The 124013-nt window shown below is 32.6% G+C and overlaps 15 protein-coding genes and 1 pseudogene across 20 annotated transcripts; 4 read left to right on the top strand and 12 right to left on the bottom strand.

Annotated features, from left to right (window-relative positions):
* Window positions 1–7822: 7822 nt before the first annotated feature.
* Window positions 7823–10040, top strand: LOC114392321. Its single transcript, XM_028353399.1, has one exon. It carries the CDS (start codon window positions 8142–8144, stop codon window positions 9474–9476), a length of 1335 nt encoding a protein of 444 aa, XP_028209200.1. The 5' UTR covers window positions 7823–8141; the 3' UTR covers window positions 9477–10040.
* A 4643-nt stretch (window positions 10041–14683) lies between these two features.
* On the bottom strand, window positions 14684–15545 carry LOC114392682 (late embryogenesis abundant protein Lea5-like). Its single transcript, XM_028353894.1, has 2 exons — window positions 15328–15545; window positions 14684–15142 (listed from the first exon to the last, which is right to left on the bottom strand). The coding sequence occupies exons 1-2, from the start codon at window positions 15402–15404 to the stop codon at window positions 14878–14880; spliced, it is 342 nt and encodes a 113-aa protein (XP_028209695.1). The 5' UTR covers window positions 15405–15545; the 3' UTR covers window positions 14684–14877.
* Window positions 15546–17996: 2451 nt separating this feature from the next.
* LOC114392489 (UDP-glucuronic acid decarboxylase 2-like) lies at window positions 17997–20741 on the bottom strand. Its single transcript, XM_028353645.1, has 7 exons — window positions 20149–20741; window positions 19923–20070; window positions 19685–19764; window positions 19504–19587; window positions 19292–19366; window positions 18636–18728; window positions 17997–18498 (listed from the first exon to the last, which is right to left on the bottom strand). Exons 1-7 carry the CDS (start codon window positions 20626–20628, stop codon window positions 18271–18273), a joined length of 1188 nt encoding a protein of 395 aa, XP_028209446.1. The 5' UTR covers window positions 20629–20741; the 3' UTR covers window positions 17997–18270.
* Window positions 20742–25993: 5252 nt separating this feature from the next.
* LOC114391800 (kinesin-like protein KIN-13A) lies at window positions 25994–34063 on the bottom strand. 2 transcript variants are annotated; one of them, XM_028352773.1, is made up of 13 exons: window positions 33765–34063; window positions 33413–33665; window positions 32587–32802; window positions 31429–31620; window positions 30735–30839; window positions 30491–30568; window positions 30203–30284; window positions 29629–29791; window positions 28529–28861; window positions 27358–27576; window positions 26651–27248; window positions 26498–26563; window positions 25994–26415 (listed from the first exon to the last, which is right to left on the bottom strand). In XM_028352773.1, exons 2-13 carry the CDS (start codon window positions 33623–33625, stop codon window positions 26233–26235), a joined length of 2448 nt encoding a protein of 815 aa, XP_028208574.1. In that variant the 5' UTR covers window positions 33626–33665; window positions 33765–34063; the 3' UTR covers window positions 25994–26232. The 2 variants fall into 2 exon arrangements, with proteins under 2 accessions (XP_028208574.1, XP_028208573.1); XM_028352772.1 differs by having other exon boundaries at window positions 33413–33678; window positions 33765–34062.
* Window positions 34064–38981: 4918 nt separating this feature from the next.
* LOC114393860 (ubiquitin-like-specific protease ESD4) lies at window positions 38982–44883 on the bottom strand. The gene is made up of 9 exons (XM_028355323.1): window positions 43882–44883; window positions 43604–43680; window positions 43430–43523; window positions 43196–43294; window positions 42254–42346; window positions 42035–42154; window positions 40217–40320; window positions 39922–39994; window positions 38982–39539 (listed from the first exon to the last, which is right to left on the bottom strand). Exons 1-9 carry the CDS (start codon window positions 44659–44661, stop codon window positions 39477–39479), a joined length of 1503 nt encoding a protein of 500 aa, XP_028211124.1. The 5' UTR covers window positions 44662–44883; the 3' UTR covers window positions 38982–39476.
* Window positions 44884–47313: 2430 nt separating this feature from the next.
* On the bottom strand, window positions 47314–48607 carry LOC114393472 (annotated as a pseudogene).
* Window positions 48608–49967: 1360 nt separating this feature from the next.
* On the bottom strand, window positions 49968–55628 carry LOC114393450. Its single transcript, XM_028354809.1, has 12 exons — window positions 55122–55628; window positions 54568–54751; window positions 54384–54452; window positions 54186–54284; window positions 53976–54055; window positions 53058–53889; window positions 52025–52719; window positions 51298–51382; window positions 51156–51207; window positions 50997–51046; window positions 50715–50762; window positions 49968–50612 (listed from the first exon to the last, which is right to left on the bottom strand). Exons 1-12 carry the CDS (start codon window positions 55364–55366, stop codon window positions 50436–50438), a joined length of 2616 nt encoding a protein of 871 aa, XP_028210610.1. The 5' UTR covers window positions 55367–55628; the 3' UTR covers window positions 49968–50435.
* Window positions 55629–57196: 1568 nt separating this feature from the next.
* Window positions 57197–59913, bottom strand: LOC114391844. Its single transcript, XM_028352834.1, has 3 exons — window positions 58543–59913; window positions 58015–58227; window positions 57197–57833 (listed from the first exon to the last, which is right to left on the bottom strand). Exons 1-3 carry the CDS (start codon window positions 59797–59799, stop codon window positions 57690–57692), a joined length of 1614 nt encoding a protein of 537 aa, XP_028208635.1. The 5' UTR covers window positions 59800–59913; the 3' UTR covers window positions 57197–57689.
* Window positions 59914–62708: 2795 nt separating this feature from the next.
* On the top strand, window positions 62709–65583 carry LOC114392278. Its single transcript, XM_028353345.1, has one exon. It carries the CDS (start codon window positions 62781–62783, stop codon window positions 65361–65363), a length of 2583 nt encoding a protein of 860 aa, XP_028209146.1. The 5' UTR covers window positions 62709–62780; the 3' UTR covers window positions 65364–65583.
* A 1923-nt stretch (window positions 65584–67506) lies between these two features.
* LOC114393157 (isoleucine--tRNA ligase, chloroplastic/mitochondrial) lies at window positions 67507–78904 on the top strand. The gene is made up of 22 exons (XM_028354418.1): window positions 67507–67755; window positions 68315–68510; window positions 68592–68746; window positions 68827–68928; window positions 69092–69161; window positions 71021–71133; window positions 71282–71350; window positions 71659–71766; window positions 71989–72136; window positions 73173–73404; window positions 73935–74221; window positions 74308–74444; window positions 74574–74721; window positions 74973–75104; window positions 75454–75582; window positions 76164–76291; window positions 76403–76567; window positions 76722–76847; window positions 77145–77218; window positions 77341–77590; window positions 78033–78212; window positions 78437–78904. The coding sequence occupies exons 1-22, from the start codon at window positions 67666–67668 to the stop codon at window positions 78677–78679; spliced, it is 3282 nt and encodes a 1093-aa protein (XP_028210219.1). The 5' UTR covers window positions 67507–67665; the 3' UTR covers window positions 78680–78904.
* Window positions 78905–80140: 1236 nt separating this feature from the next.
* On the bottom strand, window positions 80141–88423 carry LOC114393688 (probable histone-arginine methyltransferase 1.3). 3 transcript variants are annotated; one of them, XM_028355083.1, is made up of 15 exons: window positions 88002–88423; window positions 87653–87715; window positions 87343–87445; window positions 85278–85421; window positions 85081–85184; window positions 84832–84930; window positions 84671–84740; window positions 84386–84482; window positions 83620–83674; window positions 82791–82874; window positions 82243–82320; window positions 81686–81789; window positions 81409–81581; window positions 81175–81326; window positions 80141–80599 (listed from the first exon to the last, which is right to left on the bottom strand). In XM_028355083.1, the coding sequence occupies exons 1-15, from the start codon at window positions 88179–88181 to the stop codon at window positions 80498–80500; spliced, it is 1608 nt and encodes a 535-aa protein (XP_028210884.1). In that variant the 5' UTR covers window positions 88182–88423; the 3' UTR covers window positions 80141–80497. The 3 variants fall into 3 exon arrangements, with proteins under 3 accessions (XP_028210884.1, XP_028210886.1, XP_028210885.1); XM_028355085.1 differs by having other exon boundaries at window positions 80141–80578; XM_028355084.1 differs by having other exon boundaries at window positions 85278–85418.
* Window positions 88424–96427: 8004 nt separating this feature from the next.
* LOC114392531 (protein RALF-like 33) lies at window positions 96428–97107 on the bottom strand. Its single transcript, XM_028353700.1, has one exon. It carries the CDS (start codon window positions 97020–97022, stop codon window positions 96660–96662), a length of 363 nt encoding a protein of 120 aa, XP_028209501.1. The 5' UTR covers window positions 97023–97107; the 3' UTR covers window positions 96428–96659.
* A 5923-nt stretch (window positions 97108–103030) lies between these two features.
* LOC114393471 (F-box protein At2g35280-like) lies at window positions 103031–105549 on the bottom strand. The gene is made up of 2 exons (XM_028354824.1): window positions 105525–105549; window positions 103031–103755 (listed from the first exon to the last, which is right to left on the bottom strand). Exons 1-2 carry the CDS (start codon window positions 105547–105549, stop codon window positions 103031–103033), a joined length of 750 nt encoding a protein of 249 aa, XP_028210625.1.
* A 95-nt stretch (window positions 105550–105644) lies between these two features.
* LOC114392443 (putative F-box protein At1g67623) lies at window positions 105645–106643 on the bottom strand. Its single transcript, XM_028353586.1, has one exon. The coding sequence runs from the start codon at window positions 106598–106600 to the stop codon at window positions 105965–105967; it is 636 nt and encodes a 211-aa protein (XP_028209387.1). The 5' UTR covers window positions 106601–106643; the 3' UTR covers window positions 105645–105964.
* A 6262-nt stretch (window positions 106644–112905) lies between these two features.
* On the top strand, window positions 112906–116447 carry LOC114393924 (probable protein phosphatase 2C 40). 2 transcript variants are annotated; one of them, XM_028355428.1, is made up of 4 exons: window positions 112906–113027; window positions 114280–115468; window positions 115672–115936; window positions 116041–116447. In XM_028355428.1, exons 2-4 carry the CDS (start codon window positions 114287–114289, stop codon window positions 116166–116168), a joined length of 1575 nt encoding a protein of 524 aa, XP_028211229.1. In that variant the 5' UTR covers window positions 112906–113027; window positions 114280–114286; the 3' UTR covers window positions 116169–116447. The 2 variants fall into 2 exon arrangements, with proteins under 2 accessions (XP_028211229.1, XP_028211228.1); XM_028355427.1 differs by lacking the exon at window positions 112906–113027 and adding an exon at window positions 113034–113991.
* Window positions 116448–118801: 2354 nt separating this feature from the next.
* LOC114392923 (heavy metal-associated isoprenylated plant protein 36-like) lies at window positions 118802–120793 on the bottom strand. Of its 2 annotated transcripts, XR_003662421.1 has the most exons (4): window positions 120543–120793; window positions 120371–120446; window positions 119254–120063; window positions 118802–119050 (listed from the first exon to the last, which is right to left on the bottom strand). XR_003662421.1 is itself a non-coding variant. In XM_028354180.1 (3 exons), the coding sequence occupies exons 1-3, from the start codon at window positions 120594–120596 to the stop codon at window positions 119306–119308; spliced, it is 888 nt and encodes a 295-aa protein (XP_028209981.1). In that variant the 5' UTR covers window positions 120597–120793; the 3' UTR covers window positions 119087–119305. The 2 variants fall into 2 exon arrangements, 1 of the variants encoding a protein (XP_028209981.1); XM_028354180.1 differs by lacking the exon at window positions 118802–119050 and having other exon boundaries at window positions 119087–120063.
* Window positions 120794–124013: the final 3220 nt, after the last annotated feature.

Genomic DNA, 124013 nt, shown 5'->3' with positions numbered 1-124013 from the left:
TTTGAAAAAAAATAGTACACAAAATTTAGATTTACCAGTAATTTAGATATATTTGTCTTTGAAAAAAGGATACATGCAGAAAAAAATAGAAAGTACAGAAATTTAGATTTGACTCGTCAAAATAATTGAGTTTAACTTTAAACTTAAAGTGTGTTTGGATACGTGATAGAACATTAGAACATCAAAGAAAGTAAACTCAAATAGGTGATCGTTTAACTTATTTAGATCCGCAGGTGAAATCTACTTGGCGACCAAGAAGCATATCCAAGTGAAATGCACGTTTCTTTCGTTGCATTTATCGGTAAAGTTTTAAAACCATTGTTCCCCAAAGGTGCAACTGGTCCCTATTCTTGCGGCTTTAGCCACCCCATACTTAATTTTCAGACACTCAATTTAATAACTCATCGCCAAACTCTGTCATTGCGCTTTCAGCATGCTTTTTTTCTCTTTTCGCCAATTGTTTTTCTTTTTCTTATTCTTACTTTCCATTGATGTTATTTTTTTTTTTAATTCACTGGTAACGTTTTTCCTTTTATGATCAACCATAATACAATTATATACTACTGTATCACCAAATAACTCAAATTTGACCATTTATCATTGTGACTGAAAAGGTTGTATTATAAGTATAGAATAAATTGAGAAATAATAGTGTATTTATAAGCAGCAATATTCTTATGCATTTGATATGGGTGTTTATTAGTCAAATTTGATAACAAAACGATCAAAACAAATTAAATTGATTTGGTTTGATGTTTTTGATTTTGTTTCAATATAATAAAAATATCTCACATTTTTCTATCTTAACTTATTAAAATTTCTTTTAAAGACAAAGTCACGAGAGTTGTATCAGGTAAAACAAATAATATCTTAAATGCAACAAATCTAATGATATGATGAACTTAAGGTCAACACAATGATATTAGAATGAGGGTTAGACCATACACACAAACTATAAGGCTCTCTAATTCTTTAACCTTGATTGAGATAATTATTTTGGTACACAAAAAATAAGTTTCACATCACTTATATGTGGACACTAATGATAGTTTATAAGAAATGTTTTTCCTTAAACTATAAAAGTGTTTTTTAAGGATAAATTTGAAATCTATATGAGTTAAAATGAAGAATATTTTAGATATGGCAATAAACTTAATGATACAATAGTCTTTAAAAAAGGCAAAGACATCAAAATAGGAAGACACATCTCAACCAAGAGTCCAATAACTTGTCTTAGTAGATTATTATATATACACAATTGATCTAGGACAATATCTTATTCGCAGTTTTTCTTAATTTTTTGAAGCTTTTTTTGGTACACACTAGTGACGATTGAATTGATACAAATTCATATTTATTAAAAGATAATAAACGAAATAAACATAGAATTAATTTTAAAATAAATGATTAATATATGTGTCTACACACACACACACACACACACACACATATATATATATATATATATATATATATATATATATATATATATATATATATATATATATAATTTTTCATGTTCTTCCATCGTTACATGATTTTTCCTCATACGAGAAAAGTTATATCTACAAGTCTTTAGTGAATATACCAGTTAGTAATATTTTATACGATATACAATTTGTGTAATTAACTAATACGGACCAATAATTGTTTTGGACGTGTACTAAGCATTCCTGATAAACATTTAGGTGGTTCTAATCATGTGATCTGAGACATATATGTTCCCCTAATCTGTTCTTTTGCACTTGTTTATTGTACTCAAGAAATGTCAAAATCACTATAGAACAACAGTATACTTCTTCCTTTGGAATAACATATAATGCTGGCTTTCATAGTACCTTAATAATTCTTTGCATTATAAAGGAAAGAAAATTTTCCTCCTTTCTTTCTCTTAGGGTAGACAAGCTTTGTGTGATCTGTCCGCTCAACCAACATCTTGATCCATATTAGTAATATCCAGGACCTGTAAAGACCCAAAATGAACGTGCAAAATTATTAATCATTTTTTGTCCTTAAGGATGATCGTTATCTTAAACTTTCAGGTATATTATCCAATGTTTGAGGAAAAGTAATGTTCAGTAGAAAAATTACATGTACATGTACCCGATACAATTACTTTTAAAAACAAACGTGCAAAATCTTGGATAAAATTAAATGTCTCTTTGACTGTACATTAGATGCCTTTGTAATTAAAGTTGCTAGAACCATTCATTTTTATAAGCATGGTAGGATCAAGTGGCCCAGTGACTTTATTTGCTAACTTCTAAGCATTTGGAACTGGAATGAGAAGAGAATGGTAGGGACTTGGAAGTGAAGGAGATCGATGAAAGATTGAATTGAAGAGAAGAGAGAAAAATCCATAGATGGGGACACATCGCGGTGACATACGTGAGAGTAACCTTTCAATCAAATATCATGTGGATTTGGGAAGACATGCAACATCAGAATCAAATAAAGGGAAAAGAAGAGAGTCCAAACTGCCCAACCTTGCATTTGGTTGAACAGATAAAAAATGGCTCATCTGGCCACATTTCCACTTGGCTTCACGGGGGATCCTCACAACAGACAACAAACTGCGTGGATCTCCACGATAACCTTTTACTATCTTATTAACCAATTCATTCATTATTTTACCATTTTTATTTTAAGATCAAATTATTGATTAGTGTTTTCTAACCTTTTTCTATATGTCTGTAACGCGAGAGTTAATGTAATAAAAGATACTATAATTAGTACTCTTAATTTTATTGAAATTATTATATAATTTTAACTATATTTTAGAATGCTTTATTGATTAATTCCCTGGTATTATTTTTCATTTCTCTCTCTATAATTCCATGGTACATATGTAAAATAATTAATTTTTAGATGAATATAAAAATATATTTGACCAAATAATATAATCTTGTAGTTTTTAAAATTATAATTATAAAGAAAATAATTCTGAAAAATTGACCTTTAGAAAACAAAGACGTACGTAGGTTGTAAATTAGTAATCTAGCGGTTGCCACTTGCTAATCAGAAGATTCAATACAATAATCTTACGGTTGTTACTCGCCAACCAGAATATTCCTCTCTTAGGATACCTCTTAAACGACAGGTAGCCATTTTGACCAAAAATCATAAACATGATAATATATACTGGTACCGTTTTTTTAAAAAAAATGTTGAAACAAAGTTTTGTAAAATGAATTAAATTACAAAATGATTATTACATGAATGAGAGATTAATATAAACACTTAATGTTATTATCAAGATATATAAACAAGACAGAATGTCCAGAGGAAATGAAAGAAAAATCTATATAAGTTTACTGGTCCATTTTTTTTCTTCCTTTTAAGAAAAAAACTATTACTTTTTATTTTTAATTTTTAAAAAAATTCAGTATTATTTCCATTTTACCCTGTTTTAATAAACGAGAAAATTTCAAAAAGTAATAATAATATTTTAATTTTTGAATATTTCAATAAAAGGAAATTTAGTCAAATAAAAATATTTTTACATATAATCATATTATTTAATAGTCTTCAAGCGACAAAGCTTAGATGTTTGTTTCTCACATGTTTTTTATTTTATTTTCTAATCAAAATTATAATTTTACCTTGATAGTTTATACTAACATTTAATAAAAACAATCATTATAGTTTTTTTTATGAGTAAAACAATTATTAATTATATAATTTCCGAAATAAAATTCTGATCTCCATTGAAAAACAACAGTGAAAATTCTTTAAAAACTATACCAAGTTATATTGTTCATGCAACTGCCTCAAAATGTAGTTATTATATTTGTCTTTTAATTAGATCCTACATTTAAAAGTGACAAATAGTTCTAAGATTTAATTAAAAAAATTATCAACATTTGCAGGTAATATTCTTATTCTCACTTCTGCATGTTCTAAACTCAATATTTTCTTAGATTCTTCAACTAGTTTAGAGCCTACAAATGTGACATAGATTAACAAATTTTTTAATTAGATATATATGAATTATTTGTATTTTTAAATAAGTTTTAAAACTCTCTTTTTTTCAGTTATGTTTTTGAATTTGTATTTGTTTTTGAATTAGGTTCTTACAAAATAAATACAAGTTGAAGAAACCAATTAAAATAATAAAAAATTGAGGAGCAACCAATTAAAATAATAAAAAATTGAGGAGCTCGCATGGTGAGTTCTTTTAAAATACATGTTCAGTTTAATTAATGAATGAACTCACTGATCGAATAATGAATGCACAACATGGGGCTTATTTATAAATGTATCGTAATGATGAATTATGATAAGCCTGTTGAACTAGCTTCTAAATTCTGTGTTTGATTTGATGCGTGGTTTTCCTAGAAAAAAAATATGATTAATAATATGAAATTTTGACGGTAGAAGAGTTATTCTGCCCATAATGGTTTTGCCACGAGTTATAATTATAATAAAATGAAAGCTTACCACTCATCCATACTTATCAATACATGCAATTAAATGGTGGAAATCAATAGTTCAAAACTGAAGCAATGAATCTCCCCTGGCTCCCCCTCGATTAAGAACAAAGAAATAGTAGTAACTTTTGGAGGATAAAGAAATAGTAACTTGAAAGGTGTGCCTCAACCAATATTTCATATATCATATAGCATGCAATGTTTTTTGAACTATGCTAAGTTTAATATGCTTAGCTAGCACAATCTTTTTTTTTTGTCCCCTTATGCCTATGATGAATTGAAATGCCGCATCTATGTGCAACCTATATATCTTTTAAACAAAATTTTGTGGTCATCCTTTTTTACTTCCGTAGATGGATTTGTCTACTTTATGAAGCTAACTTTCCGAACATTGCTCGATCACGTAGAATAGCTGTTCTTCCTTAAAGAATTATTGAGACATTAGATATTGTTTTTCTGTCTAAACTTTTAGAAGCCAATTGATCATTTTCTTCCCAATAACACCCACATTTCGAGTTTGTGGTGGATGAAGCATGTGTCTGAAATAGCCTTGGAGAATCTTAGAATTCGGTTAAGAGGCACAAGCATGGTTGATCATATAGGGTGGGGGCGAACACAGGTAATCAATCTTCTCTCACTTGTTAAATAGATAGTATATGTATTTTATGAATATTTGTGGATATTTATAAGTATTCATGAATATTTGTTAAAATATAAATATAAATAAAATCAAAATAAAATAATAATAATTTTAAATATATAATATTATATCTTAAATAAATTCTTTGATTATAATTATTAAAATAAATTTAAGTAATTTTTAAATTACAGTTACTTGTAGATGCAAGTATCTTATTATATACCCTCGTTTTGTTAGTTAATAAGATAGAAAAAAAAATTTCTCTTTATTCGAGTGCTCATTAAATATTCAAATATAATTTGTAACATGTTTTACCTGCCACTATGTACATGTATGGATTTTCTTATAATTTTTCTTCAAATCCACTAAATTATATAAAATTATAATTATAATTACTCGTTCAAATAGACACAAAATGTATATAGCATCTCAATTGCCTTGGAGCATTTCATCACTAGGTTGATTTGATCGTATTTGATTTCTTCCTTCATATCTATAAATCTAGTGAGACCTACAAGATCGAAAACAATTCAATAAAAAAAACACTCGATTTGGTTAACCAAAAATAAAGAGGAGGAGGAGGAGAGAAAAGTTATTATCGTGGGTCTCACACTTCTTATACATTATTTTTATTTACATATCTCTCTTATATTTTTATTTATTCTATTTTTCTCATCTTTACCCAAATAGAGCATAAGTGATTATTTAAAAATAATCTCGACTAATTTGAGTAGTGGACATTTTCGATCTGTTATGTTAGCAACAGTGTTCATGATCATGAGACTCATAATTTAATATAGATGTCGTATCAGTGTAAACAGAATTATGGAAGTCCCGAGTCGATTGGTGGAGGAGTTAATCTTCTTGCAATTAAGATTTCCTATTGTCCCTTACTTTTTCATCAGGCTTAAATAATGCGAAATTTATTATGGAACATAACTTCAAAGTAGGGTCGTGATTTATCTTCTCATAATTATCAACATCTTGATTTATACACCACCAATAAAAGTAAAAACTCTTTATTTTGATCATTATATAATGACGATGATGCCCTTGCCTTTGTCTCTGGCTTTTGGTTTTTTGTTGAAATTTCAAGGAGGTTGGACAGTGACTGTGCTTGGTACTTTATAAAGTTTGGATGATTATTTGTCCTTTGAATGGAAAGGAAATATAGAAAAAAAAAATTAAAATTTTATTTCCCGAATTTTATTAATATGAACACATTTTTATTTTGTATTTTTTTACGATTAAATTTACGAAACATGGTGATGTCTTAATCAAAGATTAGAAAAGTTTTCGAATTAAAAAAATATTAGACTAATTTAATACATATATTCTTTATCATACACCTTTCACCCCATAGTTTTACCTTCTTTAGTCTCCTTCTCTCTCCGGTGGCTCCTCCGCTGTCACCGGCGGTCAGTCACCACCCACCACCGCCACAAACGCCCCCCCCCCCCCGGTCACCACCAACTCTCCTCCACTCCCCTCTCCCCCTTCTTCCCCAAATCTCCTTTCCTCCTCACTTGAATCCGACGTGGGTGTCCATTTCCCTAAAGGGAGAATACGGCAACTATGGCACCTGAGGGTCAGCAACATCGCCTCTGCGCATGGTGCTCTGTGAAATCTGCGAGCAAACCCGACACCACCGCGCATGTCACCGTCAAGGTCGTTGCCGCCACGCTCTGCCTCGCCTGCGACCGCGAATCCAATTTGCCAACCCCTCGCCTGAAGCGTTTTATTTTTTAAAAAGTGTATGACTAAGAGCTGAATGTTTGGAGCTTTTCTGGTTCGATAAGGTGTTTGTTTGTTGTGGGTTAATTCTGATCTGGGTATTTGCTAATTTCATGATTTTCTCTGTGCGTCATTTTTTTCATATTCAATTTCATGGTTTCGATTTTTGCTGTGGTGAGCTTTGTATTTCAAATTTGTGATTCTTGCTGGAATCTTTAATGTGTTGTGTGTTAATCCAGTTTGGGATTCTTGCTGTTATGTTAAGATTTCTTATTTGTTGAAATGGAGAAGAGATTTGGCCGTGGAAGAAGGAGAAGGGAATGGAGGAGGTTTTGGTGGGTGAAGGTAGTAGCGTTTGTCGCCGGTAACAATGGAGGACGTCAGAGAGGGATGGAGACTAGACTAAACAGTGGTATGGAGGATGTATGATAAGAATATATATATGCCTTAGATTAATTTAAGGAGTCTTAAACATGATGCATGATGCATGATGCATCACTTATGATGATGGTCCACCCTAGACACTGTGTATAAAAATACTTAAATTTAATTGATTCTAAACAAAACAGTGAAGACTGGAACGTTTTTTATTTTATCTTTTTTTCTTTAACTAAACATAATGTTAGATTTTTTCGATTAATATTACGTAGAATTAAATTTTTTAAACGTTCTTTTCCGATTCTTTTTATGTTTTTTAATTTTCCATAAAGAACTAGATAAATTTTTATTTTAATCATGAAAGTTATAATTGTAAACCACAATCAAAATATTTTTGTTTAAGATTTATAAATGAAAAAAAGAAAATCCATTAAAAAGATGAGAAAAGTTATCAACAAAAATTAGTTAATGAGAAGGTTTATGTTTTGTTTGTAGATAGAAATATTACCAATGATATGCATTTCAATGCAAATGTAATAAATAGAAGTAAAAATAGACAAATAATATAGTTGAAGACAAATAAAATTGAATGTAAAAGCAAGGTAAATTAGTTATGTGTCAAGCACAGTGGATAAAGACAAATAATATTTGGCAAATATACATGTTGAAAAGAAGAAGAAGAAAGAAAACGTAGTGGGTAATGTGTATATAAATAAAGTAGAAAAGGGTAGGAGGTGCAATGCAAAGAGGGGGGGAGAAGGAATCTGGGAAGAGAGAAGGTTTTGTTCTAAGAATTTGTTAGGGAAAAGGAAGAAAATAGGTCTGCAAATTCTGGAGGCAGCGGTGTCGTGTATAGAGATACTTTGTGTTTGGGCAGAAAGTGAAACAATAATAATAATAATAATAATAGGAGTAGTAGGGGGTTTCCCTTGGGTTGTCTCTTTCAGTCTTTTTAATACATGAGCCAAGTCAGTGTTCCACGTGCTCCTGGGGAGTCTCCCCTTTTGAATGGTACTAGTACTAGTTATTTGACTTGTTCTCTGCGCATGGAAGCCATGAAAGGAGCAAGAGTTGGCGTGGGCGAGGACCACGACATGGGTGACGGAATGCAATGCAGTGACCACCCTTACAGAAACAACCCTGGCGGTATCTGCGCCTTCTGCCTTCAAGACAAACTCGGCAAGCTTGTTTCCTCTTCTTTCCCTCTCCCTCTCCTTCCTCCTTCTTCCCCTTCTTCCTCCTCCACTCTCCCTTCCATCTCCTCCCTTCCTCCCTCCTCAGCCCCCGCTCCTTCCTCCTCCACCGCCGTTTCTCACTTCAATCATCCATACTACCCTCGTAGAACGCGCCTCCCTTTTCTCTTGCCCAAGAAGAAGAGCAAGAAACCCACGTCAGCACCCACCTCTGATAATATCCTTCTCAAGCGCAGCAAATCCACTGCCACTCCCCGAAGAAACCGCTCCTTGGTCGACGACGACGACAACGACGACGACTTAGTCATTGGGCCTTTTAGTCCCAGGAAGAGAAACGGCTTCTGGTCCTTTCTCTATCTCTCTTCCAAATCATCCAAGAAACTCAACTCCAAAAGCTTCAGAGACAACAACATCAACAACACTCCGAGGATCTCCTCCATTAACTTAGCACCGGCAAGTACTAGTTCTGCAAAGCTTAAAGAAAAGTGTTGCTCTGGTTCTTCTCTCAAGACTGACATTGTTGTTGAACAAGATAACAATAACAGTAACAGTCCCAACACTGCTTCTGCTTCTTCTTTCGAGCGCAAGGTTTCGAGATCTAAATCTGTTGGGTGTGGTAGCAGAAGCTTCTCTGGGGACTTCTTCGAGAGAATCTCTACTGGCTTTGGAGATTGCACTCTCAGGAGAGTGGAGTCTCAGCGTGAAGGTAAGCCGAAGGGGACTGGTGGTGGCGCCTCCGCCGCCGTGAGCCGTGCCGGCGAACAACACCACCACCATTGCATTAAAGAGAGGGTCCGGTGCGGAGGCTTGTTTAGTGGGTTCATGATGACTTCGTCTTCTTCGTCCTCGTCTTCTTCCTCGTATTGGGTTTCTTCTTCTGCTGATGATGCTGCTGCTGTGAATGGGAAATCAGCGACTGTGGCACTCTCTCATAACAGAGGTAGGAGTTGGGGTTGGGCTTTTGCGAGTCCCATGAGAGCTTTTAGCGGTAAACCTTCTTCTAAAGAGAGTAACCGAAGGGATATTATAAGAGATGCCAATGATAAGAATGCCACGCCTAACTTATCTGCTATACCTTCCTTGCTTGCTGTCAGAGGCTGAGAACTGAGAAGAGCACAAGGAGCAAAGAAAAAAAAAGCAAAAAAGAAAAACCATTCGAGGGCTTTAACTTGGTCTATTATACACATTAGTACTATGATGTTAATTACTGTTTATTACTACTTTGTTTATCTTGTGGATGGGTGTTAATTTAATTTCCTTCATTAGTAATCTAATACTTTCAAGTTCATTCCTTTCATTCTCTATTATACTGCTTTGTGAATTATGTGACCAGCTATGGGCAAATCTCTGGAAATCAGAATCCTTGCTGGTGGCAGTGAATAGAGTGTGTTCGAAAAGAGGGAAATTGGAGAAGAAAATCTCGATGCATTGCATTCTCTGTCATCACGTGGCTTGTTTGAACTATTACACTGGTTTGTAATTTTTGTAGTGTCCTTCTTGTAATTTCCACACTGTGATGCTACGCCAAAGATGTGTAATTTTTATTTATTTGCGAAAATCACTATTCACATGCATACACATGTTTGGGGATGGTGTAGCCACAATAGGGAATATCTTTAGAACCACTCTGAGCTATATGTTATGTGTTAAGATGCAATTTAATAAGTTGTTAATCAATAATGATGTACTATAATTTTTTTTTCCTTAATGAATAACTTATGATTATTAATCTGTTGCATTTAGTTTCCGAAAATTTCTCCTCATTTAATTTATAAGATAAGAGTTCCATAACTGGTCAAATGCAACATGGCAGATGTGGTCCCTGTTCGGGAATTGGTAGTATTGAAATTGAAGTAGATCTTGTTAGTCATTTATTCAAAAGTGTTAAAGTAATTGTTAACGCATTTATCTCTCTAGTATTCCATTTGCATAGCTGTATGGAAAGCCAGCGGTTTCTCATGTGCCTGAGAAAGTGCATGAAGCAGCATAGCTCTAACTCTGAACAGAATAAAGGGTTACAGGGTGATTTAAGTAATGCATTTTAATATTTAAGTCTGACGATAAACTACTGATGTGCTACTTAATTAAGTATATTTATCGACATGGACCCGAAAAATTTATGGGAAAAGAGTTTTAGTACTTTATTAACAGGTACGCAACCTGAATAAACAACGCCCCGTATTCACGTAAAATGTCTAGGAATCCCCTATCCGCACCATATAGCATTTCCGTAAGTCATTTAAACATACATCAGTTTTTGTACAATAAATATACTAATACAATTTATGTGAATAAGAGAGATAGGAAAAAATAGAGAAAAATGTAAAATAAGTACCATGACGGAAAAAAAGAAAAAGTAAAATGTATAATTTTACTGCATGGATATAAAATAGTAGTAAATAATTATTTTCTTATGTTAGTCGTTAGTGTACATAAATAAAACTCAAATAATGGAGATGTCAGTATACCTTTACCGGAACACGGGAGTAAGGATAATTAAGTTTAACACGAGACGACCGTTGTAGTCTTGGTAGATACTAAAAATATAGGGGGTGCAGTTTTATGAAATAAAAAAAAAGTTTTTATTGAAAATTCAATTTCAGTTATATTAAAAAATTGAGTTTGATTTTGATGTTTTATTAGTAAAAAAAAATAATCCTGTGAATCAATTAAAAATTATCTTGAATATATTTTTTAAAGAAATTATTATAAAAGTTAATTTTGTATTTTATCTCAAGTTAAATTTTAAAAATTAAGATAAAAATGTATTGGTAACTCTTTAGTAAAAAAATGTATTTTTATTCCTTAATAGATATTTTTAAGTCCTAACGACACTGATTACAACTTACCAAAAATAATCTCATTCCAGATAATTTTTTTTTAAAAAAAGGGTTTGGTTAACAAATATGTTAACGATTTAATAAATATTTTTTAATTAAAATATACTAGAAATGAATTAGAAAACATGGTAAAAATGCGTTAGTAATAGTTTTTAATAAAATCTTTTCATTTTTAATTTCATAATCAATATCCTTAATATGAAAAATATATCAATTAATGTTGTGGAATTAACATAAACTATAATTATTTAGAAGTATAGGAGATGGAAAACAAAGGGAATAAGAGAATAGAGAATTCCTGATATGTTTCCACGAATAAGATATTATATGTATAACTATAAAACTATAATTCAAAGGTTATGTATGATTTAACATATGAAGGTCCTTTCAAAAAAGAAAACAATATGAAGTTGTTGCCGTAAAAAAAAAATATAATGGTGAACCATAAATAGTTAGTTATAACATATATACAAGGAGGGAATATGAACAACCATTAATAAATATATTCATAATATTTCATTATTCGACGTATGTGTCTCACATGAAAAGATAAATGTTACTAAGAAAAATTCTGGCAAAAACTAATGAAGAAAGAGCGGTACATTATTTTTTAATATGCTATCATATATTGTCTCATTAAAAAGTTAGTCGGAAAACTCAATGAAAAAACTATGTCAAATGAGTACAAAATGTTCTCTAAAAAGAGTACAAAATCTATTTATTTCTCTATCATAAAACTCAAATAATAATCTTTAAGATGACGAAGATATGATACTAATTAGGAACTGATGGAGTTTTATTTCTCTATGATAAAACTAAAAAAAAAATAGTATGTATTAATTTCTTAAAAGTTTACTTGACAATCATTTTTAAAAAATATTTATTAAATTTTCACATTAATGAAATTGTTAAATATTCCATTAGTTCTTAATTATAAGATATTATTGATTAATTTATGCTTATTAAGAAATTTTATAAATTTATTTATTAGCATTAAATTTATCCGTAATTATATTATTTTTCCAAAATTATCATTAACACATTTTTTAAACTATTATTATGTGGTATTTTTTTTAATAAGGTCACCATTAAATTATCCAGTAAATGATCGAGACGCGGTAAATATAAATAAATTCTTGGGTCTGGGACTTCTTGCTCAGCCCATCCAGGAAAAAATAATATTTTTTATTCCATATAGCAAATCAAAATTTACACCAAATTTAGATTGATATTGAATTTAAGTACTAATATTTGAGATTAACAAAAATAAACAAAAAAATATATAATTAAATATGGATGTTATATGGCACAATTGGAAATATATAAATACTGTTTTTTATATATTTTCTTACCTATCATATTATTTTAATTTAAATATTTCATCACTTTTAACTTTATTTCATCTCTATCAAACATCTCATTCCCCCTGGCTTTTCTTAGCATTTTGTTGCAAGCAGATTCTCTCGGAGTCTCTATTTCTTGTTTAGTATCGGTGAAATCCTCTTCTTTTTTTGGCTCTGGCCCCTTCATTACAAAAAAAAAAAAAAATCTCATTTTCCATTCTCTTTCACTCATTTTCGTTCACCACATTTTCATTCCTCCCAACTGAACACAATGTTAAATCTTCAATGTATGGAACGAGTTTTATATGTTGTTTTTTGTTTTATTTCTAACGCCTTAATGATGGATTTTATTTGTACTAATTTTCTTAAATGTTTGTAGGTTTTGAAAGAATATTTTCATTCATCCAAACAAAAATGTAATATCTTTTTTACTGGATTATATTACTATCAAAACTTACCTGAAAATATTTATTATATAAATTTGGCATTGTATTAAAAAAATATACTCCATAGAGTGTAAAGTATAAAATAATCGAAACTAAAAAGAGAAAGAAGCGAAGGTGAATGATGGTAGTGAATTTGGGGAAGATAAGATGAGTGGAATCATGATGGGGACACGAGCCATTGATGGGAAAGTACAGAAATGCAACGAGACAGAGGAAAGCTGGTAAGAAACACTGTTAATGTCATTGGTGAATGCAGATACATAATTAAGAGGTGGACCACCATACCTGTACGTTTAAGCTTGCAATTTCCTATATTTCCTTCCAAGGATTGATCATAAATATAAATAAGGTGTCTGTGAATGAAACCAGATACTCGTATCGTGTTAGATCACCAAAGATTCTCACCCATCATTTTTTTTTTTTTTACTATTTTTTTCTTTCATAGCCTTACATTGTCTTTTTTGGCCAGAAAATGACAAATCAAAGCCAAATACAATACAATTCCGACCAGAGTAGATGAACATTGATAAACATGAAAACCATGGAAATATAATTGAGTGTTTTCTCCACAAAATCAATAAAAAAGTTGCTTTTGACAAAATTTATGGCTTGAAAATAGTGATAAACAAATTAATGTCACGATAAAACGAAGCTCCTTTGGAGTTAACAAACGTGATTATGAGCTCTCCAACATTTTTGTTTCAAACAAACTAAAACACTACAAGAATAACAAGCCAATATGATAGTTAATGCATAACACAGTCAAGTTTACACAAAAGAAATGAAAAAATAAAAGAGGAAGAATGAGAAAAAGGAAGAAGCCAATTGAGGATAAAGGGGCAAAAAATTGTCCCTTGATTGACAAATTTCCAAGACTTGAAGTATTATGTTCCATCTTTCATTTTGTTGCATCTCATGGTTTTTAAAATCAAATATTTGAAATATAGTTTATGCAGTAATAGTGTAAGAATTTTTTATATTATTATTCAATCATAAATTATAATATATATGTATAATATGAGTTAATATTGAATATTTAAGGGCTGAATTAATAAAATTTAATAATTATTCATGCAAATAAGGATTAAGAATGTGTGTAGTTCTAAGTAGAAAAATAGAGTAAATGAAAATAGAAGATGAATAATTAGAGAAGAGATAAATGAAATAAAAATAAAGTTGAAAGTTGAGTTTTGAGTTGTTTGATTTAAAAGAAATATATGAAAAAATAAGATAGAAAAAGTTAAATAACTGGATAAAAATACAACTATGTCCTTGTTATTATTCTCTTTAGAGATGTAAGTTTTCTTTCCACAAATTTATGAGGATAAAAATGTAAATGTATCATTTTCAAAACTGTAACAAGAAAAAGATTATGTTTTGTGAGACCCGCATATCCCAACCTATCTTTCTCCTTAATGCCTTATTCCGAATGAAGAGTCCTGATTTCTGTCATCGGTAAATTAATTCTGTCGCTTATAACAAACACAGCCTAAATGAATCCTTGAACCTAAATAAAATCGACCGTACTCATCCCTATGCTGCAAGGTCGGTCACCCTTAGTCTTGAGATTCAGGACAAAGAAAACATTGCACCTTTCTTCCTTGCATGTCTTATGAAAATCAAAGTACTTTTTGTTTTCATTGTAACTTGAATCCAGACGAAAAACTCTAAACAACGTAAGAATCAAAGGATTAGTCATCTCAACCAATTTTATTGCACTAATAATAAGAACCATAACCTTAAAAGTAGATTCTAGGGTACATAGGAAGTAGTTTAACTTTAACAAAACCTTTTATTTTTTGGAACAACAACACAAGGTTACCCTACCAAACCAAACCAAACCAAACCAAATCCTAAGTAAAATTTGGGCATGTCATGGGTGTCCAGCAACTCCTCTAGGCTCTAGTGGAGGTGATCGGAGCAACCTATGCCGAAGCTCCACCGGGTCAATTTCAGGGGTGTGGTTAATGGGCCTATAGTAACCTGTTACTGGGTCTGGGGCCCAATCAGTTGAGTAGGCTTTTGAACCATCTCTTGTATCAGGCTTCTCTTCTACACCTCCCACGATTCCATTCCTTCGCCCAATATTACCCAATCCAACTCTTACCGATACATCGGATGCCACTGCGTAACCTCGCCTATCAAATATCAATAGTATAAGAGCTAAGTGTTGCAAACGTTAAACATATACACTTGAGCAAAATTAAACCTCAAATTGCCAAATAAATTAAATAATGATAATAACATATTCTCCGTATTATTAAATATTAATGATCGATCGTGCTAAATTGTTAAATTGATTAGGTTGAAAGATTGAACTGACCGATGAACGGGAATTAGGGAGATAGATTGAGCAACAAGGACACCAATACGTTTGGCTTGCGAGAGAGAACGGGCCATCTTATTATATGATATGAGTAATTTGTTAGTTTGCTGCTGCGAAAACTATGATGTTCTGGAAATAAACAAATTATTAAGCTTTCGAAGCAGCCACCACCCCTTTCTTTGATTCTTTGTTCTCTCTCTGTCTTTGTTTTAGGGTTTGTGTGGCCTTTTATAATTAGGGAAGGTAGTGATGTATGAGTCAGGGTGCATGGCATCACTGGGAAAAAACCAAATGTAACGATTTGGGTGGGAACACCTAATCCAAGATCCGCAAGGTCATGACACGTACGTCTTCCTGCAGAAATGTAAAACAATATTTAGACAACACACTTATAAATGCTGCTCATTTTTTATTACTATGACGATAAGCATGCGAATCCGCTTTCCAATGATGCATGGTTCAAGTCACATGCACTGATGCACATCTGGCTGAATATTGGCTAAAAGATTATTTAAAACTATTATTAGTAAGTTATCAACATGAGTTTTAATTTACACACAGTAAATTTTAAATAAGAAAAGACAAGCTGAGGAAGTTATCACTAACGTTGCCTTCCAAGCAATTAAGATAATATTTTCTATCACCATTAAATCAGATACACCGGTGTGTGGCTACAATTATATTTTTTTAATTTAAGTTCAGCTTAACACTTCATACACTCATCAAATTAGCCAAGGAAAACAACCATTTACTTTACTGCCAGCCACGCGCATAACAAAAAACTAAAAATGAAAATAGTACAACAGTTCATCCTAGGAATTAAATAATTAACATATTTATATCATTCATACATCTGTTCATTCACACATGTTAATTAAGCTATACTCCTTGATTCTATATAAGAGGTTTAAGAGAAAATTTTATTTTATTGCTTTGGAGAATTAAATATCAAAATCAAATAGATACAACTTGTAGAAATTTATAAAAATAGAGCAAAATAAAAGGCAATTACTTTCATTGCTAGCCGTTCATCTAACAAGAAAAATAGATCTTTACATATATCAAATATATTCATTTCTAAATTATAAACATATTAAAAATATTTTTTATCACCAAGTTATGTGAAAATTAATTAAATTACTCATTTGGTCCCTATAATTTTTTACCTTTTTAATCCATGTAGTTTGAATGTGGTTTTTTTAGTTCTTATAGTTTATATTTTAATTTTCTTTTAGATTTTTTAACTTTGAAAATGATTTTTTTAATTCTTATAATTTATCTTTTAATTATTTTTTAGTCGTTATAGTTTGAAAGTGATATTTTTAATTTTTATACTTTATATTTCAATTTCCTTTTAATCCTTACAGTCAAAATATAAATAATATTATCAATTATAATCAACTACAAAAATATTAATAAATAATTCCTAACTAACTTATTATAATATAATTTGTAATAAAAAATAATTAATAATTTATAACTAATTTGTAGTTAATTATTTATATATATATATTTTGTATTAAAGACTAAAAAGTAATTAAAATACAAATTATAAAAATTAAAAAAATAACTTTTAAATTACATGGATTAAAAAAAATTAAAATATAAAATATAAGGACTAAAAATAATATTTTTAAATTATAAGAAATAAAATAAAATTAAAATATAAATAATATAAACTAAAAAAATTACTTACGATAAACGATAAACAATAAAAACATAAAAATTATAAAATTATATCGACCTAATGAATCATTTAACGTAAAAATTTAATTCAATGTCTCCAGCACAACCGGTTCACACGACTTAATAATTCATATATGGTTTATTGTGCATTACTTCTAAAATTCAACGCAACCATGATAAGGATTGAAATAATATAATTTAAATCGGGCCACCTACACGATTTGGGGACATCTTTCTAATCTTATCTACTGCTATATACTGTATATTTTAAAGAGATTGAGATCTTTTTATAGTTTTTTTTTTTTTTTTTACGTTCAAGATATTTTTATAGTTATTAAGTTTATCAATAACCTAAAAATATGTAGTACACATTGACGGTTGTGTCTAAAGTGATCCGAAATCCCTATTCGATCAATTTACCAGGAAAAAGATATAAACCATATATGTATAATTTAAAAGGAAGTAAAAATGCCAAAAGTGTAACAATATTAATTAAGGAGACAAATATGCGTTAAAGTAAAATGAAATAACACGTTGATTTTTTTTTTTTGATAATGAAATAACTCTTTGATGAGCATTATATTTAGCCATAATTATAATTAGGGAGTGATTTGTTTGTTCTAAAGTGTGTTAAGTGTAAAACAATACAGAATTGAAATATGCATAATTTAGATTTTATATTTTGGCTTTAAAACTCAATTTACATTTTAAATTCTCTCATTATGTGAAGTTTGGGATTTTGAAGGATTGGAACTTGAGAAATCAAGTTTGAATATAATGCTCAATATTTAATAGAGTTTCTTTTTATTTAAGTTTTTTTTCTCTTTTTATTCTTCTAATATATGTAGTCCCTCTTCACATAAGGGGCAATGAATCTAAATTTAAATTCTCTGTGATTTGGAATCTCTTATGTTACCGATTGGACTTAATTAAAGCCAATCTATACTATATAATGAAAGTTATACGAATACCGATTGGAATATCTTAAGATTAAGCTCATATATATTTATAAGAGTTTACGAGAGTCAACTCCTTGTATTAAAGTTATACGAATACACACTAAACTAAAGCATATATATTCTCTTACAGGGCTTTGAACTCCAAGCCACATATATATTCTCATTGAATGACTAATGCATAGATATCTAATGTAATTCAAAATGAGCTACTCAAGCCAAATTTTGTTATGTATATGTTTATTTTTTGCTAACTTTTAATTCTCTTTTCTACCTCACATAATTAACTTTTAATTATCTATGCTGATGCAGATGCACCTTTGCCGCCAGTGAATTTTGAGTCACCGAACAATCTTTGCCGGAAATCAGAGACCATTAGAGGAAGTCCCTCACGGAGGGACACAGAGGGTTGCCAACCAAGAAGCTCCTTCGCTTTGGAGATGTCCGGCTTCCTCTTATGTGGGTCATCTTCTGTGTTAGGTCTAAACTCTATCTTCGCATTTGGGTCAATAGTCTCTTGTACCACCTGCATAAACAAATAGTACATTAAATTTTTTGGTTCTTATCATTAGCTGTATATATGCAATGGAGCTTAGACTTGCATTGGATGCACATTATGCTGACAATACTTAGAAACTCATCAAAATAAAATAAAAAAAGTACCTGAGCCAGTTCAAGCATGGTGAATTCACCGGGGTTACCAAGATTGAAAGGACCGACATGCTCACCTTCCATCAGCCGCATTAAGCCTTCTACCTGTCATGTAGAGGTCCACGTTAATTCTTTTCATCGCTCTCTACTCTGTAGGCCCTTTAAATATTTACGTATAGAGACTCAGATTACACCATAACCAGAAGTCTACGCCACTCATCAAATAATCTTTTAAGACTATCAAGTTTTTAATATATAATATTGAAACTCAGTTGAAGTTTGAGAATCAAATGTTAAATTACATATGCTGATGCGTGGTGGAAAGCCATTTCGATATAACGTGTCGAAAATGTTGTGAGTGAGCCTAAAAGATAAAAGTTTGGGAGAAAAACGAGCTAGGTATTGTAATTCATTTCAAAGAGTTTCTCAAGTTAAATATATTGAAATAGGAAAAAAAAAAGAAGAAAAAATAATTAAAATTCGTATATATAATTTATTTAATATTCTTTCTTTTCTCTCCTTATAAAAAATGTACGTTGTGAAAAGAAAAAAAAGAGTGAAAACGTTAATCAAACTATATATATATATATGTTACCTATTTTAATGAATACTCCCATTATTTTCTTGATAGTAGTCATAAAAGGTATATATGATATGAAAAGATTTACCAGGTCTGATACATATTGAAAGCTTCTTGTCTGTTTTCCATCGCCATAAACAGTCAATGGCTCCTTCCTCAACGCCTGCATAGATTTAAAATTGTTGGCGAAATAAGTTAAACGTACGAAAACAGTGAACAGAGTAACAAATCAACAATACACAATAAATAACCTCCCAAAAAGGGGAAAAATATTTAGAGAAGCAAATGGCAGAGCATTACCTGAGCAACGAAGTTACTGACCACACGGCCATCATCAAGGCACATTCTCGGTCCATAAGTGTTGAAGATTCGAGCAATCCTCACCTACACAACATTTACGTACGTTTAAGCTCTTATTTTGGAGTTCAATACGTACCATATATACGAAAAACGAAGATGTGATTTTGAAGAATTAACAAACCTCAATACCAGCACCTCTGTGATAGTCCATTGCCAAAGTCTCCGCAGTGCGCTTTCCCTCGTCATAACAGCTCCTTACACCTACGTAATACACCAGCAGTAGCATGCAATTAATGCAAGTGGATAAAATAAAAACAATTTATATTTATATTTATTCTACAACAAAGAGAGAAGAAATTAAAATATGTAATGACATATAACGAAAAGAGATTGTTAGCGTATAAAGAAAGCATGTGTACCGATGGGATTAACGTTTCCCCAGTAGGTCTCAGCCTGAGGGTGCTGAAGTGGATCACCGTAAACTTCACTGGTGCTACTAATCAGAAAACGGGCACCTACCCTCTTTGCCAAACCCAACATGTTGAGCGTGCCCACCACATTTGTCTTGTGCACAAGATAAGAATCAAGGACTCCAAACTAATTAATTAATTAATCAATCAAGAAAATAAAATGAAGGAAGGATATGATGGTCTTGACGGGATTGAACTTGTAATGGACAGGGGAAGCGGGGCAAGCCAAGTGGTAGATCTGGTCAACCTCCAGAAGGATGGGTTCAACGACGTCGTGGCGGATGAGTTCGAAGTTTGGGTTCCCCATGTGGTGAAGAACGTTCTCTTTCCTTCCCGTGAAGAAATTATCAACCACGATCACGCTGTCGCCTCTTTCAATCAGACGGTCCACCAGGTGGCTTCCAACGAAACCGGCTCCACCGGTCACCAGGACCCTCTTCTGCTTCTTGCCTTTAATCCCGAGAGGGACCCTTCCCCTCTTCTCCTGAATCGCCGTCGACCCTTCCAACAGCACCCGCCGAGTCGGCAGAGCCGAGTCGGTCTCAAGGAACGACTCGTGAGGAGCCGCCACAGTGGATGGAGATGGGAGGAGCTGGAAGAAGACGGTGGCGATGGCCACGCCCACGAGGAGGAACGGCACGCGCTCGCGAAACATGTAACCGATCCGGTTGGTTGATTTTGGGGGCGAATGTGGTTTGTGTTCTATGAATGAGGTCAGATCTGATTATTATTGAGACTGAGAGTGTTTTGTGTTTTGTGATGCATGAAAATTGGCTTTATAATCGGTCCAACATGCATGCACGGAATTGGTGGTTAGCATTTCCCCTCTTTTTTGGTTTCCTTTTTTAATATAATAAGCAATAAGCAAAGCTACTCCACCACTAGGGAGATGCCAATTGCCGCGTTCTCATAGCTTACTAATCAAAACGTACGTTTATGTCTATCAAATATATATGGATTTGTGTGTTTCATGCAAGAGCCATGTGGCATGTGTTGACCATTATGACATTATATATATAATATTTCTTGCATCCATAGAAACATTAGTTACTTCCTACTGTATTATCTTTAATCTTTTAATATTACCCGGACCAATTCATAAGTTATTGGGTTAAGTGTAGTAGATTTTCTAGTAAGCTGGGAGATTTTACATCATTTCATAAATAAATTACGGCTACTATTAATATTATATAACATATACTTTTCGTTTCATATATATAAGTACTTGATTGAGTTTTTACAAGCAAATCTCAGAGTATTAATTTTTAGTGGAAAAATACATTTGGACAATTTTTTGTGATTCTTATATTTTAATTTAAATTCTTTGATATTTTTTAAGTGGATTTCACATTTGAAATTAATTAAGAAAAAAGACTTATAAAATAATATTTTTGAAGAAAAAAGGTTCTTGTGTATTCTTCCCTTAGAATTCAACTTTCAGCATGAAAAATTCCTGAACAAGAATAATAATAGATCTAGTAAACATAAGTTTTTGAGTTCAAGATTCCTATTAAAAATGTTCTCACAAGTAAAATAATAAGAAGAAAGAAGTTTAAAAATAAAAGATTATTTAGCGTTGAGAACTAAATAGAATCTGTTTATTTGATTTTCTTAATTTAATTAAGATTATTTGATTTGGACACTTTTATATGTATTTGCATTTGGATTCATATATTTTTTTTCTTCTGATATGTTACTTTTCAATCTGTATGATCTTGATCCTGAAAACACTAAATTTGTTTGATAAAAATTACAAATAAATGCACATTGTTTTGTTTATGAAAAGCGTGGGGTCCAAACCAAATTGAACCAGTTTCTGTTCATTTTTGAACTTCAGATCCATATCCTAATAAAATTGATTATATGACCTTTACGTCGGGAAATATGTGTTTAATTTTTTTTAAAATTAAGGAATTTCAACGATGATTGCGGAAGAAGTGTTCAATGTTAATGGCTAGATTACATTAGACATATCACACGAATGCAAAATTATCGCGTGCATATAAAACAACCATGTCCATGATTTTCATTAGCTAAATTTTTTTTAATGATTTTTAGCTCTTTTGTACTTAAGTCTCTTTAGTCCCGTCTTTTATAATCTTACACCAAATAGTAAATTTCGTCAAAATGCATAAATATGACCTAAAACTTCATATAAAAATATAATCATATGAACATGCACATATTCGATTTTATAACAGTAATCATCATCGATATGTAATTGGTAGATTTAGAAATAAAATATTATTTTACATCAATCTGAACGATCAATCTGGTGGAATAATCTTTGATGATAAATTATATTATAATTAAAATTTATAATAAATAAATATATTTAAATATATAAATTCTAAAAAATATTAAATAAAAAAATTGTTAAATAAATTATGAAATTCATTTAAGGTTTTTTAAGTTATTAATTTAAAGCAAAAAAGTTAGTTAGATTGCTTAAAATAAAAGAAATGGGGTGACATTTCAAGAAGTGAGTTGGAGTATTATAATTTTCAACCAATAAGAGTTTCTTTATTGAAGTTTGCTTTATTAATGAGTTGCTTATAGAGTACTGTTGCTATTTGAACTACCATGGATGTTTTAGCAGACTTAATTAGTATTTTAAAGGAAAGTGATGATAGCAGAGAGACAACAAGGTGGAGGTGTTGGTCTTAGCTGTCGCGTACAGTATTATATTGTTTTGTTTTTCTGATATAGTGAAGAGAACTTAGGGTTTCTTTTAAATTTGAAAGGAGTTAATTGAGTTCTCAGGTTTAAAACTGAAAATTGAAATGCGTGTTAAATGTTTGTTTAGGGAAGGAAAAAGATATTTAAATTTGTGGGTGCCATCAGCCATGGCTTTGACGATCAGTGCTGACTGACTGACCCTTAAGTTACGGCATTGCTTTCAAAGAAATGCTACGGTTATTTTAACTTCACACTTCACATAAGCACAATCTGATTTCTTTTTTTTCTTTCATTCCCCTTGTGTTGATAATAAAAGACTGGTCACTGCTGGTGTATAAATTAGAAACAAAATGAATATTTACTTTTTTTAAAAAAAATCTTTAATAGCATCTATTATGCCATAATATATATATATATATATATATATATATATATATATATATATATATATATATATATATATATATATATATATATATAGTAAAATTGCTTAATTCATTTTTGTAGACTTTATATAAAATTTAAGAATTTCAACAAATTTTCTCTTTCAATGGTAAATCTCCATAAAAACTATTTTTTAAGTTTAATAACCTAAAATAATTTCCATCAGTGGTGCTCTAATGCTTAATAATCAGTTAATAGGGACTGTTTTATTCTAATAGTTGATCGTGCATGAATTCAAATTTTGAAAATAAAAACGTATTAAAATATACTACAAGTGTACAACAGAATTTTACCAACTTGATAAGGTGGTCAAAAAGATTAAAAAAAATTGTGGACTGTAGAGAGTAATGGAATGTGATTTTTTTTTTCTTACTGATTTTCTGAGGCAGCCAATTTTTAAAACAAAACGAAATTGTAACCAAGCATCTTTAGGCTTTCAATTTCGTAAAAAAATTGAAAGCATATATTCGACACAGAAAATATATGACTGACTCCAATAGGGATGGAAAAAATTTCCATACCCACATATATTTGCGGATAAAATTTACTATAAGTAAATGACAAATATTTTTAATAAATATATATTATCCATGAGTTTGTGTATTTTTTTTTTATCCACTTGTTAATGTGTATGATACAGTATCATAGTAGCTGTATTAATGTGTAGGACACAGTATCATAGTAGCTATATCCGTAAAATTATAAAAATATCCTTTTATATATATATATATATATATATATATATATATATATATATATTATGTATTTTTAATCTATTTAAACTTTTGTTTTTCTTTTAACTTATCCTTTAAAATTATAATTTTACTTATACTTTGATATATGTTTATTTATGTTTAAGAGATACTATGTTAATTATGTTGTACTAATGTTTCTTTTATATTCTTGATTTTTAATTCAAGAGTTTTACTTGATGTTAAACATCCCTTTTTTTAAAAAGAATATTTATTTATTTTTAATTTGAAACATCCATGAATACTCAGAATATTTTTTAAACGGATAATGGACGTGTAGGCTACCAGGAGAGAATATTTCGGCTAGTCTCACTTCCACACTGTATTACGGTTGGCACTTAAGATCTCCTTAACGGTGGATCCTAGACATTGGAGCGTGGGGTACTTAATTAATAATTCAAGAGGATTTGTATTTTTTTAATTTTGTTTGTAAAATATTTTTAAAATAAAGAGAACGAGAAAAACAGAAAAATATTGAATAAAACACATAGATTTCAATACAGTTTCTCTTTCAATTTTTTCAAAATCAGTTCTATATTCAACTGCATGCACTGTAAGTCTGTAACAGTATACCTATCTTTTAATAAATAAAAAAACCCGAAAAGTATACCTTCAAAATATTAGAAAGATCACTGAAAAAATGTTATGATTATGAAAAAAAGAAAAGACTTCAAAGATTAATTGACAGTGCTAGTATTTGTATAAACCGCAAAAACTAATAACTGAAAACCATGTGGAATGACGTCTAAAAAACAAAAAATGTTGTACGAGCATACAATATTTCACTCCAATAACTTGAAAATGATTTCGATACCCATTGATTCCTGCTGTCAAATTAGGGACTGAAAACAAAGTTTGGAAACTCTAGAAAAAAGATTAAGGATTATTATTTCACCTTTACGTGTACTAAATGCTAAGAGTAAATATTCTATACATCCATATAGAGATTGTGTAATTAATATATACGGTAAATTTATTGTTTTTAAAAATAATTATGTTGAAAGATACACCTATCATAGTTTTTCACTAGTTAAGAGAGTAAGACATTTTATACTGACAGAATATATTAAACGTTTAACTCAATGCGAAAATGTGCATGCAACTCTAACTCTTCCGAAAAAAGTTTAAAATCTTTTGCAATATTTTTGATGATTTTGTTGAATCCTTATGACAGGTTAAGACACGGTTGAATGAATAATAGGTGTTTTTTGTGCCAAAACTCCTTAAAGGACTAATTTTTGTAACGAAGTAATTGGTTTCCCATGCTCAAAACACATGGAGTATGGATAAAGTAAGCATGTGTTTGGTTTAAAGAAATGAAAGAGGTATAAAAGTAAGAAGAGAGAAAATATTTAAATTAAAGTAAAGTATTTAAATCAATTTTTAAAACTTTCATCTCAGTTTCACTCATGAGAATTTAAACCAAACAGTACCTAATGTCTCTCAAGAGGCTATGCAAAGATTAGAGTCATCATGACTTGAAAAAAAAAATATTACATGAACACCAATGATTATTTGACATATAAAAAAAGGAAGAAAAAAGAATAAAAGTATAAAATTTATGTTGTGATAAAAAAAAGAAATAAAGGAAAATAATAGACATAAATATTTAAAATAATGAGGTATCTGTGTTTTATTACTCAATTTAGCTACATATCTTTCAACAATTTCTTTCCAACACTCATTTATTAGGTAAATTTCATATTTAAGTATAAAAAAATTGCAAGTCTAAATACTATTCTCAAACTAATAAAAATCAAATTTTTAAATAATTAAAAAGCGTTAAAAAAGAATATTACAAAGTGTATTATTAACATCTTCCTTATACATTTACCATTATCTTAATATAGATATTGTTTCTATCAAAATGAAAAAATATTTCAAGAAGAAAAAGACATTATAATTATTAATTGAAAATTAGCAACTAAATTTGTTTTTTTATTTATAAAAATTCATACTCTAATCATAGAATGTTCCATTTCTTTTAATTTCCAATCTGCAATAATTTTATACTTTTCTCTCTGCAATATTCTCCAATTAAAAATAGTTAAATTATATAATACGGTAAGTAATAACATCTTAAAAAAACACTATTTAATTATTATAGTTAGGCTTTTTAATAATATGACAGTAAAAGACTAAGATGGCGTAATAAAAAATAATTTACACATAAATCCAATTTGCAAAGGCAATAATAAGGTGGGCATAATAATATCACAGAAGGGACAAATATACATTTGAGTAAATTTAATTTGAATACCCAACAAAAGATCCATTTTTTTTTATAAAATGAACAAAAACCTTTAAAACTATATCGCTAACAAACACTGAGAAATGACATCAAGAACATACACGTCATCACTGAACAAGAGAAACCGAGTCTCTTAACGGGGCACTCTTTTTCTACTTAGTATCTCTTGTTCTTTTAGTCGATGTTGGAATCTTGCAAGGCGTGCTTGGAGACTGACGAGACTAGCTGCTTTGCGAGAAAGCACGAAACTCAACTGGGTCACGTAGTTGTCAATAAGACTTCCCGGCTGGTCCACTTCTGCCAGTAGTTTCATTTCCTAATAACAAAAAGCAACACAAAAATGAGCTCCAACAAACTAGTCCACAAGGAAGAATGTTTTAGTTATTTGTTTAACTCACTTCACGAACAATCTCCATTGTGTCTTCAATTTCCTTCCTATGAGCAGCAATTAGTGCTTCTTCCTCCTGCAGAAGTACAAATTAAACAGATACTAAAAAGTGTTACAGTCAACTTTTAAACTGGGAGAAGGTAAATCCAAAAATTTGACAAACCTCAAGTATTGCGCTGATATTCACATTAGAAGAGGATTCTGTTTCAGACTGCCCCGATCCAGTGGTAATGTTATAATTTCCTGTGCTCTGCTGTTTGGAGCTTGTGGTGGAATGATCATAACCATCGACATCCCGTTTTACCCAATTTACAGATCTTTCAGATTTCTCCTCCTTAGTCCCTTTTCTGCGTGGAGGAGACACCCTTTGCACTTTCTCATCTGTAACATTTAGGGAATAAGAGTTCATCTTCTGACTGGTAGAATCACCACCGTAAGAATTCTTTACTTCAAACTTTTCCCTGTCCATTGGGGCAGAAGCTGAGCTTTTTTCCTCTCGCCCATTGAATTGACAACTAGAAGAAAAACTTGATTGTTTGTCAACATCAGCAGCGGAGCTGTACAAAGAACTTTCCTTTTCGACAACTTTCCTGCTCATGTCCATTGTTTTTACCTCTTGACGTTGACCATTATTAAAATCCTCTGCACCAACACTACCTGGAAGTGAAGATGTGGATGAAACCTCTTTAATTGCTGGTGGTGGTATAGGATTTGGGGCCTGGTCCTTTCTAGGATTTCCACTCTTGGATAGACTTTTAACTCTGTTCACATTACGAAGAAATGGTTAATATCTGAAAAATATGCATGTGAATGGAAAAAGTGCACCCAGTTATGAATATAATCTTAATCTTGCAATAAGAAAACACATACCGGTCTGCATATCTCAAGGTATTAAGTGTGTGTTCACATGACCCAGCATTTGGGGATATACAAGAGATCATAACAGTTTTTGAATTTCCAACAAAGGAGTCCCGGAGCACTTCTGTAAGCTTGCTTCCACGAAAAGGAATATGGATCTGGTCATTGTCCAAAGCACGAATGCACTCCTTCAAAGCCAAAAGGCTCTTGTTGATTTCAGCACCTTCAATCCTGTAGTAATGATACATTAAGTGCCAAAACGAAGATATTGGTTACTATATGAAACAAAGCAGTTAAGCAGGGATGGAAGGAACTCAACGACATATTTGCAGCAGTTACATGAAAATAACATCATACTATAAGTCAGACAACAATAAACAAACAACACAATTGGAAATTTCACATTTATTTACAAATTACAGATAGGGATGACAATTGCATCCATAATCCACTAACCATCCAATCTGTTGATGCACAAATCCAACTAATCCGCTGATGTATAAATCCATAAAACTTAATGGATTGAATGAACAATTATTACCACATAATTTATAGACCATCCATCATTTTTTAAACCAATGGGTCAAGATATTGGATCATGATCATCATAGGAGCATATTTTGAAAACAATCCTCGTGAGAAGAGATTTTTTCTTTTGTTGACAAGAAAAAAAAATATAATACAATCTTAAATAGATGATTGGATATCCATCCATGAAAAAATATTAATGGATAGGTTAGATGGATTCCTTTTATAAATGAGTCATGAGTAGATTAAATTTTTAATACATTTGTAACATATCATAAATGGACTAATGCTTTATATTTTTACCATCATTTAATCCACTGCAAAATTTATCCAAAAACATCCATTTTACATCCCCATTGCAAAGTACTCATGCATTATTATAACGATTTGTGCAACTAAGCAGCCCCTCAGTTTATTATTTGAAACTTTGAATATATACTAAATTGAAATTTCATTTTTATTACAAGTTCACAATAGCAGACACATATACAGTAACTACAAATCAGGTAGTGAAATAAACCAAAACAAGTTGGCTCCATTTACCTTTGCCAACTAGAATGGTTTATAGGTCAAGAAAGGAGTTGTTAAAATGTGGCTCTCAAAAAAAAAAAAAAAACTAACATGCATAACATTCTTAAAAAATATAGATAAGTACCTTGTCTGACGATCATTGTCAGTAGTATCAGCACCTCTTTCACTTCCAGCAAGATCAATAAAAGAAATCTTCCCCACAACCTTCCCACTTTTTGCCTCATTTACATCATTATTGTTCCGCCTGCTCTCTTTTACCTCATTGTGCCTCTTTACAACCAGTTGTAAGATAGCATGTGATCTGGAGGACTCCTCATTTGCACCGGTTGACCCTGTACTTCTTGCTGCATTCCCCTTTTCAATGAATTCTTTGACAATTTGTACATCAGAAACTTCAAATTCTTGCAGTCCTACAATACACACTTGCTGCCGTCCATCTTCTCTCATGCAGAGTTTCCTATTCACAGTGTACAAACACAGCCACTCAGCAATCTGTATTAACAAATCACGCATTCAAGCAAGAATATAACATGCAAGTTGATAGCACTGAGTAAACAAGACAAAATGAAGTTTATGTTGCTTAGGAAAATTCTAAATTAAATATTCTTGACGGTTGAGGTTTGATATAAATTTTATAGATTAATAATTTAAACTCAATTCAGTAGCATGTATGATTATGCTGCTGTCCACAAGTTATGTTCTTAGTGGACTGTGTAATACTATGATAAAAAATACTGCTAGATGCAAACAGTAAGAGTGGTTGTTTCAGGTTTTGCAAAATTATTCCTGGGAATATGAAATTAGGAATAGAATTGTTACAAACTTCAAAAAAAATTCCCAAGCATAATTGATTCCAGGAATGAATAATCTTCATACTCTGCAATACTAGTCTTTAATTCCCGTGATGAAAGGTGGGAATGAAGCATTCCCATAGGAATGCTGGAAGTTATCATATATTCCAACTAATGATTTCCATTCCAGCTTTTATTTTTTCTATCATTCAAATTTTGGAAAACATTACTTGGAATATTAAATTGTCACCAAACATGCTTTTAGTTTACCAAGGAACAGCATTACTGGAAAGTAATTACATATCTTGAAACCAACTCTACCTAAAAACACAATCTTCTAGTTAAGGTCCATATCACAAATACAAAGCATTCATACCAAAGGTAAAGTAATGCCTGAAGGACAAATACACCAACACATGAAAGAAATACCTACTTTCTATCACTAAGAAGATCAAAAAGTTTTCCACCATATATCTCAAAGTAACTAAGCCACAATTTAAATCTCTGATTTCGATATACTGGTCGATGCAATTGTCTAACAAGGTCTTCTGCAGCTCTGAGCGGCAACGGTTGCATTGTGTATGTTTTGCCACTTCCTGAAAGTAAAACATTATTAGCGTCACAATAATGAATGAAAGTAATGTAGTGAAAATATGGGGATAAAGGAGTAGCAGTGGAACATGTATGAACAAGCTTTATATGATGCCACCTATTAAAATACTGCTTCATTAAAAAGGAAAGTATGTCCAAAAAAAGCAGTTTGATTCATTTAAAACTTCAAGAGCAATACTACACAAGAAAAAAGAAAAGCACAGAATCCCCATGCCATTATGCTCAGAACATAATCAAGAACCATCCACAACTACTTACACACACAAACACACAAAGCTCATACATAGAGAATATTATATTGAATAAAGAAAAAGGTTTGGAAAGTAAATTGGATAGTGCTTATTAATAATGTTTGGTACAGATATGATATGAACAAGGAAGAATAATTTGCTTACCTGTCTGACCATAAGCAAAACAAGTAGCTTTGGTTTTCTCAAAAATTGTGGGAATAATTGGTTCTACGGTAACTCGATATACCTGTTATTGCAAAGCAGGGATCATGCCTTAGATTAACAACTCAAGAGTCAAGACCAAGACAAAGGAAGGTCACTTTCATAAATACCAAATACCAACAACAACAAACAAGCCAAATATTGACGTCATAACTACTGAAGAAAAAAGGTTAATTTAATTTAAATAAGAAACAGCATAAAATTTCAATCTTTCATAAGGAGCAGCCTTACTTCATCATTGGTAACATTCTCGTCAAGAACAGCATCAAAACAAAACTCATGCTTCTCCACATAAGCTGTCAAATCAACCTTTTCATGACAGAACAAACAATTAGATCTTTGAACAGTAAGTAACAACGAGAATAGAAAAATAAAATAGAATTTAATACTGAGTCCTAAACAATTCAACCTTTGAACTGATATAATTATAAATGGTAAATCAATAATTATAGTGTATCATTCCAACAAAACAAACCTTTAGTTTGGGTTCATGGACTGTCAAATATGCATTGTCATATACAGTTACAATATCATCCTCCTTCTTAGCAAGTTCCTTCTTATTTAATGGTCTTTTGCGTACCTAGGACATGTATTGAAAAACAATTGTTTAAAAAATTAGCAATGATAATTATAAATCTCTCTTAAATGTTAGGAATCCAGAATTAAAATTACATGTTAATTTAAGAATGAAAAGGTACAAAATGCTTTAGTGAATTAATATGTAGCAATTAATAATGAAAGATGCATTTTACTCAAATGTTTCTTTTCCAAATGATGATTTTTAGTGAATTCTTCTGCTAGTTTGGGTAAAATGATGATAAAAAAGAGAAGTGGTTGTGCTGTTACTTATTGGCATACTAAAATATCAAAAGAACATAAAATCGAATTCAAAAGTTCAATACGTACTGACTGCAACACCTCAGCATAGGAAAACTATATCTTTCTACATGTTTTAAAGTGCAAGCATGAAGCTATTCATGCACATATTAAAACAACTTGATTATAAAGCATTAATAAAAAAATTGTAGCTTAGAAATCTAAAAAATTAATATAAAATTGATAATTAATATCATTTCAGATTTCTTTAAAAAATTGGCCTTAGGCCCCTAAATACCTAGACACTGCCCTGAATATATGCATGTCATTTATCTCTATAAATATTGACATACCACAACTTTAATCTTAGCAACATTATTTTCTCTTGTATTATTCTCTTTTTCATTTGTAGGTAAGAAAAGTGATGCATCAGAATCTGCTTCTCCTCTCTCCTGCTTTCTGCTAATTGAATTGAAGTCATCTACAAAACCTCTAGTGCCTCCAGGCATAAAGGGTGATGGTTCAAATGGTTCTGAAATAACATGCTGAAAAGAGAAATGAAATCAGAGACAATAAAACATATGCATATACTGCAAAGGCAAAAGAAACTTAAGGGAAATGCAACAATATGTGGGACCAATGGGAGTAAACATGCACAATAAAGAAGTAACAAAATTCAAACAGAATTGCTAAAGTTTACAGGTTCAAACCATAGTTTATTAGAATCTTCCGATTCAGAATTTGAATCCTACGATTCTGACTACCTATCGATTTGTATCATCGATTCAACTATATTCATTATTTTATTTTAACTTTTCTTTAACCAATTTTCATGGGGAAAAAAAATTGAAAATCATATAAGCTTAAAGTGTTGAATGAAAAGGAATTGAAGGAGCATGTTTGAACTTATCCTATTTGATTACTATGCTACTTTATTTGTCACCCACTCATTCAATGCTTGAATATTTGATTTCTTTGTTTCCACTCGTCTAAGATAAAGGCTTCACAAACTAAAGATATAACTGATAATTTGTTTTACAAGACTTATGGTTACATTGTTTATCTGTTTCAAGGTTAAAATTTACATTGAACACTATATATCATCCTATATGATATATTCGAAGCAATTTTTCATTGTCTCCGAATCTTAAAATTTGATTCAAATTATGATTTATGATTCAATAACTAGCTTGGAAATTCAAGATTAGAATCTCAATTTGATAACCTTGGTTCAGATATTCAAACCCATGATTATCGTCTAAATATCTGCTTATATAACCAAAAGTTTTCACCATCATCAAAACAAACAGTTGGACAAGATGGTATAAAAAATTGCTTAGCTTAGCTTTTCATGAAAATTAGTAGTGATATTGGGTTAATTTTCTCAGATACATGGAAGACAACTTTACATGTGGAACATATTATCTCTGCAAAATGTGTAGAAAAGGAATCAAACTGCAATCTGCTGGTTTAATTGAATGAACAGGAAACCACCACATAGTGAATTTTACCTCAGACAAAAGCTCTGTATCATCCATGGCATGAAGATCCAAAAGCCCAGCCCCAAAATCTCCCCTGAAGTCTGGAGAATAAAACCCATCTGATACAACACCTAAATTTTGGGAAGTGGGCGTATATGGCTCAGAACCAGATTCCCCATTAAAATTGAGGTTTCTCATTAACTTAGAAAGCCTCTGCTTTTCCTCTGCAGACTGTGCTCCATAACCCTAAGGCAATATCATGTTCATCTAAGTCATCTCATAGACTACCAGATAGGCAATGAGCCAGAAAAATAAACAAAATTTAGCACAACCAATGTAAGCTTCTCAAAAATATCGAAAAGGTTATCAATGTTATCATTCCTCAAAATAAAGGATTGCTCAAACTTCAAATAGTAAAATAGTCAAGTGTTGCAAAATGTTAAAAACAAACAAATTTATCCAAAACGCAAAATGCGTTATGAATTTATGATTCACAAAATAAATTAAACAGCTTTTCTCTAACAAACACGAATAACTTCATCAAGCAGAATCGAGGGAAGATAGCATGTTAGTCAACAGTAGCGAAATAAATGAAGAAAAGGGAGAAAATGTCCAGCCGTACGGGTATCCATGATTATCTCTCAAATAATCGACACAGAACTTCGAAGGAACAAATTACCACACGATATACAGCATGGACATAAAAGAAATTGCAGGAGAGGAAAAAAAAAGAGACAGTAAATTAATAAATTGATAATTCATAACTCTTTAAGAAAGCGAACAATCAACAAATAATTTAGAAACGAGAACCTAACAAAGTAGTTGTCTATGGAAGAGAGGCGAGAATAGAGAATACCTGCATAAGAAGGTTGGGAAGGAGGCGTTGATCGATGGCAGTGGAAGCCAATGGAGAGGCCAGGTGCTGCAAGCCGGCGGATTGTAACCATCGCGCCATGACGGCGTCGCCGGCATCGGTGGCCGGTCCTGCCGCATTGTGCAGGGATCCGGGGCCGGCGTGGTCATACAGAGCAGTGGCGGAGGCATTGCTCTGCTGCATCTGGCCACCCATGTGGCGCTGCGACCGTCTTTGGGGCGCCAATTTTCAAGATCTGTTTTCACACGCTTCGCACAAACACGCACGTTGGAATTCGAATTGGAAAACCGTTACATGACACGACAATAGGGAGAATAAAAGGAGGAATACTTACGATGGGGAGAGAACTGGAAACCGAAGAAGAACATGAAAGAGCGGAGTGAGAGGACGGAATCCAAATCGGCGAGCCCTGGGATTCGAGTGAAAGGAGTTATTGAATGCGGAGAATCGAGATCTGCGGTGTGAAATGGTGATTGGCAGATCTGAAAGTGGTGGAAAATACGAAAACGATGGGAGAGCGTTGCTTGTAATTTTCTCTTTTGTGTTGCTTTGGTGTGTGAGTGAAGAAAATGGAATGAAACGATGGCGGAACAAGTGAGACAAACCAAACAAGGGAGAGGGGTAAGAGATGATGATATCATATATACTTCGACAAAAAAACAAAGCAAAATTTTACGGATAGTAAAAATATTATATATTATATATTATTTTCAATTTTCAAATATTATTAAAACGGCTACGACGAAAGCAAATCTTTTCATAAAGACTAATATATCCTCCTCCGGTCTTAAAAAAAAAAAATACTCCTGTTTCATAAAGACTATTATTTTTTAAGGAATTTCTTAAAATTGTGTTTAGTTCAACTTCTCTTGGAGAAAAAAACTATAAAAAAATTAATATTACGTTAATGTTTTTTAAAAAAGATCACATTAATGTTAATGAGCACAAAAACTAATTTAATACAGAAAAGAATAGGAAATTATAATTTTGTTTCTTTTATTCTAATAAACTAAACCAAAGCGTATAAATTGTGTGAATCACTAGGATTAGCCTAGTGGAGAGGATGGTTTAGTAGTATGCATGCCATTGTACATAAAAAGTGTACAAATATCAATTTATCTCAAAATTAAAATACCTATTGGAATTGTGTAATGTACGTAAGTAATAAAGTAATGTTTTTTAATATATATATATATATATATATATATATATATATATATATATATATATATATATATATATATATATATACTCCTAACAGTACAAGCAATATATGTATGAGAAAAGTTAGAGAAATACGTACGTAGGAGTATTGTCCTAACAGTACAAGCGTCACAATAATAATTGAACCTTTGAATTGTAGAAGTTGTATGTCAGGTTATGTCGATGCCAAATGCATGGCTCAGCACAACTGGGTAAAAGAAAACAAAAACTACACGTCAACTAAGATGAATAATTAGACTATTTGAATCAATTAACTCTGAACAACAAAAACAAGAAAATGGCATAGTGAATCAAGCAAAGTGGAAAAGGATCTAAACGATGAAGCAGATTGTTACATAGGATTCTTGATTTAAATTTCACTTTAGAGAAATATCATTTCATCCTAGGAAAAATATGACCATACGTACATTTTGATTTTATTACGTCTCCCATTTTGGAGTGTTTCTTTCGTATTAGACTGGACATTTCATTGAAAAGCTTACAACAGACCAACATAACATATGTTGCGTGACATGCATGCTATTATGTCCACTTCTTCAACCGAAAAAGCTTGAGAGGATCAATGGCCGAATTCAAGACACGTGCATATTTTCCAACTCAAACTTTGATCATAGAATAGTTTATAAATTTTTGTTCTTCTTGTTTAAATTTTCCTTTTCACGTTGTAATGAAGCACAGTTAATCAGCTGTCCAAAATTTTATATGGACGACAAATAAATGTAAATTGTGGACAAATTCAATGTCAATTAATTTATATGATTGTTTTATCTTCTTGCTTAAACTTTTAATTATGACAAGTTAAATAAAATAGGTAATCCAATGTTCTATTTGTGGCTTCTCCCGGACGGCTTATGTTCAAGCTTCGAGAAAGGTAAGAAGTTAACGTACCTTCCACCTCTTCACCTTCATTGACGTACCCGCCAAAAAATATTCTAATTATAAATTTAGCGTGGATTTTTTTATTTTATTTTACACTGATATAAGTCACACTCATTCTTACCTTATGAATTCCTTCAAAAAATTCTTAACTCGTGAATAACATTAATGTGATGATTTTAGTTTTTTAGTTCTTTGAAAATTTTATTTTATTTTAATCAAACACATTGATAGTCCTAAACATCTAAGGATTTTGCAAAAAGAAAGAAATGTGCTCATTTTGTTAGATCATATACATATAGGCATCATATCTCGTCAACATCTGAGGATTTTGCACTAGATAGTCCTAAACACATTGATTGCCTCAAAGGTCAAGGATTCAAATTAAGTCCAAATGTCAAAACTAAAAACTCGTTATCTCAAGTTACCTACTTAATTGTAATAGGCTCATTTTGTGTCAAGTCAGTGTTGCTCTAATGCCTAATCGAACAACATTTTAACTATTTGTATGACGGACAAAGAAGCCATATGGTATTTCAAATACTATTATAGTATGATTAATGAAAAGCGTTGGAGCATTGCTAGTGAATTAACCATAATATAATTAAAACCAAGGAAAATGCTGGCATCACTCTTAAACCAATATACAATCACGACTGAAGCAGCTCTATGGACTATTTGAACCACAAGAAATAATTTGCTCTTCAATGACAATCCTCTCGATGTGGAAAAGGCTATGGAGCTCATCAAAGTCAGATCTTGGAAATGGAACACAACCAAATTGAAGAACTTCTAGTGTTCCATGTATGATTGGATTTCTAATATAAAGGTAATTATGAAACAAGAGCCATAAATCAACTGTCACAAGGTGAAACTGGTATATTCAACAAAATTAACAGAGATGGAGTCACGATGAATTTCAAAATCAGACTTGGAGAAGTAAGTGGAGTTATGCTTTTTTGGTTTCTTAGTTTGGTTTTCTGTAATTAGTTTGTGTACTGCTGAAGTTGTTGTGGGGGACTTAATGTCTAGTGTATTAGGAGAACACACTTACAGAGGTATAGGGGAGGGTAGTTCTTTTTGGAGGTTAGACTTTATTTATAAACAAACTATTTTTGCTATAAGTAAATTTTAACCTCTGCGTTCCTTTTCTCTTATAATGCCACACTATGTACGCTTTACCTTTAGGTACCTCTGGTACCATTTATTTTATAATATTTGATTGCCTGATTAAAAACAAATGAAAAATGTAGTTTTTTTTTTTGTATCTTTATTTAATCTCAAATAAAAAAGTATGAGAAATGGCCGGCTGGGTGTATTATTTTGGCATCGTTGTAACCTATTTATTATTTTAAAAGAAAATGAAAATCGTTTTCAAATCATGCATAATATGCCATACCTTGGGCTTCACTTCTTTTTTGAACCAAAGTCTTTGCTTTGGCTTGAAGCATGGGAGGTTTGAGATCCAACGATTAATTAGGGACTTTAATTTGAATTAAAGCTTGATTTTCTTGTTTTAATTCACCAAAGTAGCTCTCCCATCCTTTCTAAATATACGTCAGAATTCCAACATCGCATTTTCAGAAGTTGATAACATGACTCTCGTAATATAGATCCTCTCTTACGTCTTTTTTGCGTATATCTCCTACGCCTTTCTATTTCACATGACTTTGGCGATAATCTCGACTCGTTAATGAATCTACCGAATCAAGATGTCACTCAATTCATGAATGATTTGAAAAGGATCATACCATATAGAATATAATAATTCTACCTTCATTCTCTATCTAAGCTTGTTAAGATATTTTCCTGGTTTATGTGTGTGCCCATAAATATACCTAAAAAAATTATACTTCGTTTACAAATATAAAATTACTCACTCATAAAATATAAAATTACTCGTGTTTTAATGACAATTAACAAATTTAAATTTTAAGGATTTTTTTGACAACATGTTTTGTTTGTATAATAGACAAGATGAATTATTATTCATAGAAAAAAGTTATGAATTAAAAGTGTAAAAAGTTTTATATAATCATCCGATCACAACTTATTATGTAAGATAAGTTTATTAATTTTTAAAATAATTATCTTAAAACAATTCAAATAATGATTTATAATTAGACAATCATTAGTGCATAAACATTAAATTTGTTTTTCTTACATAACATAAAACAAAATCATTCAATTTATTGTTTTAAATTAAACCTAATTTATGTTTTAAATTTTCAATTTTAATTTATTTTAATTTTTAAATTTTTAAAAGTTGTTGTAAAATAAGTCATGTGAATTGCACATGTGTTTTGATGGTTTTTTTAATACCAAAAATACCCTCACCCTCTTCCTTAAACATTGCAACATGAACAAATTCATCACATTCACTAGACACTGCTATAAAAATGTATTCTAGGATGCCAAAATGATGATAGTTTATAATAACCATCTTAAAATGTCAAGTGGTGACCATTTTATAAATAGAGAAAAAACAAACTACGACAGTTTTATGAGAAGCGTCGTGGAGTGCTACATTCAACAACATTCCACCACTTTTTGTAAAACATTCATGATTTGCAATCCTTCTATTTACAAAATATAATTTACAAGTTCAATCCCTCCCTCCCTCATTGACTCTCGTGTCTTCCCCCCTCACTCAACTCAACGACCAGGATTTCCCCGAAGGGAGAAGGAGGCGACGAGGGAGGCATGCGAGAGGAGGAACTTGGGGGCAAGGTGGTGGGCATGGTGGGGGGAGGGGTGAAGTAATAATGGCTGTTGGTGTTTAGGAAAGAAAAGAGGTTAGGAATTAGATTGTTTTATAATTTTTAAAATAAAATAAAGATAGTAATAATTAATAATTAATCATTACTATTTAAAATTTATTGTTTTAAAATTTAAAACACTGACAGAATTAAATGTTTTAGAAAAAAACCAAAAAAAATACAAAAACGATCCGTTTTGTTGAAAACATATCAAAATGAAACTAAAATAAACTTAATAGAACAAAAGTGACATTAAGCTTAATGTTTATACAAAATGTATATTTAATTATCAATTTATCATCCATAATCTTACATGCCCCAGCGCTTCAAACGAATCAAAGGCTGTGTTCAGAATCATTTAACTTGAACAGAACCTGATTTTGATTATTATTTTTTAAATGTTGAAAACCTAATATTAATTTATATATCAAGTTTTGTATTTAGAACATCTTAATATTGAATGACATTCATTCCATTTTAACAATTTACTATCTTACTAAAAATACACAAAAAAAAAAGAAAAATAAAAATGGATAAAATTATCAATTCAGACAGTTAAATCTAAATTGAAATTAAATCCACTCACATTACTACAGATTTCAAAATTAAATCAATTTTTATTTTAATCATTTAAGAAAATTATTGATGAATAAAATCCAATTCCTAAAAATTAGTTTGTTCTAAACAAAATATAAAATGCTGCATAACATTGTTTCATATAAAATCAGATTAAGTCATAATCAAAAGCAAAGTAATACCCCGTTTCCTTCAATGCTCTTAATGCACCTTATATGACATCACCCCACAGCCAAGTTCAAATTTCAGTAGAAAAGGACGCAAATAGTAACCAGACACCAAAAAAGGCGAGGGAGCACATTTATCATTACATAATTAAAACCACAACCTAATGCCTCATCTCATCTATGATTCACCTTTGCGTAGCATATACAACCTACTACATACTACACTACCAACATGGTGTACCTGGATATATCGGGATGATAAGTATGATCAGTCCCGTCCACAATCTCTAGCAAATGCCAGAACTTTTGAATGGTTACGGTCAAGATAGTGACACGAATGAAGGATCCTTCATCAAAAAGTGCTCTACTGATTGACATTAATGATTGTTTCGATTTTTTATGACCAAAATCCAATATGGAAATACAAAATGAATATTCTTTTGCTTAGTTAGCTTTTAATCTCAAGATTTCTTTAGCTGTTCTGCGCCGAAAGTAAGACATGTGTTCCTACAAATGGAGTTATGGAAAAAGGAATTCAACTCAGAAACCATATGAAAAATTAGTCATTAAAACGAGGCTTCCTCAGCCAATTTGACGAGGTTTAAAATGAGATCCATTGGATCTTTTTAGAATGTCCCATTGAGCAAGGAAACATTGGTCACACCATACACAACATAAAAAAATTACAAGATTTGAATGTTGAAATGTTATATAATTAAAAATTCTTGGCAGCAACGCAATCTATATTGGCAGTAAGAAAGTATCAAACAGGTGAATGACTGACCAAGTTAATGACTTCAGAAAAAGGAAAATATTTCCATATGCAATAAAATGAACAGAAAACAAAGGCATGCTTTCTTACAGAAATGGAACAACTATAATATCGTACCTGGTTGAAACACAACCCCAAGTTTCTGCTATAGAAGTCAGCATATTTGATCATAAACACCCCACAATCATACCTGTCCAAATATCAAATTGCATTTAGAAAATAATTCGCCCACAAACTGCTGCAAATACTGTTCAGAGGTACAAAAAAAGGAATGAAAATTGAGATGGTATTTGTAAAGTACTGATGTCTAAACACACCACTTATTTAATTCCTACCAAGCCCCTACTAAAACATCCTAGCTCCACCACCTGCTAATGATGGTTCATTAAGTGAATAGGAGAAGAAAACAAACCCATTCTGCTGCTCAGGAAGGTCTTCAACAAATTCTTTTTTCCAAGAACTTACATCAATATCTTTTCCAGTCTTGTCCTTTACTTCATCTACAATATAGCTAGCCTGGTAGACATCAAGAAAAACATCAGGAATTGCCCCAACCAAATGTGAATACACCTATATATCTTTCCTGAGTTCCCCATCCAATTAAGTCCTGTGGGAAATGCGGACTTCTTCCTTAATGGAATAGTGACAGTGATGACATAAATATGTAATTTCAAAAACTTGAAAATGTTTTGTCTCCATAACTAAAAGTCTAAAAACATGACACAATCTAGAGGTGCCTAATTTTAGGCAAAAACCTGCACCTAATAAAAGCAAATCACATTTATTTGGTTTGTAAAATATTTAAAAACTAACAAGACCTGTTAACACTGGTAAAGCAAAGAATATTTTTTGTATAACATAATAAAAATCTCACGTTACCTAAAACTGTAGCTAATATCAAACATAATTCTAATTTACCATAAGTAGGAGCATAACAACAACTAACTCAAAAAGTATATCTATATGCACAATGTCTAAATCGATTGTCCAAAAATTAAATGTTCAAATTCAAATACTAAGTCAACTATCCAACACATAAATGTTTGGGCACTAATCATAATTTATTTCATAATTAGTGGTTTTCTTATTCAATAGTTCTTCATTGATTTATCTATTAATTAGATTTTGATTTATATTAAGTTGATTTTGTGCAAATCCTCTACTTCAATTAGTTTCTAATTTAAAAAAGTTCTATTTATTGGTAGGCTGCCTGAAATTACACTCATGTTTTCTATCATTTTTTTTTTATCTATTTCCCTTTTGTCAAATTTGTTTGTTTAGCTTCCTCATCCCCCTAAATTTATTCTTCATGACTGGATTGAGGCACTACAGACACATGCATGATCTTTGGCCTTCACCAGATGTCAATATACATTTTGGCCTTCCCCAGACGTCAATATATGGTCTGGACAAACAAGATGTTCAACCCATCAAATTGAATTCTATGCATCAGACCGAAGTTTTCTTCAATAACCAGCTTGTGTGAATCAAAGTTTGGTTAATTTTGAAATTCAACATAATTTTAAACATTGACCTGCTAATGAGATATTTTTTTTTGCTCAGCAAAAATATATATGATATATTAATATGGAGTACCAGTGGTACTAAAATTACAGTATTTTTGGGGCCAGCTGGTTCCTATGTTTACTGATAGGACCCAAGCCAGCACCACAGCACCCAGCTATGTAACACCCTACTACAAAAATCCATCCCCCTTACTCCTAGGCTAGGTACAGAAACCTAATGTTAGATTAGTAGCCCATTGGTTAAAATGTACTGTAAAGTCTTTGTCGTTGGACTTGAGCCATGACCAAAGGAAGGGGGATGAGATATAAAAGGACAGGAGATTCTCCAAAGATTGAAAAGAAAACTAAAAGGCCGTATCCAAATTAAAGCAGGAATAAATTTTGATTTTCAAATAGTTTAAGCATGGCTTCCTCCATTCACACTGTATTTGATATTCTAAAGGAGATAAAATAATTGGATATTATCCAATTACTCAACTTGCAGATCATACAATATTAAAAATGGAAAGATACAAAATTAGGTAAAAAAAAAAATAGGGGGGATTGTATCATCATTAAAAGTGTTGATGATTCATGATTGAAACCAAATAAAGATTTTATGACTGTCACTGATTCACTGTCATTACTTCCAAAATCCTTGTACAAGAAATGTGCAGATATGAATCTGAAACATACAGTTAAACTAAATAGACCAAAAACATTACCAGAATTTTCATCACTCGGGCATCTGTTCCTCTCAGTGAGTCCAGATACTGAAATTTCTTATCTTTCTTATTGATAACAGCCAAGCACCAATGAATCTCTTTATGAATAGGTACAAATATCTAGGAACAAACAATGTAAAATATCAGCATAAAAACCAATTTGATAATTTGATTGGTTATAAGAAAAGCAAAACTTGATAATTTTTTCAACATAATTACTTTATCACATTCATGTAGGCCATATCCCAATTTCTTTTGGCTGGTCCATCTCCTCACAGATTTGAAATCATACCCATTCTTGCCACTTATTAACTGGTAAGAAGAATTCACAATTAAAAGCATCAACGACAGATCAATATGACTGAATTGCAGAGCAAATATAGATAAAACACACATAACACCATAGAATAAAATCCATGAAAATATCATAAATAAATAAATAAAAACACATAACATCATAGACTAAAATCCACTAAAAACAACAGCAAAAATAAATTGAAAATAGCATAAAAAACAACAGAATCATAGACTAAAATCCAAGAAAATATCACAAGTCTCGAAGAACTTGATTTTGGGTTGTCCTGTATGTGAGTAAGAATTGGGAACATCATTATAGGTTTAATAAAAAAATCATAGAACATGTTAATAAACAAAAAACTAAATTCTGAAATTCTAATAAACAAAGAACTAAATTCTGAAATTCTAAAAAACAGAACTAAATTCTGAAATTTTTGAGAAAACAGGACATAAAACATTGAACAGATGAAAAACAAAAACAGCCACACTGAGAATAAGAGAGAAAACAAAGAAGAGAACAAAAGAGATGAGGAACATCTGAACAAATGAAGAATAAGCAGAGAAAAATAAAGAGGGGGGGTCCACCATGGGTGCCGCAGCGCAGCAGGCTCCATGGCGGACAGCGCCATACGATGGCAAAGTGTTATCGCAGCACCATAACAGTTATTTAACAACATTGTGCAAAACATTTCAAGACGTGTTTCTTAGAAAACATTTCCATTACTGTTACTTTGCATGAAAGAAATGAAGCCTAACAAAGATCTACGAAACATGCCCCAGAAGATTAAAAAAAAAAAGCACAGTGGACAGCTGCATGAGTGTGCAAGCACTATTCAGTTCATGCGGATAGTAAAAGCATGTTACCTTTTTGTAGAAAAAGGTATTGAAAAAATGACAGTTCAGAAACTTCAGTGGTTCTCTTCTCTCCCTCTCTTTCAGCAATTCAAGGTACATATTTATTACCTGCAAAGGCAAGGTACAAGATCACTGGATTTCACAGTGCAACAATTTCAAACCACGATTATAGCTAGGTATCAACTTCTTCTCTTCCACAGCATTCAACAAAGGTTAAACAAACAATAAGCGAACAAGTTTAACCTCATCGTTTAACCATGCACCCGGTCTAAGGCATTGAAACTTTTCTCCAGAGATCTCAATGCCAGATTTCTCATGGGAAACCAAGATCTTTTTCCTGTAGAAGCAGGCCATCAATAAGATATGGTACAGCTTAAACCTTTCTGAATTGCATATAGCCAAATTTTCAAAACATACCTGTCGGCAGAAAAGGCATGTGCAACCTCAACTTCTTCCTCTTTAGTAAGAGGAATAAAAGGTTCCAATGGAACTTCCTGAAAGCCATAGTAAAATTTTGTCAATTGCAATAAAACTTAGACCACTTCTTATGCCTTAATAACACAGAGGCACATTGCAACGAATCATTCATAAAAATTGAACAAAACAACAAAAAACAAAAACACACAGCTAAGCAACAATTACAGCGAGCCTAATCAAAAAAATATACAGAGATGGGCCAGTTAACAAGTGTTTACCTCAACTAGTTCCTTCTTTGGGCGCAACAATTCAAATGTGGACATACGCTTCTCGTTAACTTGAATTTCAGCCTTCAGCCTCTCAAGCGTATCATTTCGTTGGCCAAGAGCATCGAGCAACTTCTTGTAGGCTTGAACGGAGGAAAGATCATGCTCAGGAGTCAAAGAAAGAGTGTCCAACATCTTCTCAGCATTAACCACATTCAGATCACCGTTAGTCAACTCAGAAACAACGGAAGAAGTTGACTGCTGCTGAGGGACACCATGCATATCCTTATTAGCATCCAAATCCTTCACCTCAGTCACAACCAAATCACCACCTTCTTGCCACTTGTGCTCTCGTCCATCTTCTTCCACACTCGAATCCTCCGACACCATACCCTTGGAACTATCAGCATCCACTTCTATCACCTCCTTGCCCTTTTCCCCAAACCTAATGCTAGCCAACGCAGAATTTTTCGCCCTTTGGTAGTTTTTACTGAGCACGTTGCCCTTGTCGTAACTAATCTCTTCTTTGCGAGGATAATGAAAACTTCTATTGAAGGCAGGAGAATCAAACTTACGTGGTCTACACGGGGCGTGAACCTCCCTATGCAGTGGTGGCTTGGTTTCGGGGTACTTAGAGATTCTTGAAATGATACTAGTCGAGGATAACAAGGATTGCGCGTGGTTTTGGGACATTGTTGAAACTCTGGGTCTTTTGGAATTGGGAGATGGAAAGTGGTAATTCGCGGATGGCCAATGTTGGCGGCGCTTGCCGTTGCTGGTTACGACGGCCATCGGGGAAGGAGCATGTCCGGTCGGGGTTAGGAAAATTGGGGATTCAGCGAAACCCTAGACGAAGCGTTATGGGATCTGTGTTGGTTTGGTTAACGATTAGCCTCCGCGCCTGTTCCGCCGAGGATGACGTTTTTTGCTTGCCTTCTCTTTCGCGGTACAAACAACAGCAAGTCGCCTTCTTTCCAAATCTTCTCCTTTTTCTACCTTAAATTAACAGTTATCTACCATGTTTTTAAACAGTTTCATTCATGTTAAAAAAATCACACATATTAATCATTTTTTGGTACAATATAATTACTCATTTTTTTCCTTACTTATTTTACAACGGTCAAATAAAAAAAATCATTTTTTTGTTACAATGTCAACAAAGTGCTATTCACAGTAAATATTTTGATTCCTTACGGGGCAAGAAAATTTATTTCTGGAAATTACATTCAGGAATATTAGGTCTGACAATGTCATTTTCATGAACATGTTTTTTTTTTTGGTATGGAGAAATAAAAGCAAAGACTACAAGCCGGAATAATGTTTTAACTGTTTAATTCAAACAAGCTGTACTACAACAATGACCCTTAGGGTTCCAGTTTTGGAGAAAATCAGCAAGCTCATCATTTTGTAGCATGCAGCAAGCTACCTTTTCTCGTGACTCGATACATATGTACCTGATAATACATTTCAAAGATATAGAAGTCAGAGATCTAACATCTAATTGAAGATCTATAATTGAGCCAAGACTTCTTTATACAGATTTTTAATGCTCTTATCAGTATGCTTCCCATAAGGAGATAAAATTTTCACTTCTTGGCAAGGTTAATCTTCAATTAGAGTAGGCATTGACAATTTTGAAGCATACCCAAGAAAATGTGTTAAATTGTGTGTCATGCTTTCATGTCAAACTTTTTTCATTTACTTCTCCATGACACTAATGTGTTCCTGGTGACAAGTGATAGATATTGAAAGTTACTTTCTTCATTACCTAGTAAAACTCCATCTTCTCTCCTGCCATTGTACTATATAAGATACAGACTGCTGATGATGATGGTTCATTTGCTCTTTGTACTAAAGCTAAATGATTGCTCATCAACTTACTAATTAAAGAAATTACTAAAACTTGGGCTATCAAGATTCATGCCATAGGCCAGTAAAAAGATGTGAAATTGGTGTGGCATCTTGCACCATTCCAGTCACACTAGTGGGGAAAGGGTTAAAACTTTAGTATAACTGTCATTGAAATCAAAGTTAGTCCTTGCATTATGATATTAGTTACTGTACCTCTATTTGTTTTGGATCAACTGAGAGACAACATCAGCTTTTTGGTGATTCTCTGTCAGAATACAGGAAGACAATACATGCTTACTCAGAAGATACAAAATTGGGCAAGAGCCTAAATAAGCACAAATCAACATAAAATTTAAGTTACAACCGAAGGCACAACCTGCTCATATGCTTATTTTAAAGGATGCTGAAATAACTTTTGTATTGTATAAGAAAGACACACACAGAACGAAAGGATTTAATTTAAGGTGTATCATGTTACATCTTTAACTTAACCACCAATGGAAGAAAAGGAAAGAGTCAAGGAAGAGATGCAGACAACAATTATATGTTGACATTTATACTACTACTTCATGCAAATGGTGTGCATTCTCAGGTAAACACACAACTAACAGCATATCAATCTTAGGACAAACCAACTTCTTAGAATGCACATAATTGGAACCACACAAAAAACAAAAGGCATAAACAAGATATCATGCTGAACCAGACACATCTATTAAGAATTAAGCTGTTGTAACATGTTAACCAATTCATCCATAAGATGGACCTTTCTGTATCAAATGCTCCAAAACTAAACGTATAAACCAAAAGTAGGGGAATGAATTACCTAACGGATGTTCATTGAATACCATATCATCACCAACCTCAATACCTAAGCTAGGACCTATTTGATACTCCTACTGTAATATTCCTGGAAGAAATAGTGAGAAAGCTGAGCTAAAAAAATTTGTAAGCTTTAAATAGAAAAAGAAATGGTGAGAGAAGAAACAACCGAGGCATAACATCCCTAGTTGTGCCATTGGCAATAATGAATCCACACAGTATGCTTTACCTAAGCCTTCACAGACTCAGTTCACACAGTCAGACCAGAAAATTCATATTCTTTAATAAATTAGTCATTACAAAAGGCAAAAGATTAATATCTTCAAACTTATCAGTAAGTATTTAGCATTTCTGTCATTTCAGATGGCAAAAATAGGCAGAGTAATTCTTGCCTCTTTGGTGCACTGCTTGGCTACTTCTTATTCATGTCAATATGTGGAGTAAAAGTCCAATTTTATATTGATAAAATATATCTTCATAAGTTATGGTAAATCATGTGCAAATCAATACACAAATATGAAAACAAACACCTACGAGATAGATAGTACTGATTTCACAAAATGTTGACATGTATCTTAGACTAAATTGGACATCGCATTATTAATAACTTCATATCAATAGTGTTGTCAGTTATTAACTGAATGTTCCAATTTAAAATTTTCCTACATGTAATGATAGGAATGCCATAAATCACTATTAAGGCTTAAGCTGAAAGCCTAAAACCCCCGTGAGAGAGTGGAAGGATACAAATTACAAACAATTACGCGGTAATAACGTCATGATGAAATAATCATCAAACAGAACATAATGATGGAACCACAACTTTTTTTTGCAAAAAAACAACAGCTTCATCACTCTGCCTATTACTTTTACATGCTTTATTATACTAGAAGGATTCATAAATCATAACACAGAATAAGTATCAAGAAAATAGTAAAGGTATCAAAAATTATTTCACAGCCTAATTCTTCTCATTCACCAGTGAAAATAGAGACTCTGAATACACAGCCACCTGATGGTATCCACTTGAACCATTAGAATAGGATCGATACTCTCGCAGCTGTCCCTCATTGTTACATTTTGTCAATCATGCACTTCCATCTGTCCCTCATTGTTACATTTTGTCAATCATGCACTTCCATCTGTCCCTATAATATCACCACTTTTTGTAGAGCAAATTAGGGAGAAGTATTGATTGGGAACGTCTTTATATTCTTGCATGACCCATATTTCTGCTCAAAAAACAAGTAGACGGAGAGATTCTCCAAGTACCGCCAAATCACAAAAATTAAAGTCACAGTCAAAATCAACCGGCAGAGGTATTTCTGAAAAACTCTTTTCCACTAAATCAAAGGCAACAATAACTTGCATCGATACATCATGGCAAAAAGCCAACCAGTGAATGGCACCATTCAAGAACCACCCTAGTCTGATATCATCACAGCAGTTCATATAAGAGTATAAGACAAATGCACACCCTCAATTTCTTTCCATGCATTGGCTCTGAGAGAGAAAAACTCTAAACTGGTCACATAATCATCCAAGTTTGGATTGTAAGACACTTAACCACCAAGTAGTCATCTGTTGATGGGTCATACCCAAAACCATATAGAAACGTGTAAAAAGATACATTCATATCAATTGGTGAGCAAGATACTTGTTTGTGGGCACCTGTGATGGATTCCACACCCAGAGACTTCCACAACAGTCCAAAAGTACAAAGCCTCTGCAGGAACCTAGGATTTGAACATTATTGGTGATAAGAAAGTTGTTGTTTAATGCAACGGAAGCAGAATCATCGTGAAGGGAAGCATTGAAGTCTAAGGATCGGGTTGTAAAAGAAGAAGTGTCTAAGAACACAAGTCTGTGTGTGCGAGCGGCTGCTAGTTCAAAATGTGATTTTGCAAAGTGGGGGATTGATAAGAGAGAGCCACCACTTAGAGATGCATTTGAAACGGATAAGAGACTTGACCGGCAACCTCAACAAGATTTGAATGATCAATTCCTGTGGCAGAAACACGGTCTTGTTCCTTCTCCTTAATCCTCTATGATTGTCTTTTTTCATTTTTGGGCGATTGATTATTCTGCAGCATAACTTAGATATATATAGAGGAGATAAAAGAAAGACGCTATCACAATTGTTCCTTGTCTAGTACTCTTCCCATGCTTCTTCATTGTTTAGTATTCTTCTTGTTTCACCAGTCCATCCTTTGAATTATATGCCACCAAAAATTGGATGAATGGTCAACAATCAACTAAACCATGCATATTTAATTACTTATGGGCCCGTTCATTATTAGTACCTTCTTTTTTTGTAAAATAATTTTTTATTATAAAAAGACATTGCTTTTTTTTAAAATAGTTTTTATGCATTTGTTTGAACTCATCCAAATAATCGAAAACTAAAAAGAATTTAAAATCGGATTAAAATAGAAATTATTTATCTCATAAAATTAGTTTTTAAAAATATTATTTATAACTATAAGCAAACATAAATTTGTTTCTACTTTTTTTTAATAAAAATAATCTCAAAAAAATAATCACTAGATTGTTCTATAAAATAAATTTTGTAAAATATTAGTATTTTAGTTTGTGTAATCTACACATCATAAATGTTTTTTTATAAGAAACTAAAATAAATAAATAAATTTAAATTACACAATCATATATGGATGATCTTAATACCAAAAATATATATATGGATAATCAAAGTGTTTTTAAAGTCAGACTACCGTTTAAAAAAAAAAAACAGACGACTTATTAAAAAAATTCACATAACTTGAGTATTTTAATTTTTACCTTGTATAATAAGATTTAAGGGTTAATATTTATTACTTTTACTCCTACATAAAGAAATAAAAAAAGATTTAAGGGTTAATTTTTATTTTTACTTTTTTTACCATAAAAAAAAGATTCAACTCTTCTAAAGTGAGTATTTTGCTTTAGAGTAAAAAACAAATAATCTAAGAAATAAAAAAATTATACATAAAGATTATTGACAATATTTTCATACAAAAAAAATTGGTTTAGGGATTTTCATATAAAAATCAAATCTAAAAAATATTGCACAGAAATCAAATTTATATTTTAAAAAACTTCGTAGAGGCTGTTTCCGGATTTGAACCCATGACCAACAAGTCACCAAGGCACAACTTTACCGCTACACCAGGGCTCGCCCTCCCAAATTTATATTTTAACCAATTTATTTTAAACTTGCGAAAGCTTGAAAATTAAAAGCTAAAGGAAGAGTAAAGTGATGTTCAAGAATCTCAAATTCCACTTCCACCCTTCACATAATTGAAATCAATCATCTTGACGAACAACTAAAGTTCTCAGTTCTCATTCAGAATAAAAAGGTTACCATTCGTCCATTTCGGGTTCACATGACCTATAATTGGAAGAATTTAAAGATAAGCAGGTCACACTGATAAAAATAGTCCTCCATTTCCAAGTCAACAGTACCGACTTCTGACTAAACGTAACCCTAGACGCTAACGTATGTAGAAACGTCATGGTTTAGGGATTATTTTCAGACAATGATTAGTCTGAAAACAAAAAAAGATAAACGTTACACAAAAAAAGAAAGACATCTATAATGTGTATACATCATGATGCTGACATCTTGCTTATACAATGGAGAAAGCCAGACTAAATGGTGTATAGTAAACTGAATTACTGATCCCATACTATTCATACAATAGCATGCAGTTTCATAATTCTCATTTTTTATCATGTACAATGAGGCTTTCACCATCGTCCATCCCCCAAGACTGGACAAAAGAAAGAAAGTTTATGTTTTACAAAAGAAAAAAACTGACTAGTAATTTTACTTTCTCAAATCATCAGCATGTTCAGCCATGGTGTGCAAAACTTAATGTTTTAACCGTTTAATTTTAAACAAGCTGCACTACAGCAATGACCCTTAGGGCACCGTTTTGGAGAAGATCAGCAAGCTCATCAAATAGCAGAGCAGTTCGCCATCCCCATCCCTTAGGAGCTTTAGGTAGAAGAGTGCCTGTTTGTTTAAAGCTTCCAAACACCGTCATTTCCCTCTTCGATGGAACAGTCAACTAAATGTTAAAAACAGAACGATCCCAAAATTATTAATCAAAATGATAGAACATCATGAAACACCAAATATTAATAATGCTGTAATCCATTGCTGATATTACCTGGTAGCGTGCAGTCACCTTTTCACGCGAGTCAACATACATATGCACCTGATAATACATTTCATAGATATAGAAATCAAAGCTAACATCTAATTGACCATCTATATGTACGAAGGTAATCACTGCAATCAGCTGTCTATAAAAAAGGCGCTGTACTACTACTAAAGGCATTACTCTATATTAATATTAATGAAATAAAGAATTTCAAACTTAATAGCATAATCTAATTCCAAATTATCTTTAGGCCCCAACTCATTCAAATACGAAAACAGTCCAGCTAACCTTTCTATGTATATCAGTTATCTCTGCCTTCCGACGGTGAAGAAACAACCCTGCATTAGCATTAAAAATAAGTTTCCAGACAGACAAAAAAGATTTTCTTTATTTAATAAATCTTAATTCACATCCCAAAGGTGGGAATTTCATGTATTAAAACATTACCAAGGGTTCGCCGCCCTTGGGGGTCTTCATCATTAAAAGCTTGTACACTGACCTGGTGATTAAAAAAAATAAAATTCTATTCATAACAGGAGATGCAAAAATCATCATAAATGAATATAATGATGAATTGAAGTCCATGTACCTTCCACAAAGAACCAGCATAGAAAACTTCTGGGGAATGCTTAACCTGGCCCTCACCAAGCCTATGCACATCCTCGAAACGTACACTACAAAACCAGTACAAATTTACAGAACATTTAAATATATTGATGAAGCTTAGTGCCCCAAGAATTTGGGAACCCCGAAGATAGAAAAACACAAACAGAAGCAGCAGGGGCAAGACAAAATGTATGAGTTATATGACAAAGCAACTGAAAACAGAAATACAAGAAATAATAGAAACTGCAAGAGGTCCTCCTAAAATCACACCCAGATTGCATTGCAAGACACCTTCCATGGATTCAGGAAACAACATTGATCATAAAATATTAGACACATATATCTGAAAGAGAGAAGAATTATATAAAAAAGAAACACAATTGAAAGGAAACAAGGAGAAGAAAGAAGGGAAGAAAAGTAGAGGAAGATGGCACACAAACAATACAAGTATATGAATATTTGATGCATATGAGGTTTAAGAAAGTCTTAAAAATCCTGCAAAATAGCATCAACAACCAGGTTCTGGTAATGAAAGTATCAGAAGAAAATCATCCCAAGGAAAAATAAAAGAGAAAAAAAGATGTGTTAATATTAAAGATTCTAATATTGTGAATATGCAAATTGTGGCACAAAACCCAGCCCATATGACAACTATCAATATACCCTATTTATGTTAAAAATTGCCAATAGTTGCAAAGAGGTTAACTTACCCAAAGCGAAAAGGGGGAAAATGGCTTAAAGGTGCTTTCAAATCCAATGATATGGAAGTACTGTTGACATTATCCCATTCTATACCAATGGTATGTTCCGGTGTCTCTAACATCTGCATGGGAATGCCACCAGTACTTGCACCTCCAGCGGTAGTTCCAGACATGCTGCTTTGCAAGCCCATTTCATACCCCCTTTGTGTTAGCTCTGTATGTACATTAGTTCCATTACTCCCTCCCAGGCTTAGCCCAACTAAAGCTGTCAACCCATCTCCAGCCAGGTCTCCATTTGGGTCAGCACGTGCCTCTGAATCATCATTGGCCGCAGACTGAGGATAGTTTCTGTTGCCAACTCCAAATGGTACACGAGAAAAGACAAAACGTGTAGGAGGTGAAGCAGATGCTGGAACAAATGTAGTTCCACGGCCAATACCTGCAAGCCCATCAATAGCACCTCTAACATGTACTCGTACAGGTCTAAAAAGGCCATTTCTTTCGCCTGCAGAAGATTCAGCAACATATATATTTCCCACATTGCCAGGCATAATGTTCTGATTGTGTTCTTGCACGTAAGATCCGGAGGTAGAAGCTCCATGTGAAAATGCAAATTGCTTCTGACAAGTGCAGGCCATGTTCATGAGGGAGCAAACTTTGCATGTATCAGCAGCAATTTCTTGTACCCTCTGACTAAGAAGCATCTACAAAAGGAATGAAGATTAAAACACCAAAACAATAATGTCAACAACATTTCATAACCAATAATTTCTATACCAAGTTCAATGACTTATATATTGAATGATTGATTTGCAAAGATTGAGATTGTAATAATTAATATATTTAAATATTTCAGGGATAGAAGTTTTTTTTTTTTGAGCCAGATATTGGGTTTGTTTTAGAGGCAAAACAAAAATTATAACTTGTTAAACTTGGTTACTTCAGAGGCATAATGAAAAATATAACTTTGAAATTATATAAGCATTTTTTGATATGGCAAATGCAATACTAAATTTAAACAACAAATTAATCTAAGTCCAACCTGCAGCCAAAGACCGTCATTTACAGCTTTGCAAGGGAAACCTAATTCTTCAAGTTGCTTTCTGACATTTAGAAGTGCATCAAAAGACATATTGCAATATAAAAGGGACCCCCCTTCAAATATATTGAAAAATGCGTCATATTCATCTCCATGACCTCTGAAGTTTCCTCTGGGGTGAGATTTAAGCTGTCTTCTGCCAACAACCTGGCCATTCCATGAAAATAAAGGAGTTCCATATCTTCCCCAATCATTGGATGTCAGCTCATTACAAGAATTCGATGAAAAGCAATATCTTGATTGATCTCTAACTAACCAACTATTGTTGTCTAAATGGTAGAAAGGTCCTTCTTCAGATGTCCCTTCAATACCCACTCCAGTGGCTCCCATACTAGTAGCTCCAGCACCAAGAGGTGTCTCAACATAACACGATGTTCTCACCTCATCTGTATCAGGCAATGAATTACCCAATGACGGCCCTTCCATGTCACAAGAATATCTTGGATTCAGGTTTGGTGAACTGACATATGAAGCTTGTGGAACCTGTTCATTGGAAACAGAAACCCCCCCATCTTTGAAGTCTGCCACTGGATCTGCAACCTCAACTAGAAGACTAGGAGTGCTAGGGTCCTTTAGATCAGTTTTAAGACCAATTTTCCCCATGTCAGTTTCCAACCTGTTACTAGTACAGCTATCAGTTACAATTTTTCCCTTGGAGCTACCAGAATCAGTGTGGATACCGGTTGCAGACTCAGTGCCAGAAATTCCATGCGCAGGATGTTCAACCTTGCAATGAGCACTTTTTGCCAGGAATGTGTACAAAGCCAATTCGAACCTTTATATAAAGTTTTAGAGTGTTATGCAGTTTACAAAAGCAATATGTTAACCACAAAACCAAATAAAGACTCAGGAACCACTTACCGTTTCTCTTCATTGAGTATCCACAGATCATTAGAAGTCAGTAATGCATGTAATGTTTGAGATGAAAGTTTAGGAAGCACCTGCAACAAGAAAATGTTGTTTAATCCAATGATTCTAACTTAATCCTCGATTTCGTAATAAACATATAATCAAGAACCAGAAGACCCAAAACCACCAGATGCAAGCCAGCACTTCTATTTTCCGCATTACCTCTTTCAATTCCATGCCACCACTTTGACAGAGGTAGCCCCAGCAAGCAGTTCTAACACGCTCCCCATGCATGCCATAGTCTTGGTTCTCCGCAAACACCTAGCTTGCAATCATACACCACCAATAACTAACCAATAAAATTATGCATTGTTATTTAAATTTGACAATGGGGCTATAAAAGCATCTGGATCCTTGAACCTGATAAGCCAAGAAGTTTGAAGTCCACAGCTCAGATATAATGAAATCCGTACAAATTCCACATAAATCCTGCATAGATAGATGTATAGATACACCAAATAAAAAGCATTGGAAAATTTAAGAAGCAAGTTAACAATAACTAATAAAATAAAACATATAAACGGTTAATATGTAAACATCATACCTGAAGGTCAAGAAAGGAAGCAGCAGCAAGAACACGAAAAGCATTATTATCATTAAGCTTAGGGTGGTGTCCGTATAGATATGCCAAAGCCATTGCAATTGCCTCATCATTAACATTCTTATCATCAACATGAAGAGCCACAACAGGAGCACCGGCTTCTTTCCAAGGCCCATGAAGCATGTTCCTAACACACATCAGTGTTGAGACGATAAATAATAGCAATGTTGTAAGACCAACAAAATAAAGAGTTCAATAGACATGTACTGACAGTGACTTAACCAATCAGAAATCATCCTTAGTATAACTACTATAGGTTTATTATACAGCGTCTGGATTAACAATTCACACAACAATAGAAATAAACCTAAAGAATAAATTAAGCATGATAAAGATTGCAAAATTCTGTATACAGGGAAGAATAATTCGCACGTCTCACTTAGTAAGTAATTTAACAGGCTCCATCTGCAACTAAGAAAGAGAGAAAACAGCGAAAGAGAAGAAGCACGCCAGGTGAAACAAACAGAAGAGAAGAGAAGAGAGTGAGGATCGTTTACCTGAAATACGAACTGCGAGAGAGGATAAGACGGTGGAGGTGATAAGTGGAACCCATGGCATTGACGACGATATCAGAGAAGGAACCCGAATTGAAGCCTTCGATTTGGACATGCTCGCAGAGGGAAGCCAGGTTGCAATCGGCACCGCGCAATTCGGCGGCGGCGCCGTCGGAGTGCTGCGACGGCGGAATGGTGGCGATTTTGGCTTTGGGATGTTCGCGGAACTGAGGTTCCTCCATACTCATCAAACGCACACTTTCATTCTCATTCTCATTCTCATTCTCGATCGATCCAACGGTTTTATTTGCACGGCGATTTATTTATTTATTGTAATTAATAATCTTCTTCTTCTTCTTCTCTCTATTCATTGTGTTTGGCTTTTTCTTGCCGATTCAGTGCAACGCTCCGTTGTAATCGAATCACTGTAATAATGTATTGTTCATTTTCCTAATTTTCCCTGTCCGAAATGGAACACTGGACCTTTTTGCAATTGCAACTTACGTTACTTTCGTATACAGAACGAAGACTAAATGGGAGAGAAGAGTAATAAATAAATAGAAATTAAATATTTTTTAAATAGTTTAGATTAAGAAAATAGAAGATAGAAAGCATATTTAATCCTTGCTAATTAATTAAAAAGTAAAAAATACTAATATTTTTTATCTTTGTGTGAAAAATGTATAATGGAGTCATTTTTTAATAAATAAATATTTATAAGTTGTTGTTGAATACTTATTAGTAACATCTAAATTATAAAATTTATTTTTTATATTAAATAAACAATTTATTTATTCATATTTTTACATTTTTCAAATAAACTTAATCTAAAACAGTATAAAACTTATTTTAACAGAAATAAATAAATTTTAATTGAAGCGTGTTGTAGATGAAGGTGAATAGGTGACTGTCAAACGTGCTATTGTAATTGTATTATAAAATATTAAATCTGATAAATTAATTATTTATGATTTGCCACCTAATTTGAATTATTAGCTATGATAGTATTGTTTTATTTATTTATTTATGTTTGCGTGGTGAAATACTGTTTTTTTCCTTTTACTGTTACACTTATACCCCTTTGTTAATAGTATTAAATTTTGAAAAAATGTTTGATATGATAGAAAGAAAATGAGGAAACAAAAAAAAAAGGTTTGAAATTCAAATTAAAGAAAAAGTGAAAAAGAAAGGAAATTTTGATTTATTTTTTTGCAAAAGTCAACATTTCTATCATTTTCTTATTATACCTTTCCCCAACCAAACAAGAAAAAACAGTCATTAGTTAATTTCTTTCTTCACCTCCAAACATATTATGGGTGTTTGGTTTCTGAGTTCGGGGAATGTATAATGTAAACGGGAAAAGTTGTGCTGGAGGTGACCAAGACAATGAATAATCCGAGTGTTTGTGTGTAAAATCTGTTATGGGATGTGGTAGCAAGATGCTTAAACCTTCCACCACTGAAGCATTTGGTGGCTTGGTGTGGGTTCAATTACCATTTTCTGTGACCCTGTTTTGTAGATTCGTAATGTTGTATGATTCTATGATGCATGGCCCAAATTTGACTTATTGTTCACATTTCAACAGCTACTGCAGCAGCTGCTGAAAGCATGCCAAGAAAAACGGTTTGTGTGTGAAGAAGCAGATAGGGCCTTGCTCAATGACTGCTTAAACCCCCACTGCTAGGCCCGACCTTAGTGGAGCACGAAATATTTCATCTTTAATGCATGGGGGTAAGGAACAGAAGCAAGTGTCAGAGCGTCTGCAATCCAAGCTACCACCCATTCCTACTTTTTCAATATTTAAGATTGTTAATCCTTAAAGCTTTATGTGTAAAAACCACAAACGCTCATAAAATTGCACAAGGAGCTTTGTTTAAGCACCCCCAATCTATATTTTCATACGACTCATACTTGAGCAGAGTTCAGAAATTTAGATGTAAGTGTAGAAACAAACATTCATGATTCTGCATGAGGAGTAATGCTGGAATGAAAATTTCTTCTAGTTTGATGCAGTATATTCCATTTATCTTGTTGCCATAATTTTTGGACAACTTAAGATCAATTGGAATTCGGAAAACTTGGCCTCTCATATTCCGAGCTGGAAATATCATTATTATTTCAAGCTCGCACTGCCCTGTAGATCAAATTTATTATTCTTGCAATTTGAATTGATTTTCAAAATTTCAGAATTTACATTACAACTAATTTCCCCACATATCCTGCCCCCTCACCTACTCACAATAACCAATAGGACTTCTAAATGATAAAAGTATCTAGTGGCTCTAGCACGGGCACTTCCCTTTGGAATACCGTGCATTGAAAAAATACTAGGAAATTTTTTCAAAAGATAGACCAAGATTCAGTCACTAAAAAGCATTCTTCACCTGTGTGCCCAGCAATCGGCTCCATCAACTCCAACTTTTGATTTTGATGGAAGTGAAACACTACAAATTTTCACTAAGTGTCCCCATATACCATGACCACCAATTGTGGTAGAGTTGCCGTTTCTTCAAGACTTCATCATGGACATTTATTGTAGGACTTGATAAAGTAACGGTCATATAAATGTGATTATGGTGCAATTTGATCTTGCTCTATTATAGAGCGCAAGTGCATTTCAACATCAGCAAGTGGTTGCCCAGCATAGAGTTGAAGCTGCCTCTTTTTCACAACTACCACTTTCTTGGCACGTGATATTATTTCTTCATTCAGTTCCTGCAAAATATTAGAAGTGCCCCTTAGGATAAGGAATGTATAAAACATGATTGCACACTCCACAGCTAATTAAAGGTTCATACAATTGGCCACTAAATGATCAGTTCCAATTTTCATATGCCTGGTTCAGATGTAGCAATGAGACATTTCAGTTCTATGTTAGGGCATATAAGATTCTTACTTGTATTGGCATTGGAACTGCATAAGCACTAAAAGACCCCAAATCTTCAAAAAAGGATTTTAATAGAAAACAGAAGTTGTTGGCATCAGCATGATCCTCAAAAGCAACTGTATAGGAATCATCATCACTTTGTTCCTGTTCCTTAGAGGTGAACTTTAGGCCATAATATAGACCTTCTAATCCTTCCTCGGAATCTCTTTGCATGAGAATGACCTTCACAAATATAGAGAGTGACTTTATGATCAGATGTAACTGGATACACACAGGGACATGTATAATAACTAAATGATGGTTCAAGCTAACTTACAACAGACGTACCAGTGTATTTGTGTCCTACAATGCAGGACATTGGCTTTGTCAAAGTTTTTAAGGATTAAATTATAGTATATACTTAATACAACAAGAAAAAATTAAAGCTTTCATTGCTTTTAAGAATGGCGAGTTTTTGAAGATTCATGGTGGTGCAGTAATGGGTAGACATTATCCAACCGAGAAACAAGTAAACAAAAAGAACTTTCTTGCACTTACAAAAACATAATGGAGGTTCAGCCACCACACATCAGTTTTAGTATTCGCTTGCTTAACTTTGACTCTGTTAGCTTGTGAATTTTTTTTAGCCAATTCATGCCTTGAATTGCCGTTTATACTGTCTTGCATCACCTTGGACTTGTCATCAACAACTTTTCCTCCTTCTTCCGAAGGAACACTAGAAACACTCTTCTGCGTCACAAGCTCCGGCTGATTGGCTCGTTTATCTTCATGTAACATTTGTGCATGATCAGAAACATCATCACTTCCATGATCTTGAGCTGCTTTCTTACTTTCTGAACCCCTCTTCGTTGCCTTAGATTCTTTCCAATCTCGGTTCCCTGGAAAGCCCTTGGGAGTCTTTGTATCCTTAGTAGAAGGGCTTTTGAATTTAAACTTCTTCTTGAACACCAATGCCTCATTTCCCTTATTCTTCACATTCTTATTGACACCCCTATCCACTCCAGCTGCAGAATTCCCACGAGAATTAATCTGTAACGCTGCTGAAATATCCTTAGCACTACCATTAATCCTATTCTGCACCTTTAACAATCGCTCACCAATCTCTTTCTCAATACCAAGTCTATTACTAGAAACAGCACCTTCGTCGTCATCATCATCATCCACTTCAAAATCCTCATCCTCATCCTCTTTACCTTTCTTCTCCGATTCAATTCGCCGCGCTTCTCTGGCCATTAACTTAATTTCCTCGATTTTCTTATCCATTAAAACTTGTTCCTCAGAAAGAAAAACATTGCTAGCACCATGAACAGGCCATGACACAGTTTTCTCATCCCTATCTATCTCCAAATCCCTATCCTTCTGGTTGAATTTGAAAATCCCCACAATCCAAACGGTGTAAATCGTCTGCAACACAAAAAACCCAAGAAAATACATACCGCCGTATTTCAATATATCCACGGCAGAAACGTTCTGGAAAACACCATTGTCCTTCGTGGTGCCCTCCGAGACTTGTAACTCTTCCAATTTATCTGGTTCTCCGGCGAGCGTCTCTTCGGCGGGAAGCTCGACACAGAGGTTGTTGTTTTCTTGAGGCAAGACGATAGGGTGTGGCGGCGGCGGTGGTGATGGTAGAAGAGGAAGGGTGAGTGGGTAAGGTTTAGTAAGGATTTTCAGAATTTTGGGTCGCAAATGGTTTTTCCTGTGGCGTTTTGAAGAAATTGGAATACGAAGAGTGGTTCGTCCGGTAGCTTGAGGCGCGAGAACAGAGGAAAGAGTGTAATGCGCACTCGCCATTGGAACCTCTGTTCGGTTTGGAATCAGTGTGGATGCGTGTTGCTTAGGTTAGTTTCCTCCATGAGAAGAAGAAGGAGCTGAACTTTCGTTCCGTTTCAGTTTACACATTTGAAGAATTCAGCGTAATCATCGTTCCTGGGACTAGGCTTGGTCTTGTTCTGGCCCAACTTTGGCAGTTGCTTGGGGCACCCAGCATTTTTGCTGGGCACCCAGCAACCTGGATGAAAGGGCGAAAATGTCCTTCATCCTTTAATATAAAAGTAGCACGGTGACTCATCCATACGAGTCACTATGCATTTATGAAATTTCTTCTTCTTCCTTCCTCGAGAGAATGCTTCTTGTTCTTCCTCCAAGAGAACGGTCCCTCTCCGTTTCGTGGCTTCATTTTTGCACTGCCTCATCTTCTCCGGCGGTCTCTCCACTGTCAGTTGCGGCCTCCTCTTCACTGCCTCCTCTTCATTTCCTCGTTGTTGCGGCGTCTTATTCTCCTGTTGAGGTTAGTGAATCTTCTTCCTTCTGTGGTTCGTGTTCTGCCTTGTTTTGTATTGTGTATTGTTTTGTGTTTTTGTTTGCACCATTGCTGCTTGTTTTGTGTTTTGTGTATTGTTGGGCGTCTTGTTCTATGATTCTATGTTTGTTCCGTGCTTATTTTGTGAAAAGGTCATACGAATTGGCAATCCGTATGGCTTTTTTTTTTATAAAAAAAACATTTTTTCATATGAATTGCCAATCCATATGACTTTATATAAAAAAAAATATTTTTTATTTTATTTTTAAAAAGGTTTTTTATTAGAACAAAAATAGGAAAAATGAAGGATATTTATATTGATTTTAGTTTGTCTGTTATTGATTTTATGAATGATTTATTTATTATTCAGTTTATCTGAGAAATGTTAGTAGGATTAGATTACAATTTAGATTATATTAGATTAGTTTTTTTTAACACAAACATTAGATTAGAATAAGAAAATGTTAGAGGATTAGATTACAATTTATATTAGATTATATTAATTTTTTAACACAAACATTAGATTAGAAACAGGAAAAGTAGAACAAAAATACAAAAATATTATTTTATCAAATATATTTCAGAATGTTACGCTCTCGTGCGTCATCATCATGTTGGACCAGCTTCAATGAGGAACTGGAACAACTTCGTATGAATGTGCCTAGTAAGAATTAACATATAGTTACTTGAATATTAATTATGTTTTGTGCTTGAATGCTTGTTAATTGCTTGAATGTTAATCATGTCAGAATTAACAATTGAAGAGCACAGGGAATAGAGGGAATTGGCAAACATGATACAAAATGTCGCGGCTCCACCAGAGACTTTTTTTCCAAACCGTTCACGCCAGGGACCAGGTCATGTTTATTTTGATTTAATTAACATTTGATTTTTTCTGTTATTTCGTGTAACTAACCAACCTTATCTTGTGATACGACACGTAGATTTTCGGTGAAATTGGTAAGGTATGTGCTGTCAAGTGGAAGGACGTACTGGACGGTGTACGACATTTGATTGATAAAGACGGAAATTATCATAACGTCATGTACACCGTCCAGTACGTTCAAAGATTTGGATCAACTAGTCATTGTAGCAGGGTGTACAACACTACGAGATTTTTACCAGTTGATCAGAGATCATCTTGTATCCTTGAATTATTATGGTAAGAGTGCATTTTTTCTTACCATATTCAAGACCAATTATCTGCCCATATCATTTCCAATATGACACTCTTTATACCATCAAGTGTCGGGTTCTGTCACCTTCAAGGTTTATTTCACTGAGCAGGAAATTACCAACTTCCTAATTTAGTTGTCAACATTTCTTTATTTTTCAAGTTTTAAATTTCTTTACATAAATTGTTGACATAATATTATTCTTAATATCGGGACGTTTCAAACAGCATGTGTTATTTTCTTAAAGACAAACGCTGAACTCATTTGCACTTGGAGAACGTTGCAGAATGTCGGCTTATGTTCAATCATTGGAAGAAGACACTTAAAATTGAAGCTGGATGGAAACATTTATGCAAAACTTTATCCTTGAAAGCTGACATGAAAATCGTTTTTGAATTCATTGATCTCACCCTTAACCGTGTGCTTTATTGGTCATGTTTATAGACATTTTAGGATTTCGAACATTTTAATTACTTCTGAACAATTTATTTATATAATAGTTGTCTTATAATAATTGTTTTACCATGTGTTAGATTCTAAATTTGTTGCAACTTGTATATAATAGTTTTTTGTAATATCTAATATTATCCCATTATTTTTGGAAAAAAATATTTTTGATTAATGACTAAATTAAATTTTATCATTGCTAAATTTAACCAATTAGGAAATTAAAATTAATAACTAAATTTAAGCAATAAATGAATTAAAATTAATCATTAAAATATTATGTGAATTCATTTGTTTTATCATTGCAAAAAATTTGTTATTTTTGGTTTTTTTTACTAAAAAAAAAATTGTAATCCGTATAAAAAAGAGGCCGGTATAAAAAAAAATTTGACGTACGTACGGATTGCTGATCCATATGAACTATAAGGATTGGCAATCCGTACGTATGTCAACTTTTTTTGGCACTTCTCTCATTTTCCAGCAACAAAAATTGACCAAAATTTACCGTATACTCCTCACCAACGCACGTACATCATTGGAGAACAAATACACTTCCAAATGGCCCTTAATGGAAGCAAGACTTACGGAAATTTTACGGGAAAAAAATGACGCTGCAGAAATAAAAAAATCCTACTGCTATTTATAAGGGTATTTTCGGCATTTAGGAAATTTGCTGGGTGCCCCAGCAAAAATGCTGGGTTCCCCAAGCAATCCCCCCCAACTTTCCCGCGTCGTTCGGTTTTGGCCCAACTGTTTTCGTCTTTAAATAGAATCATCGAAAGGATAGGTTGGGGAAATCCAAATTTTGAATTGAAAATTGTGTGCGGAAGTCTCTATCCATTTCCCACCGCATGGCTTCTTCAGACTCGAAGAGCTTCTTCTTCATGTCTGCACCTCCTCAAATCCGAGCTCCTCTTACTCTCGAAGCTGATGATTCCGACCTCGATGTTGCAAGTAATGATACTCTTTCTCAATCTGAAGAAGAAGAGTTTTTTCAAGATGATGAGTGTGTGCAGCTATCTCCCATGCATGCTGCACCTTTGCGGGTTACTCCTTTTGCCCATTTGTCTACCTTTAATGATGAAGTGGACGAAGACGAAGACGAAGACGAAGACGAAGACGACGACAATGAAGAAGAAGAAGGAGAAGAGGAAGGTGCGCCCAGAATTAAGATGCTGGACTCAGAAGAAGAAAATCACGAGGCGTCGACTTTTACGAACTTGTTACCTGTTAGTCAATCACTGCTTGCAAATGATTTCGCATTTTTCAGTGGCAGTGACGAGGAATTGGATGTGGATGAGCATGTTCTGGACCCGGTTCTTGGAATTAGGGTTGCTTATCATGAATACTCTAGTGCAAAAGATTCTGATGTTACGTCGGAGCATTCACAGGACAATTTCAACAACGAAGAGGGATTTGGCGTGCCAAGAGTGGTACTCAATGAACTGGAGAGTGTTGAGCTGGTTGAGACTGATACCACAATGCAAGGGAAGTTGGATGGAGGAGCTTCAATTGTTGTTGGTGACACCGGCTTATTGAAGTCCAGTCTTGAGGATTGCAGCAACAGCATATTACAGGAACATCATATGAGTGTTCATGACCTACCAGAACACAACTCCCAAGTACATTGCATCACATGTGAACCTGAATCTGCTGAAAATGTTCAGTATAGTGCAGCGACTCAAACCACTGAAGCTAATGGAAGTGGAGGTGTTGCCGATGATCAAGTAAAGGGATGTGAGAATCTGGTAAGTATAACTAGATCTGTAGTAGACTCAAATGCTGAATTGTGTGATTCTTCTGCTGGTTTTGAATCCAATCATGATGCTTATGAAAGTAACATAATTCATAGTGTTGAGTCTTGTGAAGTTCTTGACCCCACGCATCTTCAAGAATGTTATTTGGAAAAGGATTTGTCTGAAACGAGTCTAGGTGTTAGTCTAGAAGATGAATTGTTTTCTGATTACCATTCAGCGGAACATGTGGAAGCACTTAAAGTGGGATTCGCTGCAAAAGAAGAGACTACTGTTGAGTTAAACACGGCTAGCCAAGAATCAGACAGAGAAGGTTCTGCTTCAGATGGGGATGTGGAAGGGTTGACAACAGTTGCCCTTGAGCAGTTCAGGGAACAAATTTCAGCTTTCTCTATTCTTCTGGGTTCAAAAGGTTCTGGAAAGGACTCTCAAGAAAAACAGACCATCAGGATTTCACATGGATCAATGAACTTACCAACTAGGGATGATGCAAAAGGCCAATTCATTTATGCTGATAGTGATGATGAATCAGATGGCAGCTCAGGTACAGTCACCTCTGCTGATGAATCCAGTGTTATCTGTCTTGAAGATCCAGCTACTTTCAGTTCCTTACAGTTACCATATTACGATGCTCGAGCTGGTTTCCAGCACAACATAACTGAGAAGGAAAAGGGGAAAATACAGAATATACAGGCCATAAGTGTGAAATTCTTGAGGCTTGTCCTGCGAATAAGCTTATCTCTTGAAGATTCCTTGGTTTCAAAAGTTTTATACAGGTTGGTCGCAGATATTGAAAGGCGCTTGAATCAGGAATTTATCATTAAATCAGCAAAAACATCAGCAAAGAAGCTTGAAGAAAATTGTCAAGATGATTTGGACTTTTCTTTGAACATTCTGCTTCTTGGGAGAAGTGGGGTGGGAAAGAGTGCAACCATAAATTCTATTTTTGGTGATATGAAGGTCGTGACAAATGCATTTGAACCTGCCACTACTTCTGTAAAAGAGGTTTCTGGAACTATTGATGGAATCAAGATCAGAATCCTTGACACACCTGGTCTCAAGTCCTGTATAAAGGAGCAAGCTTACAACAGAAAGATATTGTCATCTGTAAAGAGGTATATGAAAAAGTTTCCACCAGATGTCATTCTCTATGTTGATCGAGTAGATGCCCAAACCAGAGATCTAAATGATTTACCAATATTAAGGTCAATCACAAGTTCTCTCGGTCCCTCAATATGGCAACATGCAATTCTTACTCTGACACATGCTGCTTCTGTTCCTTTCGATGGACCATCAGGATCCCCTTTGAGCTATGAAGTATTTGTTGCTCAAAAATCCTATCTTGTTCAACAATCAATTACTCAAGCAGTACGTAATCTATGTCAATTGAGTCCAAGTTTCATGTGTCCAGTCGCCCTTGTTGAGAATCATCCATTGTGTGGAAAGAATATGTTTGGGGACTGTGTGCTTCCCAATGGACTTAGATGGAGAAGCCAATTATTAGCTTTGTGTTTCTCTCTGAAGATCGTATCTGAAGTGTCTTCTATTTCAGGATCTCAAACTCTTTTTGATAATTGGAAGAATTGTTTCTTCCAGGACCATCCCCAGCCTCTGTGCCATCTATTTTCTTCATTGTTGAAGTCTCCTGCTCATCTAAAATTTTCTGCCAATTGGAATTGACCTAGATGTTCACTTCACAAATAATGAATATGTGAAATATGATAGTTGAATTCACATTTCAGCTTTTTCGTGATGTCAATTATCGGGAGTCATGGCTGTAACAACGATCTTCAGGATCAGACTGTTAGCATTGCAAGAAATCTTTATGTTCATACTTTCATAGTAGCTTTATTGCTGCTTTTCCTCTTCAGACCATCAATACTGAAAGATTTTCCTCTTAGCATTTTCTTAGTTAAACCATAATTTCAATTAGCATTTTCTTCATGTTTAACCACTGAAAGTAATGCCTTTTAAAGGGAGTTTATGTGGTCCTAAACAGTAGTGTCATAAAAACTTGGTTAGGAAATTTTTTATTTATTAAATGTTACTTATATTTCGAAGATTTTTTCAATTGTGTTTAGTACAACTTTTTCTTTCAAGGAGAAAAAACTCAAAAAAAGATCAAATATTATAGGTTATAAAAAAGTCCGTAGTAGTTAAAGAGTATGTAACCAAAAACAAGTAAAGAATATAAAAAAATAAAGGTTTAAAGAGTGTGTTTTCCCCTGAATTTGAATTTGGGGGTTGTATTTGACATTTTATGATATTTTTATGGTATTTTGTAGTGATTTTTTGATATTTTTGTGATAATTTTAAAATGTAAATTTAAGCGGTTAAAAAATAAAAAATTAATTTATGGGAACTAAAAATCATCATAAAATATTAATTTATCACGTTAAGGATTAAAACAAATAATTTCAAAATTCTGGAAAATAACAGTTTTAAATTTTAGGGGCTAAAAAAATATACATATCCTAAATTCAAATACTAAAATAGGAGTTAAATCTTGTTTAAAATTAGTTTTGATATCTAAGACCAATTTATATACTTATTTTAAAAGTTGTTAAAACTAGTTTAACAAAACAATTGATTGATTTTTTAAATTAAATCATAATACTGATTTGTTTTGAATTAGTCGACAACTCCTGAGGTAATTAATGTACTACGGTGCACTTTTTAGTTGTTATAAATTATTTTTTTAATTGCTTGAATTTGTATTTAAAAATCGTCATAAAATAATAAAAAATGACACAAATGTCAATTTATCATGTCAAAGACTAAAAAAATCTTTTTAAATTTCAGAGACTAAAAAAAAGACACACACCAATTTTATGGACTAAAACAATAATAAGACAAAAAAATATAAAGACCTACCATAAAGTCAATTAATAGTAATATTATGCATAATAACATATAATATAACCAATGCACTTCCTTAAGATTGAAATATAAGAAAAAAAAACTAAACTGTGCGTGATGAACTAAAATATAACTAAATTTTAACTAATATTTCATATTTAATGATATTATTTCTAAAATATTTATCATTAATTAGATTTTTATTTTTAACAACCTTCTCTCTTTTTGTTCTATGTATTTTGGATCTTTCGATTAGTATTAGACCAACCCGATTAAGTATTTTATAATTATATTTGTTCGATCGACACTATCCTCACCACTCATAGACAACTTGATTTTAGATTTATGAAGATTAAACATATCTCAAAAATATTCTAATTATATTATATCCTATCTTATAATCAAGCAAATAATATATACACACAAGACCTATGAACAAAGATATGTTATGCACACTTATGCTTTGGTGAGGCTATTATAAATCTCATATCGAAACACAATTAAATGCAAAGGGAACTTTAAAAAATAAATTGATTTTTTTTAATTATCAAAATTAAATGATATTAATTGATGTGATTTTATTCTTTCATTCTATTTCACTATAGAGGGAGTATCTTGAATCTAAAGATTGTAATTGTAAGATTAGAAGATGAATCACCTTAATCTTATACTTGCATTAATTGTATATATCCAAAATATTATCTTCAAGTTATCTTAAATTATTTGATTCTCAAGTTCTTAAAAATTTGAAGATCAAATTAAACTTTTTAAAATATTAGGAATTAAATTGATTCATTTTTAAGAATTTAATGATCAAAATAAATCTTTAAAAAATCTAAGAATTGAATTAAATCATTTAAAATAATTTAAGAACTAAATTGATAATTCAACCAATAATTTGTTATGAAATTAATACATTTTTTTTTTTGAGAGAACAAATTTAAAACAGGTTATCTAGTAGTAGTATTTTGAGAAGCAATGGTTGTTGGCGAAAATACGAACGCAAGTAAGAAATGGGGGCGAGTGAGGCTTAGGTTGGACTTGGAGTTATCCGAATGAATGAATGAGTGTCTTCGTTTTTCCCTCGCTTAGTTGAGGTGTCTACCTCTCTCTTCCTTTCATCATGTCTCTTCTCAAGTCTCTCACTTCAAATCCCTCTGCTTTCAATTTCAAACCAACGCAATCCTCCATGGCGCAAACCTCTCCTTACAGGGTACACTGTCTACTGACTCAACGCTTGCTTTTCCTTCAGTTTGCTATGAAATCGAATTTCTCCTTTTAATCACGCATTGGATGTGTAGGGCGGCCTTCTTATCCTTTTAGCTCGAGATACACGATGTGCTCGATGAATTGTCTAAGTGAAAATTGAAATGGTTCTTTGCTTTTACCAAAGTCATGTGTTTGCAATTTTCTCTCATTCTTTTAAAATCACCGTAAAAGTTTGGAATATGGTTGCTTGCTTGCGTTGCTGTGCTCCCAAGAATGTTGTTGAATAACTTATTTTTTTAGTTTTTTCAAATTATTGTGTTGGAATAAATATTTAAGTGTGAATTAGGCAATGGATTCTTTGTTCCTTGACTGTTGAGAGTGTTCGTAGTTAAAGACAAGTACCAAGTAAACTTCTGTTTGATTGTAAAAACTAAAGACCTACTAATTCTTTATATCTGATGGTTTGATGGATTACTCTCTCTCTTCTATAATAATCTGTAGTGTACTACAATGGTATTCTCCTCCTACATACTTTCTGTTGACATGCTTTTTAACTTTCTCAGGTGCTGTTACGAACAGCTTGTTCTTCCTCCAGGAGAACTAACTCTATTGACTTGTTTTATTCCTGGGGGATCTCATCAGTTAAGGTGGTACCTTTCTCGAACATATCAAACTACTGTACTTATTCAAGGGACAATATTTGTGCTTCAAAGCGAAGATCAAGAGGGCCAGTGATGGCAGGAAAGAAAGCTTCTGAAGGTAGAGTCTATTTGCTATCTTGCATTGCATTTTATTCCTTGTTCTCTAATCTATTGCTGTTTGTCCTGTTAATTAATTTAGGAATCAAGCAAGAAGATGGCAAATACAAGCACACTGTTGATCTTCCCAAGACAGCATTTGGTATGAGAGCTAATTCTTCAGTAAGGGAGCCTGAAATTCAGAAAATTTGGGAGGAGAATCAAGTATTCAAAAAAGTTGTTGAGAAAAATAGCGGAGTAAGTTTTGGACTTTCCTCTCAGCTTTTATTCCTCCCAGTTATATGAACGTATTAACCTTCTTTAAATTACTTGATCAGGAAAATTTTATTCTTCACGATGGTCCTCCATATGCCAATGGTGATCTTCACATAGGGCATGCCTTAAATAAAATTTTGAAGGATATTATAAATCGTTATAAGGTATGTTTTATTGGTGCCATAATATAACATTTGAACCATATTTTGTTTTAATTATATCAGACACATGCAGCAATATATTTTGTTTGCTAAACTGCTGATACAATTTTCAAGTAGGCACTAGGCACTGATATTTTGAGAATATTTTGCTTTTGTTTGTGTGCAGGTCCTTCAAAATTACAAAGTTAACTTCATACCTGGATGGGATTGTCATGGCCTACCAATTGAACTAAAAGGCAAGTATTAATGTTAGTATAACTAGATAGTGGCTAGTTCTGATTCTATATTGAATTCAAGAAATGTCTTGTGTTGATCCTTCATTTTTATGTTTGGCGCATGTCAACGTTGAAGTCACGAAGTATGTAGATAGTTCTGTAATGTGTTTTTTATCAATAAATGCATTTGGAGTTGTTGCAAATGCCAATAAAATGTACATGTTATTGAAGCGAACCCTTTTTGTTGTAGAAAGTACATTTTTGCACCAATTGATTTTGCATTACATATATATTTTAAATAGCTCAAACTTTTATTAGCAATTCAAATTTTAGTTTGAGAATTTTTTTATCCTTGTGTTTGTTTGGAAATAAGGGCAATTGATCTGGCTTATAGTCATGAAGGCAGCGGCAAGCTCTTTTCATATTGTAAATGTATTGGTGAAGTCTTATGAGTTATGCATGTGCCATATGGTGTGAAGGAGGGAAGTAGGGAACAATATTGTTGGTATGTTACTCAAGTGTCTGGGTTTATTCAATACGTCAACAGATTTGCCATCTATTATATGACATTTAGAGTGCTAGAGTTCAATGTATTTGTTTGAGTTTCGTGATCTTGATTTTAATTTCCCTATAAGCTATTATGGTTGTTGGAAAAGCCACTTTAATTGTGGCCACCCTTAGTTCACCTTACTTGTAATCTCTTTGGGGATGCCTTAATTGCAGCTTCAAGGGTGGTGTTCTGTCCCACATTGACTAGAGAAATGATTTAAATAGAGCTTATAAAGCTTGGGTGGTTCTTACCTTACAAGTCGGTTTTAGTTAGGCCTTGAGCCCAAATTCTAAGATGGTATCAAATTCAACACCTCCAAGTTTTACATCTTAAAAAGTATTCATTTTATTCACCTTCTCTAACTAGCTATGTCTTATATTTTATATTTTAAATTTAATTTTCTGAAAGTTATAAAATGAATATTTTTTAAATAATATTAGCGTCCATACATCCAGATGGAGCTTTTGACTCGAGTGTCTGAGTTATATGGGCGCATCGGCTCAAGTGTCTAGGCCAATAAATTTTTATTTATTTATTAATTGGACACCTAATGAGGAGTATCTAACACATGTTGGGTAAGTGTTAGAGTTAGAAATGTGTCTGACTCCATGACACTTTAAACAAGAGAGGTATTTGTGCTTAATCCATCTTGCACACCTCTCTCTCTCTCCCTTTCTTGCTCCTCCCTCCCTCCCGCCCTCACCCTCTCTCTTCCACACCTCTCTTATCCCTTTCCACTAGCACATACATATATTTTTTAGTGATAAGATAGAAGTTTAAACTCCTATTAAAAAAATTATCATTATTGTTTTTTGGATGAAACATTATTTTCAAAGTCACAAATTATGTTGAAATCAAAATACTGATTACTTAATATTTTTTTCAGTTATTGATTATCTTGAAAAAAATGGTATAAGTCATCCTTTATTTTTTTTGCAAAATTTTCTAATTTTCAAACTATTTTTTGAAATTTAAATCCCTTAAAATTTGGCTAATGTTTATTTTTGGTAGAATGTTATATTTAGATCTCAATTTTAAATAAATAAAATGAAATTTTATATATGATGGAAATTGAATTAGTTTATCCAAATAAAGAGTTTAAAAACTAGAAATTTGAATTTTTTTTATCCAAACAAAATAATTTAAAAAGAAACGAAACAATTAAATTTCCATTCATTTTAAATTCCTTGGAATTTTGATAATTCCCATCCAAAAATTATCTTATTTCCTTTATTACTTTGATTTACATAAGCCATCCTTTTTAAATCTATGTTGTATTTTATCATTTTTGTTTATTATACTCCTCATGGTTTTTTTTGAATTATTTCAGTTTTGCAGTCACTGGATCAAAATGCTAGAAATGAGCTCACACCATTAAAGTTGAGGGCAAAGGCTGCTAAATTTGCCAAAGAAACTGTTAAAAAGCAGATGTCATCTTTTAAGGTCCCTTCTTTGTTTTGCAGTTCTCTCTTTGATTTTCTTGTCTTTATATTGTAGTGGTTTTTATTTTATTATATAATAAAATCACATTGATTTTTCATTAATTAGTAGGGAAATTTTGTACCTTATGCATGTTACTAAATGTTGGCAGCGCTATGGAGTATGGGCAGACTGGAATGATCCTTATCTTACTCTAAACCCAGAATATGAAGCAGCCCAGGTAGCTGGTACAGCCTTTCTCATTTACCTTTACACGTGTTAAAATCGAACATTGATTTCAGCACTTCAATGCCCTATTTGTTATGTAATATAGTTGTGAAAGTTTATGTCTTTACATTCAGTTAGGAATGTTGTGCTATCAACTCTTAACAGAATCCTTATCAATGATCAAGCAAACCAACCAAATAATTTCTATAGCTAACCAGAATGCTGTTTTTGCTTTAGTTTTGTAGCTTTTTCTGGTCTTGACATCAAACTGTACTGGTTATGGTTATACAGTTCTCATAACTTGTACTTGTAACTTCCTAGATTGAAGTATTTGGCCAGATGGCCTTGAAAGGCTACATCTACAGAGGCAGAAAACCTGTTCACTGGAGTCCTTCATCACGGACAGCACTTGCTGAGGCTGAGTTGGAGGTATAATAATATACTATGTTATTCCTCTTGCCTTGAACTATAAATCGTAATTACTAATGTTGCTAATATGGTGTATAGTGTGTGTGGAACTTGCATATTTTTTACATATACAAAAATTTTCTGCATTTCTCTGTGTATGTCCATGCTATCCTGTTTTTCTCTAAATCCTGATATGGTGTGGCTTAGATAATTTACATTGCTACTTGTTTGATTTCTATGCAGTATCCTGAAAAGCATGTTTCAAGAAGCATATATGCCATTTTTAGAGTTGTGAGTGCTCCTTTAACACCAAGTTCCCTATTACAAGAATTTCCAAATTTGTATTTGGCTGTATGGACTACGACTCCCTGGACTATTCCTGCCAATGCAGGTATGCTTCATATTTTGTTGCATTTTCCATGTTAGCTTGTTATTTCTGGATATCTTTTTTCATTGCCTATGGTTGTCTTAGTGGTTTTAATTTCCCTGCCATAAACTTATTCCGCTCACACAGTCTCAGTGGTAAACAGATATTTCTTGATTTCTGTATCCATGGTTTTTTAATCATGTTTAATCAGAATCATTTTATATGATAGTTCAGCATACTGCTTAACATGCTATAGTCAACACAGATTGTCCTTTTGCCAATATTTTGTATATGATTAGTTCTTGTTAACTATTTGGTGCATGAAATTATAATGTATTATTCTTTACAATTGAGACTTTACTGAAGCAGACTTTAGACATGTTAGAATATCTTGAAAATTTCTCTTAATTTCGTTATGTATCAATATTTTCGAGCCTCACGTATTCTTGGAGAAGTGGTTTCATATTTCACTATATATCATTATTTGTTTTCATATTTAATTAGGATTAAGAGTCTAGTATTAGTGAAAACAGGGGTTAGTGCATTGCCTTTGTAAAACATCATTATACACTGTATATTGAATTATTGATATTATATTCTATTACTCAGATTCCTTTCCTTAAATCCCTATAATTTCAACAAGGCAAGGCAGTAGCTCCTTTTCTGGCAGAACTTGTATACTATGTATGCTAAACGAGAAAAAAGAGAACAAAGTTGTTTGAATACATCTTCTCTCTGAAAACATCATTTCTGCATATGTGGATGATAACGTAGCTAAAATTATTTTTCAATTGTAGGACATAATGGTTAAGTAGTAAGAGCATGTTTGGAAATCTGTTTGGAATGCTGCAAAATGACGTTTACACATTCCAATGCAGCAAACAGAAGGAAATTTTTTGTCATTGGCATTGAACAGGTGTTTATGTGTATCCAAACGGTTTTCCAAACATGCTATAAGTACTCAAAGATTTAACTCTTTTTTGTTCTTAAATGTTTTAAATTTAATTGTCATATGTCACTCTTTCTCTTTTTTATCTGCTTTCTGCTCCTCTATGCTCAGCTGTTGCGGTGAATCCTAAGCTTGAATATGCTGTTGTTGAAATAAAGTCATTACCAGAGCCTGACCCTTCATCTGGTGGAAATAAAAAGAAAGGGCTTGGACTTGTTTTGAAGGATGAGAAGTTGCCGTTTCTCATTGTTGCTTCAGAGCTTGTGCCAAGTTTAGAGGCAAAATGGGGTGTGAAGCTTGTTGTCAAGACAAGACAATTGGGTTCAGAGTTGGAAAACTACAGGTTGTTGGAAGTATGAAAATGAATAATTACTTTCTTTTACTTCCTTTTTTATTTCTGTTACTTGTTTCCATAATTTTGCATGTTAATTGATAGGGACTTGGGTATTAAGGGGTGCCCAAGTCCCACATAGAGTAGTATTTAAGTGCTTGGTTCTCCCCCCTTAACAACTAGCTTTTAAGGGTGGGTTCACCAAGTGCTTGGGTGCTTACATTAATAATCCTTTTACCTTTTACTCCCTCCATTCCAAATTGATTGATGTTTAGGCATTAAAAAAATTCAATATTTACTATTTTTTCAGTTTTCAAATTTCAATGAGATATTAAAACATCTATTCCTATTTTGCCCTCTAATAAATATTGTAGAGAGTAAGGATATTTTAGTAAAATTTCCCCTAATAAATACTATTGTCTTGTAATACTTGTTTTTCTTAATCTACATGAAAAACCTTAAACAACAGTCATTTTGGATTGGGTGGAGTACAATAATAGGGGAAGAAAACTTTACGCTGAGGGTATATGTTGTTGTCTCAGGTATATCCATCCAGTAGATGATAGGGAATGTCCTGTTGTAATTGGTGGAGATTATATTACCACAGAGACAGGAACTGGACTGGTCCATACAGCTCCTGGACATGGTCAGGAGGACTATGTGACTGGTCAGAAGTATGGGCTACCCATACTTTCTCCAGTAGATGATGATGGAAGATTCACTGAAGAAGCTGGGCAGTTTAGTGGGCTTGATGTTCTTGGTGAAGGTAACACTGCTGTTGTAAAATATTTGGATGAACATCTCTCACTCATCATGGAAGAATCATATGGTAAGTTCTTTCTAATTTTCTATAACCAATCATGAGAATTCTAACTATTGATATATCATCATCATTTCCCATCTTTCCTGGTACAGAACACAAGTATCCATATGATTGGCGAACAAAAAAACCAACAATATTTAGAGCAACAGAGCAATGGTTTGCTTCTGTGGAGGGATTTCGTCACACTGCTATGGATGCTATTGGCCATGTAAAATGGGTTCCACCTCAGGTATACTATTTTTCAACTTTCCGTTGCTATATAATACCGTTAATTTGTAAAATGTTTTTTTTTTTCTTATAGATGTGCCTCTTATCATATTTTGGTGCTGTCTTTTGCTGATTTACATGAACTGCTTAGGCAGCAAACAGAATCTCATCAATGACTTCTATTCGCTCCGATTGGTGCATATCACGACAAAGGACATGGGGTGTTCCCATTCCAGTATTTTATCATCTTCAGTCTAGAGAACCTCTTATGAATGAAGAGACTATTGATCATATCAAATGTAAGAGCCCTAATTATGGCAAATTCCTGTTTTCTTAATTCTCAACAGTATAAACTATCAGACTTTTTCTTTTTTATTTTTGGTACAAGTACCATCTCAAATGTTAATGAACAAAACAATGATTTATTCTACATATTTGAATGTAGTGGCAAATATTTAAAATTGTTTAATGGCTTATGCTTATCTAAATTGTTCTGTGAAGGTAATAGATACTGAAATTTATCTTTTATTTTAATTTGAGAGTTTTTCAGCTATCATAGCCCAAAAGGGTAGTGATGCATGGTGGTACATGACAGTAGAGGATCTTCTCCCAACTAAATATCGTGATAAGGCAGCAGAATATGAAAAGGGAACTGACACTATGGATGTATGGTTTGATTCAGGTACAATATTCTGGTGTCAAATAGTTTTTCCACAAATGCATGGTTTCATGAGCTCCTTAAGTACTTCCTTTTCCACTTTTGTGTTCAGGGACTGCTCTACATAGTACTACCCGCTAAATACATTTGTCAGTGATTGCTACTGTACATGTTTAATATAATTGAGATTTTATTTAGATCCATGCCCATAACTGGATTATCCAGTTTTTTGGTCATTGGTGATATTCCTTCTTTTCTTATTGCTCTTTAGACCTTAGTAACATTAACCTGGGTCCTTACTCCCTTACTCCCGACCCTCAGCTACCTGAGATAATGCTGATGATTTGTTTTGGCTGTTTACTTCTAACTTCAGGTTCCTCCTGGGCTGCAGTCTTGGGAAAAAGAGATTCCCTTAGTTATCCTGCAGACTTGTATCTCGAAGGAACAGATCAACATCGAGGGTGGTTTCAGAGTTCATTGTTAACAAGTGTAGCTACAAAAGGTAATAGGCAACTTGACTTTTTCATTACATTGATTATCTTTAACTAATTTATCCCTTTCTTTGGTAAGGCAACAAAGAAGTTACATGCACAACACCATTAGCTTATGTATTTGTTTGTTCATATTATATAATTCAACTGGTAATACCTGTAGATATATGCATGCTTACTTGTGTTCAAGGTTTTGTGGTTGTGAACATCTTCATATGTTTATAAATTAATGGGAACTGAAGGCATTTATTATTAGGAATATATGTGTTATGATACAACTTTTTTTTTTATAAGTAATTCTACATTAGTTCTGTATTAGAAACTGCATGATGACAGTTATTCATACAAAATAACTGATGACATTTATGTATTAGGATTATATCTAATAGTAGGGTGTGTAATTAGGATAGTCTGTTGTTATTCACGGTATGTAGTGGCAGAGAATACTCTCTGTAAAAGACTTTTATCTCTGGGGTAACAGGTGTATTGTAGTATTATGTATGACTTTCTTTATTCTGTGTTGTATTTTGAGAGTTTATCAATTAGTATTCTATCATAGATGCTATAAAATTGTCATTCTTGTCTGATACAGGGAAGGCTCCATATTTGAGTGTTTTAACACATGGATTTGTATTGGATGAGAAAGGCTTAAAAATGAGCAAGTCTTTGGGTAATGTTGTGGATCCACGTTTAGTGATTGAAGGAAGTAAAAATCAAAGGGTTAGTAATGTTGATGTATCATCAACTAAATTGGTCTTGGATTTGTATCAAATTATCATTTCCCTTTTATCAAAGCCATGGCTCAAGGGGTTTTTCCTGCCTTATTCACAGGAATCACCTGCATATGGAGCTGATGTCCTCCGACTCTGGGTTTCTAGTGTAGATTATACAAGTGATGTGATGATTGGCCCACAGATTCTTCGGCAAATGTCTGAGGTTTACAGAAAGTTGCGAGGAACTTTGAGATACCTCTTGGCAAATCTTCATGATTGGAAAGTAAGTTTGAATGGATGACTACTCTTTTTCTTTGTCCAAAGTTACTGCCTATTGTCACCTGGTTATGTTATAATATTGTCACATTTATCTTTGCTTGTCTCTGCTTATATATTTTTCCCACTATGTCATATCTCTGTTCATGTTTCATTGACAGACAGAATACACTGTTCCATACCATGAACTTCCGAGGATCGATCAACATGCACTTTTTCAGCTTGAAAATGTTGTAAAAGCCATTCAAGGAAATTATGAAAATTACCAGTTTTTTAAAATATTTCAGGTATTTTTTTGTATCTTGATGAAACATTTTCTGCATTTGTAATGTGTGTTAATGCAACGCTTAAATTTCATGATGACTTCGTGGTGGTGATATTTGGGATGAAAGGGGGAAAACCAGAGCATAGGGTTCATTTAGGAAACCAGTGCTCATAATAGCTTTATACGCTTGGCAAGTTTGTGACATGGGAAGTCTTTATATCTAACTTTTGTTTGCTTAAGCATGTCATTCATTTTGGCAGAAATTTTCTAATTTAATTGTTTAATTTTCAAAATTCACATTTTTGCCTTTCATTCTCAGATTTTGCAGAGGTTTGTTATTGTTGACCTGTCAAATTTCTATTTTGATGTTGCCAAGGATCGACTTTATGTTGGGTAAGTTTCTCTGCTTAATGTTTTCTTTCCTTTTATGGCATCAAGGAATAGAAACCTGTTTTGCATTTTCTTAATTGTTTCTGTTTAATTCCATAACATATCTATAATCTTAAAATATGCAGTGGATCAACAAGTTATACGAGGAAAAGTTGCCAAACAGTTCTTGCAGCTCATCTCCTTTCCATTGTGAGAATAATAGCACCAATATTGCCCCATTTAGCTGAGGATGTGTGGCAGAATCTTCCTTTTCAGTATATAACTCAAGATGGTTCTATTGCTGAATATGTATTTGAATCTAGATGGCCCATCTCGAATGAAAGAAGGCTTGCCCTCCCTGTTGAAGAAATTAATTTCTGGGAGAATATTCTTGAGGTACTCTCTATGTCAGATTTCAAGATAAGCTGATGTAAATCTGAATCAATGTTTCAAAGTTGTTAATGACAGAAAAGTAAGAAGGATAGTCCTGCTGGCCATGAAAAAGATAAATAAGAGCATGGCTACATAGTCACCTCAAAATGATCAAAATACAAAGTGTAGCAATAGCTATCAACATCATATAAGGATGTAAACATGATGGACAGAAAATTAAAGAATATACTTATACTGCCATAAAAATGTGAAATTTCAGAGGGTCGTATGATTTGGTTATTCCTGTAAAAAATGTGACCACCGTGATTTTCCTTTTTACTTTTTTATCGGTTAAATTCAGTGTCGTTTTCTTTCTCCCTGCAAAGTTATACAATTATGAAATTAATCACATCAGATATTTGTTTTAAGCTAGTGCTTATTACTTAATGAAAACTTCTTTTGCCAGCTGAGAACAGAAGTAAATAGAGTCTTGGAAGTTGCTCGAACAGGCAAACTAATTGGGGCCAGTTTAGATGCAAGGGTTCATATCTATACATCTGATGCCCGCCTGGCATCCCAATTATGTGAACTAAGTGCAGCCAAAAATGATGCTGATACATTGCGGTGTCTACTCATAACATCTCAGGTATGTCTATAGTCATTTCACTCTCAGTAAATGACTTGAAGATCATGGAAATTGAAAAATGCAATCTTTAAGGGGATGCTGGGAGTATTAAAATCTTGCCCATGGCCTATCAGATTAGGATTCGTGTTTTGATATAGCAATTCTTACATATTGAGCCTTGAGGCACAAATAATGGCACGACAGAATATATATAATGATCTTGTGATCTGATTGATAATGTGCAGGCTGAGATTCTTCCCTCATTGGACGACGAACAAATTGTAAATATACCATATAGTGGTGAATGCCTAATTCAAGGGAAGAACAAAATCTGGATTGGCATATCTCGTGCTGTGGGTTCCAAGTGTGAAAGATGCTGGAATTATTCAGAGCAGGTTGGTTCATTTTTGGACCACCCTACCCTCTGCAGCCGCTGCCACGATGTTGTTGCTGTTCAGATGCCCCCTCAAGTAGCAGCAGTCAGTTAAATTTTAGAAGCAAAGTTTGAATTCCAAAATATCATTTTTTGTTCACTACTGTCTGGCATTATGTATTAAAAAATAAAAATAACTTGTATGCCACTGAGTTATTTATTCCAAAATGTCATTTTTTGTTCAATAATCATCTGGTATGTCATTTTAGAACATTTTTATAGGAAAATTTTAGAACAAATTGAATAAATAATATTCTATGGCACTGAGCAATTGATTGTACACGTAATTTCATTTGAACTTCAACTTATTTATTTATTTTTTGGGTGTGTTTAGGTCAACATAGTGGGAATAACCAAAAAAACTAAACCACTTTAGGGAAAAAGGGACACGTCATTCTATCGAATAAAAAGGGTGACTGCCGTTGGGAGAAATATTCAAACCAATTCCTGCATTTTTATGGGGGTGAGGCACTGAGGCTAACTTGTCAGGAACAGATTTACCTTAAAATGCTGTACGAATTAATCTGCTAATCTCTGTTCGTATCGTCAATGATTTTATTAAGACCATCCGATCTCCATTTTCTCATCCACGTGTCCGCACATAATTTATTTGAATATTTTATTATCTCTCTCTCTCTGTTAAAGTACACAGGAACTGCCCTAGTTGCATACAGATTGTCGTTGCGTCTAATATTATTGTGAAGATTAAAGGAGAGCCAATTCATCAAGGTCAAAAGAAAAGATATGCTAATTAGTACAAATTTCACTAAGGATGCATTTGGATGAGGAATTTATTTAGGAAACTAAATGCTTGAAATTTAATTTTTTTTAATTTAAAACTCCTTCATGTTTCAAATTTTGCTTGGATAAGTTAATTCAAATTTTTAAAATTTCAAATTCTATTTAGACGAGACAATTCAATTTTCACCATAATGTAAATTTTTATTTTCAATGAAAATTTATTGAAATAAAAATTAGCTAATTTTTAAATATTTGATTATTTGAAAATGATTTTAATATTAGACAATAATAATTAATAATTAAAAATACAGATAATGTAATGTCAGTATTGATCGAGAGACAAGAGAGGAGATGGAGAAGAGTGAGCATAAAGAATTTTAAATTCTTACTTTTTTGGTAGATTTTAAAATTCTACGATTTTAAGTAATCAAAATACTTTCACAAATAACTAGAATTTTTTAAATTTCCCATCCCATCAATAAATTCTTCTATAACATTTGAAATTCCCTAACAAAGTAAATTCCTCTCTAAAAATTCCCCATCCAAACTGATAAATTTATTCCAAATACATGTAATAATTTCGGACAAACATTTCAATTTTTATTGCCCAATTTCTGTCGAACACCATGGCTTACCTATACAAGACTTGATTGATCCACTTCAAAAAGTTATGCAGGTAGACTTCAAAAATATGTTTTCATCTTTTTGCACAAATGCTTTTTAAGTGAAATTTGAGAGCCAAAGACATTAAAATATAAAACTAAAAAAACAAAAGTACCTTTAATGAATTTCCAATAAAAACCTGATTTCCAATTCATAAATTAACAAATAATCATACATTGAAAAACATGGCTTTAATTAGCCCAATGATCTATTTTCAATCACTAGAGTACAAGCAGAGAGTATGTTTACGACGGGTCCTCATTCTCTGCAAAGTTGATCATCTTACAAGGGCAAATTTTAGCTCATGTTGGTTAAAATACGAAATCGAGTGAATGGGTCACAATCACCCGCAATAGAAAACAATGTTGATAATTTACAGGCAAGGGGGAATGTCCAAATACAGACAAACGGCCCCCAACTTGCTGCAGCATGGTAAATTCATGTTACAAACAGAAATTTGGGTTAGGAGTTAAACATTCCGCATCAGTGAATCAATCTGAGCACATGAATTAGGCAAAGGCTGTTGCACTATTTCTGGTTCATCCAAATCCTGAGATTGAATATGTATATCCTGTCAAAGAAAGTCATTGTTTGACAACACAAACAGCAAAAATATATTAAAAACAATAAAACCCAAGATTGGATTGCTGTTAAATCATTGAGGCAATTGATCCAATAGACTAGCTGTCCTAGGGAGCCAACATGGGAATAGCCAAGATTCTGTTTCATTTTCTTATGTGGGCAATTTCCAATTTTGCATGTTCTGGCTAGTTAACCATTAAATCATTTTTGAAAATGAAATAACAATTATTTCTGACTTTGATTAATTCTCTCTAAATTGAAGACAAATATTCAAATCTGGAGAAAAGTTGTTGGGCTTCTTGGTTAGTAAATACTAAATAGTTACACATACGTGAAGGATTAGTCTCCTAGTAATGTCTATAAGAATACTTTAGTCAAAAGACCAAAAATATACTTATTAAGATTTCCTACTTTGTCATCCTTTCTGTATTCTACACTAAATTTAATCTGAAAAACTCTGAATACAAAAAAAAAAAAAAAAGCTTTTTCAAGCTTCAAATTTTTCTGAATTTCAACTCACAAAGTGAGCATGGAAACAGACAGATGAGACCATAACTTCAATACCTGTGTTTGTATAAGTGGTTGAGGTTGCTGATCTTGAGCTAATGCATAAGCTTGCGGTTGAGACATTCTATAGTAAGGTTCTTTCAGATCAAGTTTACAGGATGATGTTTGAAGAATTCCTCCTTGTTCAGCACCAGGACCCCACATTTTAGCTAATGCAAATAGAGATTTTGCTCATTAACATGATTGTGCAAGTGTAGCAATAATAAGAAAAAGAAAAGAGAGATTACCAACCTGACAGTGTTAAGTATATTGTATAGCTTTGTGCATTGTGGGCAATCAAGTGAAGCCTGCCAGTAATTTCTTGTCCTGCCATGACATAAATTGGCTGAGAGAGAACACAGCGCAACTGGTACCAATGGGTTGTCGGTGACCCAGGAGCAGTGGTAAGCCACCTTTGCACAGTACTGCAGATTTGTAATAATTACAGAAAAATCAACAGATCAGAACAGTGACCGAACCTTCTAAATAAAAAGCAGGCTAGACCTTATTAATAAAGAGGAATGTGTACCTTCCATTGAATAGCACATCAAACCAACATGCCAACCCATGCACTCTGGTGCCCACAGAGGCTATGAATCTCAGAGGAATATCAATTTCATACAGTTCTTCCTCCTACAGAGTAGAAAGTGATCTGGTCAGTGGTCAAAAAATCATAGTCAACTTTACTTCAAGCATTGAAAGAATAGAATAAAAACAAAAGGAATGCACACATTACACAACTAAGTCTTTGGCCAAAAGTATACTATTTGTATAAAACAATGATTCATAACCAGAAAAATGCATGCCTCTTTATTTAGTTTCAAAGAATTTCTTCTTCCAGGGAACAACTCAAGAAACAATTACAAGCTATCAGATGACTGGGACTTCTATTAAAAGGGTTTCAAAAAGGAAGAGTGTTCGCATTAAAAGAAATTGATTAAATGGAAAATTGGATGCAATCAAAATAAATCAGCTTGTTTGATCAGAGTGCAATTTACCAGAACCAACAGGACCCTAACAAAATGAAACAATCTCAGAAAATAAAATTGACTTTAAACAAAGGAAAGGTGATTCATGGATTCTTACCTTTATTTTGGTGAAGTCTATCACATGGAACATTGAAGGAGCTATTAACAATCTTGGATCAAAAGCATCCACCACAGGCTTTATGGAGGAAACAGAAAGACCCCATTAGTGACATAATTATTTTTATTAACAGGCCAAATTAATGGCAATAAACCAACAGAGTATACAAGTACTACACAACATTAAAAATATATCCCTAATGGCTGAAGGCAATAGTGGCTAACAAATCTTTTCATATCTAGACCTATTTCTGTTTGCCAATTCAAACCACAACCGTGCATTTCTAAGTCTGCATCATTCTCATCTGAATAAATCATAACAGTCATAATTTCTTATAAAATCCATAAGCTTGCAAGTAATCAGACATTAAAAAGGTAAAAATGGAAGCAAAATTTTAATTTGTTACACATAATAGCATGAGAAAAGAAAGTATCACATTTAAACTTTTCCCTGTTCAAGGAGGGATCCTCCCCTAAAACAATCATTTCACACTGTAATCCAGCCTACTGTATAGTAACCTTCAATAAATTTCAGAAAACATATGATACCTGAGAAAAGTATCCTTGAAATGCAGTCCCATGTAGGGGTGTTAAATCAACACCATAATAGTTTTGCTGCTGCCAAAACAGGGCCTGAACAACAACAAATAATGAGTTAAAAAGAAGAAAAGGAGTATATAGATTACAGAGACAGAGAAAGGAACAGGCAGAAAACAGCAAATTTCCACTTAACAATAATCACTATGATGCTTTACACCATGATGCAAATTTGCTGTTTTTTTTTTTCTAATCCCCCTTTAGTGTAAGGAATCATAGATGAATATCAGTGAAATCTGTTTAACTGGACAACTGAAGCAAAGCTCAGTTAAGAGAAACTCCAGACTGGCTTCTTTGTAATCCTATGAATACTTTTACAGCCTCTTTCATCATTATATCGTGATGCCAATTCCAGATGGTAAAACAATCCTTTAAAACATTGTTGTTAAATAGTGGCACCATGGCTGCCTTGGCAGAATGGCATGGTGGATTTTTTGCCAACCGCCATTAGCAATATGTGAAGGGAGGCTATGGCAGCGCCATAGGCCGCAATGGTGTGTTTATGTGGCCAAATGTTATCCTTCTGCCATACTCCACCATCCATCAATGATAACACTGCTTTTAAAACTGTATAAATATAAGATATTGAAAAAAAATGTGGGGGTGTCTGAACAAGCATGTGCAAACAATTATGCAACGTAATTTCAAGAAACAGATAATAAACACACACGCACACTTATCTGAAGTATGAGCTATAAAACAAAATGTCTGTGAGGGAGAATGCAGACATAGAGAGACACTCATCTAGAAAAATAAACACAAGCATGCATTAATTACACACCTTATTAGCAATTTCAATAAACAAATATTCATCAGTGAAAGGTGCCATGTGAATCCTACACCAGTAATAAATTCAAGGTTAGGAGAAGACAATAAAATAATTAGATGATTAGAAGCATTTAGAAGAAAAACTGAATGCTTTAAAGGGCATGTTCATTTTTTTAAGGAAAAATGTTCTTAATTCAAAAAAAAGTTTAGAGAATTTTATGATAATTAAGTTTAAAATAATTTTGACTATTAAAGAAGTTAGTTCAGGATTTTTTTAAAACAAAAAAAGTTTTACTGCTTTTTTCATTTCTCATAAGTTGCAAAGAATGGCTTATGAAAATAAAGTCAAATCATAGAAACGTTTTTTTAAAGTTTATCCAAATGCACCCAAAATCCTATATCATTTGAAATTGAACAATGTATCATATATCTATCATTCTGAGCAAGCAAGCAGCTAGACCTTGAAAATTCATATTTGACTCAATTATTCAAACAAAACGTTGGTGTAAAACTTGAATGACACGTTTTTTAAACATAATGTACTTGATACTATTGTGAACTGTCATTAAAATAGCAATGGATGTTACCATTTATAAAAGTTGTTAATACGTCAATAGATGTTAGGGTTACAAATAAATTTAAATAGAAATGTCACTTTGAATAAGCAGAGAGAATTATTTGCCAATAACTTACCTCAGTAGAATCATTTTGTCATAATCACATTTAATATTGTCACATGCTAGAGGCTCAAAGAAAGACAGAAAAGGGTGATAATTTACCTTCCCACACCTGGAAACATTTTCCCAGTAGGAACGAGAAACCTATCTCTGGCAATGACATAAGACTCCAGCATTCTTTCATTGACTAACAAGGTGCCTGCATAACAAAGAAATTTGTCCAACCAATAAAAGAGTGGAACTTCAGCATGCCATGCTACAACTTAACTATCCACTAGAGATAGCAAAAACAAAACATATTTGACAATATAGATACATATATAAATTATACATTGAAAATCGGCATTATTTACAAGTTTGCTGGAAGGAAGTAGAAAATGAGCTTACCCATGGGCTCAGAGATCAGAATATCTGCTTTCTCTGGCAATTCAACATCCTCAACTTTGCCTTTGATCACCTATATATAATTATTAAACAAAACAACTCTATGAATAATAAGATACCCAATAAATAACAATTATAGCAAAAAACTAGGAGACAGATCTCACTGTAATTCGTTGAGCCAGTGTTGGGTTTCCAGCTATAAGTTTCCGCGCATATTCTGCCATTTCAGATGCTTCCACAGCATAAACATGCTTTGCACCAGCCTAAAAGTGAACGCCAAAAACTTAGAAAAGGCTCTAATTGTAGGGGGAAAGGAAACACCAAGAACTTTCATTAAGTAAGAAATCAAACAATGACACGTATCATCATATGCTACAAATAGACTTAATGCCCAATTAATGTGCTTAGCTTACTTGAGCAGCAAATAATGACAAAATACCACTACCAGCACCCACATCAACTACAACACGACCAATGAAATCAGCACGGTTCTCAAGAACAGCAGCATGATAGGTCCCTGAAACAATATTAGCTAATTTGTCAGATCAAGGTAACACATATAGGAAGAATTCTCAAACAAAATGAGGACCACTAGAACACAAAGTATAACCTGTCCGCACATAGTCCTGCAGCATATTTTGCTGATGCAGAAGTTGTCCATAATAATGAAAATACATTTTTGCAGATGATGACTCTATCTTTTCATCAAATTTGCTTTTGGAAGTTGTAATAGTTCCATTTCGTACATTTCCTTCTGGATTAAAAAAATAAATATAAAATTAAACAATATCATGCTTTACTGAAAAAGAAAAAGAAACAAGAGTGCTGAATGGAGTGAAAAGGACCTTAAAAGAACAAGTAAAATAAAAGGACCTCCATGATCATAATCCATGTTTAAAATTAAAAAAAATATAATCAACAGAAATGTTTGGCAGGAGGATGAGTTGTCCAAATAACAATTTAGGTGCCAGCAACATTAAGGAAAACTGGAAAACTAACACTCAACACTACATAGAAAATAGTAAAGGTAACATCATCCAATATAGCATGAGAATTACTGCAATATGAAATTTCTTTACCCTTAACTAATAAAATAAAATAAAAATATCTCAGTTCCTCTTTTAAACATCAATATTTGGCATCAAACAAGGTTTCACTAGCCTAATAAAATTTGTTGAGTTTGCTAAAGATCAACTTCCAAATTAATCAGTGCATGAAAGAAGAGAATTTGTTTAACCAGCAGACAAGTTACAAATATGATGAAGGAAAAAGGTTTTTGAATAAGATTAATACATTAACACTTTGTTTGGTATGTATGAAATAGTAAAGAAATGGCGAAGAGGAAGAGAAATAGGTGTGAGGCAGCAAATTTCACTCGTTTGGTTAAGCGAGAATACAGAGGAGAGATTTTTTTTTAAAAACAGTGGGGCCCACATGAGTATATTTCCACTCTCATATGCGAAGAAATAGCATGGAAGTGTGTTAGCTTATTGAGATTTGTTGAAAATTTGCCTTAATTGTGGTCGCCCCTAGCCCACCTTAGTTGTGGCCTCTTTGGGGTTGCCTTAATTGCAACCTCAAAGGTGGTGGTTAGTCTCACATTGACTACAGATATGCCTTCAGTATAGCTTATAAAGCTTGGGTAGTACTCACCTTATAAGCCGGTTTTGTGTGGTTGAATTAGGCCTTAAGCCCAAATTCTAAGATGATATCAAAGCCTTCCTACCTTTTGAGCAAGTGCAATGGAGATAGTGAATGCTAGTGTTAGCCTAGCCATCCACATTGCAAAAGCTATGGGTGTTCTTCCCATTGAAATTTCACTGGCCACCTCCCTGGCTTGCTCACTGAGGTGGTCTACTAGCTGCCTGACTTCTATGGAAGAACATGTCAATTCCCTACCCCTAACATGCCTTAGCTGCAGCATCTTTGGGGGTTGCCTTAATTGCAACCTACAAGGTGGTGGTTAGTCCCACATCAACTAGAGATATGGCTTAAGTAGAGCTTATAAAGCTTGGGCAGTATAAGATACAAATCTTGCTTATGATAAAACAAAAGGACAAAATAATCTCTTATTATTAACTTCCTTAATTGATTTCTTGCAATTTCTACCAAATAGATTATACTTCCGTCTAATCAATTATAAGGAGAGGAGCCATACAATCGATTACACTGATAGTATAATTGATTATATGGCAAGCCATATAGGGGCTACGGTCGGAAAAATAAATGTTTACATATTTGAAGGGTAAAATGGTATTTTTTAGTAATGATTTAATTTCTTTATTTTCCTTTCTTTCAAACCAAACAACCTCATAATTTTATTTCCACATTATTTCTCTTGAAACAAACAACCAATATTTCCACTTGATTTCTTATCTCTCTTCTTTTTTCACCTACCTATTTTCACTCTCACCATTTCTTCCCTCTCTACCAAACAGTGTAAAAGAAAAGGCTTACACCTGTTCATTCCATGTTTTGGAGGTCTAATAACTAACTAAATAGTCAGTTGGTGCATAAATATCACTCTGACCACCAAACATGACCTGAAGCAAATAATTAATAATAATAAAACATGAAAGCACCAAAAAAAAGCCTTTGCTGATGCACAATTGGAATAATGTCATATGACAGAGACCATTCCACAACAAGTTTTACACAAATTTTCAAAGCAGCACCTTGAGCATTGACTTCCTTCTTCCACTGTTGGACTACACAATGAAAGGCTGCACTCTCCTCATCATTTCTAAACTGGATTGTGACTCCCCTGGAATACAATGTCTGGTTCAAAAATAGAACTGTTAAAAATGCATAAGCATTTGGGAACAAACCAATGAATTACTTAACAGCAATATCACGCCTATATCACAAAATGTACCTCGCAAACCCAGTATACACTGTACACTTATGAACACAAACAACAAGTACACAAGTATTGTAATTAATTTTCCAGCCTATATAGTTTATCACAAAGATTCTGCTTCGTACCTTTTTACCAACATCAGATCCTTCCACCACGCAAACCGATTGAACAGGACTCACCTTGAATAGCTGTTAAGTTAAACCACAAATAAACAATAATAACTAAGAGATCCTAATGAAGATTTTCGTCTAATCTAATTCAGTGAATGCTTAGCCATTAAGTGAATAAAGAAAGCAAAACGCAGCATTAGAATTGGTCGAAAAATAACAACGAAACGACAAGAAAAAACAAAATTTCAAAATTAAGCCTGCCGCCGAATAATAAGATAAAACGCACAGCATAGTATCATAGCTAAAAAGATTCATTTTTTATTATTGCAAATAGCTAAGGAGAGAAGCATGGGGTGAAATGGACCTGAACAGTTCGAGGATCGACATTGAATGGAATCTGGTGAGATTGATGATGAATTTGGAGACCGTCAGAGTCGAAGCGAGCAATTCCCGGCGAAGCCGAAGAAGGAGCCGAAGAGAGGTCGGAAACTGATGCCAAAGCGAACTCTCGCTGCTTCCATTTCTGCCCTAACGATTCCTCCATTACTTTACTACTTTCTCCACCGAGCCACAACCCACTACTCTCTCTTTACTTAACTTCTTTCAAACAATACGTTCATGAATGATAACACTACGCGTGAAACTATGTGTGAGTGTAATTATTAGAGAAGAAATCGAAATGAAACTAGGGTTTGGGGTTCGAAAAATTGAGAGCCGCCAAAGGAGGTGAGGGTTTCTTCAATGTTGTATGGAAGAGTTACTATGTCAGATATAGGGGGTTTTATTCTGCCCATGGGTGGGGTTTATTTTTTATTTTTATTACTACTACATTAATAATTTATTATGTAAATTATTCGGAGTTTTTCCGCTGAAGAAAGGGATTCAGCAGTTGACAGTAAGTGATTTAGTGATTTATTTATTTATTATGTTAAAAATTATTTTGGATGTATTTTTTGTTTAATGAAATGCAACTAACCCTTTGGTGTCGAATCTCTATGCTTTTTTCTATTCACTCTTTTTCTTTTTCTTTTTTGTTTTTTCTTGTTCCGGAGTAAGTGTTTTGCATCTGATGATGTTTCGCAACAAACAAGATTTTCCCGATTTACGGCTATTCGCTGCCTTGATTCTCGTGGGGTTATGACACTGTACACAGACTTGTCGAGGACGCTCAAGTTCCGGATATAATTAATTCACAATTATCTTTTGAATAATTCATAATACCAATTCTAAATAGTGTACATTTATTTAATTAAATTTTCCGTTAATTTCAACTATGATAGTTAAGAGTTTAATTTTGACAAATAATAATTTAAAAATAGAAGTTTATCTTGTATCGTTTACAATAAGTTCTATTAAATGCATATACTTGACTATTCAATGATTTTTCGGCCATTATAATTTTCAAGATATTTCACCTTCAAAAAGATGAAAATGTGAAACCCAAGTAAAAAACTTAACAATACTAGGAGGATATTCTTTAGGACAAAATTTCGGTGCTTTCCATTGCTATTGGTATCTAACTATGCATGGTTAGTTTTCATTCTGGTCTTTTTATGATAAAAACAAGGGGAAAACTATTGAAGAATGTTAATCCTTAAAATATTAGTTAAAGAAACAAAAATTAAAAAAAAATCTTATAAGAAAGTGTCATTAATATACTAATTGTTAATGTATTTTCATTGTAATTTCTAATAGATTCTTTTTATCAATTTTCATAAGATGAATATATAAGTATATACATTAGGGTTGGTGAAGAATGAAATAATATATATGAGATCATAAATTTTAAGATCAGTTTGTTTAAACTTATTTGTTGAAATAAGTATTTATTTTACTCAAATAAATAATATTTTTTTTAGTGTGACAGTGTAAATTACTTCTATTTTAAAAAATATTTTGCATGAGATAAGGAGAGGAAGTAAGTGAGTTGTATACATGAGAACATAAGTTTTAATCCAATGAAAGTATTGTACATGACAAGGAAGAAGGATATAAGATTACTGAAATTTTATTTCTTGACATTGCATTAATCTAGTTTAGATCAATTATCCATATGCATGATTGATAACCGTTAAATATGGGTTATTTTTTATAATGAAAATAACCTTAAAATATTTATTTAACAGTTATTTATGTTTAATTATTAAGAATTGATGTTTTTCTTATTTATGTCTTGCAAATATAAAAAATAAAGGATTAAAAGCCAAAAAGATACAGAAAATAGCAAAAATATGAGAAAGGAAGACATAGCCCAAGACGTGCTTAGCGCACAGCATTCTCAGCGCAAAAACACGCACTGACGCTGGGCAAGAAGAGTCGCACTAAACCCGAATACAGGCGTCTACGCTAAACGAGCAACGCAGGCTTAGCGCGAGTACGCAAACCCAAGTTCACTTCAGCAACTATAAAACAAAGGGTCAAGCGAGAAAGGACGCGGCGAGTCTTAGAGCACTATAATACACACCTAAAGTTCGAGAACTCTCCCCTAGGGAATTCCTTATTTTCCATTATTTTCTTCCATCTTACATCCCTTCTCCTCTATCAATTCACCATACCTCCTCAAGTGTAAGACCCCTTGTAACTATAAGAGAGACTAAACCCTTAGTTAGGGGGCCTAAAAAACCAAAACATATATTGTATGTTTCATATCTATCAATGCAAACAATATTTTTTTTTCTATTGTCTTTTCTCATTTTAATTTCATGTATCATTCATCCTTGTATCATCTTTAGGGGTTAGGTACTCCTAATAGAAATACAAGGATGGTCTTATATATATCAATTTTAAGGATTAGTCGTTCAACAGAAGATAATTTCTAATCAAACTAAAAGGAAGAGGTATTTTAATAAAATCATTTTTAGACATAAAGTGATTGCATTGCTCATGCATTAAAGTAAACATATAGAATTAGAACTTTATGCATTTTATTTATTAGTTTTTGCAAAAACATTTGAGAGATAGATAGATAAGATAAATTTGTCATACATAGATGTGGGTATGAAAAATCCACATGATTGATAAAAATATATTTAAAATAATAGACATGCTAGATCATAAAATTCTCATTTCATTAAATTTCCTATTATATCTTTTGTCTCTTGTTAATATCTTTTACTTTCGTTCTTTTAGCTTATTTCATTTTTTCTTCTTATAAATTGAAAATTATCTAACACAAAGTACAAAATAAAGTTTTTGTGAAAATCGACACTTAGACTGAGTATTATTACTTGGACATTTTAATACACTTGTTAAACCATCAACAATGATCATATACTCAAACCTTTATTTTGCTTAGGAGAGACGTCATGCGATTTGTATTGCATTGCCTAGTTTGCCACTACATAAGCTGTTGTTGAGTCTAACTTTCTTTTTGGTCATGATTTAAGAAACAGTGAGCAAAACAAATTCGATGCCTCTATCAGAAGTCTTTTATGTAAACCTATCAATCTATGCATTATTCTGCAGGTTAGATTACTAGTCAATGTCTGTGAGTTAGTTATGACTGCATATTGCAATTCCAGCAGGAGTAGTCTAGAGAATCATTACCAATTCTTCCATCTCTTCATCTGCAACTAAAAATGCTACAATAAGTAATTTGTCATTCTAATGAACCATATTTGTAGAATTTTACCATTTAGCCCAAACTATCAAACAGATTTCGAAGGCTATAATCTAATATCAGAACATAGGAGATTGGAGATTCCTACCATATTTTAACAAAACATAAGCGAAAACGAGTACAACAAATAGTAAAACCATGAAAAGGTAATAATCATTCTCATGGATTTATCCACCAGTGTGCAAGAAGAGCAAACCAAACGAATAAATTGAATAACCATAAAGAAATTTATTCACTTTTCTTTTATGTTTTTTCTTTAAAAATAAAAAAAGATAAACATTGTATATATGGAGCCGCATAAATTAAAGTGATAAGTAACAATAGCTCGACTGAGTGCAGCACAACCCTACACTGAATAAAAGAATTGGCACATATGATCAATTGATGATAATAGCAAAAACAAATAAAAGACTAGAATATTGATCGATAATAAATAGGTGAATAACAACTAACATAATTACAAAATTCACACGTACAATTTTTAAAAAAATATTTTTTTAAATGTAACTTTAGAGACTTTGGAAATTTTGTAGTCTCGGAAATATTTTTTCCTAAAAATAAAAATATAACATGAGAATGTTATTCCGGAATATTATTAAGAAATATGTTTAGTTAATTGTTTGAATTGTTTAGGATTATTTTTTATATTTCCATGAATGATTAAAACATGTGTTTAATTGAGTTATTTTTTTCTGAGAGTATATATTGTTATTACTAAAATGTTCTTATTACAAAACTCTCATTACATTCTTCCTCTCCTTCCCATCTGTTTGACAATTATAATAATGGAAAGAGGAGTAAAAATTACCAATTAAAAAGGAGCATGGGAGGGAAAGTAAAAATTATAGTAGTAAAATGTAGAAATGAAAATGACACTAAATCAAACTGTGATAACATTAATTGGACAAGAACAAAATTTGCGGGATTGAAAAAAATTTTAAGCGCATATGATAAGGAAACGATGGGAGAGTAATTAGATAATGGTTACTAAGAGGATATATATATATAAATTTTTACTCATGAAGGGATATTCTTATTTCATGAGAATATTTTTTCCTGTCTTCTCGGTCAGGACTAAATATATCGATAAAATACTGGAATTATATCTTTCCCAAAAATAAAATATATATTCAGGATTAATTTTTATAATCTCGTAACAAATGGGCTAATTTTTTTGGTTTTATATGTCTGGAAATAACAAAATAGTATGTGAAACAAACGTTCCCTTGATTCCGGGAAATAATAAGTTCACTCGTTACAGTTTTCTAATAAATAATTTTAAAAAAAAGATAAAATCTAATTAAAATAAAAAATATTTTAAATAACTTATCATAAAAAATAAAATTTTAAAAAAAGTTATTGCTATAATTGCAAACAAACAAAAATTAACTTTTAAAAATGTCTAAAAAATAATTACCAGATGATTTTATATCACGATTATTTATAACAAACTGCATAAGAATGCTAATCATGGGTACTGCAGGAGTTGGCAACTTGATAGGTTCGAAAGCAGAATGAAGCAACCTAAGTTGGTCACATTCCTCACTCTCTTCACCATTCGACTGGCCTGGGGTCTTATTATGTCCCCAAAATTATAGGCCCAGTCCATGTGTTTCAAGCATCTCTCAACGGGGTAATCCCCAAACTTCCCACATGACTTGCACCTTTTACAAGGACAATTACTTCTTATTCCCCCATATTGCTTCCTGCACCTAATCCAAAATGTTAAATTACACTCTGAAAAGGTCTTTTTAGAATGCAAAATTTTACATTTTGGAGAAAAAAAATCGGAATATAAGATGCTTTGGAAGCTTAAAAAAGGCAACATTAAAGATCCAAAAAGATTATTTTCTTATAGATATTTGTGTATTTATATTGAAGTAGATCATTTTCTCATAAATCAATACCCACAATACATTACATAAATCAATATATACACACCTAATCCCGTCCGTTATGTACTGTCGTTCTTGGGTACGTACATGGCAACGGCTATACCACCAGGAGAAGAAAAAAAGTACATGACAGCGTTGACTATGTGCATTTTGATGCTTATTTTTGCTTTTTTTTTTTTTAATTCGTTGAATTCACATTAAAACGTATAAATAATGTTTTTAACTTAAATTCAAAGATACACTATGCTACCAGAAGAAAAAAAACAGTTTAAACTAATTAGACATTATTTTCAGAAAAATACCTTACTCCTCACTTTATATTATAAGATAATAATTTTAGCAATTGGTAATTTGGTGTGACCGTGTTGAATAGTTTTAGGCACGAACACCACTATTCTCCAGTGTTACCAAAACTTATATAGCCTGTGACTGATGTGAATATTTATTTTGACAATGATAATAGGAGGGGAAATTTTCACCATTAATTGAATATGGGGAGACATCCTAAATAAATAGCACAACAAGTTAGCAACCTTTACTTATGGCTTCGTTTTTTTTGTTATTTTTGGTCATTGGTATTTTGATATTAACACCAATGAGATACAGTCCAATGTTTGCCAAATCTTATATATATGGCACATGAGTGCTTATTTTATATAATTATGGGAGGAACAAATTTCGTTATTAATTTTATATAGGTGGGTAATGTAAGTAAATAGCAGAACATGTTAACAATATGTTCTTTCTGTTTAAAATAATTTATTTAAGTTTATGAAGATAATTTAAATTTTTATTAGTCTTTTGAATCTTGTTATGATAATTTTCATAACAGAACTTATGTATTAAGATAAGTTTTCTTAACTTATTTTAATAAATTTTATTTGAACAAATATTTAATTAAACTCATCTTAAAAAATACCATAAGAAACTGAAAGAGGAATAAATTTTAACCCTTGTCTTCCTCTCAAGGATAGGTCCAAGCTAAAATAAGATACAAATGTCTTTGCTTTTTGGCCGAGGTAATAAGTTATTTACAAGCAACTTTTTACATCACATAAATGAAAGCAAAGGGACAACCATTAATTCCTAGTTATTAAGATGTCTTATATATTAACTACAGATATCGTTAGAGTACTCTATGAATGCAGACAATCCTTATAAAAAAACAAACGATGAAAAATATATTTTTGTAAGGTTATGTAAGAAAAAATATCTATTCGTGTGATAATTCTCTTTAGTTAGCTGGGATTTGATGCAAAAAATCTTTTATTTTAAACTAAATCACTTTCTTAGAAATAAGATTTTACAATATATATATATATATATATATATATATATATATATATATATATATATATATATATATATATATATATATATATATGAGGAACGATGAAGTTATTTACTTTGACAATAACTATTTTAAAGTTACTTTTATTTTTATTATTTATTCTTTTAAAATCTAATGAATAAAATTAATGAATTATTTTTCTCGGAAGACAAATTAATGACCTATTACCGTCATTAGATTTCAAAACAATAATGATGAGATGAAAAATAGTTTTTTTTTAGAGTAACTTCATCTCTTCTGTATATATTTTTTCTATTTAAATCTAAAAATTGCTTTTACAATCAATTACCATGTGAAAATTTAATAATCTTAAGTCAATAATTACAGAAACAAATTATTTGCCTTTATGAAAAAATGTTTATACTTTAAATCACTCTATTTGCCTCAAGATAAACTTCTTCGGTGGATACTCACCGAAATTTGAATGATCTGCGCGTTTTTCTAAATCGTCGAAACTCGAAAACTCCAGGTATACGTGCTGCTAAAGAATTGCTGTGCTGGATTTTCTTTCTCATTATATTGAGTTTTTTTTTTGTATTTTAATTTCAAAATGTGGTTGCATCAAGCGCAATGATCTTTGACAGCTTAGCAGAGTTCATTGGGATATTTGGGCATTGGTGCGTGCAAAATCACGTTCAGAGACATTAAATAATGTAATAACTATCAAAGTGTGAATGTAGATGTAGAAGAGCCTTTGCCTTTCGGGTTTGGGCTCTACATTCTCAAATCGGTGGTTCTGGACAAAATTATAGTTGGACAGAGGATAATGGGACAAAGGGTTTGTGAGGTGTATTTTAGTTGTCACACAGAAAAAAGGTAAAGATGCCATCATAATAATCATAGGAGCGCGTTCACTGATTTTAATTGATGATGCGGATGGATAATAATAATAATGCATGTGAGCCTGCCTTTAATCGAGGATAAGAATAACTGAATACCATTCCCTCCTCGAATGGAAAGCAAAAGAAAACCAAGGTTTTAATTAAAGGCAGATTTCTTCTGTTTATGAAATCACTACCCTATTACTACCAACGTGGGTAAAGACCATAATAAATTTGATAACTAACTCAACCAAAGCAGTAATTGTTAGTACTACATACTAATGGAAAGTCAAAATTGCAATATAAAGCTCTTGAAAATACTACTAATTATGTAGCAGATAGCTGCGATATCTGCGGCTTGGAGGCTGGCAAAGAAAAAACAAATGTTTGACATTTTAAAATTGTATGTAACCAATAGTGTGTTACTTTTTTCTCCTAAACAAAAATCACATAACAATAATAATAATCTTGAGTACTTGAACCGACAAAAAAGAAAGAGGGGCATCCAGTGTATTGGCCCCTTTTTTTTTTTCTTCTTGCTTAGAAGGGCAAGGATAGAAAGCGACCTATGCCTTTGTTTTCATTTTTTTGGTGATAAAATGAGCTTAGTTTTCTACTATTCTTATTCCTCAATTTCAGCAAAACGACTAATAGAAAGAAAAAGGAAACGTGGAGGGACAGATGCCAGCCCCCTTCTCTCTCAAGCCACATATCCAAAAGGCAACATCCAAAAAGACTCGGATTTTTAGTTCCCATTACCCTTCTCTTTAGAGAAAATTATTAATATTATTTCTAGGACAATTTTTACGTGATATGAAACTATATTTTTTTCTTATAAAAATTAATACATTAAACCAAACATTCCTAAATCAATGAAATAATTTTCTTTTTCATCCAAAAAAGCAACCATAATGTCAGCTCACAATCACATTACCTTCCAAACCAAACACTGGCATGTAGAGTACCAAATCTATAGTCACCGCCATCAATAATCCCCAAACTTCTCTTTCATCTCCGACGAGGAAAAGAAGGAACACATGCACAAACAGAAACCACCGACGATCGACAAGAATAATAATAAAAAAACAAATCAATCCATGATAATAATTTTGGCACAACCAAATCATAATAATAATAATAATATTATGTGTACCTAAGATTAAATTAAATTACAATACAGATACAGATACAAACGGCGGCAATTGGATTTTATTCATCTCTACTTGTCTTCTTTCTCTTCTCTACTTGTATATATGTAGTGGCATGACAATTTTCATCAATTACAAAAATATATATATATAAAAAAAAATGAAATTAAAAGAGAAGAATAACTTTTTCAACGCCTGCATCGGGTGATAGCACTGCATCCACGGCTGTAGGGGTTGGCCTGAGCGCCAGGGCGGCAATTGTAGTAGGAGGCGCCACGTCGGGAGCAAGGGACAGTGTTCCTTCTCAGCGCACCGTAGCTTATGTAGCTCCTTCCTGCTAGAATGCGCCGGTTGCTCTCCGACTCCATCAGAAACTCGGTGTCGTCGTCGCCGGCGAGGAGGCTGCACTCGGCGACGGATCCGCGGCAGCCGGATTTGAGAGGGAGGAAAAAGGTGTCCAGGTCGAGGGTGGAGGATGAGGATTGCGCCACGTGGACGGACAAGATCGTACACACGAGGAAGAAGGCACAGAAGGTTGTGGAGCTCCCCATTTTTGGATTTGAAATTGATTGCTTGATTTGAGTTCGAAGTTGAGTTGGCAAAAGAAAACACAACACAGAGGAGAAGGAACTTCTGCTCTCTCACATTATATACGACGGTTTATGCCAAAATGCCATCAGATTTGCCTCGTAATTACGAGTGCTGCCACTTCACTTTAACGTGACTCGTAATTGCTTCGCACGCACTCATTATCATAAACACCACCATAATTCTACTCACACCACATTTTTTTGTTTTTGCAATAAAAAAACATTCAGGGCTATTATTAATACTACTGTACAAGTTTTAATATATTCTATTTACCATATTCATTAGTTAAAATTTATTACATAAGAAATATGGTCCATAAAAGTTTATGTTTTTAATGAATTTTAATCAATCTTACATCTAATCTTTTATATAAAAAGTAAATGACTAATTCATAATGACTGATAAAAAAAGTTAAATTATTTTATTTGAATTAATAATATTATGAATTTAAATTTTATTTTAAAAATATTCATAGAATTAAATATTTTAACTAGCAATCATATTAAGGATATATAGTAAAAGAAAACTAGCAAACAATATGTCTAAAAAAAACTATATTTCTTATAAATAGATTGATATTTTGGGTTTATTTAAGCATTGACTGAAAGCAATAATCATAAATTGGCGGGCCTAGGGTATTATTTAAATTAATTGAAGCTGTTCCAGTTGTTGGTGGGGCGTAACGCGTCAGGGAAGATTTTAATTTCCTAATCTAGTCTAGGTACATATTAAAATCGAATGCAATTCGTCTAATCATTTGAGGAAACACCTGGAAGAAAAATATGCATTCTAGACTCAAACGTTGAAACAATTAAAGGTGATTTTTCGGTTACTTTATTTTATACATAAAAAACAGAGAATCTATTACGTGCAGTGTCTCATTGAAAAACATATTTTATAATTAAAAATAATTAGACACATATTTTAACATCATTTAATAATTACACTATATTTGTATTTATAAAATCTTTTGTTCAAGCATTAAATAAAACATTATATTAAAAAGAGAAATTTTGCTAAATACGACAACTCACTAAATAAGAAATAAGCTAGATTCACATTTTTTTGTTATTTTAGACTTAATTATACTTTTTATTCTTAATTTTTTATTTTTTAGAAATTTTGTTTTAACAAATTAATTTAAGGTGTTTCAACAAATTAATTTGACATATTTTACTCTTAACTTCTAAAAAATTTATGAATTTTATCTTATGTTATTTTACTCTTAACATAATTTTACTTTTTACTTCCAATTTTTTGGCAAATTTTATATTTAAATTTTTATATTTTTTATAAAGTTTACCCCATTTTTTCGTGCTTGTTAATAAAAAAATAATTAGGATAAAATTAGTAAATTTCTTAAAATTTTGGGATAAAATATACTAAATTAAAGATAAAAATGTAATTAAGCCATTGTTTTATTCATAAACTTGACCACCCAACTTGAATTGAATAAAACATGATTGAGTTGATTTGTTTTGAGAATTTTTTTTTAAAAAAAATCGAATCTACCCCAACTTATTAACATTGACCAATATGAATTTAAATATCTCTTAAACTCAGTTATAAATATATGATCACTTAAAAAATTGAAAATATAATTCAATAATCTATATTTATTGTTCATATTTATAAGAAATATCTAATATGTTTGGTAAGATTAGTAAGTGTTTTTTAAAATCAAAGGTAACATTTTTAACTTATAATTAAAGAAAAAAATGATTATGCATTAATAGTGTAAAATTTTTTATGCAAGCATCCAATTAGAATTAATCAGTAAATTTATTAACTTTTAAAATAATTATTTTAAAATAATTCAAATAATAATTAATAATTAAATAATAATGTAAAATTATTTTATACCATCAACATATAAATATTAAACATAATTAAAAGTTAGTGGACTTCTGGCTCAAAATAAAAAGTTATTGGATTCTTTAGTTTACTCTTGTTTTAATATTTTATTATGGATGCAGTGGAATGTGTTATTTGGATCATTAAAAGTTATAGTGTCAACTTAGTTGAGATTATTCCCTTCGATTGGTCTTAGGACATAAATGGATTTCATGGAAAAAATGAAGATATTTTATTTTCAATATTTAATTATTTTAAATATAAAACTATCTAAAATAAATAATTTTATACCTTGCTTTTATAATTTTCTTACACAAAGTTAGTTTTACTGTTTTAGACAATTTAAATGAAATAAATTATTTTAAATTAACTTTTCACCTAACATATACAAGTACAAAAGTTATTTATACAATTAATTGTAACAATAAATAATTATAAATGTATCGATTGCTGAAAATAACTTTTTCCTCAGTTAATCTTTTCTTTTTAAATGTCTATTCCACACCTAAACTAAACGCGCACTTTGATTTAACGATTAAAAAAATGGTTAGTTGGTGCGAGGTTATTGTTCAATGAAAATATTATTCACCCAAAAATATTTAAGGGCTATGGCTTTCCGGAGACATATTTGATAAAAAGCAGTTGATCAATGTTATTCACATACAAATTTTTAAGGGGTATTTTTTAGGCCTAGCTATACAGTTGTTGGATAGTTACAAGTTAATTTTTTTAGCTAAAAATTGTTAACTTATTCAATTATAAATATTCAATAAAATAGTTATTAAAATATATAATAAATACAAGACATTATGAATTTTTTATATGCTTATATATATATTATTCCGAAGACAAGAATAAAATTTTAGGTGATTAATTATTGTTTGAAGTTTTTACTTGATTTTGAATTTTTTTCATTTTTTTAAAGATCAATTGGGTGAGAGTTTATTCTAAATTAAAATGGGATCAAGGAAAAAAATTATCATAATATTAAGGGTATAAATAAGAAAGAGCTGAAATTATGAGGTTATGATAGGTACTGCTGGTACCATTACAACTAATATAATTTTTTCCGATCTAAAAAAATGATAGGTGACAAATTAACAGATTCTAAATCCTGTTTATTTTAGAAAACTTATTTTGAATAAAACAGTATGGTTAAACATACAAGGATTAGTAAAATTTACTTCTTTTATGCAGTTAGTGTGAAAAATAGAAGAGAGGAATAATGTAATATCGTAGATTTATGTAGAAAACACCGTAAGAGAAAATATACGCAAGAGACAAATAAATCTTGTTTTAAAGATAATACAAGAGTTCATTTAATAATAAATATTTATAACTGATTTCGTTATTATAACACACGTAAAAAGTAAATTAAATATTGAATAACTTAAAAGATTAATTTTAATAAAGTTAAAAGTAAATAGGCTTACAAGTTACAACATTGGGCTATAGTAATGTATAGCTAGTGCCTTGTTTTGGATGTATAGAACCGCGTTAGCGATGGATGGAGCTGTCATCTGCAGTTTGACTTCAAATGATGTATAGAATCCACGCCCTTTACGGCTCTAAAAAGTAGTATATGGTTGATGCTTATGCTTATGCAATATCATGGTCACAACTATACCTAATTTGTTCCAATAATCTATTTCTTCTGTTTTTACTTATCCGATAAATTACAAATTGAATTAGCAATATCAAATGGAAGAGTTTCCAAAAACAAAAGGAAAACATATTCCCAAGGATGCATAGTTGTATTGCATTCGCTTTAAGATTTTAAAGTAAATCTAATTTGTAAATATCGCTAGTGGCAAAGAAATAATATATTAGTAGAATATTTTTTTTTATTTACCAACTTTAATAATATTTTATTTTTTATGCACTAAATTTTAGATTGTCAACTAATTAAGAATTTATTTATAAATATAACTTTTAAAATAATCATCATCAAAGTCACCATCTTGTCATAAATAGCAATGTAACAAAAAAAAAACTTATCATAAGTGCCAATCTATAATCTATAATTTAATAGCACGTTAAACTTATTTTTCCTTTCAAGTATATTCTATATAAAAATTATAGTATTTATATATCATAATATCATCACATCGTTCACTTTGTACCACTGTTATCTTATCATTGATCATTCTTTGTTTTTCTTCTACAAGCAAAGATTGTCTGACTGTTTCAGAAAAAATAAGGAAAGAGAGATGCTCAGCCCCAGAAATCCACGATCATAACTAACAATAGCAGGTTTGAAAAAAAAAATTAAGATTGATATTAGCAAAATGCGCTTGATATATTTTGTTGTTTGACCTATGGATCAATATTCAGACATGCACCTATTTAGTGCGTCTAGTTATAGGGTACGATAGAGAATATGTTTTGTTTTAAAAGGAAGAAAAAATGATTTGTACTTTTTTATTTTTATTGACTAAGTTGCTAAGAATATGAAAATATATTATGTGTTTTGATTATGAATTTTTTTTTTTTAAACTTAGCTTACAAGTGTTTTAAACAAAGAGATCAATCTTTCGCATTAGGTGAATTAAAATTCAAACATTTATGAGAGAATTATTATTATTATTATTATAGTTTTTCAGAAAGTTCACATGTCAACAAATAGTTTTTCTCTCTCTAAACTATGTTAAATGTAAATTAGTGAATTGAAAAGTAAACACAATAATCAACAAAATTCACTGTTTATAATATATTAAAATTAAATTTAAATTATAAAAGTAAATTATAAGTAATTATATAATTTATAAAAAAATAAGAAATACAATAGTTAATTGAATTTTACACCCAAAAAATTTAATTATATTAATTATTTTAATTAGCATTATTCATTTTTAATTGATTGATTAAAGTTAATTAATTCTGGAATATATTAACGGTAATTATAAACATGTACATTTTACTAATTATTATGGAAAAATTGTAAGAAACTAATAACTTAAATTCATTATGTTAGACATGTAATATTAATTAATGTGAGAAGAGTTTAAAAATATAAAAAACAACTAAATCAAATTAAAAGCATGAATTAATTCTTTAAAACTAATTAATTGATATATTGCCACATGCTATGTTAAAGTTATGCAACTTTTTTTTAGCAAAATGGATTATTTCTCAAAATTAATTATCAAAGTGAGTGTTTTAGAAAATTATTTATCTATTATGGGTATTTTTACCACCACTTAGGATCGATGTAGGAAGTACCATGAATGATACACTACGTCTTGTCATGTATTTAGTCATTAAATAAGTATTTAACTTTGGAATAATAGATGTTAAATTAAATGAAAAGTTGTGCACACGCGCGTGCATATACACCTACAAAGTGCATGGTACTGTGATTAATTGGAACTATAGTTGGAGACAAACACAAACAAACTAAGTGCATATGGTATTGACTAGAACTAAAGTTGGAGACAAACACTCACTAGGGTCGAATGAGAATGATCACATGATATAGTCATGTAATGTGTGGGAACAGCTTTTTCCTTCTTCCACTCAATTTTTAGACAATGATTTTGAAATACTATCAGATACTAAACATGGATATATATTTTTTTTTTTAAAATTCAAGTTCTTAAATTATCACGTTGTGAAACTCTATTGCTAAATCTAACTCCATTGAAATCTCACTTTCTATCCAAGAAAGAATCCTAGATAATTAATAATAAGTCAATGCAAAGTATGCAAATCTAGAACAAAAGAACTTAATTTACAAATGAAGGAAAAGTTTTTATGCGGATAGAAATCTTGGTCGTGTCGGCTGTATTACCAGCACGTACTCAGCAGGAACAATGATTGATAATTAATTTGTTAAAAAAATTCCTATGTGGACCTATGATTTTTCTGAAAAACTTGTTATAAAATCATACTCTTTGTAGGATACCTAATGGATCGATCTATATATATATATGTCAGAATAATAGACAATATAGGAACGTGATCATATTTCTGCTTCTAAAATTCCCTTTGAAAAAACAAGAACTTCAAGATAGATAGATAGAAAGAAAAATTAAAAGTATATTTGTACTTGGTTAATTTCCTATTCTCATTCTCTTGATTGGTTATTCTCTTATTTCTGGAGGACAAATTTAACTTAAGACTCCAAACATGTTGCAAAACAAACCAAGTTCATGATCAGCAGCGCAACGTTGGCATCAAAAGACGACCATCTTAAGCTTCTTGAAAGCTTCTTCAATCTCTCACTATCGGACGTGTCAGAACCGCAGAAACATGACTTGCGATTTGGAACCACAGGCTTATTATTCAGCCACATGGTTCCAACAAAAGATTTTACCCTCTTTCTGCATCTCACAAGAGACGTGGACGACGCTTTCAAGGAACATAAGAGATCAGAACCTTGCTTTCTTTGTCCTAATTCATCTTCACCACACATCAAAAGCATGCAATAAACATATTTGGCTTCATCGTGATCACCCTCCAGCGCTGCCTCTTTCAAATTCTTGAGACCCAATTCTACCCTTGAATAAGTAAAGTATTGAACCATTCCTTCACGATACGCAAATTCCGAGTTACCACTCTCCTTGCAACGTTTAAGAAATGATGATTCTTTCAACCATTGCAGTGGCACCAACGCATAATTCTCCATGGAGGCATGACGGTACACGTAATCGTCCTCCGCAGCGTGAAGAAATTCTCTGCAGCATTGTTTAACCATGCAGAGGTCGAAGATGGAGCGAGTGGCCACCTTGGCAAAAATCTCTACCAGCATATCCTTTGGAAGAGCTTTTACGGTGGTGAAAGACCCATCGTGTTTATGCTGCTTTTCATTTCTTCTTTTCTTGACTCCTAAACCAGCCACTGTTAAAGTTTGAAATCTAACAGGACAGGAAGCTTTCTCAGAAAGTAATATATATATATATATCAGTTGTTTGGACCAAGTCAAAAACGGTTATTAAAAGGACGCCTCTGATCATGGATATATTATTTCATATCTAAAGTGTACTCTTTATTCACTTTAGATAAATAGTTTTCAATTATTTCATATGAAAATAAGACGTAAACAGTAGTTGTCTATTTGTAAAATTCAAATAAGTTTACAATCACCGTGAATCATGTGAGAAAAAAATGATTTTTTTAGCATAGTTATTTTTTTTTTAAATAAGTCATACCAGAAGTGCCTGGTTATTATAAAGCTTTTTTTTTATAACAAAAATATCATGTTAAATATTTTGTTTCAAATGTTATACAATACTCTTGGCTCAACAAAAAAAACTATCTCCTTAAAAATTCTGTTTTTAAAGATATAAAATAAGGATATAAAATTATGTGACACTTTTCTCAAAAATTCTGTTTTCATATATGTATTTTCTCTCTGTTTTGTTAAATTTATTGTATTTTGGGTTAGATGAACCCTATTGAATTCCTCTGTGTTTGAACCCTTTGGTTTAATAGAAGTTCCTGTTATTCTATTTTTAATACCATCTATCAACTAATCATTGTACGTTAAGATGGATTAACAATATGTGTATGATGAGGAATCGTATATATGTATTCTTGATCTAAGTTGATTACCACGTACTGGGATGAGTTTAGGAATAGTACTTCTTGATGCATGTGTGATTGTGAATTTCACACTTAATGTTTGATTTGATTTTAATGGAATTACAAAAAATAGAACATTAGGGTTAATTTAAAGTAGTTTTGTACCAACGAATTGGGCTTAACGTAAGGTTAACCTATCTTAGTGAAATCTCAACTTCTAATACTAATTGTATGGAATCTAGGTGAAAATATAAGGAAATTTGAATCTTTAACTACTCTGACCATCATTAATTAATATCTAAATCTTGATAAATATAACATTAGATTTAATTTCTGCATTTATTTTGTTTGCACTTATATTCGTAACAGACATAATTTACTTCGCCTTTATGTTAATGGTTTGATTGAATTGATCTCTATTACACCAATCTCTGTGAATATATGGTATCTGACTTGTCGGTTTTATACTTGTTGGCCAGTGTACTTACTAAAATTGAACCAATTAATCTAATTACCAGTTTTATATGCATTACTGAGGTTTAACACTAATCTATTCAACTATTCTCTTGGAGTGCATCCTGATCTACTAGTTTTTATTGTCATATCATTATTGGTCAAAGAATTTAAAGTCATATTTAGTCTTTTATCTGTGCTTCAAATTCTGTGCAGAAGTAGAAGACTTGCATGCTCTTGTTTTGCGGTTTTACCTCTGCTGAAAATACGATATACTAACAATAAATGTGATCATTTAATTATCTATTTTTACTTGTTGGTTTCTCGATCGAAGCATCTTAAATGATCTTTGGAAGAAAGAGGGATGCTTGAGTTAGTTATGAATAACTGCAAATTAAAATATGTAAGTATGAAGCATGTTTGTCTATTAGATGACACTCGATGTTTATTTGAATTGGATAACTCTATTTATGAAATGACAATAGTTTAATGCGTAAAGTGGAAGATTTGATTGCAAGAATCCATAAGCCATAACATTTAGTGTATCGCTTGGTTTTGACTTCAATTAAATTAGATTTCAAAACTCCAAGCTCAACGTACTACTGCAATGGTGCAAAAGAGCCTTGTCTTACACCAATTAGTCTTCACTGCCGCCATCGAGTTTTCATTGATTAGCCTTGTGTCCACTGATCGAGGGCCTCTTTGAAGGTTGGCTTCCAATATATCCAAAATGGATGCACATGAGACTAATCAACAATTAAAACGTGATCATATTTTGTTTAATTTATATTTTTCTGTTTCTATAATCAAGTTGGAACTAGACTATACAAGGATGTAAGTTGAACCTAAAATATAAGAAGGAAATTTTTTTTGAAAAGAGAAAGAAAAATCAAAGTGTATTTGAACTTGTTTTCCTATATTCTCATGTGTGGAAGAGAAATTCAACTTAGACTCGAAATATGTTGCGAAACAAACTAAGTTCATAGTCCGCACCGCAACGTTCGCACGAAATACCAATACTACCGCCATCTTCTTTATCCTCAAACGGTGACCATCTTCTTCTTGAAAGCCTCTAACTATCACACGTGCCAGAACAGCAGAAAGATGATGACTTGTGATCTTTAATCGCAGGGTTATTATTGACCCAGATATTTTGGACAAAAGATTTAACCCTTTTTCTGCATCTAATAAGAGACGTGGACGACGCTTTCAAGGAACAAAAGAGATCAAAACCTTGCTTTCTTTCTCCTAATTCATCTTCACCGCACATCAAAAGCATGCAATAAACATATTTGGCATCATGGTGACCCTCCAGCGCCGCCTCTTTCAAATTCTTGAGACCCAATTCCATCATTGAAGAAGTGAAATATTGAACCATTCCTTCACGGTACAAAATCTCCGAGTTACCGCTCTCCCTGCAACGTTTCAGAAACGGGAATTCTTTATTATTGCCTTTGAACCATGGTAGCGGCACCAACGCAAAATTCTCCATGGAGGCGTGACGGTACACGTAATTATCCTCCGCTGCGCGAAGAAATTCTTTGCAACATAGTTTAATCATGCAGTGGTCAAATACGGAGCGAGTGGCCACCTTGGCAAAAATCTCCACTTGCAACTCCTTAGGAAGAAATTTGATGGCGGTGACAGACACAGACCCATGCTTCTTCTTGTTGCTTCCTTTCTTTTTCTTAACTCTTAAATCACCCATCGATCTAACAGGGAAGGTTGGAGGAGGCTTTCTTACTTTACAACGTATGATTCGGAAAACGCAATGTATATATATTACTAGTAACCGTATAAGTCGGTCGGACCAAGTCAAAATCGGTTTCTATTGTTTTGTCCTATATTTCTAACGAGTGTGTCGTGTATGGCTTGCTCACGTAATCACGTGTGTTAATTGGACAAGGATCCTCTGCAATTGAAAAAAAATTAGAGTGTCCAGTCAAATAGACGTGCATCATTGATTTAAGTTAACTAACGACTGAGATGAATATTTACCAAAACTCAGCGTCGGAAACAACTCTAGTTTTATTTCTGTCTGGCTTTTCCCTAATGAATTCTCCTTTCCATGTGCACATAGTTGTTTCCGCGGTCTAAAAGCAAACTGAGTTAGTAGATTCTGATTCTGATGGATAAGAATCAGACGAAGCTGGAATACTTTGATGAGATGTGGAGGCTCCAATGCACTGCCACACTATTATCTCACTTGAAGGAGGATGATGATGGTCGGCATGTTTTGATATTGGATCGTACAATATTCTATCCGCAAGGAGGTGGTCAACCACCAGATACTGGCTTTCTACTCATTCATGGCTTTGACAACAACAAATTTCTGGTTTCTCATGTTTGATCCAAAGATGGAGTTGTAAGTTTTCAATAATCAATTTTCAGATTATTTTTGTTCTTGTTTAACCTGTCTCTGGGTTGTAGTTATTATTATATTACCGTCAAGGTCTTTCACTATGGTTTCTTTGAGAACCTAGGTGGGAAATTTGAGCCTACACTCGAGAAAGGGAAGGAGGTTTCACTGTTTGTTGATGAGTTCAGACGAAAACTGAACTCCAGGTTTAAATTTTTGCAGACCATGAAATTCTTCAATTTTCTCTTGAATGTATGATTACTACACTGCTTATAAGAAAATTTATAATTCTGCTTTTGTAAATCTCATTCTTTTCTTGATTTTTCATTTGTGTAGATTGCATTCAGCAGGGCATTTGCTTAAAATTTGTTTGCCAAGAATAGGATTGGGAAATTTAGAGTCTGGCAAAGCCTACCATTTTCCTGATGGGTATATCATCATATTCCTGTTTTTTAAATCTTTTTATATGTACTGCACTAATGGCTTAGCTATGAACGCTTAATCTGAACAGGTTGAGTCTTAAAAGTGATCTATTTAATACTCAAGCTGACTGGTAATGTGGTATTTATCAAATCATTGCTGATGTAGGATAATATTAATCATGATTAAGTGGGTTTACTAGAAGTCTAACCCTTATATTCGTCACCCAAAGATTAGCATGGTGACACCTTAGTCTTGTAATGATTTTTTCACTGGTCCTTTATAAGGATGAATTTGGTGATGTTTAATTAGATCTTTGAGGGGACTTGCACGGTGAAAAAAATCTTTAGAAGACTAATATAATGAATAATATGTGAAAGACCAAATTAATTAGGGGTTTACTCAAAGAAAGATCTAACCTTCACTAATCAATCTCCTGCTGTTATACTCCCATGAGTATTCCATTGAAATTTGTTCAGAAGTTCTAAAGTTTGCTCCGTACTTGCTATTGTATTGTAACTATTGTTTCCTGGCCTTGGGTTGAATATAAAGGTACAATTTCACAAAATCAGATGCAGAGTAAGCAAAAGGATTTAGAGCTGGAGGCCAATGCATTAATTTCCGTGGGAGGAAAAGTAAGTGACCATGTTCACAAATTGCTTTTTATATGTAGCATCAGGTTCTGAAAATCTTCACCTTGCCATGTAGGTTTCCGTTGATATATTACCGTATGATGAAGCTGCTAAGCTTTGCGGTGGGTGTCTTCCTGATTATGTTCCCAAGGTCAGTCTATAAAAGATATAACCTTACAGCTTACTGCAAATAATTTCCTTTGTGTTCTTTATACTGAACTAGTTGTTGGCTTTGCTATCACCATAATGCCTGTGACATTGTTATCTTACAAGGTGCCTTCCAGTGTTTGTACAAAACTTTTTTTTATTTTATTTTTGGATAAATAAATAAACTTCTGTTAGATTTTCTGTCAAAGGTCCACTGACAACATTACAGTACTTTATTTTGTATCCCTTAGTGTAGCATCCGGAATATTCCAGCTTATACAGTCTCTTCCATTGGTCTCTGATGCTGAAATTCTCTGTGGGACAGAAGATTCACGCTTATGGTGTTCTATCCACTTTGAACTTTGTAGAAGTCCTCATAAGTCATAAATATGAAATTTTTTTCTTGAAAATGGAAGAAATTCTCTTTCCAGTCATTGTGAAAGTGATAAAATCATTTCAAGCCTTAATATCAGTATCAGTTAAGGAATACAACTGTTTTCCCTTTGCTGCCTTCTTGGTGTGTCAATGTGTGTTTGTGTCGTGTCAGTCAGTCTGCCTGCCTGCCCTATGTGCATGTATTTACTGGCATAGAACTAGAACCAACCTGGAGAGTGTCATATATTAGACTTCGACCTTGTCTGTTTACTGTTTGAAAAAAGTTTTATGATTCCTATAATTTGTCTGTCTCCTGAGTATATTTTAATGTGTTTGACTGTTTGTCCACTGAGCACATTTTTGTTTTCTAAGAGTTTGTCTTAGAGTACTCTAAGAAAACAGAAGAGGATGAGAAAACATTTTCCAACTATTTCTGTTTTTTTTTTTTAAATTTGTTTTGAAAATAATGTTCAAAATTTTAATTGAGAAATTGTTGCTGACTAGTGTGGAAATGCTTTAGAAAACGGTTTAAAAAAAGGGATGAGAAGAGAATCGAACTGGCCCTTCGTGTTTTTAAGTAACTGTATTTAAGTCTTCGTTTTTTTGTTGTTGACATCTCAAAGGACATGGGATTTTTGCCATACATCATATATCACTTCTCAATCAATGTATTTCTATTCACACTGCTTCATTATAAAGTATGAAACTAGTGGTGGTAAGCAGTTTTATAATGTCAGATATCAACCAACGCCCAAGCTGCTGTCCTTGCTTGTTGAAACTGGTACTTTGTTATAAACTTAAAATAATGGAACTGGAGCTATTGTTTGAAATTAGCTGACGTAGAACATTCACTATCTTACATTTTTGTACATTACCGGCTTATACTATATTAAAGGATACAAAACAATGTTAATTTCATCTCTAGCATAAATCTGGTTTTGTTCTTACTTTTCTGCACCACTGTATGTTTCATTGTGAGGATAGGAGATAATCCTCGCATCAACTCTCATGTTGCTGACATTTCAGACATCAAACAAATTAAGGTATGAAATCCATTTATTTAAACTAAGTCAGTTAGATAAGTTAGGTTTGATATTTTTTGTGTCAGTTTGCTCTTTGTAATTGATAAGGCTTCATTTCTTCCTACATTTATTAGGTTTTATAAGTAGCACCAATGAAGTTATTTCATTGAAGCTGTTGAATTAATCCAAACTTGGTTGTTCAAAGACTTATTATTTGGTCACAAAAGGAGAGATTTTTTTCCCTTGTTATATTTGGTTGCTTGATAATAATTTTGTGTTATATGCTTTGGTAATGTGTATTTGATCAGGTTTATCAAATTCGCTCAAAGAAGGGGCTGACAAAAGTCTTTTACAATGTTGAATCCTAGTTATATGTGGCTGAGTCTAGTGCCATGAAACTGCTATTTGAGCTCCATACTGATGACTACTCTTAAATAAACATTTCAAGAAACTATCTGAATTAGTGTTTTAATTTGTATATAGGACTCAGTTGAATAAACTTATCTATAAACACTTACAGAAGAAGATAAGAATATAAAATGAATTGAGTTTCTCTTTTGAGTTGAGTTAAAATTAACTTATGCACTTAAATTTTTGTAAAAGTTCTTTCAGTTACCTTGTTCTTCACTTGCTAGAAATGTTTAATTCATTTTACCTTTTTTGTCACTTTTTACGAAAAAATTTATCAAAACAATTAGACATTTCTATTCATCAATTGTGGTCTTGGTACCACCAAAGGCATTTACATCTAGTCATGGGCAAACTTTGTTTGGATAATGAATTTGAATAGAACAATTATCTAAAAGCTTTAGGCTGTGGTCAACAGTGACACACATAAATGTAGCATGTCTGTAGTCAATGAATGGCTTGAGGGTTGTAATAATCATGTGCGTGTTCATGTTGACGTTTAGTTGTGTTCAATTGAAAAAGAAAAAAACAAACACACACTATAACAACGTAGATACTATTTTTGTATGTTACGCTCTACTACATCGAGTGTTCTGTTATTTTGTTCTCTCTCCAAGCACACAAGTTTATCCCCTTCCACATGCCATATTCTTGTCATTCCAAAACCAAACTATTCAATGACCCTTTGATTTGCTTCAAACTCACGCCTATTGATCTGTTGACTACCAGACAAGTGAGAGTCGAAATCTTCATACTTTTGTACTCATGTCATGGTCATAATAATGATTTTTCTCTGTCCTAGCTGTTGTCAGAAAGTTGAATTGTCTCAAATTTGAAATTAAATAAATGGGTGGTAGTGATGAGTTTGGCACCTTGTCCAAAGTCCAAACTAAAAATATGGGTGCAACAACGTGGTCCATGTAAGTAAATCTGCATGGAAGGGTATAATGCGAAGCAACTTTCTTATGCTATCAGCCGCCACCTCTTTTGCTGGGTAGCATGCATTACTCGGTGAATATAGGAAGGAACCAATCTTGAAATGCACTACTGCTATATTTGGTTGGTGAATTTTATTTTGGGCAAAAATATTCTGCATCGAGACACATGACATGAGTACAAAAGTATACCCAACAACACACAACGGGAACCCAACGTTGAGCCATTCAATTCAATTCACGGGCAACACATGAGCATCCTATTCCATACCATAGGCACAAAGTAACATGACAAATCATACAAATTTATGTTAAAACAAGAAAACTAATTAACGTTGATCTTAGGTTAGTTCTTAAATTTTTATTTATAATTGAAAAGATGTTATTATATTTTTATGTTCTTCCTGTTTTCGAGATAATGTGAAGAAAATTTAAAAAATGGGCTTATTTTTATTTTGACCATCTTTATTAATTCTTCTCAAAAATAAATAAATAAAATTTGAAATTTAAATACCTTATGGAACAAAGTATACAACAACCACCGATTGGATTTATAGAGAAACTCAAGGTAAAAATCACGCGAAATATAACACTCTTTAAAATAAAGATGTAATTTTAGTTCATATTGTTATATGATAATTAATGCGTGATTTTAATTCTTTAATATTTTTTATTTATTATTCTCTTGGTTTTTCTATTATTACAGTTAAGAGGGTTCACTGATTGGAGTGAATCGATTTTGAGGAAAAAAATTATCTAATCCAATCACTTGAATTTTTTTTTCCGGGTTTACGGATTAGATTAGTTTTTTTTATTATTATTATTACATATGGATTAGATTAGTTTATAATCACTCCCGATTACAACGATGTTTCTTCATATTTTTTCTCTGAATAAATTTTATAAATTTTTTTCTGCTTAAAAATACCTATGAATCGAACTCTTTTTTTTTTCTTTTCAAAATCCACCAATTAAATATTTCATCTAAAATTGTAAAAATAAAAATGATATCTTGTAAAATTGTAAAAATTTCATGATTTTTTTACTTTAAACCTTTCAAATTATTTCTTATCTCAAAACCCTCATAACCTCAAGGATTTAAATAAATTAGTACAGTGACCGGTGTGATGCATGGCTTGTTATTTTGTTTAAATTTTTTGAAATTATTATTTCAATTTACACTTAATTACCTTAATTAAAACATATACATGTATTGATAATAATTAATTTAATTATTTCAAATTAGAATATATATTTTCTTTAATTATCTTATGAATTAAATATAAGTTTTGGTTAATTTGAAATCAGATTGATAATAATTAATTTAGTTATTGAAAATTTTAAATAATTACTTGATAATAATGAATTTATAATATAGAAAATTATTTAAAAATAAATTATAAAAAAAAATTCGTATATAAGAATTTCTTTAAGACTTGCTTACTTTTATAAATATAAAAATCAAGATAAGAAGATTGAAACTTGAACATAGAGAGTAAAACAATTAATTTAAAATTAGTTTAAAAAAACACACGTTAATGATGAATGAGTAACAGAAATATAAGTAAAATATTAGATAAAGAGTGAAGCAAAGCAAGTGAGGGAAGTTGAGAAACGTAACGTGGGTAAATGAATAACGGTGGTAAATCCTATAAAGAGAAAGAGAAATGTAAACCATCCAAATCCAATTTCAATATGATACGGATTCTCCCGCAACCAACAACATCAACATATTTCTCTCTGCCCTTTCGTGTTTTGCTAAGTCACTCTCTCTTTATAGTTTATATACACACACTCTCTCTCACTCATTCTCATTCTCTCTTCACTACTGCCACCGGTGAGTTCCTTCTCTCTTTCCACTTAAACTCAATTCAAAACATGCCTTCGCCTCAAATCGATTTCGATTCTTCTTCTTTGGTCTTATTAGCATTTCGTATGCTTTCATCTTTTAATTTTAGTTATCCAACTCTCACTTGCATTGGCTGCCAATAGCAATACTGCAACTCCCCTCACCCTCGCTCCATGGATTTTTTATTTAACCCCCTTCTTTTTCTAAGGTCTTATTGTTAAGCTGGTTCAACTAAATTAGATTTTCAAACAAAACAATTATATAATACCGCTTGTGCACAATTACACGCACATATAAGCTCTGTAGTTCATTTTTTTTTTTTTTTATCATAACCCGGCTTATGTATATTCCTTACGTCTTTGGGCTGAAGCTAATGTTGCTGTGCATATTTGGTTTCAATTATGCTTTTATTTTCTTCGCTATTATCAATCGTTTGCGCAATCACTACAATTTGGGTTTTCATTGTTTTGGTCGTCTTGTTATGAACCTTTATTGTTTTCAAATTGTTTGGCTAGAAGATCTAATTCCAGCCATTTATTATCTTGCTTGGTGATTTCATGTCAAATTGTTACGGTATTTTGTGTTTCTTTGTAAAGTCAAGTGAACGAGCAAGGGGAGGGAATTGCCTGCTAATACTCCCCCGCCGCCGCAACCTTCTTTCTCCCATTCTCTGCTTTACTGGCTTACAAATAAATACCTACCAACATTTGGATGTTAGCTTTAAATTTTTTTAATGGACCTGTTGTTTGGACATTATATTATATGCATGAATTGGGAAATCTTCTGTTCAAGTTTTATATATAATATGGCTATTATAGAGTTGTTAAATAGCCGCTAAAGCACTATCGCATTCTGGAATTCCTTGGATCCGCAATTGCCACTCTGTCCGCTATTTTGGTCGGCATGGGTGTCATGGTTGTGGTATGCGTCCTGCATCCTCTTGTCGTCTCCAGTGAGTCTCCGGCAAATTGGACTTTTGAGTTAATATTATGCCAATTTTTATTCATTTTGTTTTTATTTGCATATTAATTTTCTATTCATGTGCAATTGATATGTATCATATTTTTCAACCATTTATGCGACTTCTGCTATTTGGCCGTGACGCTATCTGCTATATGATATAGCAGATTATTGGCTTTCCGCCATTTTCTGCGATCTGCAATTGATAACTATTCATTTGCTTTTTAGTGTATATATACCTGTGACACTGATACTATTGAGAATGGATTTCTTAATGCAGGGTAAACATGCTTAATTCTGAAGGAGAACTTAAAATAAGTTTTGGCTATAAATGCAATAGAGATAGAGGTATTCCTTGTGAAGTTGTCAGTGGCTGCAAAATCCTTCCTGGAGTATGTAGAACAAGCAGTTTCTCCTGCTTGTCAGGTGCAGCCTTAAGTGCAAATGCTACATTAGCAAACACAAACATCTGCAATGGTAAGATAGGAGAAGAAATCCTTCCAAGTTGGGACTCTCCTACTTCATTTCGAAAGGTAACCTCTTCGCCAAGTCTTTCAAAGTTGGACATACTATCATCCTCCCCCCCGAATAGTTTGTCTTACCTTAGCTGCAGTCCTTCTACTGTAAGTGATATCCTTGAATATGACTCTTGCACATTAAAATCCATGAGTGATCCTTCCAGAAGTGAAGGTTTTCTTAATGCTAAGGAAGTTCAGGTAGCAGGAGGAGCTGCTGGTGAAGATAGAGTTCAAGCAGTTTGTTCTGAAGAAAATGGGTGGCTATTCTGTGCAATATATGACGGCTTTAATGGAAGAGATGCAGCTGACTTTCTGGCTGGTACCCTGTATGAAACCATCATATCTTACTTTAATAAGTTAATTTGGGAATTGGAGCCGGGTTCCATCAAAGCTTATGATAAAGGATGCTTGGGTGGATCCCTGCAATATAAGTTGGATGATAGTCTTATTTATCACGAGAATCAATCTCTGTCGAGATTTAAGGGAATAAACAATTCTAATCATGGTTGTTTTGCAAAGTGTAATCCTTCTACTAAGTCAGAAGTATCATGTGATTCATTTTCACATGGGGTACTTGATATCCTTCAACGTGCCATTAGTCAGGCTGAGAATGATTTCTTGTACATGGTTGAGCAGGAAATGGAGGAACGTCCTGATTTAGTTTCTATTGGATCTTGTGTTTTACTTGTGCTTCTTCACGGTAATGATTTGTATACACTTAATCTAGGTGACAGCAGAGCAGTATTGGCAACATGCGGTACAGCTGATCGGATGGATAAGAGTGAGAGACTCAAGGCTATACAGCTTACAGATAATCATACTGTTGATAATAAAGTTGAAAGAGCTAGACTTCTGGCTGATCATCCTGATGATCCCAAGATTGTTATAGCAGGAAAGGTGAAAGGTAAATTGAAGGTTACTCGCGCTTTTGGAGTTGGCTACTTGAAAAAGGTTAGTTAGTATTCTCTTACACTTCAGCCAGTAGATTTTCATAAGATTTTGGGTACTGATATTTTAGCAAGTAAAGGTGATCATTATGAACCTTTAAATTCAAGCTACTAACTGTGTCTGTGAATGGACAATTGCAAAGAATAAATAGTTGTCCTACCAAGTACCAAACATAGATTTGATTTTCTTATTTTATTCTCATGCAGAAAAGTCTGAATGATGCTTTGATGGGAATCCTTCGAGTTCACGATCTTAAAAGCCCACCATACATATCCACTAACCCATCATTGAATGTCCATAGAATCTCAAATTCCGATCAATTTGTTATAGTAGGGAGTGATGGTTTATTTGACTTCTTCAGCAATGATGAGGCAGTAAAGCTTGTGGAGTCTTATATCTTGAACAATCCTTTTGGTGATCCAGCAAAGTTTCTCATAGAACAGCTTGTAGCTAGAGCAGCTGATTCTGCCGGTCATTTTCAAGATCTAATGCTAAATTTAATTTTATTTGCATCAATGTAAATGTTTATTTGTTATATTACATGATTATTGGTTGGCTAAGTAACACTCATGCAGGTCTGAGCATGGAAGAGTTGATGAATATTCCAGCTGGAAGGAGAAGGAAGTACCATGACGACGTGACCGTAATTGTAATCATGCTAGGGATGAATCAGAGGACTTCAAAGGCATCAACTTGCATTTAAGATTTGCCAATTCTTCAAAAAAAATAAGAAAGTTAAAAAAACAAAACAAAACTTTGTACCTATGTAGCTTTTCACAGGACGCTCTCGTGTTAAGTAGTATTTCCTAGGTTCAAGTTGTGGTATTTAAAATGTATATATGGCATCTTACAAGAACCATTAGGTTCTATCATTTGTAAACATTGATAGAATAGCATTATCACCGTTTTTTATGTGCACTTAGAACTCAACAATTGCACTCCTTACCATTGAATGCTGATATCTCATGAGTTGATATGCCCAGCACTTTTAATTTGAAGGTATAGTTTATTTTCCTTTTTTGGGCGGTGGGCCCATGAATGTACCCAAAATAATGCAGGTATGTTAAGTTATTAATACTAAAGGTGCAAGCTACAATATAGTCAACTATTTAAATATGATACGTTAAATGCACCACTAACTTGTTTAAATAATGAAAATAGTTTTTCATATTATTATTTCTATACAAAAGGATATTTTTGGAAATGAAAAAGAGGTGTACTTAGTAAATTTATAACAACCGTAGAACTTTTTTTTCAACTTTTACCAAAATGTTTAGGAGATATCTTTTTGTGTACAATGACAAATAATAAGGATCAAATCTTAAAATCTCCTACATCTGTTGTAATTCCTCAATCACTAGGCTGAGTGTGAATTTTTTAGGAGACACTTAAATGTAAATACTACAATGTTTACTTTTTAATTTCTAAAAAATATTTTCTTCTTTATTTATGAAAATGTGTCATATATAATTTTTATTTTCTTCAACGAAAGAGCCAAAAAGATATTTTTTTTTTTTATAGAGAACAATGATGACACTTAACATATTTCTATGAATAAGGGCCGATAAGAAAACAATTTTTCTAGAGACTAAAAAGGCATTTGAATATTTACAAATTAAAAATATATCTAATTCTATTTAGTTTAAAGTTAATTAAAACATAAGAGCAAAAAGGCTAATGAAATTTTTTGTGTGTGAATAGCACATGAATTTACTTATACAAGGTTATTTCATCTTAAATAATGATCTTAAATTTGAATCTTGAGTTTGTATTTAAATTAAATAATTGGATTTCTATCAAATTTCTGATCTCACATTCTATCAAAATATTTAAATTAAAATATCCTTCCTTATCACTTCAAGGGCACTGTCCTATCTCGCTCTGTATTTTACTTCAATGCACGACTGCTTGTTTCACCTATCATCACCTTTTTATCTTCTCGGGCACCAAGCTTCTGATCATGGACTACTCTTGACACATGTTTCTTCCTTTAATACTTTTTTTGCACTTTATTTCATTGATGTTCACAATGGTTTTGGTCCACAAGTTGAAATGACTCACATGGGGTGGCTTGGCTTAACAACATGGAAAATGCAGGGAAAATTAATTGTTGCCTCATATCTCACCGTGGAACCATGAATTTGTATACATATTTATTTATTTGCGCTAAAATTGCTATATAATATTGGAAAGTAGGGGCGAGTATAAGTACAGCATAACATAACTCTAACATAAAAAATTTCTGTAGTATACGAGATAGCACACAGAGAATAGAACACGGGTAGTAGCATTGTTTGGATTCTCAAAAATGCACGTTTAGCTTTCAGGCTTGTATTCAATATTAATATTTAAATTTGATTAATTTATTTACTTTCTTTTGTCCATTCTTAAGCACTTGCATACACTTGTCTTGCATCAGTAAGATACTCGTGGCTTTATTAGATGCTATGCCAAAAATGGGTAAAATGGGATTTGGCTAACAAAAATTAAGCATGATACTAGTGACCAAGATTATAATCATTTCTATAATGCCTCTTTGTTGCAACTAGAAACATTGATTCAAGGTCTTGCTGCTTTATTCAAGCACACAAGTTGATTTCAGGAATCTGGACAAAATGAGAGAACAATGATATACCCTCTCAGCATATCTACATTATTAGAACAATTAATTTGACTTTGAGCTGATCCTGTTCTGACTCAAACCTGGAATTTTTTTCAAGAAAGGACAAGTCCTTTTGGTATGTGATACTCACCCGTGGCGTCAGGTTATGCAGTTGAACAAGTAATACTGATTTTTCTACACAATTTTGCAGTTATAACAGTTCATAATTTATACACTGTCCGTACCCAATATTAGCTAAAACGAGAGAAAAAATCGTATAAACAACTATAATTCTTAATAGATACTATCTCTGTTTTATAGCGTGAATACCAAATAGTCTCATTATTTTACTTTTATGTGAGATTATTTTTAAACAACAGGCATAATTTTATTCTTCACAACGAGGAAGTTGTCCTACCATGTCCCAAAAAAACAGCAATCAAACGCGGCACTAATCACGCTCGGTCAATGGATTTCACAAGTGTCCTCGTTATTGGAGCAAATGCAGTGAGTCACCTGAGTTTGTTGAAAATTATGAAGCCCTAACTCCCAAAATAAGATTAACAACTATACCAGGTAGGAGTAAAGTTTAGCATAAAAGTTTTAAATTCTAGTACTCCTAATTGATTTTCTCTTTAAATTTTCCTAAATTATCATTTCGTTTGAATAGTTATACAACTAAAGTTCGTGTTCGAATTAAGATCCTCCTCCACTTCCCAGCATGAAACAAAGTTTCTTGTTACACTTCCAAGTTGCACAATTTGCAATCCATTTTCAAACAAAACTTATCCAAGTTTTTAGATGCTAAATGGACTAGTTCTGAAATCATGTAGAATAAAATAAGCGAATGTCAACCCCTCTTATAACAATTATAATTTCTATCTAGCCTCATTTGGTTGTTGCTGCCGAAACAGCCACACCACAGTCCTAACGAAATGCCCTTTGGAGATGGCATTGACACGGTATCTTCTTATCTCCCATCTCTTTGCACGCATGACATGAGACATTAAAAGGGTCCATATTAGAACATTATTTACAGTTTGGTCCAAAATATCAAAATAAGCTAAAGTTGGGCATATTTCAGTGTTGGAGTAGTAGTAATGTAAATGCAGCAAAATGAGCCCCTAGGAAATCCATAAGCTCGATTTTTCCCTCCTCAAAATACAAAACATAGCAAAAAAACTACCTCTAGCTGGGACCATCAAAGAAACAAAAAGCACCAAGTTGTTTATCTTTGGTCACATAATAGAACAAGCGTTGGCATTCTCGTCACTGAAGATCTCGAAGGGTGGAGATTGAAAGCGATAAGGAGGGTCATGGTCGAAGCCTGCACACATGTAGGGCAATGGTGAAACATAGTAAGAAGGACATAACCTGTTGTTGTTGTTCTGGGTTGTTGCAAGATACACCTGTGGCTGTGGGGGATAACAGTAACTTTCTGGATACATGTATGATTGCTGACGTGTATGGCTCAGATTCACCTGCCCAGAACACTGCACCTCCGATCCAGTGTGTGCAGGTGCATCACCACATGCTGCTCTCTCACCCCCACTTTGACCTTTCTTTTTCTTTTTCTTCCCAGAACCTCCTTCACGTTGACCACCCTTGTTCTCCGGTTCCGCTGCCTCACTTTCTCCGGCTACGCCGACGGACTTTGAGCTTCCGGTGCTCTTGTTTCCGCCGTTGTTGCGCTTTTCAGCATTTTTTTCAATTCCCTTTTTTTTGCTCGTGTTTCTACTGTTGGGTTCTGCATTTACTGTAGTAGAGTTGTTTTCCACGCTTTCTGGTTCTCCTTGTTCTTTGTTGTTGTTGTTGTTCTGCCGCTGCATCTTGTCTTTGCAGGAGCTCTTTCCCTTTCCGGTGGCAGCGAGATTCTCCGGCCAAATCTCGGCGTGTTTTCCAGCTTTGACCAGTTTCCTTATCAGCGTCTCAACTCCAACGCTTCCAGTGACGGTTACTTTCTGCTGTTGCGGGTCAACCGTTGTGGTAAAAACACCTGCAAAAATAACACGAAATTGAAAATTCCCTGTCACCATAACAACCCAAAAATAGTGCAGAGCAGAGCACAGTGGAAAATATGGTAATAAACGGTAAGGGAAAATGACAGAGATATTTAGTTAGCAGAGTGAAATTTGAGATTCCTAATTTATTCATGCATGAGGGAAAAATATTAAAAAAAGAAGAAAGAAAGAAACCCTGTAGAAAAAACAGGGTACGCAGAAATAGTTTCCTGTTGTAGAGTATGCAGAACAGAGAAGAGAAGAGAGAGAGAGAAGGAGAAATTTCGATTTTAATCTGGGTACCATCAATGCTCTGCAGAACCTTCTTAACTTTCCTCCTGCAACCTTCACAGTGGATCGAAACTTTCAACAACCATGTCTAATAAACAGAGAAGAAACAAACTTTAGTAGAAATTATTCAAGGGTTCAACACAAAAAGTTGTTTTTAGTTTTGTTTTTCGACTGAGAGAGTTACCTGATACTTCAACGGTTCTGAGGGAACAACAGCTTCAGCAGACTTTGCATCCATTAGAATAGAGGGAGTGTGAAGTGAAGGAATTGGAGAAAGGCAAAATGAGAGTGAGACTTAAAAATAAAAATAAAAAGGGAAGGGAAAATGCCAAGAGTGTAGCAGTGGTGGTGTACTCCGTTGGGGAGCAAAGAAAGCAGAGGCCAGAATGGCTATCAAAGTATAATGTGACAATGACACCAGAATAACACACTTGCTCTCTGCTTCTACTTTCTTTCGCCCTCTACTCTCTCATTTTTCACATTTTTATTTTTACTTTTAACTAGCCAATAGTGTAAAAATATAAAATACCATGCCTATTTTTCTTTCTTTTCACTAGGGAAAATAGGACCATAATAATAATAATAATTCTATTATTTCTTTCTTTCTTTTTATTTCCTGGCTTATTTTTTTGTCCCTTGCAGATGTACTGAGCTTTTGTTTCTTGTCCAAGGTTTACTACAGGAGGCGAATAATTACTCTTCTTGGTAAGATTATTTAATGTGGTTTTGTTTAAATTCATGGAGGCATTTGTCATATTTATCATGGAAAACAGTAACTTGGGGTTCTTATAGGTGGAGGCTCTTAGCCAACGAGGTGGGTTTCATTAGAACCAGGTTTTCCCAAATTTAACTTGAGGGAGCACGCACGAAGAAAAAGTTCCTAGCATGTACAAACGCATGGAAACAAAATTTCTGAGCTTTGACAGATTGAGTTTGGAACCCGGAAATCACGTTTATTATTATGCTACAAAATGTGAAACTTACAACTATCTATTTCCTAATGTGAGAAAAAATTACGTTTGTGATAAGAGACCAAACAAGCTCTAATGCTAATAATACTCTTGATTTTTAACCATTTTTTTAGGGAAATTGGAATATAATGACATTATTTTGCATTTATTAAATTTTTAGTTTGTAATTTCAAGTTACGATTCGTTGAGAGGAGCTTAAGAGTAAATAGAACCTAAAAAATAAAAAACGACAAGGTAAAAACGCCAAAGCTATGGGAAAACCAGAAAAAGACGAAGTGAAGCCCTAAACTACATCGCGGTTCATCAGAATAAAAAGTGTATCTTAAATACTTCCAGTTTGGACAAAAATCACTTCATTTTACCCAGTTCAGTCAATTTAGTGTCCAGCAAAGAAAGGACTAGTCTGCTATGGCATATGAATTTATTTATGAAGAGAAGTGACTGCAGCAAAATCTAGGGTGGGGAGATTATATCTAACCGGAACTTTATTTCTATGACCAATTCTACACAGCCCCTTGAATCATGTGTTGTTTCAACTTTCAAGTGTTCTTCTTCTATCCCTAGCTAGGGTCTGTTAATTACTGCATCCATAAGCTTCCCATTAATCTGTTGTGTATTTTTGCCTTTGAATTACATTCAAACCCTCTCTTAAGCCCACTCTACATTGCTTAAGTTTTTCTAGTTTTTTTTCTTTTCTTTCCTTGGAGAACTTATCATACGCAAAACTATTTATCTTACTCAACCCGATTAACTCCTTAAAACATTCAAGTTCTCAAGATATGATAACGACATCTCTTCTAATATATTTCTTTTTATTATTGATCAATATTTGTTAAATTTAAAATAATCTTTTTGTTGGTATTTAAAATAATGTAAATCATAATGAGTTTTACTAATAATTACATATGTTTGATAAATTGCAATTAATAATAAATATTGTTAGAAAAATATGTTGTTGAGATTCTCTCCAAGTATATACTATCAGCATAATTCTAATAATACATAATTTTGAATTTTAAATACGTAAACTAGTAATAACTTTGTTTTCAAAGAACAAAATATTTATAATAAAAAAATTAATTATTTTAAAAAATAGTATATTTTTAAAATTAATTGTGAAAAACTATTAATTCAATGAACCATTTAGTGATTATATTTCTGTTTCCGTAAAAATTCAACTATAAATTTGGTTTTTCATGAAAGATTTTCTATTGATGGTATGATTGCAGGATTTTATGGGTCCACAAAATCCCACATATATTGATCCCCCAGTTATGGTTGTAAAAGACGTCAGGTACACTACGACTTCAGAGCTTTAAAAAACCTAGATGACTGATGATACTTAAAAAAATAACTATATATATTATATAAACTACAGAGCATGGAGATAAAACAAAAATGTGATGGAAAGAGATAAAATTAAAAATATAGAATTAGATAGGAAAAAATTGTTGTATTAAATTTTCTCTAAATAGAAAGCAGCATTCCATGTTTAACAGTATTTGTGATGTAGAAGAGCACTTTTTGATAGCGTGTATGAAGGGAGCTTAGGATGGTGTACTGTGGTAGGTAAACTAAAAAGTCCCTTGCATGAAAGAACTCACATCATTTCTTTTGTTTTGACCAAACTAAAAATGAATTATTAATTCCAAGGCATATTAATGACCTGCAGAACCAACCCTACAGAAACGTCACGCACAAGGCAACGCAACGAGCCTTCACTACTTGACGGTTGGAATATCAATTCCAAATTAAATGTTAGTACTTAGTAGTGCTTTTAATTTGGACAGTAATGTTATCTTTTTTATACTTAACAAAAAAATTTGCCATCACTCTACATATATGATTTTGTTAATTTTGTTTTTGGAAGGCAAATATTTGTATTGTATATAATCAAAAAAGGACAAGCATGCACAGGATGTACAGTTGTCTATTTACATGATGGAATGATCCTAGTTACATATGCAACCTATCCAAGCAAAAAGAGTGTATCTACTCAAAAGAATTCCAGCATAGGATTGATTCTTGTAGCCATGAAGAGATGAATATCTGGTCTTGACTTCTCTTCGTATACAAGAACCACTGCCATGCTATAATCTTAGAATCTTCAAGTAATTTTTGCCCATCATAAGCCTGATTCTGAAAAGCAATGTTGTTTCTCATCTTCCATAAATTCCAGCAGGCACAATGCCACAACAAATGTTTTGATTTCCTTGATTTTTTTTCCTTTGACCACAGTAGCAAAAAGCTTGTAAAACTGCAGTAAGTGAAAAAGAATAACCAATCCATCCAAAAAAATTAGCCCAAAAGGCCCCTTTGTGTATTCTCATTCAAGGAAGAGGTGTTTTGCAGTCTCCAATTCAGATTTACAGAAAAAACACGAATTATTCAGGACTTGAATTGTAATATTTTTCCTGGATAACTGCTCACAAGTAGGCAGTCTCCAAGAGAAAATTTGTTTCCTAGCTCCATATCATAATTCGGGTCAGAGGGGGTATGTTCAATAAGTTGAACTTACAGTGAATTTGACCATCGTCTGAGTGCATCCATTTCCATGTATCGTCCACTTGCTGCTGTAGGTTGCAGTGAGAAATCTTTGATTCAAGCTGGGCTAGTTGTTCTTCCTCCCAAGAAAACAATACTCTCCTCCAGTTCCAATTCCAAACTCTCTTTTGATTTCATCC

The sequence above is a fragment of the Glycine soja genome, chromosome 17 (assembly GCF_004193775.1).
Source record: "Glycine soja cultivar W05 chromosome 17, ASM419377v2, whole genome shotgun sequence".
Classification (NCBI taxonomy): Eukaryota; Viridiplantae; Streptophyta; class Magnoliopsida; order Fabales; family Fabaceae; genus Glycine; species Glycine soja.
The sequence above is the reverse complement of the archived record's forward strand: the minus strand, read 5'-3'. Positions and strand labels throughout refer to the sequence as shown.

Coding starts and splice junctions, on each gene's coding strand:
- LOC114392321 (XM_028353399.1), top strand. CDS start 8,142: ATGAGCCAAGTCAGTGTTCCACGTGCTCCTGGGGAGTCTCCCCTTTTG.
- LOC114392682 (XM_028353894.1), bottom strand. CDS start 15,404: ATGGCCCGTTCTCTCTCGCAAGCCAAACGTATTGGTGTCCTTGTTGCT. Junction 15,143..15,327: donor TCCCTAATTCCCGTTCATCG/GTCAGTTCAATC, acceptor GATATTTGATAG/GCGAGGTTACGCAGTGGCAT.
- LOC114392489 (XM_028353645.1), bottom strand. CDS start 20,628: ATGTTTCGCGAGCGCGTGCCGTTCCTCCTCGTGGGCGTGGCCATCGCC. Junction 20,071..20,148: donor TCAATCCCGTCAAGACCATC/ATATCCTTCCTT, acceptor TATCTTGTGCAC/AAGACAAATGTGGTGGGCAC. Junction 19,588..19,684: donor ACAGAGGTGCTGGTATTGAG/GTTTGTTAATTC, acceptor AATGTTGTGTAG/GTGAGGATTGCTCGAATCTT.
- LOC114393860 (XM_028355323.1), bottom strand. CDS start 44,661: ATGGCCGTCGTAACCAGCAACGGCAAGCGCCGCCAACATTGGCCATCC. Junction 42,155..42,253: donor GCCTACATGAATGTGATAAA/GTAATTATGTTG, acceptor GTTTGTTCCTAG/ATATTTGTACCTATTCATAA. Junction 39,995..40,216: donor CTTCCTGAGCAGCAGAATGG/GTTTGTTTTCTT, acceptor ATATTTGGACAG/GTATGATTGTGGGGTGTTTA.
- LOC114391800 (XM_028352773.1), bottom strand. CDS start 33,625: ATGGGTGGCCAGATGCAGCAGAGCAATGCCTCCGCCACTGCTCTGTAT. Junction 32,803..33,412: donor TTCCCAACCTTCTTATGCAG/GTATTCTCTATT, acceptor ATATTGCCTTAG/GGTTATGGAGCACAGTCTGC. Junction 26,564..26,650: donor ATATCAGCGCAATACTTGAG/GTTTGTCAAATT, acceptor GTACTTCTGCAG/GAGGAAGAAGCACTAATTGC.
- LOC114392923 (XM_028354180.1), bottom strand. CDS start 120,596: ATGGATGCAAAGTCTGCTGAAGCTGTTGTTCCCTCAGAACCGTTGAAG. Junction 120,447..120,542: donor CAGAACCGTTGAAGTATCAG/GTAACTCTCTCA, acceptor TCTGTTTATTAG/ACATGGTTGTTGAAAGTTTC. Junction 120,064..120,370: donor GGTTCTGCAGAGCATTGATG/GTACCCAGATTA, acceptor TTATTTTTGCAG/GTGTTTTTACCACAACGGTT.
- LOC114393471 (XM_028354824.1), bottom strand. CDS start 105,549: ATGGCGGCAGTGAAGACTAATTGGT. Junction 103,756..105,524: donor GGCAGTGAAGACTAATTGGT/GTAAGACAAGGC, acceptor AAACTTTAACAG/TGGCTGGTTTAGGAGTCAAG.
- LOC114393157 (XM_028354418.1), top strand. CDS start 67,666: ATGTCTCTTCTCAAGTCTCTCACTTCAAATCCCTCTGCTTTCAATTTC. Junction 77,219..77,340: donor AAGGATCGACTTTATGTTGG/GTAAGTTTCTCT, acceptor TAAAATATGCAG/TGGATCAACAAGTTATACGA. Junction 77,591..78,032: donor TCTGGGAGAATATTCTTGAG/GTACTCTCTATG, acceptor TTCTTTTGCCAG/CTGAGAACAGAAGTAAATAG.
- LOC114392531 (XM_028353700.1), bottom strand. CDS start 97,022: ATGGGGAGCTCCACAACCTTCTGTGCCTTCTTCCTCGTGTGTACGATC.
- LOC114393450 (XM_028354809.1), bottom strand. CDS start 55,366: ATGAGTATGGAGGAACCTCAGTTCCGCGAACATCCCAAAGCCAAAATC. Junction 54,285..54,383: donor CAAACTTCTTGGCTTATCAG/GTTCAAGGATCC, acceptor ATTGCAAGCTAG/GTGTTTGCGGAGAACCAAGA. Junction 51,047..51,155: donor CCAAGGGCGGCGAACCCTTG/GTAATGTTTTAA, acceptor ATGCTAATGCAG/GGTTGTTTCTTCACCGTCGG.
- LOC114392278 (XM_028353345.1), top strand. CDS start 62,781: ATGGCTTCTTCAGACTCGAAGAGCTTCTTCTTCATGTCTGCACCTCCT.
- LOC114391844 (XM_028352834.1), bottom strand. CDS start 59,799: ATGGCGAGTGCGCATTACACTCTTTCCTCTGTTCTCGCGCCTCAAGCT. Junction 58,228..58,542: donor TGAACCTCCATTATGTTTTT/GTAAGTGCAAGA, acceptor ATATTTGTGAAG/GTCATTCTCATGCAAAGAGA. Junction 57,834..58,014: donor CAGTTCCAATGCCAATACAA/GTAAGAATCTTA, acceptor AATATTTTGCAG/GAACTGAATGAAGAAATAAT.
- LOC114392443 (XM_028353586.1), bottom strand. CDS start 106,600: ATGGGTGATTTAAGAGTTAAGAAAAAGAAAGGAAGCAACAAGAAGAAG.
- LOC114393688 (XM_028355083.1), bottom strand. CDS start 88,181: ATGGAGGAATCGTTAGGGCAGAAATGGAAGCAGCGAGAGTTCGCTTTG. Junction 87,716..88,001: donor TCGATCCTCGAACTGTTCAG/GTCCATTTCACC, acceptor TTAACTTAACAG/CTATTCAAGGTGAGTCCTGT. Junction 81,790..82,242: donor TAGACTTCACCAAAATAAAG/GTAAGAATCCAT, acceptor TCTACTCTGTAG/GAGGAAGAACTGTATGAAAT.
- LOC114393924 (XM_028355427.1), top strand. CDS start 113,963: ATGCGTCCTGCATCCTCTTGTCGTCTCCA. Junction 113,992..114,279: donor GCATCCTCTTGTCGTCTCCA/GTGAGTCTCCGG, acceptor TTCTTAATGCAG/GGTAAACATGCTTAATTCTG. Junction 115,937..116,040: donor TAGAGCAGCTGATTCTGCCG/GTCATTTTCAAG, acceptor ACACTCATGCAG/GTCTGAGCATGGAAGAGTTG.